Genomic DNA, 144,179 nt, shown 5'->3' with positions numbered 1-144,179 from the left:
TTCCTTCTTAACCCTATGGTAAGTCTTTAAAAATCCTCAGTACCCTCCTAAGGGAGAAGCATGCAATTCCAGAAGAATATTTTGTTTTAGTTGGGAATTCTTACATAGGTATAAATGATATTTGTACCATAATGAATCATTTCCAGCTAAATGTATCAGATGCACTGGGATCTTGTTGTAACTTTTGAATGAGTGCCCCCACTTCTTCTTCATTCTTCCATTCATCCCATGCCTCATTTATCCAATCTGGTTGGATAATAGATATGGAACAAAGCAATGCTTCCACATCCTCATCCTTTCTTGAGAGTGCATCTGCCACAACATTTTTCTTCCCTTTTTTGTAGATGCTTTTAAAGTCACAACCCAACATCTTTGTGACCCATTTTTGTTTCTCTTCTGAAGATAATATTTGTTCTAAAAAGTATTTAAGACTATCATGATCCGTTTTTACCTTGAAGTGTCTTCCCATTAGGTATGGTCGCCATTTCTTAAGTGCATGTAGTATTGCCAACCTTTCCTTCTCGTAAATAGCTTTGTGTAAATACTTTCCTTTGATTGGATGACTTTCGAAAGCAATGGGTCTTTCTTCTTGCATTAAAACATCACCAATTCCATTTCCTGGTGCATCACATTCCACCATAAAGGTTTTTGTGAAGTCCGGCGTAGCTAAGACTGGTGCTTGGCACATTGCCTCTTTAAGATGTTCAAAGGCCTTTGTTGCTTCTGGAGTCCATAAAAATGAATCTTTCTTCAATAATATTGTTAGGCGTGCTACTATTCTCCAATAATTCTTAACAAACTTGTGGTAATACCCTATCAACCCGAGAAATCCTCGCAGATGCCTTATGGATGTGGGGATTTTCCATTCCTTAATGGCTTTAATTTTTCTAGGGTCTACCTTAACACCTTCATGAGATACAATATGACCCAGATATTCCACCTCTTGTACTCCAAAGAAACATTTGGAACTTTTTGCATATAATTGTTTCTCCTTCAATAGGTTGAGCACCCTGTCAATGTATTAAACACGATCCTTCCAAGACTTGCTATAGATTAGTATATCATCAAAAAATACTAACACAAAATTTCTAAGGAAGGGTTTGAAATTGGAATTCACCAAACCTTGAAATGTAGAAGGTGCATTGGTAAGGCCAAAAGGCATGACCAAAACTTCATAATGACCCTCATGAGTTCTAAATGCTGTTTTCGGAATGTCTTTACTATTCATTCTGATTTGATGATATCCTAAACGAAGATCCAACTTGGTGAAGTAAATTGATCCATGCAATTCATCCAATAGTTCATCAATGATAGGAATGGCAAATTTATCTTTAATAGTGAGTTTGTTGAGCTCCCTATAATCCGGACACATGCGCCATGATCCATCCTTCTTGTGCACCAATACTACTGGAGCAGAGAAAGAACTACCATAAAATTATTCAAGTTTTCTTCCCTTTTTCCCCAATCATTGCTGACCAGTACCTTTTTATTTTGTCAAGCTTGAGGAGGATAACATATGCTTGTTCTATAATTTGCCCTTCGGGCGAACCTGTCGCTATGTTTTAACGAGTCTAGCGACAATGAAACTCATTCTTGTCTAGGTGGACAAGTTTGTCACTATTGTTTTAACGAGTTTAATGAAAAATATAACTCGGTATTTTTCATGTTTAGAGAGTTTGAAAAATGACGAAAAGGAAACTCTGTCTCGTCTGGACGAGTTTGTCGCTATTTTTTTAATGATTTTAACGATAAGGATAACTCGGTCCTTTTCATGTTTAGAGAGTTTCAAAAGGGATGAAAAGGAAACTCCAACAATTATTTTTCGTAGCGTAATCCCTTAGGTCCAAAAATGATTAAGATAATACGAAAGGGATGACTTTTCGATCACTTTGACGAGCCAAAAAAGACAAGCGGTTGAACGTTTTCGTGAGATAATCCCTCAGGTCAGAAAAAGATTAAAATATACAAGAGGGATGGCACTTCCAATCACTTTAACGAGCTGGAAAGGCCAATTGCTCGACAATCTTTTCATATTTAACGAGTCTGAAAAGAGTTTAAAGGAGACTCGTTTTTGAGGAATGAGTGGTGTCTAGGGTAGCAACTGGTTTCGGGTAAGCTTTGAACTTCTCAAAACATGGCAATGTGAAGAGGTTGGCTAACAAAACCACTCGTCGTAGCTGTTCCTCAAAAAAGGTAAATAATCAAGTGGAAGTGTATGATCAACCAAAAGAATGTAGGTGACGGCAGGAACACAACCAAGGCTCAAAGGTTATTTACCGAAGGTGGGTTCATTTTTTAACGAGCTTGAACCGTGGGGGGAACTATGCTCGGTGGTAGGTTTATTTTCTAACGAGATTGAACCATGCGATAACATATGCTCAGTTTTTAGTTTTCTTTTTATGCAAGCTCTAAACGACAAAACTAAAAAAGCTAGAAAAGACAAAATAAAAAGCTAGAAAAGCTAAAAAGCTAGAAAAAGAAATTGAAAAAAGTTTGCATGCCCCCAGCATGATGAAAAGGAGAGTCTCAAGTAGCCCTTATGGAAACTTATTGAGGTTAGGTAGGATTGTTTTTCCCGCAGAATAGACGAAACACTTCCTTCGCTTTGTCCACCAAATAGACAAAGGTGAATGGTGTCTCAGACCAATCACACAACCTATAGGGAAACCATGTTAGGCAGGATGGTTTCGTCCACAGAATAGACAAAACACTTCCTTGGATTCATCTGCCAAATAAACAAAGGTGAATGGTGTCTCAGACCAATCACATAACCTACAGGGAAACCTATCTTTTCAGCTAGGTTCGTCCACCAAATAGACAAGGATGCATGCCCCTAAGCTTTGTTACATTCACCAAACTACTCCTGGCAATCAGGTGGATGGAATGAAGGTTGAAGAGATACCGCTAATGTATAAGGACCATTTAGAGACGATGGTTGACTTGGAGTTGTGCTTGAACCGGGAAATGAAAGCTGGTCGATAGTGACAATTTTGCCTTCATGCGGGAAACACATCACTCGAAAGAGTGTTGAAACAATAGCTTCCATGTTATAGACATAGTCACGTCCAAGGATTAGATTGTAATCTAATGGTCCTAGGACTACCATCATGTTCAGGTGAACGGTTTTCCTTCCCAAAGTTACCAGTAATTTAGGAAGTATCCCTAACGGTCGATTGGTTCCTTTTTTAAAGCCTAAAAGATTTTGTGTGATAGGTATAAGAGATGGTGAACCAAGCACTTTCCAAGCAGTTGAGGAAAGGATACTCACTGACGCACCCTCATCTATGATAGTGCCAGACACTATCATTTTGTAAATTTGTACTATGATCCAGAATGGTACATAAGAAGGAAGGTGGGATCTTGCTAGTCGATTCTATTCAAAGGAAGTGAATAGACTGCTTGGAGGGGGTACCGGATAAATGGGAGAAATAATCCCTTGATTTTCGAGAATTAGGGGTTTTCCCTCCTGTTGTGAAGGAACGGTTGGATTGCCCCCAAATTCATCAGACTCTGAAGTAACAAAAAGAATTTGAATGGTATCGTTCTTACTCTCTTCGGGAAGGGTATGATCTCTTGAAGGTAAAACTAGGTCAACTGTCACGTCGACCTATTGACTTTCGTCAGGTATAGATTCAGAAGATTCACTTTCAGTGATAGGTGTTTCGACTGACGGTTGAGTTAAGTCAGTTAGAGTTTCAACTAGTAAAGGACTTGGGGAGAGTTTCTTGTATCCAGATGGAAGTCACTGCGGTGAAGCAGGATGGTTATGCAAGACTCTTTTGGCTTCATCCAAAAAAGGACAACAAGGAAGGGAATGATTCCCTTCACATAACCTACATGGAACTTTGACCTTTCCTTTCTGTCCATGAACTTCATTTTTACTAGTTGATGGTGTGCTGTCAACATGATCACCAGAGGTTGATGACACCGGACGGTGTGGATGGGGAGACCATTCTCTCAAGATTCGACGAAGGCAAGGACAATCTCGATGAAAACGTTCTCCTTTACAAATTATGCAAGGAAATTTGTGTTTAGGAGATTTAATGTGCGGATTTTCACCAGATGATTCATGGTTGACCCCTTGTGGAACTAACTTCTTTTTCTTCTCCTTCCCTTTCTTCTTCTTCTTAGTCACCTGGTTGCTAGCATCACTACTTTCACCAAGCGAAGAGGCAGAAGGGGAGGGAGAAACAAACAAAGAAGAAGGTGAAGGGTCAACTTCTGTATTAACTGGATGCTGATTCAATTGCTGAGGAATCATGGTATTTTGAACCACAGAAGTTGAGAATAGCCATACTGGCAGGCCAATTGTAATTCCTAGAAGGGACAATGTGGCCATAGACGGAGCACCAATATTTCCCCAAGAAGAAAAAGGAATAGGATTCCCCTCAAAAGGGATTCCTTGATTGGTGGATCTCGGATTTGTCTCCATATATCTCAACCTAAGATCAATGAAGGAATAGGAATGTTATTCCACTATTAAATTATAATGATGCTTTGACACAACTTTGCTTTTTCAATTTTTAAGAGTCGAGAAAAAGCTAAAGATGACTCTAGTCCCGTTCGATTTTTAGTGAGCTTGAAATGACAAGTGCTCAGATGGACCTTTTCTTTTAAAGAGTCGAAAAGGAACAAAAGTGACTACTGTAGAAAATCTAGAAAGAGGGATTACCAAACCAATCACAAAACTGTAATATACACCTTGGTGATAAATTAAAGAGAAATTACCAAATACATTACGTATGGTAGTCAATCTTCCCGAATGTTGTGTTCAATGCATTGCGATCAATAAGGCGGCAGACACGACTTCCTATGGATAAAGGATATAAACCTATTGTGGTCTCCCAATATATACTCGACGGTACAGGGAGCACAAGTCCGTGCTAGCACTTGTCGTATCAAAGAGGAGGAATCACCAAACCTTCGATGAAAACGATAGTTACTAGTTTTTACGACGACGGAACACGTCTCTAGCCTAGACCTCTAGATGTGTTGCATTAAGTTCAAAAGCGTTGTTAAGTTCATTGAAATTTATTTTAGAGTTGATCTTATTTAAAATTTTTCCTTTCAATGGTTCACCACATGATGTAGATTTGAAATTCCTAAAATGCAATCTATAATGATAAACAATCGTTGTTTATTTTGAGTAATGAAAATCCTAGCTATTAGGGAAAGAAAATTACGATTCTTTCAAACAAAGAGCAAAGATCACACACTAATGCATTTTCCTAAATCATTTTTCGCACACAAACTAAATGCAAATGCAAATGCATTTATTTGTTTTTCGTTCCCCTTAATGTGAAAAATTCCAAAAAGGAAAACAAAGTGTAGCAAGATCTAAAATATTTTACTCAAAACGACATTTTCAACAATTTCTTTTTCAAAATAGAAAGGAAGACTAAATGACACTTTTCAATTTCGAATGGAAAATGCTTTCGACAATTCAAATATCAACAAATCAAATCATGTACATGACAAAAACTTCAATCGACTATCCAGGGAAGGAAGACTCCTCGACACTTCTCTTTTTGACACAAAATGACAGTGACAACACTTTTTGTACCAAAACGATAGATCAATTTAAGAAACTTTTTGACAAAGGATTGTAAATGATGGACAAATACATAAAAACATTTACTAATCCTAATCAATGAAGGCTGATCTATGTGATGCAAGAAGGCTTCAGTAATGAGGTATTGTTCATAATTAGCAAATCAACTAAACAGAACTAAAAACAAGGACAAAACCCCCAAATTTCAAGAATGGAAATAGGTTTAGTCAGTCATTGCACCTGGGCTTCACAGAAACATGGATGCATCACACCTGCTACACTTCGGAAGTGTGATGCATACTGGTTTACAGTGAGAGACATTGCGATGGGCCAGGGAGCACAACTGAAGTGGGTTTTGGCTCAAATTTTCAACTGATTTTAGTGAGTAACGCTGAGCTATGATGGATAGTAAATAGAAAAGTACAAAGGAATGATCTTGAGAGGTTACTGAGCTACCAAAAGGGCATCTAGAATGCTTGTAAGTCAAATGTTGAATTCATAAACTAAACCGGAGATTGACTGAAGCAGCATTCATCTACTATGCAATTGCAGAGCAAGAGCAATGTGAAAGCTACCTGGCTGACTTCAAGATCTATCTATAGTTTATAGAACAAACAACAACAATAAACAAACATCTATTCGATCCCTAGTGGAGTTGCCATTTTGTTTCTGGGAAAACTAGTGTCTTTTCGATCGACTAGCCCTCTAGGTTTGGTAGCTACCCTAGAAACAACAGTTTAAAGAAATATGTGATTTCTTCTATGTATAATAGATAAGAGAAAGACAAAGGAACCAACCTGGATCTTCCGCTTAACTCCTTGTTTGATCTCTCTCCCCCTTGACAGAGCTTGCAACTCCTCTCCATACTTATCCCGCTTGGAGAGTACCTGTAGAAATACAGTAACAAAACACGGTCAAAGCATCTTGATCTATTATATCATAAGCATTACAGAATCAAAAATGTAGTGAACATACAATGGCATTCACAAATAATAACATTCACAAGTGCACAATTATATGGAAGAAAACGCAAAGAACTTTATTAAGTAGAAGGGAGAATTACAACCAAGTTGTCTGATCCAGCATCATCCTCCTAGCATAAAAGCCCTCTTCACCTCATGAAAAGCAAGATCACACCAACAATACAATGCTCTTTCTCAAATACAAACTATTAGCACTTCCTTGCAAATTACAATATTCCAACCTCCAGATCTCTTAGATGAGGAATCCATTTATAAATGTATGCAAGAGTGTGAGTCATATCTGGGTTTTTTATTAGTGTCATTCCACTTGTTGCATTTGGTTCCATTTGGAGATTTCTTGGATCTCTTACTCATCCCTGGGCAAATTCAGAGAGGCAAGTGTCATAGGAGAAGTTTCTAGAAGATTCCATGAGCATCCACTTAGCAAACTGTCTCGGAAACTTGTCCATCCTCGCTCATCACACCCTAAAGAAGGCCTCATTAGTATGCATCACACCTGGCTAGTGTAGAAGTTAGTATGCATCACACCCTAATAGTGGAGCAGTCAGTATGGTCTAGTTTAGGCCAATTTTGGATGGTTTTTCAGGTGGAACTTTTAGGGAATGATGTAATCAGTTGACCATAATCCTTTAGGGTATGAAACAAATCTTTTAGGAGTTAAAGAGCCCTAGTTTATTGACATATAATATTGGGATTGAAGTGCCCAAATATGTCTGTAACACTTCCCCACTGAGTTAGGTTCCCAAAGGCGAACCTCATGTTGGATGTTATCCTTTAGGGTCCCTATGAACATATCAATCCTATGCTCCTTTGGAATATTTTTTACCCTTATATTCAACTTTTGGAAGTCCTCAATGTGCTCCCTAATTGAACCCTTTTGTTTGAGGTTTCTCAATTGGCTAAAAAAAGTGTTGTTTTTCGTATCCTCATAATGTGTTGTCATTTCTTCTGTAAAAATTGCCCAAGTCACAATTTGTTTATGAGAGAAAAGCCATTGATACCATACAAACTGGTCTGGTTCCAAATATAAAGTTGAAACGCGTACCTTTTGTGTGTTTTGCATATTATGGAGATCGAAAAATTGCTCCAACTGTAGTATCCATGTTACGGGATCCTTGCCATCAAACTTCCTCATATCGATATTTGGAACATGGTGGGTCTTTGTTCCAATGTTAGAGTCTATGAAATCATGATTAACATTTCTTTTGTTCTCATCATGAGTTTCCTCTACAACATTTTCACCATTAAAAAGCCTTTCTTGTAGCAACTTTGTCAAACCTTCCTTCAATCCTTCAATGTCTTTCTTCAAATATTCAATGTTGTCATTCTTCAAATCATGATTAACATTCCTTTTGTTCTCATTATGAGTTTCATCTCCTACCTTTTTTCCATTAGGAAGCCTTTCTAGTAACAATGTTTTCATACCTTCCATCTTAGCTTCCATCTTAGCTTCCATGCCATCCATCTTAGCTTCCATGTCGTCCATCTTAGATTCCCTGCCGTCCATCTTAGCTTCCATGTTTTGCATCTTAGTTTCCATGCCATTCATCTTAGCTTCCACGCCCTTCATCTTAGCTTCCACACCATTTATCTTAGATTCCACACCATTTATCTTAGCTTCTGTTAGCTTTTGTGAGAGTGACATTTGTTGCACTTGGTCTTGTAATTTTGATATATCATGTAGCATTTCTTCCTCTTCTTCATGAGTCATGCTAGATCTTTCAGGTTGTTTACTAGGTGTTTCCATTTTCTTTTTTCAGGGCATCAATTATCAATAATAATGCTTCACTATGCCCTTTGAATTCCTTCAAACTAATTTTTCAAACCAAGCTTATGCAAATATTTAAGAAAATACACACCTTTTTTCACTTTTTAGGCACTCGATATTGAATCTGATGTATCCCTGTAATTTCGAATCTTCCAGTTCTGAAATTGCGACTTGGAGTAGCCCTCTATGTCCTCTTCCTAATGCCACTAGTTTGATCAAATTTAGATTCTCCAAGAAAGAGTTATGCACAATCTCCCAAGATGACCTGATTATATACCTTTTCAGAAGAGCGAATTTGTATGAAGTGCCACGTGTCACTATTTTGACCTTAGGATCTAAAAAATATACACCGGAAACTACGGTCCGTCCTCTTTCTATAACTTCTTACGAAATTTCAATCTAATGCTCAAAATAAAAGTTATGACTATTTTCCCCAGGTCACCTGTTTGGAATGTAATTCGGGAGTCTGCAAATAGGCTAACTTCCTCAGATCATATCTCTGCAAATATAGCACGAAAAACCCTGAAATTCGGACCCGAGATTTAGAACGATTTCAACCCAAATGGGTTTTTTTTGAGTGTTTGAAACATCTCAGAAAAAAATCTATAGCGAAAATGACATGATGACCTTTTTGGAGTAGCGAAACCCTAGAATCCATAGCTCTGATACCAAATGTTATGAAACCACCTCACAAAAAGATAGAAAAGATAGATGAATGCCTTAGAATTCAGCCTCTTCGAGGGGGAAACCTCCTTTCCATTACATAAATGAACAATTCTTTTATGATCCAAATGACAAAAGCTCCTTTCTATATATATGAGTCTAAGGGGTCACCATATAACCCAAGACGGCCTAACCATAATAATATAAGGCTACATAAATAACAATAGTGGGCTTCTGGGGTGCACAATAATAACAATATGGGGATAATAGGGCCACAACAATGACAATAAGGGATACAATGACAAACGTAATGGGGTAATAACTAGTATTATAGGGACCTAACAAATTCGATTTTTTTTCTGCAAATTCAGAAATATTGTAGCATGACGGTGTCAAAGACAGTAATAGATGGTCATCAGAATCAAGGAAAATTTTTACTTTTTATGAAAAGCTCCACATGATGAAATTAGGAAAATTTCAAATGGATAAAGACTGGAAGGATGAGAGAACAATCCGCTCATCAACATAATCAGAGTTCAAGAGAGCTTTTGGGGTTCAAAAGGCTTCTAGTGGGGAGGCATGATCAGGGATCAGTATTTTAGCTAAAAAAATGAAAGTGCTCAGAATTTATTTAGACCTAAATGACTAGATAGAGTTCATTGCTAGGATTCCAACACCATGAACGGTTCAAAAAATTGACATCGTATGCAAAAGTTAGAGCTTCTAAAAGTTTGGTAAAAAAAGTCAAAGTCAAAGTTTGACTAGGGTTGACTGGATGCCCAGTGAGCATGCAAAGAATATTCTCCAGTTTCAGCCAATGATACTATGACAAGTGTCATCTCCAGAATCGATAGTTTAGCTCAGAGAAGGTGAAGTTGCCTAGTTGGCTCCAAGGTGGAAATTATGTTTTGTTATCTATATATATATATATATATAGATATATAGATATATATATGTATATATATATATATATATATATATATATGATATGATATGATTTATTTTAAATTATATATTATAATATAATTATAATATATTATATATATTAAATATTTAATATTAAAAATCCACATAATACGTAAATTCCGAACTATTTGTATATCATGTTAAAAATGTAAATTTCGAACTATTTTGATATCATGTGGCAAAAATATAAATTGGATGGATAGAGGGTGGGTTTGAACCTGTGACCTCCCCCTCCTAATACCAAGGCCTCACTATTGGACCATGGGCGAGGCACTTGAAAAATTTGGCAGTGCACGTTAATTTAAGCGCGTAGTTATGATTGACGATGGCGTGGTGGGAGTCAGCCCTGCGGGCCAGCCCCACCCCATGCGGCCAACCACTGAAACCAGGAGCTAGGGGCCAGCGCTAAGCGTGATTAGTGTGCCCTAATGATGATTCACATTTAATTAATCTGTTGATTAAGTTGGCAGAAATTATGGCAAAGCCACCAAATCCAGAACTGACACCAAACTTGGCGGACTTAACTGGCAATTCTCCAGATTTAGCGGAGGCTTTGTAGGAAAAACTGTTTGAGCCATAACTTACTCAATTCTCAGCCAAATTTTGAAAATGAATAGTCATTTTTGTCTAATTGGTATGCTAGGAACTCATTGGAGAATGTTGTAGAGGTAGAAGAGGTCATCTATAGGCTTTTTTGGTCACTCGAATATTTTTGAAGCCTAGAGCCACTGGGTGTTGGAGGCCATTCCCAGAGCAACTAGTAACCAAATTGAGTAAACAAATAGTCATTTCTAATTCATTTGAATGTTTTAAACTCATTGGAAGAAGTTCCAAGAACATTGTATGCATGTAACAACAATTTGAGCACTATTGAAGCTAATATAAAGGCCCACACTATGAAGCTAGACCAAGGAGATGTAGCCCAAGAGGGGTAAACTCTTTCAACAAAAAATTGTGTATTGAGTTTTGTTATTTGTGCTTACTATGTTTTTATATGTTGTTGTTCAGCCATTTAAATTCATGCTTTTAAGTTCATGCAAAACAATAAATTTCACCAAGTTAGATGAATTGACAATCACATGCTCATGGATAAATTCTTTATGGATAAGCAAACCAAAGCAAAGAAAATTTTGTATCTGGAAATGATAATAGCACAACATTAACTAGCAAACAATTTCAGATAAACATATATCTCCCTCCATATCTCCATCTTTGTCTCTCTATCTCAACCCCCCAAACACACATGCTCTCTTACTCCATATCTATCAATCTCTTTGTCTCTCCCTCTCTCTCCATCTCTCTCTTCTTCCCTCTCTTCACTTTCCATATATTTCTTAATCTCCCCTTGTCACTTTATATCACCCCCAAAACATACACTCTCTTTATCTAATCTATCTATCTATCCCTCCCTCCCCCTCTCCCTCCCTCTCTCTCTCTCCCCTTCTCTCCCTCTCCCCCACTTCTATCTCTCTTCCCTCTTATTATCCTCTCTCCCTCTCTCTCCATCTTTATTATCACTCCCTCTCTCTCTCCACCTTTATCTCTCTATTTATTTATTCTTGCCTCCCTATATCCCCCTCCAAATCCATCTCTCTCTCTCTCTCTCTCCAGCCTCCAACTCTGTTACTATATCCTTCCCTCTCTCCTCTCTCTTTATCTCCCACATTCTCTCCATCTCTCCTTCTTTGTCTCTTTATGTCACCCCCAAACATACACACACTCTCTCTATCTCTCCCTTCTCACTCCCTCTCTCTCTCCACTTCTGACTCTCTATGTATTTCTTCTTCCCTCCCTCTCTCCTCCTCTCTCTCAAGTCCGATCTCTCGTACTTCCTATCTCTCCCTTTCTCTCCTACCTCTCTCTCTCTTCTCCCATCACTCTCTCTCTTTTCCCTCCAATCCTCTCTCTTCCCCCATCACTCTCCTCCTCTCTCTCAAGTCTTGACTCCCTCTCTCTCGCCCTCTCTTCCCTCCAATCCTCTCTCGTTCTCTCTCTTCCCTCCAATCCTCTCTCTCTCTCTCTCTCTCTCTCTCTCTCTCTCTCTCTCTCTCTCTCTCTTCCCTCTATTCCTCTCTCTCTCTTTTCCCTCCAATCCTCTCTCTCTCACTCTCTCTCTCTTCCCTCCAACCCTCTCTCTCTCTCTCTCTCTTTTCCCTCCAATCCTCTCTCTTCCCCCATCAATCTCTCTCTCTCTCTCTCTCTCTCTCTCTCTCTCTTTATATGTTACTATATCCCTCCCTTTCTCCTTCTCTCAACCCCCTTCTCTCTATCTCTCTTTATTTTTGTCTTTATCTCACCACTAAACATACTTCCTCTCTCTCCATCTCTCCCTTGTCACTCCCTCCCTTCCACTTCTCACTCTCCATGGCTTTCTTATTCACTCCCTCTCTCCTCCTCTCTTGCGATTCCTCTCTCTCATCCTTCCTCTCTCTCCCTTTCTCTCCTACCTTCCTCTCTCTTCCCCCATCTCTCTCTCTCTCTCTCTCTCTCTCTCTCTCTCTCTCTCCACCCTCCAATCCTCTCACTGTCTCACTCCCTCTTTCCTTCTCTCTCTCCCCCTCCATCTTTGTCTCTCCCTCTCCCTCTCTTACCCTTCTCTACATCTTTGACTCATCTCCCTCTCTCTCTCTCTCTCTCTCTCTCTCTCTCTCTCTCTCTCTCCATTCCTCCTCTCCCCTATCCTTATGTTTATCTCCATCTCTCCCTTGTCACTCCCCCTATCTCTCCACCTCTATCACTCTATGTCTTTGTTCTTCCCTCCCATATATATGTGGAGTTAATATATATCATGATATATTAATATATATTATAATATAACAAATTTAATATTGTATTAATCCAAAGTTATTAAATTTAATAATATCAATATGAGTATTATATTTAATAATATATATATATATATATATATATATATATATATATATATATATATATATATATATATATAGATATATTGTGTAAATCAGCAGTTTTATATTAATTCATAAAATACATAGGATACAAAAGGGTCTGCATGCACAGACAAAGCCAAAACATCAACGCATGCTCAAAATGACTATAAGCAGCTGAAACTTCATCTACTGAACCCGAGGCTAACCACGCAGGGCTGCCTAAAGAGGGGTTTAAAACAGAAAAATAGACCATCACCCTGGGCTGTTGGACAATAGTTCCAAAAAGAAAGAGTGCCAGGAGGACCTCTATAGCTACGACATTGTGATACACACCCAAAAGAGATACCAGGAACAGGGAAGCCATTACAACTTTAAAATCACATAGTCTACACTTGGGCCGGCCGTTGCAGTCATTTTCTTAGGCTGCAGAATTCTTTGAGGAGTGGGGTGCTTCACCTGGCTTGTGTCGGTTGCCTCCTCCAGGACTTCCATCGCAGCCGTGGATCCCTGACAAATGGAGTGCCTAAGGAGACTGATGAGGACACTTAGCTTTTGTGAAAGGACTCTAACTTCCTGAGTTAGGGCATTGAAATTGAACTCCATGGCATCTAGCTTAGCCAAATTCTCTGTAGAAACGAGAGAGATGGCCTGGTGAGCTCTTTTGATATATTTAGCCTGCATGCTGAGCGCCTTGGCCAACATGGTCTTCATTCTCCACATTTCTCCTTGGGTTCAAACAAATTGAGTTTCTCTTGTAGTCATTGTGCTTGGATCAGAAAGCCATTCCACTTCCATCTCCAGAGCTTGCGCGTCCAAACATTCTTCCTCCTCTATTACCGCAGCTTCTATTTTGTGTTTTTCTTTCTGAGTGGTTTGGGTTTCATAAGCCTCCCGGGCTATCTGCAGGTCCCAGTTAGTGGAGACATTCCTACTACCCTCATGCACCATATTGTTATTACAGGTTGAGGAAACACTGAAAATCCTAGCAGCACTGCGATTGTTAAGAAGCGAGCCGGGAGAGAGCAGTGTTCTGATCTTTTGGTTGGATGCCTTAGATATAACTGAGGGTGGGTAGGTCTGGCTTCAGATCTTCCACTTCACCGTCGGATATGTGTTGTTCCTGCCTTAATAACTACATTACAGTTTCCCAACGTGTGCTCATGATGCGTATCCAGAGCCTTAACTCTGCCACGCTTGAGTCTATTGGTTGCAAGCCATGTGTTCTCCCCTGCATTTTGTTGATGGTGCCGATCATATTTTTTGTTGATTGTCCTCCTCGTTCAATGAACTTTGTCCTTGTAGATGATTTCCCACTCTTCCTCTTGTACTTCATGGGCCTGTCGCCCGTTGTTCCTTCGGTTGGCTATCTTCATTCGCTATTAAGGCGTGATCCATCGTACTACTGCACCCCTCCTCCCTTTAATGAATGTCTTGTCTTGAAAGATGTAAACACTTATCCCGAAGTTTTGTGCATGTGACATCATGCCAACAGGTGTCCGGGTAGGTGAAGTGGTGATCGATCCCATAGTTGGCCAGACAATCAGCCACCGCGTTTGCGTTCTTCTTACTGCTTGCAGGATGATTTCGTCAAGGCTTGAGAGGTGCTCTACTATGAGCTCTGTGACCTTGGCCAACCTCCAATGCTTCATCACCTTACTTGGTTTCGACCCCATCTGAATTTTCCTTGCGGCATTGATAGCCAAAAGAGAATCCCCTTCCACCACTGTAGCTCCTGGTCCCAGGAGAATTAGAATTTGTAACCCTTGCTCTAATTCTGCAAATTCCATCTCATTGTTGGTGCCTTCACCCAATGATTGACTAAAAATATGTTGAATTTCCCCTTTGTAATCTTGGAGGACACCTCCTATACCTACCAGACCAGGATTTCCACGAGAAGCCTCGTCAAAGTTGAGTTTGTGAAAGCTTGTTGGTGGAGGTGACCAGGCATTCATGGAGGGGCCTTGTCGTTGTCGCGGTTCAAAAGAGACAAAGATGGATCCTGTCTCAATTCCAAATGCCTGCAGAATTTGTAAGTCAGTGACTGAGAAATCCTTGTTTTGTTCTGCTTTCCCTCTGGTAAGAGTCGTTTCCCTCATGTTTTGCAATATGGTGGCTTTAATAAACTCTATGGTTTTAGCTTCATTTTGAAACACTCTTCTGTTTCATTCTTTCCATACCATCCACACTATAAACCCAGGGATTAATTTCCATAATGTATTGACTATTTGGGTTTTGGAAAAATTACTTCACCAATTCACTATGCTTTCTTGTATTGAGTTTCTATCCCTGTCCGTTCTCTTAAATATGGTTTCCATCCAGTTCCATAGGCTTTCTGTCCATTTACAAGTATTGAGGAGGTGATTCATGGATTCCTCCTCAATTTCACAAAGGGGGTAGCGTGAGGGGCCTATGAACCCTTTTTTCTAAGGTTTTCCCAGGTAAGAGTTCTTCGGTGCATCAAGAGCCAAAGGAAAGTTTTAATCTTTAGCCAACGTTCCGCATCCCAAACTTTACTATACCAATTTATTTTTTCCCTTTGGTCATTTTCTTCGATATAGACTCTTGCTTCTTTGAGGGAGAAATTACCCCCCTCGAGCTTGCCCCAATGCAGTTGATCTGCATCATGAGCATTCCTTATTTTCCTTTTGGCCAGCTCTGTTTGTAGTGTTTTTATAATGTTTTCCTCCTCTTCTGGCTACTCTGTATCGGTGAAGATCCACTATTTCCATGCTTGATTATCATGGTTATGTTTCCAGTAATGATTCACGGTTATCCTCCCTAGCTCCTGGTTACTTCTATGAATGATGAGGAAATCGGGGCTTTCAAGCTTAGGTAGTTGTTTCCAACCATCTTCCCAGAACAGGGTAGTCTGTCCATCTGAGACTTCCCAAAAGCTATGTTCCTGAATTATGCCGTGATTAGTTCTTTCAAGTTTCCAGATTGGAGATCCGTCTGGGGGTTCTTGCATCCTAATCAGATTCTGTGGGCTATAGTGATTAGCATACTTTGTTTTCCAATGTTTGGCCCAGGGTATGTTCGGTTCTTTTACCCATCTCCAACATAACTTGGCTCCACATGCTTGGTTGACGGTGTAAGGGTCCTTAAGATTTAACCCACCTAGGTGTTTGGGTTTGCAGATATTGTCCCATGCCATTAAAGACCACTTCTGTTTCACTGAGTTACCCGACCAAAGAAAAGCTTTCTGGATGAGTCAGATTTTCTGAAACACACCTTTAGGTGCCAGGAGAATAGAAAGAATGAATTGAGGAATAGCCTGGAGGAAAGATTTGGTGAGAATTAGGCGGCCTGCAAAGTTGAGGGTCCTATGAGTCCAATGTTGACACCATTTCTCTAGATTGGCGATCATTTTTTCCCAATGTGTTTTTTGTCAGGGTTTTTCTGTTAGCGGAATGCCTAGGTATCTTGAAGGGAGGTTACACCTTTTGAAACCGAGGATAGTAGATAGATTTTTCTGGACTGCAAGGTGTGTATTAAAAAAGAATATGGAAGACTTAGCTAGATTAAGTTCCATACCTGAGGCAAGGCTAAAGCGATTGAGAATGTTTTTGAAACCAAGAGCTTCTTTGATAGAGGGTGTGCCATGCAGCATTGTGTCATCGACAAACTACTGATGCATGGTTGCAGGGTTTGAGGGCAGGGGTTGGAGTCCCTGAATAATGCCATCCTCTTTTTCTCTTCTTATAAGCCAGCTAAGACCTTCCATTAGAATTACAAACAGAAAGGGGGACAGGGGATCCCCTTGTCGTAAACATCCAGAGGGTGTAAACTGGGCTGTGGGAGCTTCGTTAACCAAAATGGAAAATCTGGTAGACTTAATCAAGGCTAGGATCCATATTATCCACTGCTTCGCAAAGCCAAAGGCAACCAAAATAGCCTCCAAATAGTTCCAGCTGACTTTATCATAAGCCTTCGATATGTCCAACTGCATTAGCATGCCCGCTTTTTTCTGAGTTTGGAGAGTATGAATCATCTCTTGAGATAGAAATATGATGTCCATAATTTGTCTCCCTCCTACATAACTAGATTGTTCTTCAGAAATGATACCTAGAAGAATTGGTTTTAGTCTGTTAGCTATGACTTTAGATATGATCTTGTACAGAACATTTCACAATGCAATTGGCCAAAACTTTGACGGAGTATTTGCTTCCTATTCCTTTGGATTAAGGGTTATGAACGTAGAGTTGATGTATTTTAGGATGGATGAGGAGAAACGGGAATCCTCCACCACTTCCCAAACCTCTGTTTTGATTATTTCCCAACAGGCTTTGTAAAAGTCAATGGTGAAACCATCCGGTCCTGGAGCCTTACCATTTGGCATATCTTTCACTGCTTCTTCCACTTCTTCCAAGGTGATTGCTCGAATTAAAGCCTTGTTTTGATCCTCTATGATGAGCTTGGGAATAGAAGTCAATAGGTCCCTAATAGCTTCCTCTCTATCAATGTTGGGTTCTAGAGTGATTTGGCTAAAATGATTTATAAGAAGGCTTGAGATTTCATGATGAGTTTGCACCGAGGTTCTGTGATCGTCCTTTATTCTTAATATTTTATTAGCACTTCTGTGATCAATGGCAGATCTATGAAAAAATTTAGTGTTCTTTTCACCTTCCTTAAGCCATTGAATTCTAGATTTTTGCTTCCATAGAGTTTCCTCCTGTTGGCATCTGATTTTCCAGTCCTGCATGAGTTTTCATTCTGTGTTCATTGTTTCTTGATTAATATTTCCCTGCATCCATTCCTTATGAATTTGTTCTAATTGCTTCTCTAGCTTCTTTTTTTCTTTAAATATGTTGTTTAAGACTTCTTGATTATAGGATTTTAACCTGGTTTTGATGTGTTTAAGTTTAGCTTGGGAAATGTACATTAGTACCTCTTATACCTATCGGTTCACTCCACCATTGTTTTATTTTTGACGTGAACTTTGGATGACTGAGCCAAAACATTTCAAATCTGAAGGGCTTATTCCTTGGTGTGCCTAGGATGGACGCATTCATTATTATGGGCCAGTGGTTTGAACCTCCACTTGGTAGTATGTATGAATCCACAGTAATCCCTTCCAAAAGAATGGTTTTTGTCACTACGAACCTGTCCAGTCTAGAGGCGATTTTCCTATCACCCCCTCTTTTATTGTTCCATGTGAATGCTCCACTCTTGGGGAATATGTCTACTGGCTTGGATGATTTAATAAAGTTTTTGAAAGCTTCAGTATCCCTGTTGAGCATTTTTATGCCTCCTTTTTTTTTGTTAGCGAGGTGATCATATTAACATCTCCTCCGAAAATGGCTTTTGCTTGGGGATATCTCTACTACAAGTTGGATAGAGCTCTAAGCCATAGCAATTTTGCCTCTAGTTTTTGAGGGCCATAGACATTTGTGCAGAGATAGGTGGCTGGATTCCCTACCATTTGGACTTCTATTGATATATGAGATCTAGCAGCTTTAGAAGATATAAGCTGGAGAACCTGAGGATTCCAAAGAATGGCCAAGCCCCCTTCCCATCCACTGCTTGTTGTTTCTAGGTATTCCATTCATTTACCCAATTTTTTATTGATGTTTTCCATTGTTTTGCTAGAGCATTTAGTTTCTTGCAAAAAAATTATATCTGGTTGTTCCTTTTTTACCTTTTTCTTTAATAACCGCTGCTTCTTTAGGCTATTTAGCCCTCTAGCATTCCATGAAAGTACTATCATAATCAACAAATTTTTAGGAGGTGAGTGTGAACGCCTCAAGGGCTTTCATATTACCTGAGTTTAGGAGCATCTGACCAAGTTCTTGTAATGCTTCATTGTTTGTCCTTCGTCCTCGTTTTTTCTGGTGCTTTGAGTTGGTGGTGGTTTGATGTAGTCCCTGAGCTCTCACCCCTAGCCCTTTTGTTGTTCCCAATCTCCTTCTCTGCAAATCCAGTTCTACTTGTTGCCTTGCTATGAATAAGTTGTTGATTCTGTTCACCTCATCTTCCAATATGTGTTCCATGCCTTTCTTTTTCCAATTTTCTACCATGCTTGGTAGATCCATACCTTCTTGTTCAAGAATGTCGCTCAATCCATATCCTCTAGCCCTATTTCACTAGTCATCATCTCTGACTCTTCTTCTAATCCTTCCGTTGGTCCCTGAGCATTTGGGATGTTGTTTGATGGATTAGAAACGAGTTCTTTTGTTCCTGGTGTGGTTGTGGTCTGACTTTCTCGCAATGTCTTGTGCTTTAGATTGGTGTCCTTTGAATCCGTCTCTGATTCCAACACCTCAAAATCATTGCTTGTGCTTCTAAAGGAGGTGCTTGCTTTATTTTGTCGTCTTTTGTTTGCTCGCTATCTAGTATGAGGTCGAACAAAATCCTCCTTATTCTTATCTCCTCTGTTTTCCTTGGGTTTCTCCGTCATTCTGTTCATTGGGCATTCTCTGATCAAATGTCCATGTTCATGACATTTCCTACAGTGAAATGGGATCTGCTCATAGTCTATGGCTTGAAAATACACTTCATCTCTGTATTCCAACCATGGGCCCTCATGTAGAGCTCTCAAAACATCCATCTCAACACAGATCCTAGCACAGGAGGTGGACCTTTTCTGTAATGTTGCCTCTGATGCTTTGATCAAGGTGCCTAACTTATTGCCTATCTGTTCAAGTGCTGCCTGTCCCCAGTAGTCAATCGGTAGAGAAAACAAGTGAATCCAGACTGGTACCTGTTTGAAGGTTTCCTGTTCTAGTGCGAAGTTGGGCTTCCATGGTCTCAGGTAAAGACCTGTCGAGGCAAAGAAATATGGGCCTCCATAAAAAATTCGATCCTTGTCATCCAAATTGGTGAAAACCACTATGAAGAAACCTTTGGCTCCTAAGTGGAGTCTTACATCCTTTCTGGGTTTCTATTGCTGCTTTATCCACAAGCACAGGGCTCGTTCTATCGGCCAGAAACCCATAAACTTGCAGATCACTACATGTTCTGCCATGTGGTCTCGGTACGCCTGTAGTTCTGGGTTAGAGATTATTACCCATAGGGTTTCAGTTGCTTTGGGCTTGCATGGTCCCTAGGTTTCTTTCTTTTTATTTCCCGTCGTTGTTCCTTCATGTCCTACCTTGGCTTGGTTTAGATCCTCCTTATCTCTTGATCGTTCATCCTCAAGCTTGTTTTCTTGTGAAACCTGCTCTGGGGAATGGTTTTTCCTGTCTCTGTTAGCGGTACTATTGCTGCCAATGATTTCTTTTTGTTTCTGGGTATCTTTGCCCTCACTGTTTAGCTTTCCTTTGTTGGTCGGATTCTCCTTTCCTGACTTCTCAGAGCCTGAGATTTGCACCCCATCCAGTGCAGTTTTATCCTTGTGCATCATTACCTGTTTATAAGATGGGGTCCCGTTGGACCCCACGTTTTTCATCTGTAGGGTCAGAACCTGCCCTCTTCTGCGAAGCTCTGCCGCTCTGGCACTGTCCTCCTCCAGAGTTGGTACTATGGCTATAGCTTGAACAGGTCTTCTTCAAACCCTAGCCGCCATCACTACTCCTCATACAATGTATCATAATATTTTAATATTAATATTAGGTTAATAATGTTTTTTTTGTATGGTATTAATAATAATTTGACCCATAGGGGTCACCTAATTTTTTAGTGTTATTAAGTTTAAAGAGGTTTGTGGAATAAATATAAAAAGAGGTTTTATTTATTTACCATACCTCTCATTTATTTATATTTATATTTATTTATCATATCTCTTTTATTTACTATGGTATTTGGCCCATAGGCTTGGTATATAATTAGATGTTGATTTTTAATCTTGTTTGATATGCTTTTATTTATTTATCATACCTCTTTGTACCTCTTTTATATTTATTTATCTATCATACCTCTTTTATAAATATGGTATTTGTCCCATGGTATTAATAATTATTTGTCCCATGGTATTTGGCTCATAGGCTTCACCTAAATAAAACATATTTTTTGAGTTTTCGTAAATATAAAGATGTTTATGAAATAAATATGAAAGGAGGTTTTAATTATTTACCATACCTCTAGTTCATTTATATTTTTATTTATTTACCACACTTCTGGAGTAAATATAAAAAAAGTTGTATTTATTTACCATACCTCTAGTTTATTTATATTTTTATTTATTTACCATACATATTTTTTGAGTGTACGTAAACTGATTTATATTTTAAATTTATAATGTGTTTATACGTACTAATAATTAGATTGGTTTTTAAATAGGGTCGACATTAGATTAAAAAGGTTAAATGTTAAACATTACGTTTATTAAACATTACATTTACATTTATGTTTAGATTTAATATTTACGTTTTTATGTTAGATCTACCACCATACTGGGCTGTAGAGCCTCTCCGCGCAATAAACTAATTAAATTGTAAATTTATTATCATTATTATTATTATTTCAATGTGGTTGTTAGCTGCTATGTCCATGTAAAGATCACGTGAAGGGATCACTTTAGGACTCATTAGCAAAACCTGACCCAAAAGCATTGAGGATTGACTTCCCACTGCAAGGTGCTTCAAGAACTCGATCAATGGAGGTAACCCTTGGGGCAAAAAAGGATATATCTAATCACACACCCATCAAGATCTGTACCCCAATAAGCACCATATAAACCATGTAACATTCCAATTAAATTAAATTAAAATATTTTGGTTTTGATATGAGTTATGGTTTTTGGGCATGTGATATTGATAAGCCATGGGTCAGGGTATTGTAATAAAGGCTAAATTATTATGACACTTGCAAATAGAAGCATTTTTTTAGATTTTTTATTTTTATATAATTTTTATATATCACAATTCAATTTAAAACCTAATAATAAAAGAAATATATATATATATATATATAGTTTAATATTTATTTTTTTCAAAACCTTAATAAATTTAATAAACTTCTCTTTAAAACAATTTTAAAATACATATTCTTGCTCAGAATTGGACCAAAAAACTTGTGAAAAATAAATCACCTCAACTAACCATTAGACACACTCTCAAGGCTAGCATAAAGATCTTAATCTATAAGTAGTATGTATTACAATAACATGGGCTAATACCACTAATTATCAATACCACACACCCAAATCCTATTAATTAATCAATTTAATTAGAAGGGAAAAAAATTAACACAAGTACCTTGGAGATAAATCCCTGCTTTTGACTTGTATATGTTGTTAAAAATATCTCACCTAATAATTATTGATAGCTAAATTAAAATTATAGAAACCTTACTAGAGACAAGTTGATGAACATAAATAATAATAATGATGATAATTTAAAATAAAGTTAAAATTTAATTAATTTTTTTTAATCTTATTAATATAAAAATACATTATAATTAGCTGGGATTATATGAGATAGGTCATGGGAGTGTTTGGGTTCCATAAAGACAACATCAAGTGGACCATGGAAATGATGTCGGGAGCTTTTTTCTCCATCCTCATGAATGGTTCCCGTTTGCAACCCTTTAATCTTTTCAAGGGTATCAGGTAAGGGGATCCTATCTCTCCCTTGCTCTTTTTCATTATGGCTGAAGGGCTAAGCCACTCAATCTCTGTTGCCTTGCATGATAATAAGTTCACAGGTCTCCAACCCCATGTCTCTGCTCCCCCCTCTATGCACCAACAATTTGTGGATGACACCCTTCCTATGGGGCTTCCAATGATCAAAGAAGCTTCCTCTTTCATGTCCATTATGTCTGACTTCTCTACTGCCTTTAGGACCATTATCTACCCCAATAAATCCATGTTGTTCTTCTTTAACACCCCGTTTCCTATTCGCAGTAACATCGCTGCACTCTTAGTCATTCCTATCATCACCCTCCCCTCCATTTACCTTTGAGTACCCCTTACAGACATACCACTCTACCGGGCCACTTTGGAGGACCTGATTAATAAGTTGGAGAAAAGACTTGCCAATTGGACCTTTAGATCTCTCAATCTGGTAGCTCGCCTTGTCTTGGTCAAATTTGTTTTACATGCCATCCTGCTCTACTTGTACTTGGCTCTTGCAACCCCAAAAGTGATTTCAAAAAAAATTAGAAACCTACAAAGGAATAGATGGTGGCCTTTGTCTTAGAGACATGGACCTCCTAAGAAAGGCCCTAGGAGAAGAAACCTTATGGAGATGGATTTCAAAACCCAACTCCCCTTGGGGAATACTATGGAAAGCTAAGTATACCCTGTCCCTCTCGCATGAGCAATTACCAGGCTAAATGGAAATATCAAAGGTTCAGTCATGTAAAACCAATCATGGGAGAACAAGAATATCATTCAAAATCATAGTTTCTGGGAAATAGGCAACGGAAACAAGGCTCTTTTGTGGGAGTACGCTTGGAAAAAAAGGCCAGAACTTGATCAAGAACAATATCACCAAATCAAGACTGATATGAAAAATATAGGGAAGACCAAAGTCAAATAGTACTGGAAACCAAGTGTTGAAGAGGACAGATGGAGAATCTCTTTGGATCAAGAGGATTGGACTCCCCATATGAATCCTCAAGCCTGGTCGAATCTCTCATTAGAACTTCAAAAAAGAAAAAGCCTCCATGACTTTGCCGAGGATCAAATCAGATGGGGTAAAAATTCAACTGGATATTTCCATTTAAAAGAAGCCTACATATACATTACCAAGCTAGATCAACTTCAACCAGACCTGAAGTGGAACTCAATATGGGATAGGAAGCACTGACCAAAAATATCTATCTTTTTATGGTTAGTCATTCATAAAAAGATTTTAACGTGGGAAAACCTAAGAAGAAAAGGTTTCATTGGTCCCTCAAGTGGCCTGCTCTGCCAGCAAGAAGAAGAAACCCCCAATCACCTACTGAATGAATGCCCATACACGTCCAAATTTTGGGATTGGATATTACTGGCTTTCAACAACTCATATCAAGATCCCTCCTCCTTTCAAAGCACCATCACGAACTGAAGATAAACCTTCTCCTCTCATCCTTTGGTTAACTGTGATTGGAATTTAATTCATGATCTGGTCTATTGGGAACATTGGAAGGAGTGCAATGCAAGATTATTTCGTGGCATCTCCACTCAGGAGGAAATCATAATTTTGAAGATCAAAAGTGCAATCTGGGAAACTGTGACTTCTCTACCTACTCAAACTTCCAAAGCCCCTCCCACTAACTCCGAAGCGAGAATTCTCTCAATGTTGGATCTCCTTGAGATCAAGGTACATCAAGTCACCCCCTATTCGAGGCATGAAAAACAAAAAGACACCTGGAGGCTGCCAGAGTAGGGGACTTGCAAGCTCAACTACGACGTTGTTCTTAAAGGTAATATGGGCCAAGCCAGTTTTGGAGGAGTCTTTAGAAACACAAAAGGAGAAATAATTTGGATATATGATGGCAATATAGGTTCAACCATAAACAATGTCGTAGAACATCATCCCCTGGAAAATGGAAATACCATAACACACAACCGAAAGCTCAGTCCTCTAATTGTGGAAGGAGATTCCACGTTGGCCACTCAGATAGGCATAAAGCTTCAGTACGACATTGAGGTGGATAAAATTTTAGAAGATTGGCACCTAAAGAAAATAATACATGGGAACAAACAAAGAATAGACAACATGGCAGGCCTCCACTTTCAAGCCATCAGAAGGAATGGCAATAAATTAGCAGAAAGACTGGTGAATGAGGGTACTGCAGGGACCCTATGCCTGAATTCCAGAGCTTGGTAGGATCTGGAGGACAGTGACCTCCATAAGCACTGTGCAACAATCAATGTCAAAGATAACCACTCCACTGAACAATAACTGTTCGTGTACCCTTCATCATTTCAAGGTCGATTCCAAGTATCATAGGAAGGAAAAATTTGTGGTGCACACACCCAGACCCATCCTTGGCTTGCCAGATACAAGAGCCCTCTCTACCACCTCCCTTCTCCCTTGTGTGATCGCTACCTCCCAGTCACATCCTCTCTTCTCGTCTCTTCTTCCACCACCTCGCATCTGATCTTTGCACGCTTCCCCTTCTCGCCCTATTCCTCACTCCTCGCCTCCCTCCTTTCCCTTGCCTCTATATATTCCCCCCTCTCCCTTCTCCCCCTCATTCTCCTCTCTTCCCTCATCCCTCTTTGTTTGTCCTTCACTCCTTTGTTCCTCTCGCTCCACAACCCTTCTTCTATTTTCATGGCCCCAAAGAATAGCTCCATCCCTGGATCCAGTCGGGAAGGTGTGCACAGTCGCGCTGCCTCCCGTTGGTGGTCATTGGGTTCTCCCCCCACTACTTGTGTGGAGACATCCGTGAGGTGCATAGCTCTAAACTATGCGGCGTCGGTTAATCCTGAAGCTCAACAATGCATTGCCGATTTAGAAGCCCAAGCTAATGTACTTAGAAGATAGGTCACAACTGAGGAAGTTGGTGCTAACTTCGCTTGGATTCTATATCCTACTCTCACCCGAGTGCACAAGAACCTCTATGCATGAACTATCAAAACATGGTGGCAAATGAAAACCATCATGCTGCTAGTGTTGCAAGAGTAGGGGGAGCGCACCAAGGCACTCGAAACAAAGATTGACAATCTGATTGAGAAGTTTGTAATTTATGTTGAAACCATCCACCACAGTTGTTTTATAACTCGGGATGCACCGAAATACACTGTTATTAGGAAGAAGTCGATGGCGAAGGTCCATTTTGTTGCTGAAGGCTCTCAAAGAATCATGAAAGATGCCGCTGGGGCATCTACAAGTCATCTGAACACAATAGCGCAGTAGGAGAGGAGCACTCAAGAGACTCCCATTAGTCTAGAGAAAGATTTGGTAACCACCAACCAAGAATGACCTCGAAAACTCCCTTTTTATTTCTCTTCCTCCGCAGAGGACTGTCTGTCATGAAGGGAAACAACTCAGGCCTTGTCTGCTTCACTATGGGTTTTTTCTACACTCTCTCTTTCTATACTCTCTATTTTGAGAATGTTGTAAAGAGGGTTCTACATTGTTTCCACCTAAGGACTCAAAACCCATTTTTGCCAAGGTTGCATTGTAAAAAAGATAATACCATGGCCATTTCAGGCATTTCTCTTGGGTCTTGTGTCAGGCTCTCTCTCCCACACAACCCAAACAATGTAATTTGTTAGTTCCTTCAGTAATATATTTTATCTTATTCACAAAAAATATATAAAATACATCATAAATTAATTGTTTTAATATTTATCATTGATTGATGTCGCTATCTATGTTTATTAATCATTTAATTTATATGATTCTATTAATTAAATAATTTTTTCTTTAAATTTTATTCGGAGGTACTGTAACATATGGAAAAAATTGTCATAATTAATAATAATATTTTAAAATACAAATAAAATTTATGATTTTTATAATCTCATTTTTAATATAAAATATTAATTATAAATTAATTATTTTCTTATTTATGGTGAATTAATCTCTATCCATATTTAGTGCTCATTTACTTCATATGATTGTATTAATTGAAATGAATTTCCCCTTAAATATATTGATTAGAAGTGACTATAACTGAAGTGAAAATGTTGCCTTGCAACTTTGTGAAAATGCTTTGCAGCTTTGCATATCGCTTCAGCTGGTTTAGGGGTCTTGACAATAACTATTTCGTTGAAATGGTGGCACTGTGGGGGGCAGTACAATGTGCCTTGTGGTTTGACATTGAGAAGATTATGGTGAAACTCATTATCCATCATTCAATAGATTCAAGGGATAAATTTGCTTGACGTCCCTACGTTGTGTAATTAGATGGAGCAGATCTGGTCATTACCGACCTCTTTCTCTGAAGTCACCTCCCAACATGTATACAAAGAACAAAATTCTAATGTTGATGCTCTCTCCAAGTTCAACCTCTCACTCTTTCTAGGGCATATGCATTTTGAATACCCGGTTAATGGTTCGGTCTATGGAACTCGTTATTTTGAGATTTAATTTCTCAAGATCTCTTGCCTCTGTTTTTTGCTCGGTTTCATGGTGTTTTTTGTCTTTGTTTTCCTCTTTATGTTTTCTCTTCTAAGTAAGCATTCTTGAATGGTTTCTTTCAAGAATACCTTTCTTATCTTCGACTACTTGCATGTGGTCCTAGGCCCTAAATTTTTGGGATAACAGGGGTTTTCTTCTAGTCCTTCTTTGTACTTCACTGAATTTGGTTATTGTTTAGGCAAGTTATTTTTGGCTGAAATTCCTGTATGGTTGCAAGTGAATATGACTCTTTGGGTTAATATCTTTGATATTGTAAATATCCTCTAATTAATGAAGGATGTTTTTTTTTCTTCTAAAAAAAACTTTGTGATCGAGAGAAAGTGGAGACTAATTACCAAGGACTAGGGAAGTGGGGAAGAAATTCTTTTGCGGCTGATGATTCAGGGGAAATTCTAACTAAAATGTTTGGTGCCAATTAAGTTCTGAGTAGTTTTCTATTTTGTAATGTTTGTGAATCTCTGCACCTATGTCGAATTTCGGGAAAAAAAATTAGATGATTAAAAGGCTTCAAAAACTTTTTCTTCGACGACAAAGAATTCGATTAGATTTTTTGCTCCATCAAACTTCAATGAAAATAAAGATTTCATTAATGTTTTAAATAGATCATCTTTATAAAATGTCATTATGGAGGAGCTTAAATTTCCTACGCCAGGTTTATTGAATCGAACCACAATAAAAGTAGCAACATAAATTTTTGGTTTTTTTTTTTGGTTTCACGAGAGAAAAAACACTGAAAATTCATATTAAAAATGAAGTAACCAATACATATTTCCAAAATTCATCATAATTTACTATTCACCCAACAAAAAAACCATAACATGATCCAACATCTCTACATAATAGTCGGGAACAACCCAAGATTATCGCAGTATGAAAAAACTAAGATGCCTAAGACGTATATGTAATCATGGTCCAAAACATATACTCCCATGTATCAATAATCATAGATTTTTTCCATGTCAAAATGATAAAAAATAAAAATCTAGAAAAAGTGTTTGAATGTACAGTATTAGAAATTGTAGCAAGAAAGGCTCAAATTGACTTTTTCCTCAGTCAAATTGAGTAATTTGATTTTCCACATCAGCATGGTGACTTGGATGGTAGTTAACGTGTGTGACATAGCCTTGTCTACTAGTTAACTTAGTAAATTCAAGTTATAGACTAGAAGTAGAGTTGTGCATGTAGTGATTGATAAAATCTAGCTCTCTAGTTCAGTTATTTTCAGTTGAACTCAGTTAATTGAGCTCAAGTAATTAACTGAGTGAGTTGAAGGTCAGTTGAGTAGTAGAATTGTTGTTAACTCAATGATCTCTCAATTAAACAAATCAGTCATCGAAAAATAGCCTAGACATGCATGGGATTCGATTTCCTAACTAGAGTGGAAGAAAAGGCACATTGTAATTATCAATTATATACTATTTGACTGTACATGCTTGGTAATTAAGCAGGTGATCAATTCCTTGGGAATAGCCGTAGCGCAAGGAAATATGGAATTCCCCTATTATTTAGGATCTCAATTTGTCTTCAATTCCTATTGGGATTTGGTTCCTGGGGTCAATGTTGTTAAGTTTTGGGAAAATTTTGTAATATCTTTTGTAATGAATGTAAAGTCTCTGCAAAATGTGGAAGTGGAGCATGAAGCTAGAAGATGTCAAAGGGGCTTTGGTCCCTTAGTTGGGTAGGTGATAGAGTTGTTTTGAGACATGCCCATGGTCTGCAAACCATGGTATTGTAAAGAAAAAACTATATAAAGTTGAGTCATAGCGAGTCTTAGAAGTTAACTTTTGGTGAAGAATCATTGTAAGGGAAAGGTGCTAAGGCAAGAAATGTTTGTTTCCTGTACTTAGGTGAAAGGGGAAGGCTCCTGCAATTGAGTGCACGGAGACCTTGGTAAGTCTGCAGGCTGAGTGCGCAGGCCCCTACAACTGAGTGCGCAGGGAGAAGAAGTCTGTAATTGAACATTTATGCTTAATAAAGACCGTTTTGGGCCGAAATTGATGTTGTTGTGTCTTATCATTTACTTCTGCAAATTTTATGTATCTTCACTCTGTGATATATTTTATATGAATTAATGCTTGTTACTACACGAAAGTGGTAGATCTATAATATTTATGCATGATAAGTACAATTAAGTACCTTTGCAAAGGCCTGAAAGTAGTTTAGATAGATTTAGAGTAGTTATTTGTTCGAAAGGGTTAGAGCTACACGAAGGCATATCTAAGTCATAAGGATACCAGGAAACCATCACACAAGCCTCTGGATGTAGAAACTTGGTTCTAGCATCCCCCAATACTACTTTGGGTGAGACTGCAACCTATGTTATGCAGGATGTTTCCGAAAGGGCTAGCAGTTAGGGTTTGTTGGTTGGTGCAGTTAAAGTTGAACCTTGGTCAGGCCCCATCAAGCCAACAATTACGCAAGGAAATAGGAGGAATATGAGGACTTGAATTGGCCAAGTGTTGGCCAGATCAAGACAATCAACACGAGGGCAGGCTTACAGTGCAGGGTGTGCTTCTAGATTGAAGCAAGACATTGTAATAGTTTCTCATTCTCATTTGATTAATGAAAAGTGGTGGAGGGGATTTTCCTAGTTGGGTTCCTCTGTAAATCATTGTGTTCTTGTGGTTTTGATGGTTGCAAGCCATTGCATTTATTTCTAAATTGTGATTTACATTCTGCACAATTGTAGAGGAATTTGTGATCTCTTGTTTTCAGTTCGAATTCATCGGTAGCAAATTTTTATTAATGTATACATGGTATTAGAGCCTGAAATCACAATAGAAACTAGTCGATAGATCTTGTCCTTTAGATTATGATTTACAGATTCGGTGAAGCAATTTTATTCTATGCGGGAAAATGTCTTTCAACGGATTGAGATTGGAGTATTCGCTGGAGGGAACATCGAATTTCATAGCTTGGAATGATATGATGGAAGTTGTACTCGATGATAACGGAGTGTTGGAATATACTCAAATAGATATTCTTCCACAATAAGCCTAGTGGAAGAAGGATACCACAAATTATAGGAGGATCATCCTATAGGGTGTGAGAGACCACATAGTCTCGAATTTACATGGCAAGGAGACTCCATTTGCTATGTTGAAGACCCTCACTGAATTATTTGAAAACATCATTGATGTCAAGAAATTGGAATTGAGGGATAAGCTCAGAAACATCTGCATGTAGAAAAATGAAACCATTCCACACTACCTCTCTCGATTCACTTATGTTTGAGATGAACTTGGAGGAGCCTGATTAAATGTGCCATCCTCTGAGCTATTGAGCCTAGCTCTCCTTGGCCTTCTAGAATCTTGACACAATTACTAGGACTTTGTAAATGGAAGGGACAAATTACCAAATTGGGAGAGGATTTGGTCTTATTTGGTGCAAGGAAAAAATTTGAAGGAACACTAGAGATGGAGTAAAATCCAAAGCTGAGGAGGAAGATAATTTTTCATTGTTTGGGAAGGGCAAGAAGGCCCAAAGCAAGCTAGAGTCTAGTTAGAAAAATGGAAAAAAGAATGACCTAAGCAAGATAAAATGTTTTCGTTGCCAATAATTTGGGCACTATGAAACAAAGTGTCTACACAAGAAGCCTTTAGGAAGAATAGGAGGTGAAGAACTTGCCTCATAGTTTGAATTAGACTTCACCCTGATTGCATGAATGCAAATCATTGTAATGGGGAGTGTGTGGCATCTAGATTCAGGTGCATTGTTCCATATTACAAGATGTAAAGGATTCTTCAGTAGCCTAGAGGAGAAGGATCTCCAGATGCACATAGAACTTGGGGATGTTGGGGGGTACAATACCAAAGGATTTGGAACTATAACCTTTAAGAGGGGGTTAGGCTCCCATCTTCATCTAAAATATGTTATGTATGTACTTCGGTTGAAGAAGAATTTGATCTTTGTAGCTGTATTGGAGGATAGAGGCTATGATGTTGTTTTTAGTAAAGGGAAATAATTTCTCAGACTAGCTATCAGGAAAGTGAAATAGATTGGAGTTAGAGTGAAAAATATCTACAAACTTGAGGTGGAAGTTTGTGTTTCACTAAGTAATAAGGCATAAATTGTGTAGAGTTGAGATCTTCGAGAACTTTTGCACAGGCGCATGGGACATTTACACCATGGAGCCTTAAAAATCACGCAACTAATTAACACCAGTTGAGGTCTAAAATGGGCCTCCTAACGAGTATTATAAAATGATAGTAGAAATAATAAAATAAGATTAGATTACATCATCAAATTTTAGAGCGAAAAAAGAAAAGACAACTTTTTCAAATTGTATTTTCAACTTATCTCCATATGGTTTTACACAAATTGTGAGAGGGAACACTTGTTAAGATGTGGAATTTAATTATTCATATAAGGAGCACCCATGTTTCACACTTTCGGTGAAACTTGCTACGCAAAAAATGAGAAATACATGAAAAAGTGTGATTGCAGTCACACTTTTCATGTATTTCTCATTTCTCATGTAGAAGGGTCCATCAAAAGTATGGAACATGGGTACTCCTTGGATGAGGAATTAAATTATGCATCCAACGAGTGCTCTCACTCAAAATTTGAGTAAAACCGTAGGGAGATATGTTGAAAATATGAGTTGAAAATGTTTTTTTTTTTTTTTTTTTTTTTTTTTTTTAATCTTTTTACCTTTTTACTCGAAAAATGGTGAATCATCCCCCATGGTTGACATCATCATCTTGAATCCCATTGGTTCTTATAAAGTTGATTTTGGTTGTACACTTTTGTTTTGAGACCCATTTTAGACCTCAAAATTTCTCTAATGCTCTCGAAATGTACCCTTGACCAGCATGATGTCTGCAAGGGATGCACATTGGGGAATATGTCAAATCCATCTTCCAGGGCTGACATAGAAAAATTGGAGAAATATTGGAGCGAGTCCACTCTGATTTATGTTGACCATTTTATATAACCTCTACATCAAAACGTAGGTATTCTGTAATTTTTTTGGATGAATTTTCTGGAAAATGCTGGATCTTCTTCATGTGGAAGAAGGGTCAAGTTTCCTCAATTTTTTTTAAATTAAAAGAATTGGTTGAAAAGGACACTGGTCAGAAATTGAAAGCCTTGATAAGTGACAATGTAGGAGAATTTATTTCTAACACCTTCAAGGATTTTGTGCTAAAGAGGGTATTATAAGAGAACTGATAACACCTCATAACCCACAATAACATGGGGTAGCTAAAAGGAAGAACAAAAACATAGTGGGAGCATAAAGATCCATGTTGCATGATCAAGGGATATCATTACAGTTATGGGAAAAATCATGCAACATCGCGGTTTATTCTCAGAACAAGAGTCCTCATAGAATACTTGTCATGATCACACCTAAAGAAGCTTTCTCTCGGAGGAAGCTAGATGTATCTCATTTTTTAATATTTGGATCTTCTATGTATTGTGATGTCTCCAACAATAGCAGGAATAAACTGGAGCCTACAACTAAGATGGGGCTATTTGTAGGATACACAAAGACTCCACAAAACTATAGGGTGTATTTTCCCTCACTTGGGTTGATAGTAGTGGAAGAGATGTCGAATTTGATAAGTATAAGTTTATGAGATTATCTCTAGAGTGAGAGTTGAGTATCCCACCAGAGAAGGAGCTTCTAGCTTCAAAGGAGGAGCCTCAGACAAAGTTTCCAGATGATGTGGAGTAGCCACATGCAGAGGAGAAGACATGAGGTCAAGTGGAGGAACTCACTAAACCATAATATTCTAGAGAGGCCTGGAGGAAGAGAACCAGAGAAGCTAACAGATTGGTGCAAGATGCACAGGAGCATGTGGGAGCTCCTACATCTTTGTACAGGAAGAGGAGGTCACCAGAAATATACATTGGGTAAATGTCTCTCATGACAAAACTCTTTGAGTAAGAGCCTTCTTCATTTGAGGAAGAAGTTTCTCAACTAGTGTGGGTTGATGCCATGGTGGAGGAGTATAACTCCATCATGAAGAACAATGTATGAGATGTGGTGCTCAGACCAGAGAACAATTCAGTGGTTGGTTCTAGATGGATTTGCAAAATGAAACATGCAGATGGGAGCATTGATAAGTACAAGGCAAAATTTATGGACAAAGGCTTCTCACAGATAGAGGGAGTTGACTATGAGTAGACATTTTCCCCCTTGACAAGATATTCCTCAATAAGAACCATTCTACCATTAGTTGTGTAGATGGGGTGGAAGATCCGTCAGATGGATGTTTTGGGATGTGGTCCCCTAGGTCAATTTTGGGGAAAAAGCCCAATTTTTGATGTAAAATATCTGCAAATTGTGGTCGTGGAGCACATAGATAGTTAATTAAGAGTAAAAAAGGGTTTTACCCTTCTTTATGTAAGTTAATTCAGCTTTTTGAAGATCTACCCATGGTCCGCAGACCATGGGATTATATAAATAGGTGTGTCTTAGAGAGTCTAAGGCATAATAGAAGAATAGAAGTGGTCTATGGGTACGACAGAAGGAGTATAGGTTAGCGCAGAAGAGTAAGAAGAAAGGCTCTGTAGCTGTGTGCGCAGAGGCCTAGAGTAGTGTTGTTAGGTCCCTATACTACTAGTGTAACCCCTTATTGCTATTAGTACAACCCCCTTATTATATTGTTGTGCCCATGTAGTCCCCATATTGTTATTATTGTGCCCAATAGAAGCCAACTATTGTTAGTATTGTGCCCTTACATTATTATTGTTATGTCGGCTCTGATTATATTATGACCCCTTAGACTCCTATATATAGAAAGGAGGTCTTGTCATTTGTATCATCCAAGAATTTTTCATTTCTGTAATGTAAAGGAGTTTTCCCCCTCAAAGAGGCTTATTTCTAAGGCGTTGATCTATCTTTTCTATCATTTTGTGAGCTGGTTTCATAACATTTGGTATCAGAGCTTTGGATTCTAGGGTTTTGCTGCTCCAAATAGGTCATCGTGTCATTTTCACTATAACATTTTCGCTACAAAGTTTCAGAAGCTAAAAATAAACCCATTTGAGAAGGAATCTGTCTGAACCTTGGGTCTGAATTTTAGATCTTGTCTCTCTATAGTTTCAGATATATGATTTGAGGAATTTAGGGTTTTTGCAGACTCCTCAATTACATCCTAAACAGGTGACCTTTGGAAAATCGTCGTAACTTTCTCTTTGAGCATTAGATTGAAATTTCATAAGAAGTTACAGAAATAGGACAAATTTTAGTTTGCTTTGTATATTTTTCAGATCCGAAGGTTGAAACAGTGACACATGGCACGTCGTACAAGTTCTCTCTACTGAAACATTATATAATCAGGTCATCTGAGGAGATTTGATATAACTCTTTCTTGGAGAATCAAATTGCAATTAGACTTGTGGAGTTAGAAAGAGGACTCAGAGGGCTATTACAAAACTTAAAGATCCAAAAGTACAGAGTTACAGTCATTTCAAGATCGATATCCTAAAATCAAGAAAAAATGAGATGAGGAAGTTTGATGGCAAGGATCCGGTAAATTGGATACCTCAGATGAAGCAATATTTTGATTTACATGAAGAGCAACTGTTACAAGAAGTACGTATTGCATCTTCATATTTAGAACTAGATCAATTTTTATGGTATAAAGGGCTTTTTTCTCGTAAAGCGCTTGTCACTTGGTCAATTTTCATGGAAGAAATGATAGCACATTATGAGGATATAAAGAGTAACACCTTTTTTAGCTAATTGATAAATCTTGAACAAAAGGGTTCAATGGCAGAGCACAATGAGGACTTTAAAAAATTGAATATAAGGGTAAATGATATTCCAGAGAAGCAAAGGATTGATGTCTTCATAGGGACTTTAAAGGATAACATTCAACATGAGGTTCGTCTTTGGGAACCTGGTTCATTGGAGAAGGCATTCAGGTTGGTAAGAAAAATTGAAAGCGAAATTATGGAAACAAGGAATCCCACCACTCACGACTATAATTATGGAAGTGTTTTTTCTCCTAGCCTTCCACAACCTACAAGGTTTAAACGACAATAATTGGAAGAAAAAAGAGCAAAAGGGCTTTGTCATAATTGTGATAACAAATACATTAAAGGTCATAAGTGTGCTGAGAAGAAATTATTTTAAATTGATTGTGAAGAGGAGGAAAGAAAGGATCAAGAAATGTCAAAAGAAGAGGATATACACCAGGAACCAACCCCAGAGAAAGAAGAAATGAATATGATCATATCTTGTAAAGCATTGCCAAGAATCAGCACTCCTCAAACTCTCAATATAGAAGGACATATCAAGAAGAAAAAGGTTCAAGAAGTGAATGATCACATCGAGAAAGAAGAAATGAATCCGACCATATCTTGTAATGCATTGGCTGAAATTACCACTACTAAAACTATTAAGATAGAAGGACATATCAAGAATAAAAATGTTCAATAAGTGAAAGATCACATCGAACATTAAGAAATTAATCTAGCCATATCCTGTAATGCATTGGAAGAAATTACCACTCCTCAAACTCTCAAGATAGAAGAACATATCAAGAAGAAAAATGTTCAAGAAGTGAAACATCACATTGAGCATCAAGAAATGAATTCGGCAATATTTTGTAATGCATTGGAAGAAAGTACCACTCCTCAAACTCTTAAGATAGAAGGATATATCAGGAAGAAAAAGATTCAAGCAGTGAAATACCACATCGAGCATCAACAACAAGTTCTCCAACTTTTAAAGGATAATGCCACTTTGGTGCAGAATCGAATGAAACAATAGGAATATCAACATCACAGTGAAAGAAGTTTTGATGTAGGCGATTGGTTATTTTTACAGCCACATCTAAAGCAAGCTATTTATGAGAATGAAATGTTGGCAATACTACATGAACTTAAGAAATGGCAACCTTACCTAATGGGAAGACACTTCAAGGTAAAAATGGATCATGATAGCCTTAAAATACTTTTTAGAACAAAGATTATCTTTAGAAGAACAAAAAAAATGGGTCACAAATATGTTGCGTTGTGACTTTGAAACCATCTACAAAAAAGGGAAGCAAAATGTTGTTGCAGATGCACTCTCAAGAAAGGATGAGGAAGTGGAAGCATCGTTTTATTGTATTTTTATTATCCAACCAGATTGGATAAATGAAGCAAGGAATGAATGTAAGAAGGATGAAGAAGTGTGGCCACTCATTCAAAAAGTTGCAGAAGATCCCAGTTCAAACAATATTGCTAGAACTTGACGAGGAAGGAAAAATAATATTGGAACCTGGAGCAGTCCCAGAAACAAGAACCAAACAACTACGGAATCGATCAATTTCAAAGTATCTCATCAAGTGGAAGAACTTACCCGCTGAAGATTCCACAAGGGAGGACAACAATTTTATACAGAAGCACCAAGAACTACTCAAGCATTAAGGACAACACATTTTGAGGATGGAAAGTTGGGCCCCATTTTGGGTAAATTGGTACGTCAACTTCCCGAGGTCATAACTTTGGCATACAATCTCCGTTTGATGCACACAATACCTCGTTAGAAATATCTATCTAAGGACTACAACTTTGGGATGAGAAACATCAATACATGGACCCATGTTGTTCCCATTTTTCCCAAAAAACGTTGTTTATGGCCTCAAAATGGCTCTGGAAGTTTAGGACACGAAAAGCTGCTAAAAATAGTAAATTGTGCTACAATTAAGGAAACTGAAAAACTGAAAGAAACAATGGTGGGGGTCCAAGTGGAATTGGTGGGTGGCCACCAATATCCACCTGGATCATTCCTCCCCCCTTAGGAAGCAATGGTCCCCATTGCATTGAGTTCCTCCATGAGATGAGGAAAATTTTGCTGAACTTGGTCCCTGGTGAACCACTTGCCTCGGTGAAGGAGTTGGCCTGCTTTGACAACTCGATACAGTTGGATCTTCTACTGGCGAGTGTGCTTGATTTGCGTGTCCATGATCCAATTAGTTGCAGCTTGTTCCATGTAATTTGGATATAACTTTGTTGGTGTGAGCTATTATGTAATGTCGGATATGTCTAATAATGGTGGAAAGTATGGCTGAAGGCGGTCCACATTGAACACTGGGTGCAGGGAAAGGAATAGGGGAATGCTGAGCTCAAATGCATTGTCTCCCACAGCCTTGGTAATGGTGTAAGGACAATATCAAAGTGGTCTAAGTTTCCGATAGGCCTCGGTAAGGCGTTCCTTTCGCAAATGAAACCAAACTTTGTCGCCCACCTGAAACTTGTGTGGCACCCAATGTTGATCATGTCGTTTCTTATACTTGGCATTTGATTTCTACAGAATGTTGTGGACTTGATGGTAGATATGTTGGATGTGCTCAATGAATTTGTTTTCCTTATCTATTTCGGACTGGACATGAGCCGAATCTGCCTGAGTAGCTACAAATGGCATGCCACATCAATGGGACATAGTGGTTGGAATCCCAAGCCCACTTGAAAAGGGTTGTGGCCAGTCGAGCTGTGGGGAGCTCGGTTATAGATGTGTTGAACATAGGGGAGGCTCTCATCCCATGTGCATGGATGCTTTGATTTGTACATGCGTATAATGTGTACGATCATTTCGTTGACAAACTCTATCTGGCCATCAGTTTGGGGATGGAAAGATATGGACTTAGTCAGCTTGGTGTCCAATATCGACCATAGATTGGACCAAAATAAACTAAGGAACCTGTTGTCCCGATCTGAGATGATAGATTGTGGGATCCCAAAGTGTACCCACACTCATTCAAAAAATATTTTAGCAATGGATTCTACTGTGATATTCTTCTTGCAGGCCGCCATAATGGCCATCTTCGCGAATCTGTTGACGACCACAAAAATATAGTCGTTGCCATGCTTAGTAGAAGGAAGGACCAACATGTAATCCATGGAGATGGATTCCCAAGGTTGACTAGGGGTAGGCAGCAGAGTATAGAGGCCTTGCTTCTTGATGGTTGGTTTGGAAATGGCACAGGTAGTGCAGGATCTGATGTATTTCCCAATATCCTGTCGAAGATTCATCCAATAGAAATACTTCTGTAGTACTTCCACTGTTTTCTTGACCCCGAAATGCCCAACAGCTTGACTATAGTGCACCTCCCAAATCATCTTGGCACGCTCACTTGAAGGAACACAAAGGTGACCCAGGTGGCATAATAGGGCAGCCTGGAGGTGAAAATCGGAAACATGCTGACCCTCCAAGAGCATCTGGTATGTGTGGCCAAATTCTGGGTCGCTTTTGTAGAGAAGTGGCCAATAAGAAGTCTCGTGCCCACAAGAGTTGGGCACGATGGTTAACGCCATGATTGGTGGTCGGTTGAGGCAATCTACAACATTATTGGTGTTGCTCTTCTTATACTTGATATTCAAATGGAACTGTTGCAGGTATGTGGACCACATCTGATGGCGATCATTTTGCAACTTTCCTTGTGTTTGTATGAACTGCAGGGGCTGGTGGTCTGTGTGGATGACCATTTTCTTCCCCAAAATGTAATGCTTCCATTGTCAACAGGCCTGCACAATGGAATACATCTCTTTGTCATAAGTGGGATACTTCTGGACTGTTTCTGAAAGTGTCTAACTATGACATGCCACTGGATGCCCTTGTTTAGTAAGGATTGCCCCAATATAATAGTCAGAGGCATCTGTCTTGACCTAAAATGGTTGTTACAAGTCTAGTAATGCGAGCACTGGTGCCGAGCAGAGGCGATGTTTCAACTCTGCAAATGCCTTCTGTTGAGATTCAAAACAAAAGAATTTTACTTTCACTCCTCCCTTGGTGACTTGACTCAAGGGCCAAGTGATATGAGAGAATCCCAACACGAACCTGCGGTAGAAATTGGCAAGACCTAGAAAGCTGCGGAGCTCTGTTAGAATGGTTGGAGTTGGCCTATCCTGAATGACTTGGATCTTGGCTGGATCCACATGCTGATCTAGGTGGATATTGGTGGCCACCCACCAATTCCACTTGGATCCACACCATTGCTTCTTTCACTTTTTTAGTTTCCTTAATTATAGCACAGTTTACTATTTTTAGCAGTTTTTCGGGTCCTAAACTTCCGGAGCCATTTTGAGGCCCTAAACGACATTTTTTGGGAAATCTACCACAAGCAAGTTTCCATATAAAATTATCTTTTCTGTCGCAGTCCTAGGAGATATATTTCCAATGGGCTATCATATGTGTCAAACGGAGATAATATGACCAAGTCGTGACCCCGGGAAGTTGGTTGTCCAACTCACCCCAGCGGGTCCCACAAAGTCTTGGTGTTACATCTCCTCAGGTTAGGGTTTTGGTTGTTTAGGGTTTGCCCTTATTGTTCAATAATAAAAGGCCCTTGAGCCTCATTGTAAGATCGTTCAGAGGCATGTAGTCGCCACATCTCTTCTTAGAGATAAGCTACCATTGCCCTAGCTGGTTTATTTCTATTGCTGGTTGTAATCATATTTCAATATTTAACATTAATGAAATGAAGTATTCTTTACGCTGCATCTCTGTGTTTATGGTTACCTCTATAATTTGTTGCGTTCTTGTTTAAATCCAGAATAGGATCAAGAAATGTCAAAAGAAGAGGATATACACCAGGAACCAACCTCAAATTGATGGCCAGAAAGAGGTTGTCAACAGGATGATCGTACACATTCTGTGCATGTACAACTCAAAGTATCCACGCACATGGGAGGAGAGCCTCCCCTATGTTCAGCACAACTACAATTGGGCTCTCCATAGCTCAACTGGCTATAGCCCTTTGAGGTGGGCTTGGGATTCCAGCCACTATGTCCCATTAATGTGGCCATGCCATCTACATCTACTGACGCAAATTCAGCTCATGTCCAATCTGAAACAGATAACGCAAACAGCTTCATTGAGCACATCCAACATATTCGCCAGTAGGTCCATGACATTATAGAGAAATCAAATGCCAAGTACAAGCAGTGACATGATCAACATTGGGTGCCACACAAGTTTCAGGTGGGCGACAAAGTCTGGTTGCATTGGAAAAAGCAACGCCTTACTGGAGCCTATCGGAAACTCAGACCACTCCGATATGGTCCTTACACCATTACCAAGGCTGCGGGAGATAATGCATTTGAGCTCAGCATTCCCCCATTCCTTGGCTTACACCTAATGTTCAATGTGGACCACCTTTGGGTATACGTTCCACCATTACTAGACACATCCGACATTGCAGAACACCTCACACCCATATAGTTAAATCCATATTGCATCAAACAAGCTGCAATTGATTAGATCATGGACACATAGATCAAGCACACTCTCCAGCAGAATATCCAACTGTATCGAGTTGTCAAAGCAGGCCAACTCCTTCACCATGGCAAGTGGCTCACTAGGGACCAAGTTCAGCAGAAGTTCCCTCATCTTATGGAGGAACTCAATGCAATGGGGACCATTGCTTCCTAAGGGGGGAGGAATGATACAGGTGGATATTGGTGGCCACCCATCAATTCCACTTGGAACCCCACCATTTCTTCTTTCACATTTTCAATTTCCTTAATTATCGCATAGTTTACTATTTTTGGTAGTTTTTCGAGTCCTAAACTTCCGGAGCCGTTTTGAGGCCCTAAACGATGTTTTTTGTGAAATCCACTGCCCAACTTCCCAATGTTTTTTTGTCTAAAATCATACTTTCCTTCGTATTCCTCGGAGGGATCTTTCCAATGGGCTATCATGCGCATCAAACGAAGATAATATGACCAAGTTGCGACCCCGGGAAGTTGGCTATCCAACTCACCCCAACGAGGCCCACAAACTCTTGGTGTTACATCTTCTTGGGTTCGGGTTTTGGTTGTTTAGGGTTTGCTCTTTTTGTTAAATAATAAAAAGGCCCTTGAGCCTCATTGAAAGACAGTTCAGAGGCACATAGCCGCCACAACTCTTCTCAAAGATAAGCCACCATCGCCCTTGCTGGTTTATTTCTATTGTTGGTTGTAAGGATATTTCAGTATTTTACATTAATGAAATGATGTATTATTTCCACTACATCTTTGTGTTTATGGTTACCTCTGTAATTTGTTGCGTTCCTGTTTAAATCTGGATCACATGCACCCCCTATTCATCAATAATGTATCCCAGATACTAAACTTGGGTCATGCCAAAAGTGCATTTCTCCAAATTGGCACATAACTTGTGTTCCTGCAGTGTTTGGAGAACCTGTCGGATGCAATGGAGGTGTTCTTCGCAACTCTTGTTGAATATCAGGATGCCATCGAAGTATACCACTACAAATGAGTTGGTGAATGGCTGCAAGATGTCATCCATTAGCCTCATGAAGGTTGTAGGAGCATTCATCAACCCGAAAGGCATAACCAACCATTCAAAAAGCCCCTACTTGGCTTTGAAGGAAGTATTCCACACATTGGAGGGTTCGATTGATACCTGGTGATATCCTAACTTCAAGTCAATGTTGCTGAAATATTTGGCGCCCTTCAGTTGATCCAGAAGGTCATCAATTTGTGGGATCGGGTACCTATTCTGAACAATGATCTTGTTCAGTGCCTGATAGCCAATACAAATTCTCCAAGTCCCATCCTTCTTATGTACCAACCTGATCGGGCTCCCACAAGGCGATGAACTCGGTCGAATGTGACCTTTCTGCAGCAATTCCTGAATCATCCTCTTGCTTTCGTTGTTCTCCAAAATGGAGCACCGATAGATTGGTCCATTGGGCAGTGGTGCACCTAGGGTGAGATTGATGGAGTGCTTGACCTGGCAGTGTAGAGGTACCCCTGCAGGGAGGTGAAAATGTCCTCGTACTCCTCCATGACCTTGTTCATCTATTGTTGGCGTGCAGAGGGGCTATGTCTGGAGGTCGTGGCCATCATCATCTTATTTATTTGAGGGCATATCATCAAGAAAACAAATTTCTCGGTTTTGGAAATGAGCTTACTGCATTGTTTTGCAGTAGCTAGAGAGATGGAGGTAGGCGGTGCTACCTCCGGTTTCTTGTACAACTTGTTTCCCAAAGTAATAATAACAACACAAGGCCTGGACTCATACAAAACATGTTTCTTCCACAAGTATGGTTGGCCTAATAATACATCAAAAACATTAAGGGGAGAAACATCACACAATACCTCATCCGTGAAGGGCTTGATGTTGTATGGAACGCAATAATGCTGGCTCATGCGAAGATCCGTCCTTGGTGAAGCCACCCTATGGTGTACAGTTGTGGATGTGTTGTGGTTAGTAAGCCCAACCGCTTCAAGACCTCTGCCGAAATTAGGTTCTTTTGACTCCTGTTGTCGACAATAAACTATAGCAAGGAACACTTTACCCACATCTAGGAGTGGAAGGTGCTCCTCCTCCTCTGGATCTCGAGGTTCCTCCTTCTAGATCTTCGTGGTGGCAATGGTGGCATTGGGCTCTGCATCGATAATCTGCTTCCCTTTGTCATTCCCCTTATCAGGTTTTGACTTAGAGTCGGAACATGCATATGATTCTGAAGACTTTAGCTCAGCCACCAGTGACTGTTTGGCCCGACACTCACTTGTGTTGAGAGTGTAGCTCTTATGGAACTCACACCACTTCCCCATGTCCTTCTTCAGCTTCACGGTGTTGTTCTTTACTTGCAACTTTGGTGGGTTGTCCTAGGCCACCCCGCCTTGGCTTTGTCCTTTATTCAAAAGTTTGGGGTGCCTTTCCCTTGCTTCAGATTTGCAGATCCAAAGTCTCACTTCTTCTGTTTAAACTTCTGCTCGATCTTGAAAACATATCAGTACGACATGCCAAGTGAGGAGATGTACAGGAACTCCATCTCATCCTGGATGTACCTGTGTAGGTAGTTGCGGTATTTGAGTACCAAATGCAGCTCAAAATCCTTGATACCCAACTTTGTGTAAAGGGTATGAAAAATATTGGTAAACTCTGGCACGTCTTGGTCCCTTCCCTGTTGTAGCGTGGTCCAATTTATGTATTTATCCTCATAGATTTTTACAGGGAAATACTACTCCTTGATGGCATTTCAGAATGAATTCCAAGTGGGTGCGGTTGTAAACAATGATGTTGTACTTTCATCCTTCTGCTCGCAGCAGGTTTCCCACCAGTCCTTAACGTGGGGGGCGGCTTTGAGAAGAGCAAAAGTAATCTTTTCCCGGACGAAAAAATCATGGCCAGAAAAATCATGGAAAGGTGGATATTGGTGGCCACCCGCCAATTCCACTTGGACCCCCACCATTGTTTCTTTTAGTTTTTCAGTTTCCTTAATTGTAGCACAATTCACTATTTTTAGCAGTTTTTCGGGTCCTGAACTTCCGGAGCCGTTTTGAGGCCCTAAATGACATTTTTTCGGGAAAAATAGGAGCAACATGGGTCCACAATTTACCGTTTCTCATCCTAAAGTTTTATTACTCAAATAGATCTGTCTTGCGAGGTATTTTTCACATCAAACGAAGATCGTATGCAAAAGTTATGACCCTGGGAAGTTGATGTACCGATTTACCCAAAACATGGCCCATAGTTTGGTGCTTCATCTCCTAGGGTTAGGTTTTTGGATGTTTAGGGTTTTCCTTTGTTTCTCAACAATAAATAGGCCTTCGATCCTCATTGTAAGATAGTTCAGAGGCATGTAGCCACCACATCTCTCCTCAGAGATAGGCTACCATCGCCCGAGCTAGTTTATTTCCATTTCTATTTGTAAGCATATTTTAGTATTTTACATTAATGAAATAAAGAATTACAAGATTGCGATTTGGTCGCTCAAAATTTTGGCTAACTGAGAAATATGATGAAAGAAATGATCCATGTGATCATTTAGCAAAGTGGACTAAGGTTTATGGAACAGAGCCACAGGCAGAGTGGATGCATTTATTCTATCACACTTTGGATATAATCCCTATGAATTGGTACCTGGAGACAGAGCTCTGCCACGACACCGCCGAGTGGGATATCTTAAGAGAAGGATTTTTGATGACCTTCAGGTTTGAGGATGGGTTCAAAAGCATCGAAGAGGTGCTGCAGGAAGTTAAGGCGGCAATATTCAGAATACCGCAGGATCCTTTGGAATTGATTCAACTAGATTGGAGCACCCTGCTATGCCATGTGCTGGAATGCTATAATATGACCACCGAAGGAGAGGATGAAGATCCCAGAAATATTAACATCCCAAAAGCAGAAGGCCACCGTGAGATTGAGGGATTACCACTGAATCCAGACATCACCGTGCCACTGACAACTAGGCAAGTAAACATTGGCACAGAAGCAAAGCCAAAACTTGTGAAGATTGGGGATTACTGGGATAACGCTACAGTAGATAAAGTCACTGAGCTCCTCTGAGAGTATCAGGATTTGTTCCCTACAAAATTTTCAGACCTAAAAGATATCATAGGAGACTTAGGCGTAATTAGAATTACCTTGAAGCTAGATGTGAAGCCGATTAAGCAAATGGCATATCACCTTAATCCCAAATATAAAGAAAAGGTGTGCTTAGAGTTAGATAAGATGCTTGGAGTAGGCATTATTGGACTTAGAGTGGAGGAACCTGAATGGGTTAGCCCAATGGTAGTCCAGGAAAAGAAGCAAAAAGGAGAGATATGGATTTGCATGGATCTTAGGAAGCTTAATGATGTCTGTGTCCATGATCCCTTTCTGACACCGTTTACATATGAAGTATTGGATAATGTTGGAAGGTAGGAGGCCTACTCATTCACTAATGGGTTCTTTGGTACCAGCAGATTAAGATCATGCTAGGAGACAGGAGTAAGATCACCTTCACGATAGAATGGGGATGTGTCCAGTATATAGTGATTCCTTTTGGACTTAAGAATGTGCCAATGATCTTCTCGCACGTAGTCATTGCGACGTTCAAGGAGTTTATTCACAAGTTCTTGGAAGTATATTTTGATGACTGGACATTGTTTTGGCTATTAAAGTGCCATGCAGCTAGCTTGCGCTTGATGTTGGATACGTGCCAAACGTATCAGATTGTGCTGAACCTAAAGAAGTGTTTGTTCTATGTCCCTTTTGGAATTTTGTTGGGTCATGTGGTGTGCAAGCAAGGATTAATGGTGGACCCTGCTAAGATCTTAGTCATAGTCAATTTGGAGGCGCCAAGAAGTGTCAAATAGTTGCGCGCAACACTGAGCCATACTAGATACTATCAGAATTTCATCAAGAGTTATGCTCAGATTATCGTGCCTATGGAAAAGTTGTTGAAGAAGGATGCTACATTCTGTTGGGATGAAGAATGTCAGCACGGCCTAGATGTATTAAAGGAAAAAATGGTCACCACGTTGATCCTAGTCTTCCTGGATTGGTAGAAGGAATTCCATGTGCATGTTGATGCCTCGTGTATTGTGCTAGGAGTAGTGTTGCCACAGGCTAGTGAAGGGGATATGAATCATGCTATAGTGTTTGCAAGTAGGAAGTTGTCAAAGGCTAAAAATAATTATTTGATGACAGAGCGCGAAGGGTTGGCTATGGTGTACGCACTCCAGAAATTCAGGCATTACCTACTAGGCAAACATTTAAAGATGTACACAGACCATTCTACATTGAAGTATCTAGTCAATAAGCCTGTGTTGGGCGGGGTGTTACACAGTAATTTGTCACTGACCTCATCTTAGTCCTCGAGCGACATCTCCGTTGTGTCATGCATCAAATAAACATGTCCATATCTTCCCACTCATTCAAGAAGATTAAACAAGTGCTCTCTAATACTGAAGATTGACCCTTTTCCCTATGTTTCTGCATCATCACAAGTGAACTCCTTTCTTTCTATGACAATTCTCTATTATGAACTATATCGTCACAATGTCGTCGTAGGTGTACACGTGTTTCCTGTGACGGTCGAATTTTAGGGCTCGGCACAAGTCCTCAAGATATTTCTTGCGACGATTGGTCTAAATGCATTGCTTCCTTGCGACGTTGCTGCTAAGCCCTAGTGTATGACTTGTGATGATCCAGATATGGCGAATTAGTTCAAACAATTGACCTTCTGGGTGATTTTAGAACTGGTTGTTGGGTCTAATTGGTTCGCCTTTCCTCCTCTAGGATGGTGGTTCCACCTTTTGAGAAACCTCCCTTGAAGATAAGCTCCCTCTCCCTAATTTTATGGAGGCTCCTCCTCTTATAAAAGCACTCCCCATTGCTATGATCAGCTAGTTCTTGGTTTTTGGATTGAAGTAAATTAGCTAGTTTTGGTGTGAGTTTAATAAGTTTGCAGTTTGAATTGCTATTAGTTTAGCGATTTGGTTGTGGAGTGCCTTAGCCTCGTATTAGAGCTTGTGAGTAAGAGAGAGAGTCATCATCCATTTTGGAGATCCATTCTTGAGAGTGAATGCTTGAAGAAACATACCGGCTAGACCCTTCGAGAAAGCTTGCGACGTCAAGGCTTGGTTGTAAGCTTTGCTTTTGATTTATTTTAATACAATCAATGATGATTTCCTATGTCTTGTGTAAAATATACTTGATAGCTTATGGTTACTTGACTCTGTAAGTAAATAGATCATTGATGTTCTCGGTTACATGTTCTGTTGTTCCCTTGTGTTGTTTCAGGTTGATTGCTCATTGAGGAAAAGGAAATAATAGCTGGAGCGACGGAACAAAAGCTTCATCGAACACCGGTTGAGGTAGGCTTTCAACGATGACTGTTTAAGGAAATTGATTATTGTTTTGTTTTGTTGTGACTAGACCCACTCTAGGGCTAGAGGGGTTGCCTCTGTCCACAGAGGAAACATTTCCTACTTCACAAGTTGGTGACCATACTGGGGAGTCCTCTATATGTTTTTCTCTTGTTTGCTCATGTTTGGTTTTTGATATAGTGTCTCTTGATTTTGGGGTTAAACCATCAGTATTCTGGGTTACTTGGGTCAATCTAGGAGTCCCTCTTATTGTTTGGAAGATCAATCTGGTGTCCTTTAGGTGTTTTACTTTCTCTTTTCCCTTAATTAATATCGTCACTCAAGATAGAATAAAAGTTGCGACGATGTCACACCTATCCTCTTTAGTAAACCTGCACGTCGTAGCTAACCCGTCGTACAGTTGCGATGATTCCTGAAATCGAATCGTCGTAGAAGACAGGTGTAAACCTGTGACTACGTCGCATAGTTGTTGTCTCTGTTCTTGCGATGATTGGCTTTTTGTCTCAAGTTGCTTGTTATAGAACCGCAATGATTCCTATAGAAGTTGGTTTTTACAACTTTACCTCCTGAATCACCCAGTCCTGCTTGTCCCCTACTGTCTCTTGTTTCTCATCCACTTGTTTTGACTGCTTTTGGTTAAGGTACCTTCTCTTTGGTTTCATTGAGTGAGTCTTGTGTTTTTAGACCGTGTGACCTAGCTCCTTAAAGGTTTCGTCAAGAAGTTGTTTGTTTGGGTTACCCGTCCTTTCAAGATTCGTCCACAACCATATGATTGATTTGCTTGAGGCTGTTTTATTGCTTGTTGTCTTTCTGATTGATCTTTAGTGTTTGGTTGTTGAACCAGTTGCTCACATTGATTTGATTTCCGCACTATCAAACATAGATCACAATTGTTTGGATTAGTCAGTTTTACACTTGCTTTTTTATCATTTAAATTCCAAAAAATAAAAAATATTGCATTCATACGGCATACGAAAGTGAAAGTGCATTTGCATTATTGAATTTTCATGATTGAGAAATTGGAAAGCGAACTTTAAATCTTTCATTAGTAGTATTGATGCATTGTCAGATTAGTGTATTGATGCATTGTGTTTCTTAGTGCTTGCATTTGCTTGTCTTGGTTTGTGTTCTCTTGGAAATGAACTCTGTACCCTCCTTTAGGTAGTTGTTCATCAAAATGAATGATTTTTTTTACTCATTGTAGCTACATCCTAGGAATTGTTGCAATACATTCGGTAGGGCTTGAAAATTGAAACTTAATTCAATATTAACTCTTAAAATCAATTGAATGAACCTAATAACGCATTGGAACTTAACAAACATTATCTAGAGGTCTAGGTTAGAGACGTGCTCCGACGTCGTTAAACTTAGTCACTGTTGTTTTTGCTTAAGGTTGGGTGATTCCTCCTTCTGTGATTCAATAGCTGCTAGTACGAACTTGTGCTCTCCGTACCGTTGAGTATATATCGGGAGACCCCACTAGGTTATCATCCTACATCCATAGGAAGCCGTGTTTGCCACCTTACGAACTGTAACGCATCGAACACAACATTCTGGAAGATTGACTGCCTACGGCAAGTCCTTGGTTATTTCTCTTTCATTTGATCACCAAGGTGTATATGCAGTTTTGTGATTTGTCTCGTAAACCTCTTGTCTCGTTCTCCAGAGTAGTCACTTTTGTTCCTTTTCGACTCCTTAAAAGAAAAGGACCATTTGAGCACTTGTCCTTTCAGGCTCATCAAATATTCAAAGGTGTCTAGAGTCATATTTGTTCCTTTTCGACTCCTTAAAAGAAAAGGACCATTTGAGCACTTGTCCTTTCAGGCTCATCAAATATTCAAAGGTGTCTAGAGTCATATTTTGACTCTTTAAACATGAAAAGGTCAAGTTTTTTTCTTGTTTCATAAATTTTATTCGCCCACACTCACATTTTCCCTGTTAATCTTGACTTTTTTTGGTTTGCGTAGACTTGTTTTCCCTGCTCTATTATCTCTTTTTCCCAGGATTTTTGAGTTAAATCATCCTGGCGGAATCACCGATCCCGTCTCCTATGCCAAGTGACCAAGGCTCCACATCCCCTGTTGCTTCTGAGGTATCAGTTGTTAGTGATACCCTTCCTATTATCCCAAGTGTTCAGCCTCTTAAATCTCGTGCTCCAAAAGGGGACTCTTATGATATCAATTGGAATCCAGTTTGGGAACCTTCAGAAGAGGACTTCTGAGTTACTCCCCCTGGTGTTTCGGTTCCAACGTCTTCTTCTGACATGGATGAGATGACCCCCGTGACTAGTGAAGAGGATCTTATGTCAAGTGGTGAAATTCCTCTCTCTACAGAGCCTTTTCACATCACCTCTCTTGGTGTGACATTGCCCCTACGCTATCTTGCCTTGTCTGACATCATGAGTTCCCTATCTCTTAATTTGAGTTTTATGTGGTCTCAAACTATAGCCCCCACCTCAGAACCTTTCGTACCTCGGATTCACAATGTGTCTATCACATCTGTTCCATCCATACCTACTGTCTGTGTGGCCTGTACAACTCCTTATATTAGTTGTGTTGCTGCATCCTCGATGGTTACCACTGTTTTTGGTCCTTCTGTTGGTCCCACTAGTGGTGGTCTTTCAGCTTCGGCATCTGGAGTCGTTAATCCCACCAGTAGTGTTTCGCTCTCTTTTGGTTCCATTCCAGTAGTTTGGACATATGAGCAATACACGTATGCTCTTCAAAACCCAGATTTGCATAATCCGCTGCATTATTACGATCCTCGCGGGACTCATATTTATCATACTGGATCCTCCCACTTCAGCCTACGGTTGAGGTTTCTGTTCCGTTATCTGTTTCTTGGGCTCGTACTACTTATCATGGTGGCCAAGAGCAGCCTTCGGATTTTCAAGGTCCCCAATATTAAGGATAGTCGTATCAAGGGCAACCATATCAAGGGCAACCGTATTATGGGCAACCGTATCAAGGGAAACATTATCCAAGAAAAATTGTTGGCCTACAAGGACAACCCTTACAGGGACAACCTTTGCCCTTCACAGGTTCCTCTTTTACTTACTTCGGGTAGCCTTCTGTTCAACCAGGTCAGCCTCAAATCCAACCAGGCCAACCCTTTGCCCAGCAAGGTAACCCTTCTAGACAAGTAGGCCAGCCTCAAATCCAGCAAGGCCAACCTACTGTCTAGCCTCATCAACGCTCTAGACAAGTAGGCCAGCCTCAAAATCAATAAGGCCAACCTATTGTTCAACTAGCTCAACCCTCTGGTTAGACAAGCCAACCTCATAAAGGTCAATTTATTACCCAGCAAGCTCAACCTTCTGGGCAAATAGGTCAACCTCAGTATCAACAAGGCCAGCCTTCTAGCCAAATGGGTCAACCTCAGTTTCAACAAGGACATCCGTCTGGTCAAGTTAATCCATATCTTGGTCAACTGGGTGCTCACGCACTCGTTGTTTCTTAATCCCCACCCAATTCCCAGACTCAGGCTAGACTCCAGACCCAACCTGGTCTCCAAACTCAAGTTGGATTTCAAACCCAACCCGCTTATCAAATGTAGCCTGGGCCTCAGGTACAGTTTGGAGCTCAGCTGCAATATGGTCTTCAAGTACTTCAGTAACCCCAAGGGCAGCCTCAAACTGCTCCATATCAAAATTATCAGCAATCGCAGGTCAATCCCTATCAAAATTTTCAGTAGCCTTATGCTGCTCTTGTCGGTTAGGTTGGTAATCAATGGGCTACTGGTGGTCAAAACCCGGGTCATCCAGTTATACTTATAATCCCTATGGGTACAACCCTTCTGGGAAAAACCAATCGAGGCAATAAGGAACTGGATGGAACCCTACTACTGGCTCTTATCAGAGGCCTATGATGTCCTTTAATCCTCAATTACCTTTCTTTGCAACTTTGGAACTGCTTGATGTGTCCAAGCTGACGAATGATCCCATCCTTCATAATCCGTATTGGCCACCGATTCTGACTAAAATTCCCAGTGATTGTCCTAAGTTCAACGGTAAATCTAGAGAAGATCCTCAAGCTGATGTCATGAATTATCACCTCTGGTGCTCATCTAACTCATGGATTGACGATTCTATCTGGCTCCATCTATTCCAACGGACTCTCACTGGCTCTGCCGCAAAATGGTATATTGAGCTAGCTCGTGGAACTTTCCAGGATTTCAATTCACTTGCTATGACATTTCTTACTCACTTTTAGTTGCCGATTCGTTATGAAATGGGCCATGGAAACACACATCCCTGATCATATTTATGAATGGAGAAGGTGTCGTTGTTTGATTAAGTTCTAGATCTCTGATCAACTTTTGACTGATTGGTTTACAACCTCATTTTTCGGTCCGATAGCCTGTGATATCACTATGGGGGCATGTCTTACTGAAGAGCAAGCTATCGCGTGTGCTCAATATCTTGATTTGGTTTATTCCTAGTCTGGTACGTTGTACGATTATTTTCCTGATGCTCCATGACCCAGAACTACTAAGGCTCCGTTGACGCCATCCGTTAACAGTGTCATTGGTTCCATTAATTCATCCTCTCGAAAGTATTCCACGACCCCTGCGAAGCAAAAATCTACTACTCCAAATGAAAATGCTTCTCAAGCCCCATCTAATCCTGGTAAAACTTCCGAAGTCAATGCCGTCCAGTCTACCACGACAGATAAAGCTTCGAAAGGTAAGAAAGAGGGTAAAGGCAAGAATAAAGCCGATCCGCCAAAGCAAGACCCTCCTAAGCCTCCAGTTGATGAAGGTACCAAATGCAAACCCAAGTACCCTTGTCTCATCTGTGATGAGGATCACTACACTAAAGATTGTCCTAGATGGTTTGAGGTTGGTCGTTTGCTTAAAGGCGCCCATGGAACTCCTATTGTTCTCAAGGAGCCTTTTCCCTCGCAAAAGACTAAAATGGTGGTCAATCAAACTCAATATTCTTCCACTTTTGGCTCTTAAGTTTTCATGGTTGGGACTATTCCCATTCATATCAGTACGTGATCGAAAGAATACCTCCACCTACCAGGAAGGAACCTGAAGCCCCTTCAAGTGCTCCTTCATCCAGTACTAGTCCTCTCCATATTGAGTGGCCTAGTACCGAATCAGTTATTCGACATCCTCCCAAAGGAGTGCTCTAGAAGTCTTCTTACAACCCTAATGCTCGTGCCGTGTGGCACTATAGCATTGTTGAGGACTTAGCCCAAGCCCCTTCGGCTATATCCACTTTGGAAGTCCTCCAGAGTTGTCCCTACCGAAAGAAGTCTCTGTTATGAGCCATTGGTGGCATTGACCCGGCCGATTTGGATCTAATAACTTTTGATATTGATAATCATGTACCACGATTGCCTCATCATATTGGTTTCCTCATTCAAGTCATCATTAACTCTAAGAATATTCATCGTACTGTTATTGATGAGGGCACCTCCACTTGCATCATGTTTGTTGCTTGTTGGAAGGCTATCAGTTCCCTGACATTGAGTCAATCGCCTAATACCATGGAAGCCTTCAATGGAAGAAATTCTCGTCCTTTTGGTATCCTCCCGCGTTTGCCTATTGCTCTAGAAGGGAAGACAGTTGAAGTTGAGGTCGAAGTTGTTGACACAAATTTGACTTACAATCTTCTCTTACGTCAAAGTTGGACATATGCCATGTGAGCTGTCGCTTCATCTCTATTCCCTGTCCTTTGTTTTCCCCATCAAGGGAAAATTGTCACAGTTGACCAATTGTCCTTCTTCGCCTCTTCTTCTATGGATGGCAACGTACCATTTGTGGAGCATACCTTCGTTCCTTATGAAATCATGGGTGCTAGACTCTTCAAAGATCCTGCCCTTATGGGTGTCTTTTCGCTCCCACCTCCCAATGTCACCCCCATTAATATGATTTCTGTCCGTTCTGATCATTGGGTTCTTCCTCCCACCGATCAGATGGACTTTTGGGGCGACATCATGCCATTGAGTCCTACCAAGCTCAACTATGTAGAAATTGTTTCTGCATTGGCTTCATCTTGCGATCCTGCTCCATCGAGCATGCCTCTCGATACATATGTACAATCCCCTTGGCTTGGCAGTAGAGTTTCTTCAGATCCATTAAAGGAGATATTTCCTTCCAATCTAGCGATTATAAAGACTATGTCTTTTGAGGAGCCTCCCTAGTTCGATCATCACCATCGCTCCTCGTTTCTCCCAAGCCATGGGGCCATGACTACCTATCTAGAGAAGTTTGCTTCTTGTATCCCTTCACAACCCCTTCAGATGCCTATTCAAGTTCACGAATTTTTCTCTGAAGGCAATATGCGGAACATTATGCAAACAATGCCCATCAACATCTCTGTCAAGGTAGGGATTGTTGAGAATATCCACATTGGATTTACCTGTACTCCAGAGGAGGTTCAAATTTATATCGATCTTTTCAGAGAATTTCGCGACGTTTTCGCTTGGTCATACGAAGAAATGCCCGGTATTGATCCTAGTATCGTGGTACACGAGATCCATACATATCCTAGTACCAAGCCTATGCGACAATGTTTACGCCCCATGCACCCAAGAAAGGCTTCGGCTATTAAAGGAGAAGTTGAAAAACTTCTCAAGGCCGAGTTCATTTACCCTATCCCGCTGACTGACTGGATCTCTAATATTGTCCCTGTAACCAAGAAGTAGCGCACTATTAGGGTTTGTATTGACTACCGTGACATCAACCGTGCATGTCTAAAGGATAATTATCCTACGCCCTTTATCGACCAGCTCATTGACGATTGTGCTGGGAGTGAGATCTACTCCTTTATGGACGGCTTTTCTGGTGACAACCAAATCAATATTTAGCCTGCGGATCAACACAAAACCGCCTTCATCTGCCTGTGGGGTACCTTTGCTTACAAGAAGCTTCCTTTCAGCCTTAAAAATTCCGATGCTACTTTCCAGCGAGCAATGTCTTATGCATTTCATGACATTTGTCACATTGTTCAGCCATATCTAGACGGCCTCCCAACTCATTCAGCAAAGCGATCTTACCATCCGAACCACCTTCACGAGATTTTTCTTCGTTGTCGACATTGCCGTATTCATCTTAATCTGCATAAGTGTGTCTTCTGTGTCTAATCCAGCAGTCTTCTAGGGTTTGTCCTCTCTAAAGAGGGCATTTGTCTAGATCCCCTCAAACTTGAAGCTATCGTGAATCTCCCTCCTCCTACTTCTTTGTAACAGTTGCAGAGTTTGCAAGGTAAAACCAATTTCTTACGTTGTTTTATTCCAAACTACATCGAGATTGCTAAAGGCTATAGACAGCTCTTAAAGCATGATACTTCCTTTGTTTGGGATGCCACGACCCAAGAGTCATTTGAGAAACTCAAGGCACTCCTTGTTTCTGCTCCTTTATTGCGTCCGCTTGATTACCATCGCAACTATACTCTTTATCTTGCCGCCGCCGACAACACAATTGGGAGGGTTTTGGTTCAAGACGACGACGATGGTTTCGAGCATGTTATCTATTATCTCAGTCGCAACCTCCTTGACACCGAGACTTGATATGATTATGTTGAGAAACTCGCTTTGGAAACTGTTCACGCTATCCAACGTTTCCGTCACTATATTTTGTTGTGCACGACAAGAATGATTTTTGATTGCAACTCGATGACGTACATCTTGTCACGTCAGTTGCTGGGGGGAAATACTTGAAATGAATTGTTATCCTTCAAGAGTTCGATTTGGAGTTTACTACGGCCAAGTCCAAGAAATCCCTTGTCTTCGCTGAATTGATTTGCTCGTTACCATCCGCTACTACTCCCTCTCGGTTAGACGATCGCGTTCCAGATGATACTCTTTTCTTGATCAGTACCCTCGATCCCTAGTATGAAGACATTATTTTCTACCTCCAGACATCCTCCTTTCATCCTAATTTGTCCAAGGATGCTTGGCGACGTATTCTCCATAATTCTCAGCCTTATCGAATTATTGGGGACACCTTATACCGTCTCGGTGTTGATTCAGTTCTCCGCCACTATTTGACATTCGAGGAAGTCGAATGAGTCTATGATGACTGCCACTCTAGTGCCTATGGTGGTCATATGTTTGGTTATGCTACTGCCCAAACGATCCTCCACATTGGTTATTTTTGGCCCTCTATTTTTAAGGATTGCATTCTCGCTATCTATTCCTGTCATGCGTGCCAAATTTACCAACGAAAGATGCATGCGCCCCCATCTCCTTTGCACCCTGTCATTACGGTAGGCCCTTTCGCTAAATGGGACATAGATTTTATGACCTGTAACCCTCGCTCGATCGGAGGGCATGGGTATATTATCATTTCCGTCGATTATTTTACAAAATGGGCCGAGGTGATGCCTACATTATCTAATGATGGTAATACAGTGGCTCAGTTCTTATTCAATCATGTAATTACTCGATTCGAAGTCCCTCAGGCTATTGTCACTAATCACGGTTCTCATTTCTATGGTCATATGATGACTGAATTAACAACCCAGCTAGGCTTGTGTCACGATAATTCGACGCCTTATTACCCTCAAGCCAATGGCCAAGTCGAAGCCATCAACAAGGTGTTGGTCACGATGCTTCAGCATACCATTGGAATGCACAAGTCTAATTGGCATTTGATGTTGTTTTCCGCCTTATGGGCCTACCATACCTCAGTGAAGGATGCCACCAGATTCACCCCTTTTCAACTCGTTTACGGTCTGGAGGCTACCCTTCCGATTGAATCTGAGATACCTTCTCTCAAGTTAGCTATCGATTGCTCCAAAATAATAATCCCATAGAAGAACGTCTTCTTTACCTAGAGTGGCTAGACGAGACCCATCAAATTGCCTCTTCAATCATCGAAGCATAGAAGAGAGTGAAAATTCACTTCGATCAAACTGTTACTCCTCGTTCTTTCATTAAGGGAGATTTAGTCCTGCTGTACAATCAAGATAATGATAAGTTGGGAGCAGGAAAATTCGAACCTATGTGGCATGGGCCTTATATTGTGAAATGAATTTTGTAGAAAGGGGCCTACGAGCTAATTGACTATGAAGGTAACCCTCTAGATAAGCCCCAGAATGGGCTTTATCTTAAAAATATTATGCATGAGTTTTCGTGCATCTGTTGTGTACATACGTGTGTTTTCAGTGTGTGTGCATGTGTGGCTTGGTGTGTAGGCATTATTTCCACTTATTGTGTCTTTTTACTTCTTATGAAGATGTCTGGTGCACCTTACATCAGTTTCACTGATGGTGCCTGTCACAATACCCGAAATGTTTCCTCCGCAGCATGGGTGATCTACGATCCTCACGGTGAGTTAGTAGACCTTCAAGGTGTTTGTCTAGGTGTACCACAAATAATGTCGTTGAATATAGCGTTGTCATTGAACTATTGACCGAGGTTGTTAACCTCGATATTCGTGCACTGATTGTGAATCTGGACTCTCAACTTGTTTTTCTTCAACTTAATGGGCGTTATTCCATTAGAAACCCTCAAATTTTAAGGTTGTATTTGCATGTTCACTTATTGGAAAGAAATTTTGATTTTATCACATATCAGCACATTCCTAGACGATTAAACACGTTAACTAATGCATTGGTGAATCATGTATTAGACAGACATTTACGCAATTTATAATCAAACAAACATTGTATGCAAGTATTCAGACACAGTAATAAAACATAGATAGTATATATATATATCGTGTGGTGCACCAAGGTGCTGAAAAAATAATGTGTATGTCAAAAAATAGGGTATATGTTCATGATACATCTGAGACACATGTCTCTCAAAATAGCAGAAAAAGAAACCTAGGCATCTATTGTGGTGGGTTCTTCTCTCTGTAGCAGACCACTACCTGCGCTACTCGTCTGAGTAGTCTATGGACCCTGGATGATACACCCACAGTATGCTTCTATTACTGTCGTGGGACCTCCTCAAACCCTTTGTAGTCCGCGATCCCCTCGGTCAAGCCCTCTAGGTTCTAGGCTATCTCATCCTCTACATCACCACTTGGGGGTGGCAGGGCCAGCTCTCTATTCTCCTCCCTCCATGTTGTAGGAGAGACACCCACAGGTCTCTCATGTCCCACATCTGTAAAATGAACATAATGATTAAGACATATACATTTAAATATCCAAAAAACACTAAAAAACAAAAACATATAAAAGGTGTGGCGGTTAACCAAGTGTGTTACCTCTCTCGTCGCATTGCTCTTCGGGTGAGAGCAGCATACCAGGATCTCCTCAGAAATTATGTGCCTGCATAGGGCCAATCCTCAACAAAAACCTGTTTTCGATCCATCCACTCCATGAAAAAGGGTCCCCATGAGACTGGCCGGCTGCCACCTTCGCATGGCATCACATGTGCCCATCTGGTGATTTGGGTCTCTCGTGGTCTCGACAATGAGACATCCATGTCCTGCAGCTAAAGTGGTGGCACTTGCTCTAGCATGAGTAGTACCAGGATGGACCCATATCCAAACTGTTTGGTCTCTCCTCGCTGGCACTTGGTCAGTTGTCTCTTCATGTTTAGAGACACTACCTCGGCCCAGTCATACATGGTTGGGTTAAGGCAATCTAGAGCCAACCGTAGTTGTGTCTTAGTCACCTCATGTTGTGCCTGAGAGCGTGCTGCTCTCGTGATCGTAAACGGCAAGACACGTAATTTTAGGTCTTCCACGGTTGGGATCCAAAGTTTCCCACTAGTGGGTGATTTGCGTGCCCCCAAGCACGCTCGTGCAATCAACATGTCGAGAGTCTCTCTGACAGCCCGTATACCCTCCATGTGGGGTCTCTCACCTTGACGAGATAAACCTGTAAGGAAATATATGTCGGTCGCATCAAACCCAACCTCCTGACCCCAAATGATAAACTTGCCCTCCGTCGGGTTCCACGACCGAATCAAGAACTCGAGCAAGTCTAATTTCACTCGTAGAAGAGGTGTATGGAAAAATTTTAGTAACCCACAGTTTCAAATGGCTCGTCTGCATTGTGGGTCATTGAATCCTCTTTCATAATCGACATCATGCATCCGCTCCTGCCACATAAACACCATTTTTGCACCCTGCATAAGCAAATAAAAATTGATTAGAATTTATTTGGGCTGCTTTTATGGTCTAAGATGGTGTAAAACATTAAATTTTTATGTTTGTTGTGCCATCGCAGCTGCTTTTAAAACAACTGCGACAGCTCAATTTCACAATTCACTTTTTTCCGGATTGTCGCAGGGGTACACGTTTTTCCTACAACGATGCTAATTGTGGCGTGTGTAAAATCCCCGATTGTCATGAACCCGTGGGGGACTTCTGCGACAACTGGGGCATGGTTGTGAAACAAAAAATCCTTGTAAAACCACCCAAAATGCATAAAATTGGAACTGAAAACAATCAAAATGTAGAGGCAAGATCGATGTACTTACTTGGTGAAAGTATGGCGCGAAATGGTTGATCACAGGTGACGAAATTGAGCTCCAAATTTTGCACAGGTACGTATGTGAGAAATTACCAAAGGTTGAAAATAAAAAACAATGTAAAAAATGATTTACCATGGGTCTTATATAAACTTATTTTTGCAATTTTAGGGTTTTTTGAACTATAGGACTTGGGTTTTACAATAATTTTTTATTTCTCCCTATGGTTTTATGGTTTTGACCTAGTTTTTTCAACATTACAATGTATATTTTTGTCGAATGGATCTTATGTTTGGTTTTTTGCGCAGGAACAAGGCGACAGATATAGTTTCTGGTCGATACGTGCTTGGTCCATACCGTGACATTTTCCACGAGTCTTCTTTAAGTTCTTTTTCGACTCATAAAATATGCAAAGATTTTCGAGTTTTTCCCTTTTCGACTCATTAAAAGAAGATAAAAATGGCAGTCCTCTTTCATCTTTTCTGACTGTTTAAACACAAAAATATGGCCGGCTTTTGTTGTTTCAAGCTCGTTTTTGGTTATGAAGCGTCATGTCTCCAATCACTTTTTCACTTTTTTGAATCAGGAACACTAGTTACGAAAAGTACTCCTTGATCGAAATGGTCAAACAGTTCTCTCGAGTATTGTTTTCTACCTTTTCGGGCTTGAGAGACAAAAACTTACGAAAAGGGACCCCCCTGGAGTTTTCTTTTCCATGTCTTATTCAAACTCTCTAAACCTGAAAAAGACTCCAATTTTTACCTATGTCAGGCTCGTTAAACCCTGACGACATTGGACTCGTCACCATGATGAGACCCGAGCTTCTCCTCCCTAGGGCTCATTAAATTTTCGTGAGGTTGGATTCATCCGAAGGTTGAACTTATATCGCAAGCATATGCTATCCCCTTCAAGCTTGTTTTTCAAAAATAATTGGGGTACTCTCCAGCAATGGTGGGGGTAAAATTTGGAAATCTTCATTGGTTAACTACGACAACTAGTCACTCTTGAACTCGAAGTGTCACTAGTCGACACCAGCTCATTATCCAGGAAGTCGATCTAGAGATTCCTTTCAGTACCTTGGAGCTTGCATGCCTCAATGGCAAGTTCTTCACGCTCGACGACAGGCTTACATCATTGGTCTTCGATCAGGTGATTCCACGAGTGTTCGACTCCAGATCATTCTTCACACTTGGTGGATTGTACTGCCAATACCTTGAGAACCATTGACATCACTGATGGTCTCTCTCGCGCTTGTTAACAGTTTACATCATTGACCGGTAATCAAGCGATTTTCTACCATGCTCGACTTCAGCACATATATTCGCATGTTAGAAATTGTACTATAATTGGTTGGGTTTCAAGACCCGAACTAAGATTACATATGTTCGAGTTGTGTGGATTGGTTTGTTATTATATACATGGCTCTTTGATTGGATGGCTGTGACCATACCTGAGTCTTTTTGGATGGCTACGACCATACCTCTATCTTTATATATGGTCTTATCGACTGGGTGGCTGCATCCATACCCAAAACCAAGTTTCATATGTCTTTTGGATGGCTGCGCCCATGCCTAGACTACATGTTTTTCATAATCAGATATATCAATTGTACTTGCACCTACAGGTTTTTCGCGATTGTGTTCCAGTTTAGTTATGATTTCGTAAAGCATTTCACCCCTCCCACTCTCTTGGGCTTCATGCTTTAGGGGGCATCTATTACATAGTAATTTGTCACTGACCTGATCTCAGTCCCTGAGTGACATCTCTGCTATGTCATGCATCAAATAAACATGTCCATATCTTCCCACTCATTCAAGAAGATTAAACAAGGGCTTTCTAATACTAAATATTGACCCTTTTGCCTATGTTTTTGCATCATCGCAAGTGAACCCCTTTCTGTCTGCGATGATTCTCTGTTATGAACTATATCGTCACGATGTCGTCACAAGTGTACACATGTTTCCTGCAACGGTTAAATTTTAGGGCTTGCCGCAATTCCTCAAGATATTTCTTGCAACGATTGGTCTGAATTCACTACTTCCTTGCGACGCCGTTTCTAAGCCCTAGTGTATGACTTGCAACGATCCAGATATGGTGAATTAGTTCAAATAGTTGGCCTTCTTGGTGATTCTAGAACTGGTTGTTGGGTCTGATTGGTTCGCCTTTCCTCTGGGATGGTGGTTCCACATTTTGAGAAACCTCCCTTGAAGATAATCTCCCTCTCCCTCATTTTATGGAGGCTCCTCCTCTTATAAAAGCACTCCCCATTGCTATGATCAACTAGTTCTTGGTTTTTGGATTGAAGCAAATTAGCTAGCTTTGGTGTGAGTTTGATAAGTTTGTAGTGTGAATTGCTGATAGTTTAGCAATTTGGTTGTGGATTGCCTTAGCCTTGTATTAGAGCTTGTGAGTGAGAGAGAGAGTCATCATCCATTTGGGAGATCCATTCTTGAGAGTGAATGCTTGAAGAAACATACCGGCTGGACCCTCCGAGAAAGCTTGCGACGTCAAGGCTTGGTTGTAAGCTTTGCTTTTGATTTATTTTAATACAATCAATGATGATTTCCTATGTCTTGTGTAAAATATACTTGATAGCTTATGGTTCCTTGACTCTGTAAGTAAATAGATCATTGTTGTTCTTGGTTATGTGTTCTGTTGTTCTCTTGTGTTGTTTCAAGTTGATTGCTCATTGAGGAAAAGGAAATGATAGCTAGAGCAACACAACGAAAGCTTCATCAAACACCGGTTGAGGTAGGATTTCAACGATGACTGTTTAAGGAAATTGATTGTTGTTTTGTTTTGCTATGACTAGACCCACTCTAGGGCTAGAGGGGTTTCCTCTATCCGCAGAGGGAACATTTCCTACTTCGCAAGGGGGGAATATGCGATGGTTGTTATTGTTTTAAGAATATGATTTTGAGGTAATTGTTAAGCCAGGAAGGTTGAACGCAGGACCAAACCATCTGCCGCATATTGAGACAAGAGAGGAGCCTACTAATTTGGAGCAAGGGTTGCCTGATGCGCAGCTATTTGCAGTGCGCGTAGTGGATAATCACTTCGCGGATATTATCCACTTCTTGACTACAGGGACAGCTCCAGAAGGATACACCAGTCAGCAGAAGAAAGAGTTGGTGGTGCGTGCGACAAATTTCTTAGTAATTATTTGGAATTTGTATAAAATTGGATCATACGAGATACTCCAACGTTATGTGCCTGATTTTGAGTGGAATAGTATCCTCGCTGAAGCTCATGGAGGAGCTGCAGGAGGGAATTATACAGGGAATGCAACAATGTAGAAGGTTTTGTGCGCTGGGTTATGGTGGCCGAAGTTGCATAAAGATTATAAAGCATATTATACGGCATGTGATGCATGTCAGAGAATGGGCAGGCCATCGCGAAGGGATGAGCTGCCTCTGAATCCACAGGTATCATTGCAACCATTTGAGAAATGGGCAATTGATTTGGTAGGACCGATTCAACCCCCAAGAAAGAAAACGAGTGCGTGCTATATCATCACCGCAACAGAATTATTTGACCAAATGGGTGGAGACACAACCTGTGAAAGACTATACAGGGGCAAAAACATCAAATTTTTTGTTTGAATATGTGTTGACCAGTTTAATTGCCCAAAGGTATTGCTGAGTGATCACGGTACACATTTTCTCAATGAAATTATCAGCGCACTAATAGAAGGGTTCCAGGTTTACCATCATAAGAGTATGCCATATCATCCTTAGGCCAATGGAATAGTTGAGGCTTTGGAGAATGTGCTAACAAATATCTACAACACATAGTGGAATTATTGGACGTGCGCATACCAGGAGTATTATGGGCATACAGGACTACTTGCAAGAAGATCATAGGTCAAACACCTTTTGATTGGTCTATGGCGTAGAAGATGTGATGCCTATCAAGTAAATAATGCCTAGTCTATGCATAGCAACTTTTACAGGATTGGAAAATTGCGAAGCCTTAGAAGAACGACTTGTGCATCTAATGGAACTCGAGGAAGATCGATTTTTGGCTGGATTCCATTAGCAGGATTAGAAGGAACGTGAAAAATCATGGCATGAACATCACATTAAACTGTGCACCTTCAAGGTAAATGACTTGGTCTTATTATATGATAATAAGTTTACTAAGTTTCCAAGAAATTTTCACATGCACTAGCTAGGGCCATATGTCATGAAAGAAATTACAAATGGTGGCACAGTTTAGCTCACGAAGTTGAATGGAGAGCCATTTCCGAGAAGGGTAAATGGAAGCCGATTGAAGCCATACATAGGGCATCTGGCCCAATGACTACATGACGGAAACACAGTCCTAGCGCTCCAGGCAGCTGTTGTTTCTGGGAAAACTAGTGTCTTTTCAATCAACTAGCCCTCTAGGTTTGGCAGCTACCCTAGAAACAACAGTTTAAAGCAATTTGCGATTTCTTCTATGTATAATAGATAAGACAAAGACAAAGGAACCAACCTGGATCTTCCGCTTAACTCCTTTCTTGATCTCTCTCCCCCTTGACAGAGCTTGCAAATCCTCTCCGTACTTATCCCGCTTGGAGAGTACCTATAGAAACACAGTAACAAAACACCGTCAAAGCATCTTGATCTATTATATCATAAGAATTACACAATCAGAAATGTAATGAACATACAATGTAATTCACAAATAAGAACATTCACAAGTGCACAATTATATGGAAGAAAACTCAAAGAACTTTATTAAGTAGAAGGGAGAATTACAACCCAGTTGTTTGATCCAGCATCATCCTCCCAACATCAAAGCCCTCTTCACCTCATGAAAAGAAAGATCACACCAAAAATACAATGCTCTTTCTCAAATACAAACTATCAACACTTCCTTGCAAATTACAATATTCCAGCCTTCATATCTCTCAGATGAAGGATCCATTTATAGATGTGTGCAAGGGTGTGAGTCATCTCTGGGTTTTTTATTAGTGTCATTCCACTTGTTGCATTTGGTTTCACTTGGAGATTTCTTGGATCTCTTACTCATCCCTAGGCGAATTTAGAGAGACAAGTGTCATAGGAGAAGTTTTTAGAAGATTCCATGTGCATCCACTTAGCAAAATGTCTTAGACATTTGTCCATCCTCACTCATCGCACCCTACAGAAGGCCTCATCAGTATGCATCGCACCTTGACAGTGGAGCAGTCAGTATGGTCCAGTTTAGGCCAATTCTAGATGGTTTTGTCAGGTGGAACTTTTGGGGAATGATGTAATCAGTTGACCATAATCCTTTAGGGTATGAAACAACTCTTTTAGGGGTTAAAGAGCCCTAGTTTATTGACATATAAGATTGGGGTTGAAGTGCCCAAATATGTATGTAACAACTGTAAGGGGCAACGGGACTATAAACTACACTACCTTGTAGAGCTACGCGACAAGGGGGCTGCGTGGAAAAGGGTTGTGTCACAGTATCAGACGACGTGTGAAGGTAGTTGAGCTATGAGGGGAGACACCACACAACACAGCTAGAAAATGACCGTTACAGTCACTGTTCATGATTTGACAGTGAGGATACAGTTAAGAGGAGCAGGGGGCGACATTTAAGGCTGAATTTAAGAATGAAATCTTTGGAGATCTGCCACCAAATCATAATTTATGGATAAATTTTGGGGGGAACGGTTGAATTTAAATTCAAATTCACTTACAAATTACGCGTGGCCATCTAGTAGAGAAAAATTTGCATCCTTAGAATTTTGCGTTGTGTTGTCCATTGTTTATGAATCCTCAGGTTTTCGCAGATTTGGTCGCTAGCTCTGTGTTTGATAAATTACCCAAGGATACCTAGCAGTTTATTCTTAGCAAAATGTTGGGACTAGGTGAAAATGAAAGCACTGGAGGGATTATTTCCTCTGAGGGGACAACCCCAGAAGTCGTGAGCATGGAGGCTCCGACTCCGTGCCTACGACGACAATGTCACCTAGGCTGAAACCTATACCAGTACAGGAAGTCCTCAAACTAAATAAAGACAAGCAAAAGAAGCCAATGTCAATGCGTGAGTCGCCAAGGAAGCACTCTGCTACCTAGGCCGAGAAGAAAGAAAAACAGTCGGCGAAGGATAAGGGGAAAGTCATGGATTTGGAGGCCAAAGAGGGCGCGGAGGATATAGATTTCAAGGGTGTGGAGCCTATCTCCAAGTTTCTGGATTATATCTCTCTGCGTAATGGAAAGGAAAAGGTCACTAAGGACCCAGACGCTGAGAAGCTCCTTATCCAAACACCCCTATTACCTGAGAGCATCACCTTCGAAGGTTTGCGCCTGGCGCGGGTTCCCCATTTAAAAATGGAAAACTGGCATTTGGTAGACCCTGAGAGGTTCCCCCACCTCAAGACAGAAAACTACATGAAGAGAGTGTACTATAAATAATCTATTGTCACCGCATTGGAGCCCGTGGAGTGGATTCGTGGAGTGAATTAGTTGGGGTTGCTAAACCTATTGTGGGAGCCCCACTACCACCACTCCAAAATCAATATCATCATTATCAAGCAATTTTTGACCCTAGTACATGATGGATGTTTGTGGTTAAGCACACCTATCCCTATCATAGACATGTTGATCCATCAGATCACGCTCCTACCCCATTCAGGCTTAAATCCAGCCAAGGAGTATGGCGGAAAAACCAGTGAGTGCGACCTGGAAGAAAGGATGAAAGAGAAGTTCAAGCTAGTTAAGAAGCCATGCGGGTACTCCATCACATCTATCACTGACCCCAAGGTGAAAATTGCTACGTAGATTCTCGTTGGAAAGGTCATGAGAAAATGTTGCATGGACGACGTTCGAGCGCCAATGATTTTGCTAGCTACACAGTGCATGCAGGGCATGTAGTTCAATTGGTCGCGCTACATCTGCAATGAGTTCCTTGCAAATTGTCGCAAGGCTTAGGACGAGAGCAAAACCTTCCACTACGTGTGGTTGTTTCTCTCCATCATGCTAGTATCTTAGGATCTGTCAAAGGATAGTCAATTTCCTCCCGCGGACAAAGGATTTTCGGAGGCTGGACAATTTGCCTCCCTTTGGACCACAAAGGATGCCATGTGGGTCATGAAGACCAAATTTTTTGGGTATTGATGGAGGCGAACCTTCGCATGGCCATAAAACAGAAGCCATGGTTGTCACCGACTATGTTTGAGAAGTTATCAGAGTACACAGAGTTTAAAGTAGACTTCCACCATGTGTACATCAGGGCGTGAAAGGATCTGCAACAGAAATGGTTTGATCTACCCTACCTTTCCACAAATGACGCCATTCAGGAGACTATCAAGCGTTGGCTAGCAGATTGGTATTCTCCATCTGATATTGCTGTAGGTACTAGCAAAGGCATGGGGAGTTCTACAGATAAGAAAAAGAAGGAGGCATCAAAGCAAGCAGTCTAGCAATTGGCCAAGAAGCGAAGGAAAGAGGACAAAGAAAGGCCCAGCTAGAAAGGCAGTGCACTGCAAAGAAGCAGGTTGAGCAAGACCAGCATGACTCTGAGTGGAGTGGTAAATTCCCTTCACCCCAGACAGTGGAAGAGGAACAATTAGAGTAGGGCGGTGGCAATGACGAAGAATAGAGCATGAAATTCTAGGTGAATAGGTACAGGGAACAAGAGAAGGAAGGGCCCTGGAAGAAATCAAAAGCAACAAAGCCATCATTAGATCCAATCACACTAACATAAGAATATCTCGATGAGATCGGACATAAGGTGTGTGACACCACGACGGAAGCGTTGCAGCAATTCGAACAACAACACCAACTATCACTAAGTACTATTCAGAAGGATCTATGTGACCTGCAGATTCATACTTGCACGATCTAGGTGAGTGGAGGGTAGGTGATTGTTTCACAGATGAGCTTGGCACCAAGAACCAGTCAGGCTACCGAGATGGTCAAATCAATGGATCTTTGAGTAGTCACGCTACCAAAAGGATAATTGAATGCAGAAGTGACCAATGATAAGGTCAACGTAATTTCTCTGAAGAACATCGGCCTCAACCTCGCAGTGCTTCCCAACGAGTATCTTCAAATGCTGCAGATAGGTGTCACAACGGAGCTAAGAGCATGGGAGTTGCGTGCGCTCAGCCTAATCAGTGAGTACCGGGTGAACAACGAGAATTTTTTATCGAGAAGACAAAGGCCTTGAAAGCAAAAGAGATGATCCATGCACAGAACACCCAACTAGCAGCCACGGTGGAAGAAGCATGCAGGACAGTGCCAAAGTTGCATATACCTGAGGAAGTGCTATTGGAGGCTAAGATTTGGAAACTTGCAGCGGGGGTGCGTGATGCTAAGGCAGAAGTGGCTCGAGTCCAGTTTGAGTTGAACATGAAAATCACAAAACTGGAGCTCAAGTCGCAACCTTCAACCCAGCCAGAAGTTAGGGAACAACGCGACGTCGTTGTTAAGGATGGAGCAACTATGTTGGATGTCACGGTAGTGGACTAGACAATGTTGTTTGAGCATGCCATGGAAGTAGTAATGACCCTGCTTGAAGATCCCAACCTGTAGAGATTAAAGATGAAGATCCGCGGGCTTTAGCAGTAATACGATGAATTGTGAGCGACGACGCGCTCAGTGGCTACAACACAATGCCTCGCCAAGTTGAAGGAGGGGAAGCAACTCCTTACACAGGTGGAAGAAGCACAGAAGAATGAGGCAGTCCTTAAGGCTAGGTTTGGGTCTTGGTTGGATGAAGCCTACATAGCCTCGGCCAACATACAGGAAAATTTGGTGAACCTACAACTTACACAACAAAAGAGTAAGGAGGATAGCGCAGGACTAGCCATAGAACAGCTGGTAGAAAAAGTCAAGCAAGCATCCATGCAGAGCACGACTGAAGTAGTGGTTGAACAAGTAGAGCAGGGATATCTTCATAGCAATATCTTCGTGCCAGCTGAGTGACTTGAGGGCAAGTCACGATCTTTGTGTTGGGGGGATATTGGGATGGGGTCCCTTGGGTTAATTATGGGGAAAATGCCCAAGTTTTGATGTAAAGTCTCCACAAATTGTGGTCACAGAGAGCATAGATAGTTGAAGAGTAAAAAAGTTTTTACCCTTCTTTATGTAAGTTAAGTCAGCTTTTTAAAGATCTGTCCATGGTTCGCATACCATGGGATTGTATAAATAGGTGTGTCTTAGAGAGTCAAGGCATAATAGAATAATAGAAGTGGTCTATGGATACGAAAAAAGGAGTCTATGTTAGCGCAGAAGAGTAAGAAGAAAGGCTCTGCAACTGTGTGCACATAGGCCTAGAGTAGTGTCTGTAGCTGAGTGCGCGGACCCCTGCAGCTGAGTGCAGATGGAATTCTTGAGTCTATAAGCTTAACTTAACATCAATAAAGAAAGATTATTGCAGAAATCCCTGTGTTTATCTCTTTGCTTTTGTTATGTATGAATACGATTATGCTGGATGAATAATCGTTTTATGAAATAATGATGTATTGATGTGTGACTTTACTTGATCTATATTTTTATATGAATGCAATTTATGTTAAGTGTTTACACGAATATTATATCGTTTCCTGTTAAATTCATCAAACACTTAAGAAGATCTGAATAAATATTGGGTTAAGGATAATCTATGATGCGCATAAGTAGTTAATTCACCTATTTAGGGTCCGCAAAAGCCAGTTGAAGACCTTCACGAAGGTCTAGATGCTGACTAAAGGAAGTTACGTCGATAAGCCATAAGGGCTTATCGATTTTCACAAAGGAAAATTTAGGGCACAAAAAGGACATCATGCTGATCTCTGGGTGCAAAAACTTGGTTCCAGTATCCCCCCATATTGCTTCGGGTGAGACTTCAGTCTGCGCTCCCGCGAATTAATGCCGAAAGGGCCAATAGTGTAGGGATTTGTTTGGCACAACTAACTCTAAACCTCGGTCAAGACCCACTAATCCAACAGGATATGAAGATTTCCTTCTTCAATGGTGTTGTTGAGAAATAAATTTATGTAGAGTGGCCAAAGGGATTTGAGACATATGATAAGGAGACACATGTGTGTTGACTCAGAAGAGCCCTATATGGTCTCCAATAGGCACCCCGAGCATGGTTTACTTAGATTGACACATATCTCGATGGATTTGGCTTCACAAAAAGTGAAGGAGATGCCAATTTCTACCACATTGTCGTAGATGGCAAGTTTTTTTATCATGGTATTGTATGTTGATGATTTGACACTTACATAGGATGACCAATTGATTTGCTCTTGCAAGGATGACCTTGTAAGAGAATTCAAGATGAAGGAAATGGGCTTGATACATTACTTAATTGGGTTGGAAGTATGGCAGGGTGATGGTGAGTTGTTTGTGATTTTGGACACTCCGCTAGCTACAAATTGGAGGAAGGAGGATGCCTCTTCTATAGACACAGTAGATGCTACCATCTACATACAACTTGGGGGATCCTTGATGTATCTGGTGAACATAAGGCCCACATATTTTATGTAGTAAATCACCCAAGTCAAGCCATGGTGAAGCCTACCAATCTATATTGGAAGGAAACAAAGCATGTGCTAAGAAACCTCAAAGTCCCAACCGAGTATGGGTTATGGTATAGGAGGAGTGAAAATTCAAGGCTTAAATGATGCAGATTAGATTGGGACTCCATCATACAAGAAAAGTACTTTAGGTGTTGTCTTTAATGTTGGGTCTGCAACTATTTCCTAGTATAATAGGAAATAGAAGTCTGTGACACTCAACGCAATAGAGGTTGAGTACATGGCTGCAAGTTAAGAAAAATGTGAGGCCATATGGATGATAAAAATACTTGTGGGTATTTTTAGTTAGGAGATGGATCCAACTAAGGAGAAGGATCCAACTCTCTAAGAATCGAATATTTCATGACAGGTTCAAGAACATTGATATCAAATACCATCACTTTCGAGATTATGTGTAGAGGAGAATTGTGATGCTACAATATATTCCAACTAAGGAGAAGGATGCAAATAACTTAACAAAGGCATTGTGAAGAGGCACATTTGAATTCCACAGGTGCAGAATAGGGGTGGTGCAAAATCCCTTTCTTGCTAAGAGGGGGTGTTAGAAATTGTAGCAATAAAGGCTCAATTTGACTTTTGCCATAGTCAAATTTAGTAACAATTTTCCACTTGTTGTCACTCCTAGAGACAACCTCAGGGTTGATGTACAGGTTAGTGCCTAGGACATCTTAAAGTGTCTAAAGGATATAACAATGGTATTTAGGATTTAAAGCATATCATGAATTGCATTTGGTTTAGATATCTCATCCAAAGGTAGATTCAATCAATACACATATATAGTGCTCTTTCATTTTACTTAACATTCAGATATGGTTGCCTATTATAGAATGCATAACAATATTAGTCATTGTAGTATGAATGAAAAGAAGAACATTAGAAAAAGGAAATTAATACAGAGGGATAATATCAGAATCTCGTACATCAAATTCCAATATAAAATATGTAACAAATGATTTAGAGAGCACAGAGCGCATTTTAAGGATATTTGACCTCATACATCACAGACACCGTTTATCATAACATGACATAGATGAATTTATAACTTTGAGATTATGTCCAACAACTATAAATACTCACCTTCTGAGAGGAAAGGAACACATATGAGAAATAAAAAAGGAAGGATCACATACTATGCATTTCAACATTCTGAATCACCATTTCTTCATGATTAATCTTCAAAAATAGCATACATATCCAAGTTCTTCAAACACTTGACAAAATTTATAGAAGAGCCACCTTTGTACCCAAAAATTTAGAACCTATTTAATGAGTCTCTTAAGCACTTTTATAAGGTCTCATGATCGAGGATGCCTTACAGAATTTTCCTTCTTGAGATTTTCATAATTCCCTTACCACTAGACAACTCAAGTGTGATATTAACACAATTGTCCTCATTATCACATTATAGTCTAGATTTTGTTCTTTAAATGAGATATTGATCTGAAATGATCATAAGTTAAAACTGATGTAGAATTGATTAGCCATTAATGACTTGAATGTTAACTGAAAGTGCGGAAACCGAGAGAACTGTTTGAGAAGAGAGGCTTTATGATAGCTGATAAAACATAATTAAGATGCAAAATAGTAATGAAAACAACAAAAACACAACAATATCAGATAAAAAATATTGATTACGGAGTTCGTCCCTGATGGACTATGTCTTTGGGTCCGCTTTCAAGATGGGTGACCACTTTATTAGGATTGAAACAAAAGAGGTCGATTACACAGAGATTTGATCAAATTTAATGTGCATGTAGGCATTTTTTGTCACTGTCAAAGGATAGCTCTCTGATCCAGCTTTCCAACGCCTATCACGGTTCCCAATTCCGACTCTAAATTATCCTGTTACACTGAAAACAAAAACAATCTCTAACCTCCAGAATCTGCATATAAAAACCAAAATCACTCTCCCCCCACTTCAATGAGCAAAACTTCCTTTTAACTCCCACCAGATGCTTTCAAACTCCCTCCAATGAGTTTAGTAATGAATCAGTGCTAATATGGGTTACAAAAGTCTCGATCTATTCATGAAAGGACACTTAGGATAGGGTTGCATGGTCATTGAATTAATTTTCACCAAACAAATGCAACAAAACCCATTTATAAACTTTATATTAAACCTTAACTGTTGGTAGGTTACTGACCGGGCAAAGGAGGTTGACCACCTGCATGTGACTGTCGTGGTCTAACCGCAAGCTTCCACCTCCACGCTTGCCCGTGGCAGTCTCGACTGATGATGCTTTTGTGGTTATCCACCTCCATTCACATTTCAATCTATTACGACAACAATTTTTTTGTGGTTACATTAACTTTGTGGTGAACTCTGGCGGTTCTTCTGTTCATATGACTACAGTCTCGACACAGTTACGGTTTCAGGTTTGTTCCGAGCCCTTAACTCCTGGCGCTAATCCAACAGCTAACCACTAACCATTCACATGACATGCGGTCCCCGCGTGGTTAACATCTGGCAGTTAGGGACTGTTATATGGTTTTATTTGTTTATTATATAGTTTTTTATGTTATGCAATAGCCCTAATGGGTTTTTATATGGTTTTTGCAATGTTGATTAATGTTTTACAAACTTTGTAATAACCCAAGTGGGTTTAGACTTAGGAAAAGTCTTTTTATTTCATTTTTTAATATATGGTTTAGAACTTAGGATCTAGGTATAGAGCTTAGGTTTAATGGTTTTAATACATGGATTTCACCATAGCTTGTAGGGCTAGGTTTTAGCATAGGTTTCTGTAATGACTTAGTTTATGTCTTTAGTGTATGGTTTTAGGTGCAGTTTTAAGTAGTATGGTTTATCATTAGGTTTGTACCATAGTTTTAGAGCTAGGACTTTGGATTTTAATGCATAATTTCTTAGGTTTTAGATACAAAAAAAAACCCATGTACATCTATTCGTCACATTAGGAAGAGGAGCTTTAGGCACAAACTGTAATTCATGTTGTATTCCCTACTTATGAGTAGGATGTTTGGTTTCTTTAAATAGAACTGGAAAAGTTTCTACCTCTTTGATCAAACTATCTTTAAACTGGGACTCATAACTTGAAAAAACATCATGTCGACTCTTATGTTGTTCCTTTACACACATGATTACAAATCGTTTATTTGAACTTATTAATTGCTTCATCTGATTAGCAACAATATTCAAGTAATTTTTGTTTTGATGTGCCTTGACAATAAATTGATCCCCACCTTTCTTAAGGTGATATTTATGTTCTCTCCTGTAAAATACTGCATCACGATCATAAAGATAAGGACTTCCTAAGACAACTACACATATGTGTACTAGAACCACATATAATTCCACTTCATCAATGTAATTAGCTGTAATCGAAAATCTTAATCGACATTGTTTGGTGACTTTTATCTGAGTTGATTTATTTAGCCATCCTAATGGGTAAGGTCTTGGATGATTCTGTTTTTCCAAACCCAAACTCTTAACTAAATATCCAGATATTAGATTGGCCTGTGATCCACTGTCAAACATTGTATCTATCTTTGTATGCTTAGAAGTTATCCTTATGTTAAACAATTCAACCCTTTTATCCTCATTTGAAGGATTTATGTTTGAAGAAGATGCAATAGTCTTCGAACTTGAACTAGTGTCAGAAGTTTCACCTATTGTAACCATAACAGTTATCCTCCTTTCATCACCTAAATCTGAACCTAGATCTTGCTGGACTGTTTCAACTGGCTTCTTTTCATCCTTCTCCTTAAGGAAATTTTTGGGTTTAAGTTATGGATGATGTTTCCAACACTTAGACTCATCATGACCGATTCTCTGGCAATGAGAACAAGTAGGTATTTCCTTCTGAGCTATCTCTGATTTCTTTCTCTTTAAATTGTTCTTCCCCTTACTGTCATTGGAATCTTTGTTTTCCAACTCTTTGGATGATTGCGATGAAAACTTGAATGGTCTGGCACCTGATTCAATATGTATGGCATAAACACACACTTCATCAAAATCATCAGGATTAAAAATCAATAATGTATGCTACAAATATGAATGTAAAATGCAGATGTATTTTAATGAAGTTTCACGTCTATCCAATGAAATACCAAACGCCAATGCTTTCTTTCTGAACTCCTGACTAAACTCCTGAACACTCTGCCCTTTACCTTGCCTCAGATGCTGTCAATGAATAACAACTTGTTGCATGTATCCTAAAGGATAGAATTGTTTCCTAAGAGTTTTTAAAAACTTAGACCATGAAGAGAAGACTTTTCCTTTCCACTTTAAATCTATCTAAGTTTTACTTTCCTGCCAGAATAAAGTTGTTCTCCCCCATTATAAGTGTAGCTAAATGAAATTTTGTTTTATCATCAGAAATGTTCTGAATACAACAATACACTTCTAACTGCTTAATCTAGTTATCTAACTTTTCAGGATTCATTTTGCCATCATAAATAGGTAACTCAAATTTCACATCAAGTTTCAAAAGAGATGTTTTCTTAGGTTTCTTTCATGTTTCAAATTCTGCACTGGAAGAAGAAGAAGAAGATGATGATGATGGAAATGATGGAAGTGAAGGTGGTTTATCATCCTTGCCTTTAACTTTTCCCTTCTTCGATGTCTTTCAAGATGAAGCTGCATCTCTCGCCTTCTTGTCTTCATAGAGTTCTCCCAACATCTGCTTCATAGTCAAGAATTCTTGTTGAAATTGTTCATCACTCATCTTAGTTTCAGTGTTTTCACCTACATCAGATCCTGTCATGGTCGACTTATGAACGACTCGTCGCTTTCCAATCTCTGGATCAATATGCTCAAGGATTCCTTCTCCACGCTGCAACTTTGACTTGGTTAACATTCAATGGCAAATTCTACAAACACAACATGCTCTAATACCAAATTATATGATCTAAAATGATAATAAGTTAAAACTGATGTAGAATTGATTAGCCATTAATGAATTGAATGTTAATTGAAAGTGCTGAAACTAAGAGAACTTCTTGAGAAGATATACTTTAGGACATCTGATAAAACATATGTAAGATGACAAATCATAATGAAAACAACAAAAACACTGCAATACCAAACAACAATATTGATTATGGAGTTCGTCCCTGATGAACTACGTCTCTGGCTCCACTTTCAAGATGGGCGACCACTTTATTAGGATTGAAACATAAGAGACTTGACCAAACTAAATGTGCATGCAGGAACTTCTGGTCACTGTCAAAGGATAGCTCTCTGAACCAGCTTTCCAATGCCTATCATGGTTCCCAATTTTGACTCTGGATGCTTCTGTTACACTGAAAACAAAAACAACCTCTAACCTCCAGAATCTGCACACAAAAACCAAAATCACTCTCCCCCCACTTCAATGAGAAAAAATTCCTTTTAACACCCACCAAATGCATTCAAACTCCCTCCATTGAGTTTTGGAATGAATCAATTCTAATTTGGGTTACAAAAGTCTCAGTCTATTCATGAAAGGCCACTTAGGATAGGGTTGCATGGTCATTGAATTAATATGCACCAAAAAAACACAACAAAACCCATTTATAAACTTTATATTAAACCTTAACTGTTGGTATCTTGCTGACCGGGTGGAGGAGGTTGACCGCCCACATGTGACTGTCGCGGTCTAACTGCAGGCAAGAACCTCCGTGCTTGCCCCTGATGTTCTCGTGGAAGCGCTTGCCCCTGATGTTCTTGGCTGACGATGCTTCAGTGGTTATCCACCTTCATTCACATGTCAATCTGTTACGACAACAATTCTGTTGCGGTTACATTAACTCTACAGTGAACTTCGACGGTTCCTTTGTTCACCTGACTACAGTCTCAATGCAATTACGGTTTTAGGCCTGTTCCGAGCACTTAACTCCTAGCACTAACCCGATGGCTAACCACTAACAATTCACATGACATGCGGTCCCCATGCGGTTACATGTAGCGGTTAGGGACTATTATATGGTGTTATTTGTTTATTACATAGATTTTTATGTTATGCAATAACCTAAATGGGTTTTTAAATGGTTTTTGCAATGTTGATTAATGTTTTACAAACTTTGTAATAGCCTGAATGGGTTTAGATTTAGGAAAATGCTTTTTATTTTATTTTTTAATACATGGTTTAGAACTTAGGGTTTAGGTCTAGAGCTTAGGTTTAATGGTTTTAATACATGGATTTCACCATAGCTTGTAGGGCTAGGTTTTAGCATAGGTTTTTGTAATGACTTAGATTGTGTCTTTAGTGTATGGTTTTAGGTGTAGTTCTAAGTAGTATGGTTTATCATTAGGTTTGTACCATAGGTTTGGAGCTAGAACTTTGTTTTAATGCATAATGTCCAAGAAAAAAGAAGAAAACAACAAACATGGTAACCAATCTTTATGCAATTTCAGTTGGAGGAAAAACCAAGACTCTCACTAATCATCACTCAATCACCACTCCAAGTGAACATAATTGACACCAACTTAGTGCCAATGACACGTTTTATAAATAATGTTTTAATAAATTATAACCACACCCATGTGATCCAGGTCCGAGTGAGACAAAGGACCCTTCCAAGACCTTTTATTTTCATGATGTGTTAAATTTCATTTTTAAAATAACACAAATGAATACATCTGCATGCTATAAACAAGAGGAACATGACAATCATCAACAACATAAAATAACAAGACATTGATAACAGAGTTCCTCCAGGAGGGGCTACGTCTCGGGACCCGATGTCAAGATGGTGTAGGCTGTTGCATTAAGTGTTGTCAATAGTGGTAATGTACATAGAGGTGATGTCACTATCATACAAGGAAACTTCCGTCACGCAGGAGTGGCTCCAAGACATGTTCCCCTACAGGAACTCTCAGTAGAAAAGGACTCTTGTCAGTATGACATAAACTCGTGAACGATGAGCATCCCGCCAACATGGCATAAAATGGATCTCAATGCAAACATACATGATGACAACATGAGTATCTTATCAACATAACGACAAATGGATCTCAAATAAAACATGATGAATCATGACAACAAGTACATCACACAGATGATTCCGTGTAACATCAAGCAGGAACCATGAAAACAAGTAAGAAACAAGATCCCACATCAAACATCAAACAAGGATTTGTGCAGCACAATGCATGGCAAAAGAAGTACATGAACACATTGCATATAACTCACATCCAAGGGCCATCTGAAGAAGAGGATGTCAAATTGCTGAAGTTGTTTGTTCCATTGATCTCACGGTGTCGAATCGCATGGAAATGATTGTTCGCGCGTCGAATGCTAACACCTGCACTCCACTTAAAAAAGTGGCCAAACAATGAAATGAGCAAATGGAAAACTTGAACACACCATCAGATTTGTGGCATCGAATAGTGTAAAATCAACTGTCAAATTTTTGAATTCTGAGAAAGTGGAAATCTGGGGCTTAAGGAATCTTTTAGATTCCCCCTAGATTCCTTGAATATTCCCTCCTTCATGTCCTCTGCAAATTGGATGCGTGGATCAAGAAATTGACTGTGCCATCGGGTTCGTGTCATTGAGAGGTGTAAGATCGACATAAAGTTTGTCCAATTTGGACACTGCAAAAGTTTCACCCTCCTGGAAATTTTGCTCAGTCATGGTTCCACTAGCAAATAAATTAATTCAAAAAATTAATGTCGTCTCGAATTTTGTGCCTACTCCTGGTTCATCCATGCTGCCTCGGCACACTAATGAGATGAATTTTTAAATTAAAAAAATGGACAGAGTTCACAAAGACTCCTTTGGTGGGTTGGTTACTGATCCATTTATTATGGAGGAGGTCAGGCGATCAAACCCCGCCTCCTCCTTTTTTTACATAACAATTTTTTTTTAAATTAAGAAGGGTCGAGCTGGGCCCACATTGGGTGGCCCGACCACGCCACCTATCACTGGCTCCAACGGTCGCATCTTTTTTAAAGGCAGGTTGTTCTAAAATGTGGTCGTGGTTGGAGGTTGGGTCTGCACCACAAGGGTCAGCCCACCTGTATCGTGCATGCATGGTAACGGCCCTCCTTACAGGTTTCGTGGTATGGGGGGAGGGGCTAGGGGTCATTAATTACGTTGAAGGATTGGGGTGGCGGGGTTTGTTGGTTACCACCCCTTTTTTTAATATTTTTTTTTTGTTATTAACAACAAAATGGCATTTTTGAAAATCCAGATTTTAGGCCAAAGGAAACATTTTAACAAGGCAACAATTTTGCCCAGAATCTGGCTAGAGTTGGCCGGATTCCATCTACTGGAAACAATTATGTCTCCATTAACCTACCTAGTCAACAAAAGTCAACCAAAACTTTGACTACCTCTATCTTCCTCATCCGGACTTGGATTGACAAATTGTTCGCACCACAACGATCATGAAAATGAGATCGTTAACATGAACCTAGTTCGAGCATAATCCAAACACTTTGATTTTTGAGCTTCCATAAGCCCTGGTTGTCTTGTGTGTGTGTCTCTGGAGCCACCTGGATCAATCCTCTTCACTGAGGAGCTTTTGGTCCTCCAAAAGCATGAAAAATAATTTGCAACTTCTTTGTACCTTGTCTACATCACAAGCATCCTGAAGGTCTTGCTTCCATCTCCTTCACCTTTTTTCTTCAGAGCCTTAATTGATGAGCCGACACTTGCAATCTCTGCAACCTGTAGTACATTGTTTTTCAAATTACATACTTGACTTTCATGACCAACTACTGACCCAAGCGTCCTACGCTTGCCATGAGTTTATAACACATACTTGGTGGTCAAGTTTACATCAAGATGGATGCAATATGTTATGAAACCAGCTCAAGAAAAAGATAGAAAAGATAGATCAACGCCTTAGAATTCAGCCTCTTCGAGGGGGAAACCTCCTTTACATTACATAAATGAACAATTCTTGGATGATTCAAATGACAAAACCTTCTTTCTATATATAGGAGTCTAAGGAGTCACAATATAACCCAGCCGACCTAACAATAATAATATAAAGCCACAAAAATAACAATAGAGGGATTCTATGGGGCACAATAATAACAATATGGGGATAATAGGGGCACAAAAATATTAATAACGGGTAAAACTACAATAGTAATGGGGTAATCACTAGTATTATAGGGACCCAACATGCCCCTCTCCTTCAAAAAAGTGTTGTCCTCAACGCTTGAGAAGTTCTGGATGCTTCTGTATAAAATTCTCATCCTCCCATGTGGAATCTTCAGCGGATAAGTTCTTCCACTTGATAAGATACTCCGAAATTGATCGATTTCGAAGCTGTTGAGTTCTTGTTTCTGTGACTGATTCCGGTTCCAATATAATTTTTCCTTCCTCGTCAAGTTCTGGCAATATTGTTTGAACTGGGAGCTTGTCACCTATAACCTTCTTTAAACATGAAACATGGAAAACTGGGTGCAATCGAGAAGCTGCAGGAAGCTCCAATTTGTATGCCATAGTACCAATATTTTGCAACACCTTGTATGGACCATAATACTTTGGTGATAATTTATTATCCTTCTTAGCTTGCTTGAGGGACATTTGCTTATATGGTTGTAGCCGTAGGAATACCCAATCACCTACATCAAAACTTCTTTCGCTACGATGTTGATATGCCTGTTGTTTCATTCTATTATGTGCCAACATGAGGTTATCCTTTAAGAGTTGGAGGACTTGTTGTTGATGTTCAATGTGATGTTCCACTGCTTGAACCTTAGAAATTTCTCTTAAATATGATGTGATGGATGGTGGCTGATACCCATAAAGTGCCATAAATGGGGTCATTTTTGTTGTTGTATGGAAGGAAGTGTTATACCACCATTCAGCCAGAGGCAACAATTTGACCCATTGTGTCTACTTATCAGATACAAAGCAACGAAGATATCCTTCCAAGCATTTGTTTACTATCTTAGTTTGCCCATCAGATTGAGGATGATAAGATGAGCTATGAGAGCTGAGTACCATGACAAGAAAATAATTTTGTCCAAAAATTTGCAGTGAAAATGGGATCTCTGTCACTTACAATAATCTTTGGGTTTCCATGTAGCTTTTGAATTGTTTCCATAAATGCAGTAGAAATTGTACTGGCTTTAAATGGATGTGATAATGCACAAAAGTGTGCATACTTGGTAAGTCTGTCAACTACCACCATGATGACACTCTTTCCCTCACACTTGGGTAAACTTGTGATAAAATCCATTGAAACCTCCTCCCAACGTTGGCTTGGAATGGATAAAGGTTGTAATAGACCCGGTGTCTTAATTGTTTCAACTTTATTTTGTTGGCAAACCAAACATTCCACCACAAACTTTTGAATATTTGATTTAAGGCCATCCCAAAAAAATTCCTTCTTAACCCTGTGGTAAGTTTTTAAAAATCCTGAGTGCCCTCCTAAGGGAGAAGTGTGCAATTCCATAAGAATCTTTTGTTTTAGCTGGGAATTCTTACAGAGGTATAAGTGATTTTTGTACCATAACGAATCATTTTGCCAGCTAAATGTATCATACATACTGGAATCTTGTTGTAACTTTCGAATAAGTGCCCACACTTCTTCGTCATTCTTCCATTCCTCCCTTGCTTCGTTTATCCAATCTGGTTGGATAATAGAAATGGCGCACAACAATGCTTCCACATCCTCATCCTTTCTTGAGAGTGCATCTGCCACCACATTTTGCTTCCCTTTTTTGTAGATGATTTGAAAGTCATAACCCAACATCTTTGTGACCCACTTTTGTTGCTCTTCAGAGGATAATCTTTGTTCTAAAAAGTATTTAAGGCTATCATGATCCGTTTTTACCTTGAAGTGTCTTCCCATTAGGTAGGGTCGCCATTTCTTAAGTGCATGGAGTATTGCCAACATTTCCTTCTCATAAATAGCTTTGTGTAAAAACTTTCCCTTGATTGGATGACTTTCAAAAGAAATGGGTCTTTCATCTTGCATTAAAACAGCACCAATTCCATTTCCTGAAGCATCACATTCCACAATAAAGGTTTTTGTGAAGTCTGGTGTAGCTAAGACCGGTGCTTGGCACATTGCCTCTTTAAGATGTTCGAATGCCTTTGTTGCTTCTAGAGTCCATGAAAATGCATCTTTCTTCAATAATGTTGTTAGAGGTGTTGCTATTCTCCCATAATTCTTAACAAACTTGCGATAATACCCTGTCAACCCGAGAAATCCTCGCAGATGCTTTATGGATGTGGGAATTTTCCATTCCTTAATGGCTTTAATTTTGCTAGGGTCTACCTTAACTCCTTCATGAGATACAATATGACCCAGATATTCCACCTCTTGTACTCCAAAGAAACCTTTGGATCTTTTTGCATATAATTGTTTCTCCTCCAATAGTTGTAGCACCATGTCAACGTGTTCAACATGATCCTTCCAAGACTTGTTGTAGATTAGTATATCATCAAAAAATACTAACACAAATTTTCTAAGGAATGGTTTGAAAATTGAATTCATCAAACCTTGAAATGTTGAAGGTGCATTGGTAAGGCCAAAAGGCATGACCAAAAATTCATAATGACCCTCATGAGTTCTAAATGCTATTTTCAGAATGTCTTCAATCTTCATTCTGATTTGATGATATCCTGAATGAAGATCCAACTTGGTGAAGTAAATTGATCCATGCAATTCATCCAGTAATTCATCAATGACAGGAATGGGAAACTTATCTTTAATAGTGAGCTTGTTGAGCTCCCTATAACCCGGACACATGCGCCATGATCCATCCTTCTTGTGCACCAATACGACTGGAGCAGAGAAAGAACTTTGACTTGGTTGAATTATACCAGCCTCTAGCATTTCTGCAACCATACGTTCAATTTCACTCTTTTGGGCATAGGGATATCTGTACGGCCTGATGTTTGGAGGAACACTTCCTGGAATCAGATGAATAGCATGATCATGATCACGAATAGATGGGAGACCTTTGGGAGTCTCAAATACCTTGGAATGATTGTCCAAGACTTTTTGGAGATCTGCAGAAATAGATGATTCCACTGTGGACACATCTAGTGAACATAATTGTGCAATTACACCTCTTTATTCCTTTTTTAGAAGCTTTGTCATATCGTTAGAGCTGATTATCTTTCCCGGTTTCCCTGCAATACCCATTAATTCAACTTCCTTTCCTTCCACAGAAAATTTCATGAAAAGTTCTTGAAAATTAAAAGCTATTGTACCCAAGGATTGTAGCCATTGGACTCCTAGTACAACATCAGCACCTCCCATTCAAATGGAAAGAATTGGGCTAGTTAATACATATTCTCCCATGGATAGCTTGATATTATGGCACTTTTTTGAGCAATTTATTGTTCCTCCATTTGCAACCATCACTTGACACTCTGGTGCTGGATATAATAAGCAATTCAATTCTCTTGCTACCTTACAATGAATAAAATTGTGGGTACTTCCTGAATCAATCAACACTATTACCTTTTTCTTCTTGATTTGTCCTTCTATCTTGATGGTTTGAGGAGTGGTAATCCCGCCAATGCATTACAAGATATGGTCGGATTCATTTCTTCTTTATCTAGGCTTTGTTCCTGGAGTATATCCTCTTCTTTTGACCTTTCTTGCTCCTTTTCTTCTTCCTCTTCACAATCTATGTAGAATAATTTCTTCTCGGCACACTTATGACCTTTAGTGTATTTGCTATCACAACTGTAACACAGCCCTTTTGCTCTTTTTTCTTCCAATTGTTGTGGTGTCAACCTTATAGGTTGTGGAAGACTAGCGGCAACAACACTTCCGTCTTTATAGTTGTGAGTGGTATGCTTCCTGGTTGCCATAATTTTGCTTTCCATTTTTCTTGCTAACCTGAATGCCTTCTCTAATGAATCAGGTTCCCAAAGGCGAACATCATGTTGGATATTATCCTTTAAAGACTCTATGAACACATCAATCCTATGCTCCTCTGGAATATGTTTTACCCTTATGTTCAATTTTTGGAACTCCTCAATGTGCTCCATTATTGAACCCTTTTGTTTGAGACTTATCAATTGGCTAAAAAAAGTGTTGCTTTTTGTATCCTCATAATGTGCTATCAATTCTTCCATAAAAATTGCCCAAGCGATAAATTTTTTATGAGAGCAAAGCCATTGATACCATACAAACTGATTTGGTTCCAAATATAAAGTTGCCATACATACCTTTTGTGTTTTTTGCACATTATTGAGATCGAAAAATTGCTCCATCTGTAATATTCATGTTGCAGGATCCTTGCCATCAAACTTCCTCATATCGATTTTTGGAATATGGTGGGTCTTTGATCCAACATTAGAGTCTATGGAATCATGATTAAAATTTCTTTTGTTCTCATCATGAGTTTCCCTTTCACCATTAGTGACCCTTTCTTGTAGCAACTTATTCATATTTATCTTCAATTCTTCCATGTCTGTCTTCAAATCTATCTTCAAATCATCCATCTTAGCTTCTACACCTTTCTTTAAACAATCCATCTTAGCTTCTATGCCTTTCTTTAAACCATCCATCTTAGATTCTGTTCCTTTTTGTGCAAGGGACAGTTGTTGCACTTGGTCTTGTAATTTTTGTGTATCATGTTGCATTTCTTCCTCTTCTTCATGAGTCATGCTAGAGCTTTCAGGTTCCTTACTAGGTGCTTGCATTTTCTTTCCTCAGGGCATCAGTTACCAATAATAATGCTCTACTATGCCCTTTGAATTCCTTCAAAATAAATTTTCAAACCAGGCTTAAGCAAAAATTTAAGAAAATCTACACACCTTTTTTCACTTTGTAGGAGCTTGATATTGCCTCTGATGTATCTATGTACTTTCCAATCATCTAGATCTGAATTTATGACTTGCAGTATCCCTCTGTGTCCTCTTTCCAATGCCACAAGTCTGACCTAAATTGGACTCTCCAAGGAAGAGTTATGCGAAATCTCCCACAGTGACTTGATTATAGACTAGTTCAGTAGAGCGAACTTGTACGACATGCCACGAGTCACTGTTTCGACATTTGGATCTAAAAAATGCATACAAGAAACTACAGTCCGTCCTCTTTCTATACCTTCTTATTATTTCAATCCGATCCCCAGAGAGAAATTTATGACGCTTTTCCCTAGGTCACCTGTTTGGAATGTAATTCAGGAGTCTGCAAAAAGACCAACTTCCTTAGATCATATCTCCGCAAATATAGCGCGAACAGCTCTGAAATTCAGACCCAAGGTTCAACGTGATTTCTTCTCAAATGGGTTTTTTTTTGCAACTTCTGAAACATCGCAGAAAAAAAGTTATAGCGAAAATGCCACGATGACCTGTTTGGAGCAGCGAAACCCGAGAATCTAAAGCTCTGATACCAAATGTTATGAAACCGGCTCAAGAAAAAGATAGAAAAGATAGATCAACACCTTAGAATTCAGCCTCTTCGAGGGGGAAACCTCCTTTACATTACATAAATTAACAATTCTTGTATGATTCAAATGACAAAACCTCCTTTTTATATATAGGAATCTAAGGAGTCACAATATAACCCAGCCGACCTAACAATAATAATATAAAGCCACAAAAATAACAATAGAGGGATTATATGGGGCACAGTAATAACAATATGGGGATCATAGGGGCACAACAATATTAATAAGGGGTACAACTAATTTAGTAATGGGGTAATCACTAGTATTATAGGGACCCAACACAATACCCCGGCTACGAAAACAAGGCCAACATATCACTGTTGCTTCAACAAGTGATGGAAAACACATCATCACTACAACACATGATTTACAAAAATATGGCCAAACACTATTTTTTCTTTGAAAAGTGATGGAAACACGACATCACTTTCACAGTTTATCATGCAACACAAAACAAGACCAGACATTATTGTTTCTTAACAAGTGATGGAAACACGTCATCACTTTTACATTTTTAAATGCAACAAATGATTTACAAAAGCATGACCATTACAAGCTAACATATCTAGAAACCATTTTTCACTTATTGTTGTGAATGGGTCGTCTACTTGTGGCACATTCGATGGTCAAACAACTGCTTTACTTGGTTCATGCACTGACTCTTTGTTTTAAAGGCACTACTCTGGATGGAGCCTCCAACAAGTGGCTCTTTTATGGCCGTTTCTGTCACAATGACTGCAATAGATCTTCTTCCTCCAGATCTGCTTTACCTACTGTTGAGAGGGTTTTTCATGCCTCATCCTTTTGTGTGTTTCCATTCTTTTCCAACACTTAGAAAATGTATGGTTATGTAATCCACAAAAGGTACATTTTGTTTGATTCCATGATTTACGTTCATCTTTAACAACATGATTATAACCGAAATGAACATTCGAATATCGAGAGTGTTTATACCTTTCCTTTCCATCTCTGGTGTAAGTATGGCGATGAGATCTTACCTCAGCTCTTTCCTAATGGCCACTTCCATGGGATTATGGGGATGTGTTCCCATCATTCTCTTTCCTCGACAATTTTGACAATGTCTCAAAAGCATATGACACCTTCAAGCATTCTCCCTCGATGTATCTCAATCCTACAAATTAAGGTCTCTGCACAACCTCCAATGGTTGAGTTATGCCTTGGTTATTAACACCAAGTTCTTTTTCCTCCTTGTGCCTCATCCTGGTAAGGAGCCTCATGTTTGTCCCTGTAATTGGGATCTCCAAATCTCCAATAGAAATCATACTATGTGAAGATGAAACCGAAAGGAAATAAACATCTTTTACCTCCTCTGTCAATTTGGAAAGAACTGATGAGGGCTTCTCATCATCTATTGTTCATGGTTCACTAGTTGTCTTGGCACATTCCCCTACTTCCTTTCTGACATACCCAAGTCCTATTCGACACGATAACTCTTCTAGTTTGATGGGGTTAACAATACCTTGGCCATTAAGGCCCAAGAATTTTCCTTCATAACCCATTCTTTTCAACGGATTAGAGCCAATTCTTGTGGTATAATTTTCAAAAATAGTGAAATCATCATCATGACACATACATGAATTTAGAGAATTACTTTTTACCTCACATGGGTCACGCTGTAGCTTTTCCAAGGCCTCATCCTTTGCTTGCAGTTGTTGTAGAAAACTCTGTTTTTCCTCTTTCTCTTCATGTAGAAGAATCTTCAATTCAGCGTTCTCTCTTTGAAGTTTTTTTTTTGTGCTTCAGTTCTTCCAGGGCCTCTTCCATGGCTCACAACTGAAGCTGCAATCACTTCTTTTCCTCTGTCTCTTTCTGTAGAGTATAATACATTATTTCCACCCTTTTGGAAATTTTGAGCATGGTCTCGTACATCTCTTTTTCATCCTCTATCACTGCATATTCCATTGTTCATGCTGCAATTCACATCCATGCAAAGACCACTATGATACCACTTGATCCAGGTTTGGGTGTGACAAAGGACCCTTCCAAGACCTTTTACTTTCGTGATGCATTAAATTTAATTTTTAAAATAACACAAATGAATACATCTGCATGTTGTAAAGAATAGGAACATGACAATCATCAGCAACATAAAATAACAAGACATTGAGAATGGAGTTCGTCCAGGAGGGACTATGTCTCCGGGCCCCAATGTCAAGATGGTGTAGGTAGCTGCATTAAATCTTGTCAATAGTAGTGATGTACATAGAGGTGATGTCAGTATCATATAAGAAAAATGCCCTCACGCAGGAGTGTCTCGAAGAGATGTTCCCCTACAGGAACTCTCAGTAAAAAAGGACTCCTGTCAGTATGACATAAACTCATGCATGATGAGCATCCTGCCAACATGGCATAAAATGGATCTTGATGCAAACATGAGTATCCCATCAACATATCAACAAAGGGATCTCAAATAAAACATGACGAATCATGACAACAAGTACATCACATAGATGATTCCACGTAACATTAAGCAGGAATCATGAAAACAAGTAAGAAACAAGATCCCACATCAAACATCAACTAGGGATCTGTGCAGCACAATGCATGGAAAAGGAAGTACATGAACGCACTGCATATAACTCACATCTAGGGGCCATCTGAAGAAAAATATGTCAAATTGTTGAATATGTTTGTGCCATCGATCTCACGACGTCGAATCATATGGAAATGACTGCTCGCACGTCGAATGATGACACCTGCACTCCACTTAGAAAAGTGGCCAAAAAATGCAATGAGAAAATGGAAAATCTAAACACACCATCAGATTTGTGGCGTTGAATAGTGCAAAATCGACAATCAAATTTCTGAATTCTAAGAAAGTGGAAATCTAGGGCTTAAGGAATCTTTTATATTCCCCGTAGATTCCTTAAAGATTTCCTCCTCCGGGGCCTCTGCAAATCGGTTACTCAGATCAGGAAACTTACTGCGCCATCGGGTTCATGTCGTTGAGAGGTGTAAGATAGACATAAAGTTTGTCCAATTTGGACATTGCAAAAATTTCACCCTCCTAGAAATTTCGCTTAGTCATGGTTCCACCTGCGAATAAATTAATTAAAAAAATAATTTCGTCGCGATTCCCGTGCTAGCTCCCGGTTCCTCCATGCTGCCTAGGCGCACTGATGAGATGATTTTTTAAATAATAAAAAATGGACAGAGTTCACAAAGACTCTTTTGGCGGGTTGGTTATTGATCTGTTTATTATGAAGGAGGTCGGGCGGTCAAACCCCACCTCCTCCTCTTTTTACATAATTTTTTTTTTTAAATTAATAAGGGTCTGGTTGGGCACGCATTAGGTGGCCCGTCCATCCCACCTCCCGTCGGCTCCAATGGTCGCATCTTTTTTAAAGGTGGGTTGGTCTAAAATGTGGTCGTGGTTGGAGGTTGGGTCTGCACCCTGTTGGGCATGGAATCCCCCTGCGGCATGTTTTGGGGCTCAAAGCCCATGTTTTGACCAAATGATGTTCTAAAGCCCCATGCATTGCGGGTGCGGAAGTATGTTAGAGTCATAGGGCTGTCCGCCCTAATTTGTAATGTAATGTTGACCTACCCATGGTCCGCAGACCATGGGATTATATAAATAGGGTGATGCTCTAAGTGTAAAAAGGAAGGAGAGCGAAGTATGAGATAGGGAAGTAGAAGCACAGAGCAAGTGTCTAAGTGTATCTTGGGTTGTAGGGCAGGAGAAGGCTCTGCAGCTGAGTGTGCAGAGGCCTAGTTGTCTGCAGCTGAGTGCGTGGACCCCTGGAGTTGGGTGAGCAGGGCAGAGTCAAGTCTAACCGAAGAAGAGAATAATAAAGGGAAGTTTTATCCAAACTTTTTGTATATGTTCTTGAGTTATTACACATTCGATATCAATTGAAAATATACTATTTATTTATTATGCACACTTGTATGAATGATTATATTGCTAAGTATACTTTACACATGCAAATAAGCTAAGTTAATCAACTGACAGTGGAATACTAGTAAGGACTTGGGTAATAACAACATTTGATCCCTGATTAGGGTTGCGCGAAGGCCACATCACAGGTTGCAACGTACGAGTAAGTGCGCATAGTGACATGCGCGCAGGGCCGAACTGCAAACCACTTGAACTCATCAGATATCTCTAGGGTACGGAAACTTGGTTCTAGCACCCTCCCATACTACTTCGATTGATCCAAATGGATCCAATAATTCCCTCTAAGTCTTCATGAAACTTTTAAAAATCATGCCAAAAGCCCAAAATCCTTTAAAGGATCCAAAAAATCGAAAGAGGGACACCCTTAGCAGGGCGGAGAAACACTATCGGGAGGACCAAAACCCGTGAAAACGAAGAAAAAGGAGTTATCAGAGGTGGAACAGTGGGATACATAGTAGCCGTCAGATCTGGCCGATCAATGGTCCAGATCCGATCAGTGGATCGCTATTGGCGGTGGCTATCGGTGCTATCGGAAGAGCCCACATAAGAGTTGCGATTGCGATCAGTGGGGAACTTATAAGTGATGCGATAACGATTGGCGGGGTCAATGAGGACCGTCGATCAAGCGCGCAGATCGACAGCTCATGTTGCATCGCCAGATAGCAATCAGCAGATCCACAGGAGCAGGGGTATGTGTATATACATATATGTGATCCAATGGATGGACCCGATGAGATTATGAGCCAGATGGCAGGGATTTTGAAGTCCACCAAACACCATGTTTTAATGTATTTCCGCAGTTTCATTTGGTAAAATAAATGTGAAGGGGGAGAGAGTCGATGCGATAGGCCAGACCCGAAAGGGTATCTTAAGGTTATTACATATGATTTCAATTACGGGGAAGAGCCTTTTCCAATGTGTTTTCACAATTTTTAATGTATTTACGAAACAGAGGGACAGAGCCATTGCGATAAGCGACAACAACCAATAGGCAGACCCGATAGGGGAATGAAGTGTATTGAAGGACTTTTAAAGTCTGATATATTGAGTACTGGCAGAATTTCTCTATTAAAATTTATTTTCACTGTGGAAACAAAGCGCAACAGTTTCAAAGGTTTCAGAGGCTGGGGAGACTAAGAGTCGAGGATATGAAACGAACAGGCAACGCGGTTGGCTTTAAAAGCCACAGACAGAGAGCAAACAGGCAGGCAGTATTGCAGGTAAATGTCGAGATAGAGTTAGCAAAGAGACAGAGACCACTAAGGGAGTCTGTGTACTCATAGAAAACTTGAGAGGTTCAAGTAAAGCTATTATTTTTGTATTCTATTGTGTGTGATGCTCAAATTGAGCTCACTATTGTAAAAAGAACTCTGCTAAAGACATAATAGAGAGGCCACCACTGAAGACTGGACCAGGAGATGTAGCCCAAGAGTATTGGGTGAAATCCTTATTAATTTTGCTATGTTATGTGTTGACTATTATGTTTTGTTTTACTGCTTCGTTGTCTGTGCATTTCGCAATCTTATCGATCCATTGCATAAAATTACATAGGCAAATCCATGCACATAGTTCTGTAATACCTTATTATTGTCTTAGATCTCATATCAGTTCAAGTGGTATCAGAGCTTTAGGTTGCTAAGGTTAGACAAGCTTGTGCTGGATTGTTAGTGAATGATAACTAGATCAAAGCTTAATTTAGAAGAAGGAGGATTGGTTGAAACTAACCTAGAAATTGGTAGAGTCTATCCTAAGAGGAAAATGTCAGAAGAAACTCCCTTGGAATCAAACCCTCAGTTCATGGACAGTTCCATGACCATGAGGGCCATGGTAGAAGAAATGTATAGAGAATTTAAGAAAGGTCGAAGTGAAGATTCTTCCACTTCCAAAAAAGACAAAGGAATAGAAGAATCTCTTATAGATGGCCATTCTAAAGGCAAAGGGAAAGGAAAAGAGGTTCCTCGATCCACACCTCCTGATAGCCCTGAAAATAAAAAGAAGAAAAAAACTTTGATTAAATTATATGTTAAATTTGATTTGCCTGTTTATGATGGAGAGTTGAATGCAGAGAAGCTAGATAACTGGATCAGACAGATTGATGTGTATTGCAGAGTGCAAAATATTGACTCAGACAGAAGTAAAATTCAGCTGGCCAGCCTACACCTTGGAGGAACTGTCTTGGTATGGTGGGAAGGCAGAACACAAGCTAACTTGAAGAAGCATGGTAAAATTCATTCTGTCTGGAGTGAATTTGTTTCTGCAATTAAAAAACAATTATATCCACTAGCTTATATGCAGCAAGCTATGATGAGTTGGCAAACTCTTCGCCAATTAAAATGGAAAAGTGTACAAAGTTACACCCAAGAGTTTAGAATTTGAGCTTTGATTCTATGCATTTCTTTAGACTCACCTGAAACTTTCCTGAAGTATATAGGTGGTCTACACAATTATTTGAGACATACCATTCTCATGTTTAACCCTACTAGCATAGATGAGGTATCTGTCTAAGCTACCGATCTAGAGGCTAGAGGCAAGAATGTGAACCCAGAGATTAGGGGATCATCAAAACCCACAAAAATCAGGAACAAGGAAAAGAAGAAGCAGAAATGGAAAGAGAGGAAGGAAAATGTTATACAAAAGGCCAAACCTTCATGCACTCACTGCAAGAAGGATGGACATGATGATGAACATTGTTGGTATTTGCATCTGGAGCTGAAACCCAAGGAGTTCGATGGCAAAAAGAAGAATATTGTTGCTGCCATACAAAAAGATTTGGGGTCAGACTCAAGTGATGAAACAACAGTGGCAGCCACAGGTATAAAAGGTAAAAATTTTGAAGCATCTACTAGTAATTCTGCCCAAACTATTGATAGTGAAGAAAATGAGAGGAAAAGACATGAGCTTTTTCACATTAGATTTATTTCCAAGAATCAAAAGATTGATACTTTGTTTGATAGTGGCTCACAAGTAAACTTAATTTCTAAAGCAACTGTAAATAAATTGGGATTGCTAACCACACCTCACAAGAAACCATATCCATTAGGTTGGGTATGTGATAAAGCAAAAATACAAGTGATTAGACAATGTAAACTTAGGTTTTCTTTTGGGTCAGCATTTCTGGATGAGGTTGAGTTAGATATTGTTCCCTTGGATATATGTGGAATTGTTTTAGGAAGTCCTTACTTGTATGATAGAAAATCCATATTCTATAGAGCTGAAAATAAGTATCAACTCATTAAAGATGGAATCAAATACAGTGTAAGAGCTCATAAACTCAAGAATAATTATATTCTCATAAACTCAAGGTAGATGAAAAGAATTGTAAATTCATGCAAGCAATTTTTACTGATGGTTGTAAAGGAAAAGAAACCTAATAAAACCAATGTATTTGAAGGCTGTGATGCTAAAAAGCAAGCTGATTTAGAAAAATTTGTTTCAAAATATGATATCTTATTTCAAGAACCGAAAGGTCTGCCACCCAAAAGGGAAATTGTACATGATATTAATTTGCAGCAAGATGCTCCATTGCCTAACACCGGAATGTACAAGTTATTCGCTTTAGAGAATGCAGAAATCAAGAAGAAGGTATAGGAGTTGCTCAAGAAAGGGTTCATAAGACCAAGCACATCACCATGTGGATCTCCAATCATGTTGGTGAGGAAGAAAGATGGTTCATGCAGGATGTGCATTGATTACCAAGCACTAAATAAATAACGATCAAGAATCGTTATCCCCTTCCTTGCATTGAAGATCTATTGGATCAGCTGAAAGAGGCTATTTACTTTTCCAAGTTGGACCTACATAGTGGTTACCATCAGGTCAGAGTAGTAGAGAAAGATGCATGTAAGACTGCTTTCAAAAAAAAGCAAGGGTTGTATGAATGGCTAGTTATGCCTTTTGGCTTGACTAATGCTCCTGCCACTTTCATGACCGTAATGAATGATGTACTTAGGCCTTTTATTGATGATTTTGTAATTGTGTATTTGGATGACATTCTTATATTTAGTAAAACATGGGAAGAACATTTGAAGCATGTGAAGCGAACTCTAGATGTTTTGAAAAAGGAAAATCTCTATGTTAAATTATCAAAATGTGAATTTGGTAAAACATCTTTGAATTATTTGGGTCATATCATAGGGGGTGGTGAATTGAAGATAGATCCCTCTAAGGTTGCAGTCATTGTAAATTAGCCTAAGCCCAAGTCTGCTACAGAAGTTAGAAGCTTCTTAAGGGAAGCACAATATTGGGGAAATTTTATTGCTAACTTTTCCTTAATTGTAGCTCCTTTACATGCATTGACAGGATTGAACAAGGTGTTTCAGTGGGGAGGCAAACAGCAGAAAGCCTTCAACACCTTGAAAGAAAAAAATAGTACAACACCAGTACTGGCATTGCCAAATCTTCAACAACCATTTGAGATCAAAACTGATGCCAGTGATTATTCCATGGGAGCAGTGTTTATGCAACATGGTAAACCCATATGCTACCATTCTGAGATTTTTAAGTCTGCAGTAGTTAATTATCCTACATATGATAAAGAATTGCATGCATTAGTTCAGAGTGTGAAGAAGTGGAAACATTAATTAATGGGCAAAGAAATAATAATACATATAGATCATTAGCCACTTCAGTATTTGCACTCACAAACTAAATTGCAGTAGTCAAGACACTATAGGTGGATGGGTTTCCTACAGTAGTTTCATTTAGTCATCAGATATAAGAAGGGCATAGACAATAAAGTTGTAGATATGTTGTCCAGACCAATCATAAATGCATCTACTATACTTAAGCATAACTCAGTAATGCATGAAAGCTACATTGAACAATATGCTCAAGATATAGACTTTAAAGACATATATGCAGCTTTAAGTAATGGAAAAAAGGTAGAAGAATTTGATTACTATGTTAAGGACCGACTGTTGTATCATTTGGGAAAGCTATGCATTCCACAAACAGAGAGAATTAATATAATTAGGGAAGCACATACTTCTCTGATATCAGGTCATTTTGGGGTAAGAAAAATAATTGCACAACTACAAAGATACTGCTATTGGCCAAAAATGCATGAAACAGTTTCTAGATATGTAAGAGGGTGTACCATGTGTGCTAAAAGCAAACCCAGCAATAGAAAACTAGGCTTGTAAACTCCACTGCCAGTCCCTTCCCATCCTTGGCAAAGTGTTTCCATGGACTTTGTTGGGGGATTTCCAAAATCTAGAAAGGGACATGACTATTTATATGTTATTGTGGACAGGTTCAGCAAAATGTCTATTTTAATACCTTGTAACAAGTAGATTACAACTGAATAAACAATGAAATTGTTCTTTCAGCATGTCTGGGTGCATTTTGGGTTAACCACTTCCATAGTATCTGATCAAGACTCTTGATTTGTTGGGAAGTTTTGGTCAAGTCTGTGGGAATTAATGGACATGAGGCTGAAGAAAAGCACAGCCTTCCATCCACAAATAAATGGCCAAACAGAGGTAGTCAACAGGGCAGTGATCCAGTTGCTCAGGGGTTATTGCAGCAAGCATCCCAAGCTTTGATATGAACACTTATTTTATGTGCAACATGCTTACAGCTACGCTAAACATTCTTCTACACAGAGATCTGCTTTTCAGACCTGTTTTGGTTTCATACCAAGGACTCCCTTGGATTTTGTCTTTGAAAAAGACATAGCAGTTGCTGGACACAGTGGTGTGGACAAAGCAACCAGATTCATTGAACAGATCCAAGAAATTTACCAAGAAATGCAGGAACAGTAGGAAAAGAACCAAGCCAAATACAAGGCAAGGCATGATAAACATCAGATGGAGCACAACTTTCAGGTTGGTAATCAAGTCTAGTTGTATATAAACAAGGACAGAATGCAAGGTGAAGGAAAGAAACTAAAGCCAATAAGGTATGGGCCTTTTAAGGTACTTGAGAAAATTGGTGAGAATGCTTTCTGCCTTGATCTGCCAGCATACATGCACATCTATTCAGTAGTAAATTCAGAAAAATTAAGATTGTTTGAACCTTCATTAATTGAAGATCCTGAAGAGCAAAGTCAATTGCCTTCCATTGATGATCTGTTGCCTGAATACCTCATGACCTGCAAGAAGATACAGTTCTAGACAGGAAGGTGAGGACAATGCACAAAGGAGATGTTGAGTCCCTAAGGATTGAGCTCAAAGGTTCAAAACCTAGCAGTGCAAAATGGATAGAGATTGGACAAGTGAGGCAGCTATATCCTGACTTGATTGATGCTTTTGGTGGTGCAAAATCCTTTTTCAGTGGGAAGGCATGATCCAAATGGATCCAAGAATTCCCTCTAAGTCTTCATGAAACTTTTAAAAATCATGCCCAAGGGACAAAATCCTTTAAAGGATCGAAAAAATTGAAAGATGGACACCCTTAGCAGGGCAGAGAAACAATATTGGGAGGCCCAAAACCCGTGAAAACAAAGAAAAAGGAGCTATCAGAGGTGGAATAGTGGGATACACAGTAGCCGTCACATCTGGCCTATAAACGGTCCAGATCCGATCGGTAGATTGCCATCGGCGGTGGCTATCAGCGTTATCGGCAGAGCCCACATAAGAGTTGCGACTGTGATCGACGGGGAACTTATAAGCGATGCGATAGCGATTGGCGGGGTCAACAAGGACCGTCGATCAAGCACGCAGATCGACGGCTCACGTTGCATTTTCATATCGCAATCGGCAGATCCACAAGAGTGGGGGTATGTGTATATACGTATATGCGATCCGATGGGCGGACCCAATGAGATTATGAGCCAGATTGCAGGGATTTTGAGGTCCGCCAAAAACCATGTTTTAATGCATTTTTGCAGTTTCGTTTGTTAAACGAAATGCGAAGGGGAGAACGTCGATGTGATAAGTCAGACCCGAAAAGGTATCTTAAGGCTATTACATATGATTTCAAGTTTGGGGAAGAGCCTTTTCCAATGCATTTTTGTGATTTTTAATGTATTTATGAAACAGAGGGATAGAGCCATTGCGATAAGTGACAATGACCGATAGGAAGACCCGATAGGGAAATGAAGTGTATTGAAGGACTTTTAAAGTCCGATATATTGAGTATTGGCGGAATTTCTCTGCTAAAATGCATTTTCACTATGGAAACAGAGCGTGACAATTTCAAAGGTTTCAGAGGCCAGGGAGACTAAGAGCTGAGGATATGAAACGAACAAGCAACGCGGCTGGCTTTAAACGCCACAGACAGAGAGTAAATAGGCAGGCAATATTACAGGAAAATGCTGAGACATAGTTAGCATAGAGACTGAGAGCACTGAGGGAGTTTGTGTACTTATAGAAAACTTGAGAGGTTCAAGTAAAGCTCTTATTATTGTATTCTATTTTGTGTGAGGCTCAAATTGAACTCACTATTGTAAAATGAACTCTGCTGAAGAAATAATAGAGAGGCCGCCACTGAAGGCTAGACCAGGAGATGTAGCCCAAGAGTATTAGGTGAACTCCTTATTAATTTTGTTGTGTTATGTGTTTCCTATTATGTTTTGTTTTACTGATTCATTTTCTGTGCACTTCATAATCTTATCAATCCATTGCATAAAATGACATAGACAAATCCATGCACATAGGTCTGTAATACCTTATTATTGTCTTATATCTCATTATTAGATCATCGGGCGAGACCTCAGTCCGTGCTCCGCGGGCTGTTGCCGAAAGGGCCAATAGTACTAGGATTTGTTTGGCTAAATCACCTCTAAACTTGGGTCAGGCCCCAACAAGCCAACAAATGGTTCCATTGCCGGGACTGGGATCTGCATAAGGGATGTCTGATGTCGTGTCATTGGAATCTGACAAATAAAGAAATTGAAGGGTGGTTAGACAGAAAAATTCACAAGTTTGCAGCGCAGGAAAACAGGAATCCGTGAGTATCAATGGAACAGTGGTGAGAGTGCTACTTATATACGGAAATCCACCAATTTTTTTTTTGCATCCTTCCCCTCTGAGTTGTATGAGTGGATCACGAAACTAGCAGAGAGTCAAGGAAGGTGTAGGCTTGACAAACTGATTGTGTGGACTCTAGAATTGGTGCGCAGACTAGAAGCATCGGAAGATAAGATCACGCGTGTTGTGGACCATTGGCATGATCAAATTATAGGAGGGTTTATCACTGAATTCGCGGTAGACACATCAGTCAGCTACAACGAGGTGGAATGACACTTCCTCAAAGGATTGCAAGGTAAGTACATTAAATCTTTGAACACTTGGATTAAAATGCTACTGTGTGAAAAGTGGGTTATGCGAATAAATTGATGTTTGGGGCTACACGAAGTGGGAGGATCTATAGAAACAAAGGTAGCGCAGAGATATAAACTAGCCCCTTGATTTCGCCTCGGCGAGAAAGCGAGGAAGAGCTCGCGAAAGTTTCACCAAGAAGTGCGATTAGTCTGATAAGGAAACGAATTCCGCGCATACCACCTCCACCTACACCACCATTGGTTTCACCATATTCACCCCCATCTCCACTAACACCACCTCCACGACCACCATAGTTCAATATGGTGAGCACGATAAAATTGCCAATGTTCAAAGGAGTAAGGAACGAAGATCTAGACCAATTTTGGTTCGTAGTAAAAGCTGTATGGGAAGCACAAGGAGTCGTGGATGAAAATATAAAGAAGGTAACACTGGTAAGAACGTTGCAGGATCACGCACTGACATGGTACATTAAGCATTCTAATGACCATCCAAATGCAGGGATGGCAGATATCCAGGCTGTGCTAAACAGGGAATTTAGGAGGCCAAAGTCAGAGACACAGTCGATTATCGAGTTTAAGGAAATCGTGATGCTTCCAAGCGAGGCCCATTGGGAGCTAGATCAAAGACTGAAGGGTATGATTCGTGAAGCCAACATGACCTTGACGGATGGACAACACCGCGCATGGTTTATAGCATCACTAACACCGCATCTAAGGACCGCGTTGTTATAGTAGAAGTTATCCACCTAGGCCGAAGCTTTGGAGATTGCAATGAGACTGCACGAGACCCCGATACAAGATCCTGGCCTAGGAGTCCAAAAAATCCACGTGCAACTGAAAAATTTGTGTCTGGAAATGCAGAGTTTGAAATAGGACAAGACAACTCACCCAGAAGTGTGCGAGGAGGTATGGTGCATAAAATGCAAAGGCCAGGGGCATGACAAGGACCATTGTCCAGTTTTCATGAACTACCTAGCGGGAGGAGGGCTGATGCCATTGAGACCAGAGGCACAAGCAGGACCAAGCGCGGCACCTGCATTATGGTGTGCTATTTTTTAGATAGGAGGGAAGCACGCTACATATAACTGTCACCTATTACAAAAGTATACGCTGACATCTGATCAGTTGTTCTGTAATTTCTGTAGATCAGTAGGCCATGATGAACGCACCTGTAGAAGTTATGAACTAGTGATGGATCAGACTCCTACCTATAGAGTTCAGACCGAAACGATAGCCCTCAATCAAAATGCAGGGATGGTGTGCACTAGATTTCAGGGGTGCAGAGGAGGTCAAGGTGGAATGGGACCAGGAAGGGGTCGCAGACAGATGATTTGTTACAAATTCGGAGGACCAAGGAATTATGCCCGCAATTGTACAAATCCGATGAGAGCATCATGTTTATATTGTACCTAGTTTTATCATGAGACAGAGGACTGCCCTACACTGATAGCGAGGTTGTGCGATAAAGGAATACTCCAGCCTACCCCGACTCAAAACCTACAAATGATGAGGTTTGAGCCACGTGAAGAGGACCCAAATGTAAACATCATGCTCCAAAGTGGTATTACGACAGGATATGACAAGGGCAAGCAACTTGAAGAGAGTGTTTGGGTTTGCAAGGCTCCTACAAAGCAACCAAGGTTAAATTTGGACTTCGCAAAGGAGACATTCATGGAAGCTAAGAAGAGCTTCATGGAGGCCTCCACTTCAAGCAGTAAAGACCAAATAGAACCGAAGATGGACCCATCAATGCTTACTACCTTTATAGAGACATGAATGAAGCTGCTACGCGACAACAAGGGTGTGAAGGGATTGCGGGAACTCATCACTAGGTGTGTTAGGTCAGGAGAACTGCGCATAGTCCGGAAGCTCGAGAAGTACACAATGCGAACATGAAGGGAGATGAGATTGATTGCGCAAATTGAGGAATATGAAATGGATCAAGTGATTTTGGATCTAGGACTGGACGTGAACATACTGCCAAAGCAGACATGGGAGTGCATGGGCAGGCCAGTGCTGCAATGGTCTCCTATTCAATTGCGAATGGCCAACCAACAGAAGATCCTACCGATGGGAAGATTGCAGGGAATAAGATATTGAAGGCGTGAGCACACTTGCAGATTTCAAAGTGATAGAGATTTTTGATAACATCAATCCCTATCCCGCGCTACTGGGAATAGATAGGCCCATTGATATGAACGGAGTGATAAATCTAAAGAAGCGCAAAATGATTTTTGAGAAAAAGACACTACGTGTAGTGGTACCTTTAGACCCTAGGGAAGGATCACGCTACACGAATCCAGTGGGCGACGACGAGAGCGATGAATATCTAGACTATATCTACAATATAACTGCCCAGGAACAGGATTGGGTGAATCCAACTACAAATGGCAAGATTTCATGGTAGCACGAAAGCTCCTGCACATCGGATTTAGATGAGGAAATAGAACGATGGCAAAATAGGTTACACGAGGTAACCACACTCAATTGCAACATGATGGTAAGATCACTATGCTGGGTGACAACAAAGGTAAGGGAATTGCCCATGTATGGTGGGTTGACAATGGTGGATGACTTCCTGAACAAATTTGAAAAATAGGTGCCAGAAAAGCAATGCTTTGACGCTCTGAAATGGGCACTGTGTGCTACGCCCGCAAGATGGTGGGGTATGCCTCAAAAGAGTTTTGAGAACTCGCGTGACTGCAGAAGAATGATGCTTATATGGTTGGAAAGCCTCAGCTGCGGATGGAAGCTGGGTATGAAGGGGGAAACAACATGCGCGCCCACCTCTCCAGATGGGTACAGGCGTATGATATGCAACCTGCACGAATTCACACTATCCTCATGATAGGAAACATGAATAACAAGCAGGAGCAGGCAAGACGAGGGTGTGAATGATGAAGTATGCTAAGACCAAGTGTGCCGGAGATTAGACACAGAGAAGCCTCTAACAAGGTGTGCAAAGTGCTGAACACGGTCCACCATGTGAGACACTAACTAGGACCTGTGCATACCAGTGGTTATATGGGCTTATAGGACCATGTGCAAGACCCTTACCACGCAAGCACTTCCGAAGCTGAAGTATGAAGCAAGGGCTATAATCACTTAGGAGCATGCGAAGCCTAGTCCGTGTAGAGTAGCACCTATAGATACAACAGTTCGCGAAGCCCGGAACGAAGGGATCACACAGCCGCAAGAAACAGAACACATAAGACTTGAGGAAGAAATCTGACAAGGGAAACCTTTAACTTCGCGAACTTGAAAAATATCGGGTATGGCTAAGGGAGAAAGGCACTTTGATGGATGCGGAGGTCAAGAAGCTGGAAGATGAAATAAAGGAAGCATTTCTCATTGAAAAACTTAGGATGGGAGAACTATCACTGAGAACTATCACTGTGAACTGGTTAGTCTTCTGCCTTGGCTTGGACCACATATCACCAAACGTAGTGACCAGGGTAGCGCGTTGTGAGTAGTAAAGTGTGTGATGCCGATCACAACAATAGATGGTGTGGATTCTCTGTGAACCATGATGAAGGACAGGATGGAACACCACATGGGTGGTGCGACCACCTAACTAGCTATAGGAAGAATAGTCTTAGCGCTTCAGGCAGTTCAAAGGAAGTGCGAGACTATAAACTACTCTATCCAAAAGCTGCATGATATTGGGAATGCGCGCAGAAGTAGAGCGTCACAAGGTCTGCGACCATGCATGAAGGGCTGCGCTGCCGCATGGATTGGCTGGAAGCGATGGTTGATGTCACTATTCACGATGGGATGTTCGATTTAAGGCCGAATGGAGTGGGCAACAGGCATTTAAGACACGATTTATGGGCAAATTTTGGGAAAATCTGCCACCATGAAAGCATTAATGGCCCGAAAGTGGGGGGAACCATCGAATTCGAATTCAAAAGATGCTATAAAACACAAAGGGTTGGCCAGTGAACAACACTTGGTTATTTGAGAATTGAGTGAGCAGATAACTGAGCGTTGAGAGCTGAGCAATAATTGAGCCCCTAAGTTCGCGAGTGACAAAATACAACCTAGCTACAATGACAACCACTAAGGATGGTTTGGGGATTGAAGAGGTAACCGCCGGTGAGGCCGGGCAGACTCGAATGGTGGAGGATGTTCTAGAAGGTGTTGGGGTTGTGACATAAATCCCCAAATCACCATGAACGTCGAGGCCCAAGAAAGATAAACAAGCAATGGCCCCCATATGCATGTCCCCGAGGAACCCACTACGCAACAAGCTTTCAATGGCAGAAAAATGGAAAGCTGTCACGATCGACACAGCTGAGGAAGAAGAAGATTTGCAGGCCCTGACCATCACAACAGAAGAAGATGAAGATATGGAGGAGGATACTTAACCTATACGCTCTGCAAAAAATCTGCCCGTGTATGTCCCTCCACGAAAAGGGAAGACTAAAGTGCCAAAGGACCTGGACAAAATCAAGAGTTCACTCCAGATTCTGCTCCTCCCCGATGACATAGTGTTTGGAGGCATGCACCTGGGTCGCATGCCAACAATGAAGTTTGAAGACTGGGACCTTGCTGACCACGAGAAGTTCCCTCACCTAGAGACTAGGAACCTAATTAAGTAGAACACTTAGCGGGTGGTGGCAACGTTAGAGCCGCGGAAGTGGCTGCACAGTATGGAAAAGGACGAGTTGTTGCACTTACTATGGATACCGCATTTCCACCAGTGCCCATCACCATTTTTGTCATCAGGAAGCTGCTCTGCCTGGTGCATGATGGGTATCTATGGCTGGAGGAGCCTATTCCCATCACGGCAGACCTCATTCACCGCATTTCTTAGCTCCCCTGCAAAGGAAAGGACCCCGCAACCATAGCCGAAGGAAAGGGCAGTGATTTGGCCCTTGTAGAAGCCATGAAGACAAAATACAAGATGGAGAAGAAGAAGAGGGGCTACACCATCTCTAGCATCAAGGACAAAGGGGTATGCGTAGCAACCCAACTCCTGGCTGAAAAAGTTATGAGGAAGTGTCGTGCCGATGAGGTACTGGTGCCAGTGGTCGCACTGGCCGAGCAGTGCATGGAGGGGGTCCAGTTCAACTGGTCCAAATTACTCTGCGAGGAATTTTTGTAGAATTGTCGCGAAGCCCAGGAGCAAGGTAAAACCTTTCACTACATGTGGTTGTTGTTATTCATAATGCTCGTAGTGGGGGAACTTCCGGAGGACAGTCAATTCCCCAGCATTGATAGAGAATTATCAGAGGCGCGAAGTATGCTTCGCTCTGGGCCACAAAGGACGCAAAACAGATACGCGACACCAAAATATTATGGGTGCTTATGGAGATGAGCATCCGGATGTGGATCAATCGGTGACCACACTTGTCTCCTATGGTGTACATTAGTCTGCAGAGCTTTGCAGAATTCAAAGCCGACATGCATAATCTATACATCAGGGCACACAAGGATACAATGAAGCACTGGAAAAAGCTCCCATTTATAGCCACTGACGACAACATCTTCACTGTCTCGGAGACATGGCCTCTGGAATGGTGTGCCCTAGACCTGGAAAAACTTGATGAGAAAGGTGGCAAGCGCAGAAGAAGGAGGATGATGCCCTGCGCATCACACAATTGGCATCCCAAAAGGTGGTAGGAAAACACTGCAACTAAGGAAAGGGTCCTGCACAGTGGTGGAAAACTAGTTAGAAGCACATGCATGTATAAGGCAACAACTTAATCAAAACAAAAAGATGTTTTCTTTCAGAAGTGATAATTGTAGACAACAGCATTTTACCTTCCTAGAAGTAATGGCATCTCTAGAAGTTGTTTGCATCTTTCCTTTGCATCAGTAGGACTAGCTGGTAGAATTAGGGTTTGCTAGGGTTTGCTAGGGTTTGTGTTTCTTTTTCACCTTTCAGTTCCTTTTTGCAAAATAGATTAATTTCCTTCAAGATAGCCTTCGTCCATCATTTAGAAAGCTTCTTCTCAGAGCATATAGAAGTTGGCTTGAGCCCTAGCGGACTTGTGCCCAGCTGACCAAGTGACAATCTGCGACAAGAGCTAGTACTTGTGCATACACACCGTCGCTTCCAGTTTGTACGAACTAGCAGGTTGATAAAATTAGAGATAGGAAGCTCCAGGAGTTGTAGCATTATTGCTACAATACTGGAGCCCACCATCTTTTTGGCGCCGTTGCCGGGGACGCGGCAGAGTATTGGTGATTGTTGCTATTCTTCTATTTTCTCACTACAACCTTCTACTCAGTAGTTTATTTCATTTTCATTCTGCAAGTAGCATAGACAAATTTCCTGCTTTCATATATTAGTATTTCCTGCTTTCATAGATTAGCATTTCCTGCTTTCCTAGATTAGCCTTTCAATTCCGCAATTTCAATTTGCAGCGTAGATTAGTATTTCAATTTTGCAAGCGTTAGACTAGCCTTTCCCATTCCTGCAATTTCATTTGAGCAAAATAGATTAGTCCTTTCCTGCTTTCATTTCAATTCCGCATTTTAATTTTAGCAAGATAGTTAGTTGCAGTTCAATCTATTTCAGTTTTGCATGTTAGAAGTATAAAAAAAGCAAAAATCAACCAAAAAGATTTCATTCCAAGCCTTGTAGGAGTAGAGATAAGTTAGAAAAATGATTGCAAAACACCCCCACTGCTTCACACAGCCTTCTCTCTTCTTCGATGGCTGTGATTGAAGAAACCCTGGGTGGACATCAAGACATATTTGAAGAACCTCTAGGGAGAAGAAGAAGAAAACATTCCTCTAGAGCAAATGGCTACAAGCAGAGATGTTGGGAGCAACATATTGTCCAAAGATGAATTTGAAAATCAGATCAAAGATTTCAAGAGTGATATGAGGCAGTTCCTTGCCATGCAACTGGATACCTTGCAGATCCAAAAGAAGCAAGAAGAAGCCAAGAGGGCTTTGGCCATTTTTTGTCCTAGGTGCACTAGAAGGCATCCTAGGAACGAATGTCCATTGTACTCCATAGAAGTGTGTTTTGTCTGTGAAGAATACCATCCTACAGATCAGTGCCCTTCCTTACCCAGAATCAAAGCTGCATATCAAAGAGCCAAAGGAGCCACTGAATCACTCTACTATATGAACCAAAGGAGGCCACATGGACCCGTACCCTACCAGCAGGAACTACAAGGGACACCCGAGACCTATTATGACCCTTACCAAGCCACCTTCATGCCTTCTTGGGGTCCCCCTGCTCATCCTTCCTGGTTCACACCTCCTCCTTATTCCTTCACAGATCCATATTATGCCCAACCAGCTGCTCATTCATTTCACTCTTATGCTCAGCCACAACCTCAGTGGAATGCACCTTATCAGGAGTGGAGGCCCCAGTACAACTCTCATCCCGCTCATTTTCCTCCACCACCTGCTCATCCACAACCATCGCCTCCTCCTCCACCAAGGCAACCCCAAATGCCTACCCAACCACAATGCCATCCATCTCCATCTCAATTTCACACCTCCACTCAACTACCCGTACCATTTCCAAAGCCATACAATGGAGCAGCTCAACCCCATTGCAAATCTGAGGCACAACATATGCAAACAACTCCTCTTGAGCTCAATGATCTTCACCATAGCTCAGGAAGAGTGTTGCAAAGCAGAGACTATGTTGCAAGCATTGAAGGATCACATCCAACAAAAGAAGATTCAAAAGAGGAGATCAAAGAACCATGGGTTGCACTTGATGAAGAGAAGAGATCAGAATCAGAGATCGAGAAAGCTTCCTCATGGTTACATCAAATCTTCCATGTATTCAAGAGAAAGATCAGCAAAAGGAGGAAGATGAGAAAGTCATGATAGAAAGTGACATGAAGAATGATCCAGATCAGCAAAAGGACCAAGGATATCAAAGCTATATTGAGATATGGTTTCATAAGGTCACTAAGTTGCAGCAGTACTTTCTTCCTCAGCTTTGTTTGATCCCTTCAAAGTCAAATCATTTGGTCTCTGAGATCTGGATACTTGTCCAAGCATGCATTTCGAGCCTTCACATCATTTTTCCCTAATCTCGATGTGCACATGGCTCCATTTGAAGTATTCTTATACTTGAAAATGATTTTGTTTTTCAAGTAGGGTAGGGTAGAAAAAAATGAAAAAAAAAGAAAAAAGTAAAGAAATGAAAAAATGAAAAAAAGAGAAAAAACAAAAATCTAAGGTGAAAACCTCCTCGGAGGCGCCTTAGATTGGCTCATTGATTGAAAACCTCCATGAGGTGGTCAATGGGTTGGAAAAAAATAGAGAAAAGAGAATAAGATCTCTGGGTGAAAACCTCCCTTGGAGGCGCCCAGGGCAGGCAATTAGGGTGAAAACCTCCATGAGGCGCCCTAGTTGTTTTTCAAAAAAAAAAAAAGAGAAAAAAAAGAAAAAAATAAAAAGCTAATCTCCATTGAATAATTTCATGTTGCAGCAGTGACATTGCAGGTTGCAAGAAGGACATTGTAGGTCAGGTGGATCACTCAAAACAAAGACAAAGGAGTTTTTGTGCCTTCTACAGGAAGTTTCGTATCTTCTACAGGAAGCTTACAAAAAAGCCAAATTGATCTCCGAGGAGGACCTGAAGGCTTGGAATATGTCCATGAGGCCTACCCACATCCATGTTTCCATTCCTCACCCCTTTTCCATCATTTTTTTCATGTCATTATGCTTCTTTCCTCAAAACTGTGTCTTCTACAGGAAGCTCTGTATTTCTACAGGAAACATCCTGTAGAACCTTTGGACGAGCCAAATACAATTTCAAAAGTGAATCTAATGGTGGGAATCTGTTGATTAGGCCTACAAGCACTTGTGTGTCCATCCCTTGCCTTTCGCCATCATTTTTTCACCTCCTTGTGCTTCTCGTTGTGCTTCTACAGGAACTTCCTGTAGAAATTGTGGGAAACTAGGCATGCATTTCAAAAAGTGGTTTGGGCAAGCATGGTAGCTTCCTCAAGGGTCCAGAAGCCCTCATGCAATCTTCCAACTCCTCCTCCATCAGCTCCATACCTGCATCACAGCCAAAATTCATTTTGTCATCCATGCAAGCACATGCAAAAAGCCTTGAGGCAAAAATCCATAGAGCAGAATTTGTTTATGCCATAACTTGAAAACCATGCATCCATTTGACAAACCGTTTTATGGGGAATTGTACAAGGTTGATGACAACATGCCTGAGAAGTTTCATGCAATTCCGGTGCACGGTTTCCAAGAAATCAGTCTCCATCACCATCATCCATTTTTGCATTTTATCCATAACCGTGCATCCGTTTCAAAACCTGTTTCATGGGGAGATGCACATGGGTGATAGTAGCCTACCCAAGCAGTCTCAGCCGATTCCGATGCACGGTTTCCGAGAAATCGAGCTCTGAAATCTTCAGCCATTTTCCATTTTTCTCGAAATCCGTGCATCCATTGATCACGAATTTGCTATGGGAGATGCATAATGATGGTGTGAACATGCTCACCAAGTTTCAGATCAATCCGATCTACCGTTTGGGAGAAATGGCAAAAGAAGTTCTGGTTTTGTGACCATGCAGCAGCAGCAGCTTGAACGGGCAGAGTTGAATGTGGAAACAATTGCATGCAGCTCAGATCCTTCCAGAGGACACCTGCACAAGGAAAAGCAATCAAAATCATTAGCCAAGCCTCATGCAATCAAAGGATCCAAGCATGCAGCAGCAAGAAGCTTCACAAGCAGCCGTTTGGCTTCAGGTACGTGACAAAACCTATTCCTCTGTTTGCATGAATGTAATTCGTAAACTGCATGAACAATGAGATGGTCGGGATTAAAGGAATTGGTGGCTAGCTGACTGACCACCGTCATCCAGTTCCATAGCACTCGGTGGGTGGCTGAGCACACGTGTCTCAAGAAGAAAAAATTGAAATCAGTTAGTGGTGACCGTTTAAACTGCAGCATGATTGATGGACGTAATTTCAAGCAGAGAACAATCAGTGACCACTGCAGTTCATGAACAGTTGCATGGGCCAGCACGTCTTTGCCACCTCACTCCACCAGCAGTCATGCAGAAATTAATAAGCGCTCAGCTGTTAGTCAACTTGCACACAACTGGAAGTGTGGATTTCGTTGGTGATTTTTATTAGCACAAGAGCAGCCGCCATCAAGATTGCTACAGAAAGCTCTAATGCCATTGCAGAACTACAGTTTGCAAAACCACACAAATGAAGGGGCTATGGAGCATATACAGCGGAAGATTTCCAGACCAGCGGAAGTTCATTGAAATTGATATGTTAACATAGTTTGAACAGTACAGCAAATATGTGACTCCGGCATTTGAGTTTGGAAAAGTCGATTTCACTGTTTGTACAGCACATTGGCAGGTTATATATATATGAATATTTGCAGCATTGCATAGATGTATATTGGGAAGCGCTTCAGAAAACGATATGGCATTTTGTGAAATCGATTAAAAGATTTGAATAGTCAATATTGTGCAATCGACACACAACTTGCAGATGGAGGAGACAAGTTTCAATTGGTTCGATTCCTATATGCAATTGTACAAAGGTTAATGATGTTAGTTACTGCAGTGAATTAATTTCAATAAGAAAACAATTTCAAAATCTGGGCGCAGAAAAATGGGTGCAGAGTTATGTTGCTAGAAATTGAGTACGTTGAATGCAGTTAAAATCATTGCTGTGAAAGATCGATGTATCTCAAGATCGATTAAGGGGTTTCCGTAGTGATTAATTGGTGCTTGCTGTAATGATTATTCCAAATTGGATTCATGAGTTTGTATTTACTGAACACTGTCATTAAATTTAGAATGAATGCATTTGTTGAATTATTCAATTGAGCACAGTTTTAAAAATCGATCTGCTGGGGTATGGAACCAGAAAGTTAATGCGTTTGCCGGAGTTGAACGCTGATGATGTAAATTGATCGAATGGCATAACCCTGAGCTGATCTGGTCTGGAAAGACGCAGTTTACCGGAGAATATGTAAAGAATTTTGCAAAGGAATAGAATTGCTGGCAGAAGCCTCGTGCATATCACTGTCCAAATATTTAAAGAAATCAAAGGCGCAAATCATGAAGAAATGGTTACACCTCGACTTGTGTGCAGGTAGAGTCAATGGGTGAATTGCAGAGGCGTTGTTGAGGTAATCACTTTTGTTAGCATATCCAGATTTATAATGGATTCCTTGCGCTGTTGTGATATGTTAGAAAGTGCAGTTCTAATAAATATTTGTTATGGCATTATTTAGTCAAAGCTTTATCTTGGAATCCGAATTTGTTCTGAGTTGAATGTAAATATGGGCGCACTTGTTTGATTGGTCTTTGAATCTGATATTGAAGGCGCATATACAGGATTTGTGGTTGAGTTTGAAGGCACATGTTATAAGCTTCTGCAAGTGATAGTTTTGAATTTGCCAATTATTGAGGTTCTGACTTGGGTAGATAATGATGATACATTTGGATAAGAACTGTGATGAAGTTCCTGGGTATGGCAAGCTCCAGGCTTGCGTCAGTTGGATTCGTCAGCTTCAGGTAGCAGCACAGTTCAAGGAGAAGGCACCCCCAGCCATGCAAGTAAAATCAGTGAAATTGGTCCTACAGGAAGTTAGCAGATTGTTCTACAGGAAGGCAGAGGACTGTTTCTACAGGAAGCCAGCGAACAGTTTCTACAAGAAAGTTTGAGAAGAGGGAAGCCAAAGGAGAAATCGGCCGAGATGCTAGCCAAGGAAGCCACCAGGGCCATCAAAGACAAGGGGAGAGATTTGGTTGCTCAAAGGATGAGCAACACTTTCAGTAGGGGGGTGATGATGAGCCCCAACAATGTACAATTATTTGGGCTCATTCAACTTCCTAATTTGACTTAATCCACCATTCTCATTAGTTTATTGCATGTTTTTGATTATATTTGTGTTAATAGAGTGAATTTGGTTAGTCATTATGCCAACAAGTCTAATGGGTGCTTTGTGTAGCCTTTTTGGTCAACTTGGAGACAAAATGGAAGGTCTTAATGAGCACTTGGCAGCCAAATTCGTGGGAGAACAAGCTAGAGGATTTGTAGGAAGGTGTCCCCCTCATTTATGGGCCTTACCTCGAATTCTCCACCATCAGCTCGGAGTTCAAAGGCCACCAAATCAATGAGCACAAGGGCAGCCAAGCAAGTCAAGTAGGACTGCTGTTAACTACAAGTCTTGGGCAGCCAAGTCCCTAACTTTTAGGAGGACTGTTGGGTCCTCAAATTGTATAAATAAGAGGGCTTGGGGCCTCATTTTGGGTTGGCTAGTGGTTAGTCATTTTGTAGCCAGTTAGTCATTTTGTTTTAGCCATTAGTTAGCTAGTTTGTAGTTCGATTTTTATGCAGTAGATTAACTTAGCTTTCAGCTCATGCTCATGTTCTTCTTGTGGACAGTTTTGATGTAACTTTTCATTTCTTGATTAATAAAGATGGATCCAGCTTTGCACCAGCTCTAAATCTTTCATGGGAGGCTGTAGCTCTTGGGGTTTGGCCCATCTCAAGCGCCCAGTACCGCCCTTGTTTCTCTTTATGTGTGTTTGCTGCGTTCTTGAGAAAAAAATCTGTTCTTTAGATTTAATTCATGCTGTGTTACTTAGGTTGCTTTCGATGGTTAAAGTAGTTTCTTATGTTTAAGATAGATTGGTAGGAGTTATTCATGCATTTATATCTCTTTGATAATGTTTTGTTCACAGGTTGTACGTGATTCTTTTCATGAATAAGGTTGCTGTCCACCGATTTCACTAATTTGTTAGATAGATCACATGATATTTCGATTGCATGCAAGATGTAGTTGGTTTGATCAAGCAACCACTATGCGGGGTATCTTCATCACCTCCTCGTTCATTTGAGCCTCGTTCAGATCAGCTCCTCCATCACCAAGTCTGTTCCCTCATCTCCCATCTTCTCTTTTGCCAAGTAACCTTACCTTCTTCCCCATTGTTGTCTCAACTACCTTCAAGCCAAGTCAGCTTTCCACATCATCTCACCACTCCATCCATCAGTTCCTGGGTCACTTCAGACCCCCATCCTACCTCCATAACCATCCATGCATCTTCCCTCAACCATCCATTCTCAAAAATCCAATTCGTAAACATCCTGTAGAAGAATTACAGAACATCCTACTGAAACTTCCTGTAGAAGCCCCTACAGACTTCCTGTAGAACTTCATGAACACGGTTGCATGTCATCCAGACTTTGTGAAACTCTCAGAAAGGATACTGGGGATCCCTTAGACTCTCTCTGTACCATCCCAACCTTTCCCAAAGCATTTCATCCCTTGATCCATCCCTGCACAGTGGAAAACTAGTTAGAAGCACATGCATGATAATTTCAACAACTTAATCAAAAATACAAAAAGATGTTTTCTTCAGATAGTGATAACGTAGACACATGCATTTTACCTTCCTAGAAGTAATGGCATCTCTTTTCGTTGTTTGCATTCTTTCCTTTGCATCAGTAGGACTAGCTGGTAGAATTAGGGTTTGCTAGGGTTTGCTAGGGTTTGTGTTTCTTTTTTGGCTTTCAGTTCATTTTTGCAAAATAGATTAATTTCCTTCGAGATAGCCTTCGTCCATCATTTAGAAAGCTTCTTCTCAGAGCATATAGAAGTTGGCTTGAGCCCTAGCGGACTTGTGCCAGCTGACCAAGTGACAGCTGCGACAAGAGCTAGTACTTGTGCATACAACACCGTCGCTTCCAAGTTTGTACGAACTACCGGGTTGATAAAATTAGAGATAGGAAGCTCCAGGAGTTGTAGCATTATTGCTACAATACTGGAGCCCACCATCTTTTTGGCGCCGTTGCCGGGGAAGCGGCAGAGTATTGGTGATTGTTGCTATTCTTCTATTTTCTACTACAACCTTCTACTCAGTAGTTTATTTCATTTTCATTCTGCAAAAGTAGCATAGACATTTCCTGCTTTCATAGATTAGTATTTCCTGCTTTCATAGATTAGCATTTCCTGCTTTCCTAGATTAGCCTTTCAATTCCGCAATTTCAATTTTGCAAGCGTAGATTAGTATTTCAATTTTGCAAGCGTAGACTAGCCTTTCCATTCCTGCAATTTCATTTGAGCAAAATAGATTAGTCCTTTCCTGCTTTCATTTCAATTCCGCATTTTCATTTTAGCAAGATAGTTAGTTGCAGTTCAATCTATTTCAGTTTTGCATGTAGAAGTATAAAAAAAGCAAAAATCAACCAAAAAGATTTCATTCCAAGCCTTGTAGGAGTAGAGATAAGTTAGAAAAATGATTGCAAAACACCCCCACTGCTTCACACAGCCTTCTCTCTTCTTCGATGGCTGTGATTGAAGAACCCCTGGGTGGACATCAAGACATATTTGAAGAACCTCTAGGGGAGAAGAAGAAGAAAACATTCCTCTAGAGCAAATGGCTACAAGCAGAGATGTTGGGAGCAACATATTGTCCAAAGATGAATTTGAAAATCAGATCAAAGATTTCAAGAGTGATATGAGGCAGTTCCTTGCCATGCAACTGGATACCTTGCAGATCCAAAAGAAGCAAGAAGAAGCCAAGAGGGCTTTGGCCATTTTTTGTCCTAGGTGCACTAGAAGGCATCCTAGGAACGAATGTCCATTGTACTCCATAGAAGTGTGTTTTGTCTGTGAAGAATACCATCCTACAGATCAGTGCCCTTCCTTACCCAGAATCAAAGCTGCATATCAAAGAGCCAAAGGAGCCACTGAATCACTCTACTATATGAACCAAAGGAGGCCACATGGACCCGTACCCTACCAGCAGGAACTACAAGGGACACCCGAGACCTATTATGACCCTTACCAAGCCACCTTCATGCCTTCTTGGGGTCCCCCTGCTCATCCTTCCTGGTTCACACCTCCTCCTTATTCCTTCACAGATCCATATTATGCCCAACCAGCTGCTCATTCATTTCACTCTTATGCTCAGCCACAACCTCAGTGGAATGCACCTTATCAGGAGTGGAGGCCCCAGTACAACTCTCATCCCGCTCATTTTCCTCCACCACCTGCTCATCCACAACCATCGCCTCCTCCTCCACCAAGGCAACCCCAAATGCCTACCCAACCACAATGCCATCCATCTCCATCTCAATTTCACACCTCCACTCAACTACCCGTACCATTTCCAAAGCCATACAATGGAGCAGCTCAACCCCATTGCAAATCTGAGGCACAACATATGCAAACAACTCCTCTTGAGCTCAATGATCTTCACCATAGCTCAGGAAGAGTGTTGCAAAGCAGAGACTATGTTGCAAGCATTGAAGGATCACATCCAACAGAAGAAGATTCAAAAGAGGAGATCAAAGAACCATGGGTTGCACTTGATGAAGAGAAGAGATCAGAATCAGAGATCGAGAAAGCTTCCTCATGGTTACCATCAAATCTTCCATGTATTCAAGAGAAAGATCAGCAAAAGGAGGAAGATGAGAAAGTCATGATAGAAAGTGACATGAAGAATGATCCAGATCAGCAAAAGGACCAAGGATATCAAAGCTATATTGAGATATGGTTTCATAAGGTCACTAAGTTGCAGCAGTACTTTCTTCCTCAGCTTTGTTTGATCCCTTCAAAGTCAAATCATTTGGTCTCTGAGATCTGGATACTTGTCCAAGCATGCATTTCGAGCCTTCACATCATTTTTTCCCTAATCTCGATGTGCACATGGCTCCATTGAAGTATTCTTATACTTGAAAATGATTTTGTTTTTCAAGTAGGGTAGGGTAGAAAAAAATGAAAAAAAAGAAAAAAGTAAAGAAATGAAAAAATGAAAAAAAGAGAAAAAACAAAAATCTAAGGTGAAAACCTCCTCGGAGGCGCCTTAGATTGGCTCATTGATTGAAAACCTCCATGAGGCGGTCAATGGGTTGGAAAAAAATAGAGAAAAGAGAATAAGATCTCTGGGTGAAAACCTCCCTTGGAGGCGCCCAGGGCAGGCAATTAGGGTGAAAACCTCCATGAGGCGCCCTAGTTGTTTTTCAAAAAAAAAAAAGAGAAAAAAAAAAAGAAAAAATAAAAAGCTAATCTCCATTGAATAATTTCATGTTGCAGCAGTGACATTGCAGGTTGCAAGAAGGACATTGTAGGTCAGGTGGATCACTCAAAACAAAGACAAAGGAGTTTTTGTGCCTTCTACAGGAAGTTTCGTATCTTCTACAGGAAGCTTACAAAAAAGCCAAATTGATCTCCGAGGAGGACCTGAAGGCTTGGAATATGTCCATGAGGCCTACCCACATCCATGTTTCCATTCCTCACCCCTTTTCCATCATTTTTTTCATGTCATTATGCTTCTTTCCTCAAAACTGTGTCTTCTACAGGAAGCTCTGTATTTCTACAGGAAACATCCTGTAGAACCTTTGGACGAGCCAAATACAATTTCAAAAGTGAATCTAATGGTGGGAATCTGTTGATTAGGCCTACAAGCACTTGTGTGTCCATCCCTTGCCTTTCGCCATCATTTTTTCACCTCCTTGTGCTTCTCGTTGTGCTTCTACAGGAACTTCCTGTAGAAATTGTGGGAAACTAGGCATGCATTTCAAAAAGTGGTTTGGCAAGCATGGTAGCTTCCTCAAGGGTCCAGAAGCCCTCATGCAATCTTCCAACTCCTCCTCCATCAGCTCCATACCTGCATCACAGCCAAAATTCATTTTGTCATCCCATGCAAGCACATGCAAAAAGCCTTGAGGCAAAAATCCATAGAGCAGAATTTGTTTATGCCATAACTTGAAAACCATGCATCCATTTGACAAACCGTTTTATGGGGAATTGTACAAGGTTGATGACAACATGCCTGAGCAGTTTCATGCAATTCCGGTGCACGGTTTCCAAGAAATCAGTCTCCATCACCATCATCCATTTTTGCATTTTCTCCATAACCGTGCATCCGTTTCAAAACCTGTTTCATGGGGAGATGCACATGGGTGATAGTAGCCTACCCAAGCAGTTTCAGCCGATTCTGATGCACGGTTTCCGAGAAATCGAGCTCTGAAATATTCAGCCATTTTCCATTTTTCTCGAAATCCGTGCATCCATTGATCACGAATTTGCTATGCGAGATGCATAATGATGGTGTGAACATGCTCACCAAGTTTCAGATCAATCCGATCTACCGTTTGGGAGAAATGGCAAAAAGAAGTTCTGGTTTTGTGACCATGCAGCAGCAGCAGCTTGAACGGGCAGAGTTGAATGTGGAAACGATTGCATGCAGCTCAGATCCGTCCAGAGGACACCTGCACAAGGAAAAGCAATCAAAATCATTAGCCAAGCCTCATGCAATCAAAGGATCCAAGCATGCAGCAGCAGAATCAGAGCATGCAGCAGCAAGAAGCTTCACAAGCAGCCGTTTGGCTTCAGGTACGTGACAAAACCTATTCCTCTGTTTGCATGAATGTAATTCGTAAACTGCATGAACAATGAGATGGTCGGGATTAAAGGAATTGGTGGCTAGCTGACTGACCACCGTCATCCAGTTCCATAGCACTCGGTGGGTGGCTGAGCACACGTGTCTCAAGAAGAAAAAATTGAAATCAGGTAGTGGTGACCGTTTAAACTGCAGCATGATTGATGGACATAATTTCAAGCAGAGAACAATCAGTGACCACTGCAGTTCATGAACAGTTGCATGGGCCAGCACGTCTTTGCCACCTCACTCCACCAGCAGTCATGCAGAAATTAATAAGCGCTCAGCTGTTAGTCAACTTGCACACAACTGGAAGTGTGGATTTCGTTGGTGATTTTTATTAGCACAAGAGCAGCCGCCATCAAGATTGCTACAGAAAGCTCTAATGCCATTGCAGAACTACAGTTTGCAAAACCACACAAATGAAGGGGCTATGGAGCATATACAGCGGAAGATTTCCAGACCAGCGGAAGTTCATTGAAATTGATATGTTAACATAGTTTGAACAGTACAGCAAATATGTGACTCCGGCATTTGAGTTTGGAAAAGTCGATTTCACTGTTTGTACAGCACATTGGCAGGTTATATATATATATGAATATTTGCAGCATTGCATAGATGTATATTGGGAAGCGCTTCAGAAAACGATATGGCATTTTGTGAAATCGATTAAAAGATTTGAATAGTCAATATTGTGCAATCGACACACAACTTGCAGACGGAGGAGACAAGTTTCAATTGGTTCGATTCCTATATGCAATTGTACAAAGGTTAATGATGTTAGTTACTGCAGTGAATTAATTTCAATAAGAAAACAATTTCAAAATCTGGGCGCAGAAAAATGGGTGCAGAGTTATGTTGCTAGAAATTGAGTACGTTGAATGCAGTTAAAATCATTGCTGTGAAAGATCGATGTATCTCAAGATCGATTAAGGGGTTGTCGTAGTGATTAATTGGTGCTTGCTGTAATGATTATTCCAAATTGGATTCATGAGTTTGTATTTACTGAACACTGTCATTAAATTTAGAATGAATGCATTTGTTGAATTATTCAATTGAGCACAGTTTTAAAAATCGATCTGCTGGGGTATGGAACCAGAAAGTTAATGCGTTTGCCGGAGTTGAACGCTGATGATGTAAATTGATCGAATGGCATAACCCTGAGCTGATCTGGTCTGGAAAGACGCAGTTTACCGGAGTATATGTAAAGAATTTTGCAAAGGAATAGAATTGCTGGCAGAAGCCTCGTGCATATCACTGTCCAAATATTTAAAGAAATCAAAGGCGCAAATCATGAAGAAATGGTTACACCTCGACTTGTGTGCAGGTAGAGTCAATGGGTGAATTGCAGAGGCGTTGTTGAGGTAATCACTTTTGTTAGCATATCCAGATTTATAATGGATTCCTTGCGCTGTTGTGATATGTTAGAAAGTGCAGTTCTAATAAATATTCGTTATGGCATTATTTAGTCAGAGCTTTATCTTGGAATCCGAATTTGTTCTGAGTTGAATGTAAATATGGGCGCACTTGTTTGATTGGTCTTTGAATCTGATATTGAAGGCGCATATACAAGATTTGTGGTTGAGTTTGAAGGCACATGTTATAAGCTTCTGCAAGTGATAGTTTTGAATTTGCCAATTATTGAGGTTCTGACTTGGGTAGATAATGATGATACATTTGGATAAGAACTGTGATGAAGTTCCTGGGTATGGCAAGCTCCAGGCTTGCGTCAGTTGGATTCGTCAGCTTCCAGGTAGCAGCACAGTTCAAGGAGAAGGCACCCCCAGCCAAGCAAGTAAAATCAGTGAAATTGGTCCTACAGGAAGTTAGCAGACTGTTCTACAGGAAGGCAGAGGACTGTTTCTACAGGAAGCCAGCGAACAGTTTCTACAGGAAAGTTTGAGAAGAGGGAAGCCAAAGGAGAAATCATCCGAGATGCTAGCCAAGGAAGCCACCAGGGCCATCAAAGACAAGGGGAGAGATTTGGTTGCTCATAGGATGAGCAACACTTTCAGTAGGGGGGTGATGATGAGCCCCAACAATGTACAATTATTTGGGCTCATTCAACTTCCTAATTTGACTTAATCCACCATTCTCATTAGTTTATTGCATGTTTTTGATTATATTTGTGTTAATAGAGTGAATTTGGTTAGTCATTATGCCAACAAGTCTAATGGGTGCTTTGTGTAGCCTTTTTGGTCAACTTGGAGACAAAATGGAAGGTCTTAATGAGCACTTGGCAGCCAAATTCGTGGGAGAACAAGCTAGAGGATTTGTAGGAAGGTGTCCCCCTCATTTATGGGCCCTTACCTCGAATTCTCCACCATCAGCTCGGAGTTCAAAGGCCACCAAATCAATGAGCACAAGGGCAGCCAAGCAAGTCAAGTAGGACTGCTGTTAACTACAAGTCTTGGGCAGCCAAGTCCCTAACTTTTAGGAGGACTGTTGGGTCCTCAAATTGTATAAATAAGAGGGCTTGGGGCCTCATTTTGGGTTAGCTAGTGGTTAGTCATTTTGTAGCCAGTTAGTCATTTTGTTTTAGCCATTAGTTAGCTAGTTTGTAGTTCGATTTTTATGCAGTAGATTAACTTAGCTTTCAGCTCATGCTCATGTTCTTCTTGTGGACAGTTTTGATGTAACTTTTCATTTCTTGATTAATAAAGATGGATCCAGCTTTGCACCAGCTCTAAATCTTTCATGGGAGGCTGTAGCTCTTGGGGTTGGGCCCATCTCAAGCGCCCAGTACCTCCCTTGTTTCTCTTTATGTGTGTTTGCTGCGTTCTTGAGAAAAAAATCTGTTCTTTAGATTTAATTCATGCTGTGTTACTTAGGTTGCTTTCGATGGTTAAAGTAGTTTCTTATGTTTAAGATAGATTGGTAGGAGTTATTCATGCATTTATATCTCTTTGATAATGTTTTGTTCACAGGTTGTACGTGATTCTTTTCATGAATAAGGTTGTTGTCCACCGATTTCACTAACTTGTTAGATAGATCACATGATATTTCGATTGCATGCAAGATGTAGTTGGTTTGATCAAGCAACCACTATGCAGGGTATCTTCATCACCTCCTCGTTCATTTGAGCCTCGTTCAGATCAGCTCCTCCATCACCAAGTCTGTTCCCTCATCTCCCATCTTCTCTTTTGCCAAGTAACCTTACCTTCTTCCCCATTGTTGTCTCAACTACCTTCAAGCCAAGTCAGCTTTCCACATCATCTCACCACTCCATCCATCAGTTCCTGGGTCACTTCAGACCCCCATCCTACCTCCATAACCATCCATGCATCTTCCCTCAACCATCCATCCTCAAAAATCCAATTCGTAAACATCCTGTAGAAGAATTACAGAACATCCTACTGAAACTTCCTGTAGAAGCCCCTGCAGACTTCCTGTAGAAGTTCATGAACACGGTTGCATGTCATCCAGACTTTGTGAAACTCTCAGAAAGGATACTGGGGATCCCTTAGACTCTCTCTGTACCATCCCAACCTTTCCCAAAGCATTTCATCCCTTGATCCATCCCTGCACAGTGGAAAACTAGTTAGAAGCACATGCATGATAATTTCAACAACTTAATCAAAAATACAAAAAGATGTTTTCTTCAGATAGTGATAACGTAGACACATGCATTTTACCTTCCTAGAAGTAATGGCATCTCTTTTCGTTGTTTGCATTCTTTCCTTTGCATCAGTAGGACTAGCTGGTAGAATTAGGGTTTGCTAGGGTTTGCTAGGGTTTGTGTTTCTTTTTGGCTTTCAGTTCATTTTTGCAAAATAGATTAATTTCCTTCGAGATAGCCTTCGTCCATCATTTAGAAAGCTTCTTCTGAGAGCATATAGAAGTTGGCTTGAGCCCTAGCGGACTTGTGCCAGCTGACCAAGTGACAGCTGCGACAAGAGCTAGTACTTGTGCATACAACACCGTCGCTTCCAAGTTTGTACGAACTACCGGGTTGATAAAATTAGAGATAGGAAGCTCCAGGAGTTGTAGCATTATTGCTACAATACTGGAGCCCACCATCTTTTTGGCGCCGTTGCCGGGGAAGCGGCAGAGTATTGGTGATTGTTGCTATTCTTCTATTTTCTACTACAACCTTCTGCTCAGTAGTTTATTTCATTTTCATTCTGCAAAAGTAGCATAGACATTTCCTGCTTTCATAGATTAGTATTTCCTGCTTTCATAGATTAGCATTTCCTGCTTTCCTAGATTAGCCTTTCAATTCCGCAATTTCAATTTTGCAAGCGTAGATTAGTATTTCAATTTTGCAAGCGTAGACTAGCCTTTCCATTCCTGCAATTTCATTTGAGCAAAATAGATTAGTCCTTTCCTGCTTTCATTTCAATTCCGCATTTTCATTTTAGCAAGATAGTTAGTTGCAGTTCAATCTATTTCAGTTTTGCATGTAGAAGTATAAAAAAAGCAAAAATCAACCAAAAAGATTTCATTTCATGCCTTGTAGGAGTAGAGATAAGTTAGAAAAATGATTGCAAAACACCCCCACTGCTTCACACAGCCTTCTCTCTTCTTCGATGGCTGTGATTGAAGAACCCCTGGGTGGACATCAAGACATATTTGAAGAACCTCTAGGGGAGAAGAAGAAGAAAACATTCCTCTAGAGCAAATGGCTACAAGCAGAGATGTTGGGAGCAACATATTGTCCAAAGATGAATTTGAAAATCAGATCAAAGATTTCAAGAGTGATATGAGGCAGTTCCTTGCCATGCAACTGGATACCTTGCAGATCCAAAAGAAGCAAGAAGAAGCCAAGAGGGCTTTGGCCATTTTTTGTCCTAGGTGCACTAGAAGGCATCCTAGGAACGAATGTCCATTGTACTCCATAGAAGTGTGTTTTGTCTGTGAAGAATACCATCCTACAGATCAGTGCCCTTCCTTACCCAGAATCAAAGCTGCATATCAAAGAGCCAAAGGAGCCACTGAATCACTCTACTATATGAACCAAAGGAGGCCACATGGACCCGTACCCTACCAGCAGGAACTACAAGGGACACCCGAGACCTATTATGACCCTTACCAAGCCACCTTCATGCCTTCTTGGGGTCCCCCTGCTCATCCTTCCTGGTTCACACCTCCTCCTTATTCCTTCACAGATCCATATTATGCCCAACCAGCTGCTCATTCATTTCACTCTTATGCTCAGCCACAACCTCAGTGGAATGCACCTTATCAGGAGTGGAGGCCCCAGTACAACTCTCATCCCGCTCATTTTCCTCCACCACCTGCTCATCCACAACCATCGCCTCCTCCTCCACCAAGGCAACCCCAAATGCCTACCCAACCACAATGCCATCCATCTCCATCTCAATTTCACACCTCCACTCAACTACCCGTACCATTTCCAAAGCCATACAATGGAGCAGCTCAACCCCATTGCAAATCTGAGGCACAACATATGCAAACAACTCCTCTTGAGCTCAATGATCTTCACCATAGCTCAGGAAGAGTGTTGCAAAGCAGAGACTATGTTGCAAGCATTGAAGGATCACATCCAACAGAAGAAGATTCAAAAGAGGAGATCAAAGAACCATGGGTTGCACTTGATGAAGAGAAGAGATCAGAATCAGAGATCGAGAAAGCTTCCTCATGGTTACCATCAAATCTTCCATGTATTCAAGAGAAAGATCAGCAAAAGGAGGAAGATGAGAAAGTCATGATAGAAAGTGACATGAAGAATGATCCAGATCAGCAAAAGGACCAAGGATATCAAAGCTATATTGAGATATGGTTTCATAAGGTCACTAAGTTGCAGCAGTACTTTCTTCCTCAGCTTTGTTTGATCCCTTCAAAGTCAAATCATTTGGTCTCTGAGATCTGGATACTTGTCCAAGCATGCATTTCGAGCCTTCACATCATTTTTTCCCTAATCTCGATGTGCACATGGCTCCATTGGAAGTATTCTTATACTTGAAAATGATTTTGTTTTTCAAGTAGGGTAGGGTAGAAAAAAATGAAAAAAAAGAAAAAAGTAAAGAAATGAAAAAATGAAAAAAAGAGAAAAAACAAAAATCTAAGGTGAAAACCTCCTCGGAGGCGCCTTAGATTGGCTCATTGATTGAAAACCTCCATGAGGCGGTCAATGGGTTGGAAAAAAATAGAGAAAAGAGAATAAGATCTCTGGGTGAAAACCTCCCTTGGAGGCGCCCAGGGCAGGCAATTAGGGTGAAAACCTCCATGAGGCGCCCTAGTTGTTTTTCAAAAAAAAAAAAGAGAAAAAAAAAAGAAAAAATAAAAAGCTAATCTCCATTGAATAATTTCATGTTGCAGCAGTGACATTGCAGGTTGCAAGAAGGACATTGTAGGTCAGGTGGATCACTCAAAACAAAGACAAAGGAGTTTTTGTGCCTTCTACAGGAAGTTTCGTATCTTCTACAGGAAGCTTACAAAAAAGCCAAATTGATCTCCGAGGAGGACCTGAAGGCTTGGAATATGTCCATGAGGCCTACCCACATCCATGTTTCCATTCCTCACCCCTTTTCCATCATTTTTTTCATGTCATTATGCTTCTTTCCTCAAAACTGTGTCTTCTACAGGAAGCTCCGTATTTCTACAGGAAACATCCTGTAGAACCTTTGGACGAGCCAAATACAATTTCAAAAGTGAATCTAATGGTGGGAATCTGTTGATTAGGCCTACAAGCACTTGTGTGTCCATCCCTTGCCTTTCGCCATCATTTTTTCACCTCCTTGTGCTTCTCGTTGTGCTTCTACAGGAACTTCCTGTAGAAATTGTGGGAAACTAGGCATGCATTTCAAAAAGTGGTTTGGCAAGCATGGTAGCTTCCTCAAGGGTCCAGAAGCCCTCATGCAATCTTCCAACTCCTCCTCCATCAGCTCCATACCTGCATCACAGCCAAAATTCATTTTGTCATCCCATGCAAGCACATGCAAAAAGCCTTGAGGCAAAAATCCATAGAGCAGAATTTGTTTATGCCATAACTTGAAAACCATGCATCCATTTGACAAACCGTTTTATGGGGAATTGTACAAGGTTGATGACAACATGCCTGAGAAGTTTCATGCAATTCCGGTGCACGGTTTCCAAGAAATCAGTCTCCATCACCATCATCCATTTTTGCATTTTCTCCATAACCATGCATCCGTTTCAAAACCTGTTTCATGGGGAGATGCACATGGATGATAGTAGCCTACCCAAGCAGTTTCAGCCGATTCCGATGCACGGTTTCCGAGAAATCGAGCTCTGAAATATTCAGCCATTTTCCATTTTTCTCGAAATCCGTGCATCCATTGATCACGAATTTGCTATGCGAGATGCATAATGATGGTGTGAACATGCTCACCAAGTTTCAGATCAATCCGATCTACCGTTTGGGAGAAATGGCAAAAAGAAGTTCTGGTTTTGTGACCATGCAGCAGCAGCAGCTTGAACGGGCAGAGTTGAATGTGGAAACAATTGCATGCAGCTCAGATCCGTCCAGAGGACACCTGCACAAGGAAAAGCAATCAAAATCATTAGCCAAGCCTCATGCAATCAAAGGATCCAAGCATGCAGCAGCAGAATCAGAGCATGCAGCAGCAAGAAGCTTCACAAGCAGCCGTTTGGCTTCAGGTACGTGACAAAACCTATTCCTCTGTTTGCATGAATGTAATTCGTAAACTGCATGAACAATGAGATGGTCGGGATTAAAGGAATTGGTGGCTAGCTGACTGACCACCGTCATCCAGTTCCATAGCACTCGGTGGGTGGCTGAGCACACGTGTCTCAAGAAGAAAAAATTGAAATCAGGTAGTGGTGACCGTTTAAACTGCAGCATGATTGATGGACGTAATTTCAAGCAGAGAACAATCAGTGACCACTGCAGTTCATGAACAGTTGCATGGGCCAGCACGTCTTTGCCACCTCACTCCACCAGCAGTCATGCAGAAATTAATAAGCGCTCAGCTGTTAGTCAACTTGCACACAACTGGAAGTGTGGATTTCGTTGGTGATTTTTATTAGCACAAGAGCAGCCGCCATCAAGATTGCTACAGAAAGCTCTAATGCCATTGCAGAACTACAGTTTGCAAAACCACACAAATGAAGGGGCTATGGAGCATATACAGCGGAAGATTTCCAGACCAGCGGAAGTTCATTGAAATTGATATGTTAACATAGTTTGAACAGTACAGCAAATATGTGACTCCGGCATTTGAGTTTGGAAAAGTCGATTTCACTGTTTGTACAGCACATTGGCAGGTTATATATATATGAATATTTGCAGCATTGCATAGATGTATATTGGGAAGCGCTTCAGAAAACGATATGGCATTTTGTGAAATCGATTAAAAGATTTGAATAGTCGATATTGTGCAATCGACACACAACTTGCAGACGGAGGAGACAAGTTTCAATTGGTTCGATTCCTATATGCAATTGTACAAAGGTTAATGCTGTTAGTTACTGCAGTGAATTAATTTCAATAAGAAAACAATTCCAAAATCTGGGCGCAGAAAAATGGGTGCAGAGTTATGTTGCTAGAAATTGAGTACGTTGAATGCAGTTAAAATCATTGCTGTGAAAGATCGATGTATCTCAAGATCGATTAAGGGGTTGTCGTAGTGATTAATTGGTGCTTGCTGTAATGATTATTCCAAATTGGATTCATGAGTTTGTATTTACTGAACACTGTCATTAAATTTAGAATGAATGCATTTGTTGAATTATTCAATTGAGCACAGTTTTAAAAATCGATCTGCTGGGGTATGGAACCAGAAAGTTAATGCGTTTGCCGGAGTTGAACGCTGATGATGTAAATTGATCGAATGGCATAACCCTGAGCTGATCTGGTCTGGAAAGACGCAGTTTACCGGAGTATATGTAAAGAATTTTGCAAAGGAATAGAATTGCTGGCAGAAGCCTCGTGCATATCACTGTCCAAATATTTAAAGAAATCAAAGGCGCAAATCATGAAGAAATGGTTACACCTCGACTTGTGTGCAGGTAGAGTCAATGGGTGAATTGCAGAGGCGTTGTTGAGGTAATCACTTTTGTTAGCATATCCAGATTTATAATGGATTCCTTGCGCTGTTGTGATATGTTAGAAAGTGCAGTTCTAATAAATATTCGTTATGGCATTATTTAGTCAGAGCTTTATCTTGGAATCCGAATTTGTTCTGAGTTGAATGTAAATATGGGCGCACTTGTTTGATTGGTCTTTGAATCTGATATTGAAGGCGCATATACAAGATTTGTGGTTGAGTTTGAAGGCACATGTTATAAGCTTCTGCAAGTGATAGTTTTGAATTTGCCAATTATTGAGGTTCTGACTTGGGTAGATAATGATGATACATTTGGATAAGAACTGTGATGAAGTTCCTGGGTATGGCAAGCTCCAGGCTTGCGTCAGTTGGATTCGTCAGCTTCCAGGTAGCAGCACACTTCAAGGAGAAGGCACCCCCAGCCAAGCAAGTAAAATCAGTGAAATTGGTCCTACAGGAAGTTAGCAGACTGTTCTACAGGAAGGCAGAGGACTGTTTCTACAGGAAGCCAGCGAACAGTTTCTACAGGAAAGTTTGAGAAGAGGGAAGCCAAAGGAGAAATCGTCCGAGATGCTAGCCAAGGAAGCCACCAGGGCCATCAAAGACAAGGGGAGAGATTTGGTTGCTCAGAGGATGAGCAACACTTTCAGTAGGGGGGTGATGATGAGCCCCAACAATGTACAATTATTTGGGCTCATTCAACTTCCTAATTTGACTTAATCCACCATTCTCATTAGTTTATTGCATGTTTTTTATTATATTTGTGTTAATAGAGTGAATTTGGTTAGTCATTATGCCAACAAGTCTAATGGGTGCTTTGTGTAGCCTTTTTGGTCAACTTGGAGACAAAATGGAAGGTCTTAATGAGCACTTGGCAGCCAAATTCGTGGGAGAACAAGCTAGAGGATTTGTAGGAAGGTGTCCCCCTCATTTATGGGCCTTTACCTCGAATTCTCCACCATCAGCTCGGAGTTCAAAGGCCACCAAATCAATGAGCACAAGGGCAGCCAAGCAAGTCAAGTAGGACTGCTGTTAACTACAAGTCTTGGGCAGCCAAGTCCCTAACTTTTAGGAGGACTGTTGGGTCCTCAAATTGTATAAATAAGAGGGCTTGGGGCCTCATTTTGGGTTAGCTAGTGGTTAGTCATTTTGTAGCCAGTTAGTCATTTTGTTTTAGCCATTAGTTAGCTAGTTTGTAGTTCGATTTTTATGCAGTAGATTAACTTAGCTTTCAGCTCATGCTCATGTTCTTCTTGTGGACAGTTTTGATGTAACTTTTCATTTCTTGATTAATAAAGATGGATCCAGCTTTGCACCAGCTCTAAATCTTTCATGGGAGGCTGTAGCTCTTGGGGTTGGGCCCATCTCAAGCGCCCAGTACCTCCCTTGTTTCTCTTTATGTGTGTTTGCTGCGTTCTTGAGAAAAAAATCTGTTCTTTAGATTTAATTCATGCTGTGTTACTTAGGTTGCTTTCGATGGTTAAAGTAGTTTCTTATGTTTAAGATAGATTGGTAGGAGTTATTCATGCATTTATATCTCTTTGATAATGTTTTGTTCACAGGTTGTACGTGATTCTTTTCATGAATAAGGTTGTTGTCCACCGATTTCACTAACTTGTTAGATAGATCACATGATATTTCGATTGCATGCAAGATGTAGTTGGTTTGATCAAGCAACCACTATGCAGGGTATCTTCATCACCTCCTCGTTCATTTGAGCCTCGTTCAGATCAGCTCCTCCATCACCAAGTCTGTTCCCTCATCTCCCATCTTCTCTTTTGCCAAGTAACCTTACCTTCTTCCCCATTGTTGTCTCAACTACCTTCAAGCCAAGTCAGCTTTCCACATCATCTCACCACTCCATCCATCAGTTCCTGGGTCACTTCAGACCCCCATCCTACCTCCATAACCATCCATGCATCTTCCCTCAACCATCCATTCTCAAAAATCCAATTCGTAAACATCCTGTAGAAGAATTACAGAACATCCTACTGAAACTTCCTGTAGAAGCCCCTGCAGACTTCCTGTAGAAGTTCATGAACACGGTTGCATGTCATCCAGACTTTGTGAAACTCTCAGAAAGGATACTGGGGATCCCTTAGACTCTCTCTGTACCATCCCAACCTTTCCCAAAGCATTTCATCCCTTGATCCATCCCTGCACAGTGGAAAACTAGTTAGAAGCACATGCATGATAATTTCAACAACTTAATCAAAAATACAAAAAGATGTTTTCTTCAGATAGTGATAACGTAGACACATGCATTTTACCTTCCTAGAAGTAATGGCATCTCTTTTCGTTGTTTGCATTCTTTCCTTTGCATCAGTAGGACTAGCTGGTAGAATTAGGGTTTGCTAGGGTTTGTGTTTCTTTTTTGGCTTTCAGTTCATTTTTGCAAAATAGATTAATTTCCTTCGAGATAGCCTTCGTCCATCATTTAGAAAGCTTCTTCTCAGAGCATATAGAAGTTGGCTTGAGCCCTAGCGGACTTGTGCCAGCTGACCAAGTGACAGCTGCGACAAGAGCTAGTACTTGTGCATACAGCACCGTCGCTTCCAAGTTTGTACGAACTACCGGGTTGATAAAATTAGAGATAGGAAGCTCCAGGAGTTGTAGCATTATTGCTACAATACTGGAGCCCACCATCTTTTTGGCGCCGTTGCCGGGGACGCGGCAGAGTATTGGTGATTGTTGCTATTCTTCTATTTTCTACTACAACCTTCTACTCAGTAGTTTATTTCATTTTCATTCTGCAAAAGTAGCATAGACATTTCCTGCTTTCATAGATTAGTATTTCCTGCTTTCATAGATTAGCATTTCCTGCTTTCCTAGATTAGCCTTTCAATTCCGCAATTTCAATTTTGCAAGCGTAGATTAGTATTTCAATTTTGCAAGCGTAGACTAGCCTTTCCATTCCTGCAATTTCATTTGAGCAAAATAGATTAGTCCTTTCCTGCTTTCATTTCAATTCCGCATTTTCATTTTAGCAAGATAGTTAGTTGCAGTTCAATCTATTTCAGTTTTGCATGTAGAAGTATAAAAAAAGCAAAAATCAACCAAAAAGATTTCATTCCAAGCCTTGTAGGAGTAGAGATAAGTTAGAAAAATGATTGCAAAACACCCCCACTGCTTCACACAGCCTTCTCTCTTCTTCGATGGCTGTGATTGAAGAACCCCTGGGTGGACATCAAGACATATTTGAAGAACCTCTAGGGGAGAAGAAGAAGAAAACATTCCTCTAGAGCAAATGGCTACAAGCAGAGATGTTGGGAGCAACATATTGTCCAAAGATGAATTTGAAAATCAGATCAAAGATTTCAAGAGTGATATGAGGCAGTTCCTTGCCATGCAACTGGATACCTTGCAGATCCAAAAGAAGCAAGAAGAAGCCAAGAGGGCTTTGGCCATTTTTTGTCCTAGGTGCACTAGAAGGCATCCTAGGAACGAATGTCCATTGTACTCCATAGAAGTGTGTTTTGTCTGTGAAGAATACCATCCTACAGATCAGTGCCCTTCCTTACCCAGAATCAAAGCTGCATATCAAAGAGCCAAAGGAGCCACTGAATCACTCTACTATATGAACCAAAGGAGGCCACATGGACCCGTACCCTACCAGCAGGAACTACAAGGGACACCCGAGACCTATTATGACCCTTACCAAGCCACCTTCATGCCTTCTTGGGGTCCCCCTGCTCATCCTTCCTGGTTCACACCTCCTCCTTATTCCTTCACAGATCCATATTATGCCCAACCAGCTGCTCATTCATTTCACTCTTATGCTCAGCCACAACCTCAGTGGAATGCACCTTATCAGGAGTGGAGGCCCCAGTACAACTCTCATCCCGCTCATTTTCCTCCACCACCTGCTCATCCACAACCATCGCCTCCTCCTCCACCAAGGCAACCCCAAATGCCTACCCAACCACAATGCCATCCATCTCCATCTCAATTTCACACCTCCACTCAACTACCCGTACCATTTCCAAAGCCATACAATGGAGCAGCTCAACCCCATTGCAAATCTGAGGCACAACATATGCAAACAACTCCTCTTGAGCTCAATGATCTTCACCATAGCTCAGGAAGAGTGTTGCAAAGCAGAGACTATGTTGCAAGCATTGAAGGATCACATCCAACAGAAGAAGATTCAAAAGAGGAGATCAAAGAACCATGGGTTGCACTTGATGAAGAGAAGAGATCAGAATCAGAGATCGAGAAAGCTTCCTCATGGTTACCATCAAATCTTCCATGTATTCAAGAGAAAGATCAGCAAAAGGAGGAAGATGAGAAAGTCATGATAGAAAGTGACATGAAGAATGATCCAGATCAGCAAAAGGACCAAGGATATCAAAGCTATATTGAGATATGGTTTCATAAGGTCACTAAGTTGCAGCAGTACTTTCTTCCTCAGCTTTGTTTGATCCCTTCAAAGTCAAATCATTTGGTCTCTGAGATCTGGATACTTGTCCAAGCATGCATTTCGAGCCTTCACATCATTTTTTCCCTAATCTCGATGTGCACATGGCTCCATTGGAAGTATTCTTATACTTGAAAATGATTTTGTTTTTCAAGTAGGGTAGGGTAGAAAAAAATGAAAAAAAAGAAAAAAGTAAAGAAATGAAAAAATGAAAAAAAGAGAAAAAACAAAAATCTAAGGTGAAAACCTCCTCGGAGGCGCCTTAGATTGGCTCATTGATTGAAAACCTCCATGAGGCGGTCAATGGGTTGGAAAAAAATAGAGAAAAGAGAATAAGATCTCTGGGTGAAAACCTCCCTTGGAGGCGCCCAGGGCAGGCAATTAGGGTGAAAACCTCCATGAGGCGCCCTAGTTGTTTTTCAAAAAAAAAAAAGAGAAAAAAAAAAGAAAAAATAAAAAGCTAATCTCCATTGAATAATTTCATGTTGCAGCAGTGACATTGCAGGTTGCAAGAAGGACATTGTAGGTCAGGTGGATCACTCAAAACAAAGACAAAGGAGTTTTTGTGCCTTCTACAGGAAGTTTCGTATCTTCTACAGGAAGCTTACAAAAAAGCCAAATTGATCTCCGAGGAGGACCTGAAGGCTTGGAATATGTCCATGAGGCCTACCCACATCCATGTTTCCATTCCTCACCCCTTTTCCATCATTTTTTTCATGTCATTATGCTTCTTTCCTCAAAACTGTGTCTTCTACAGGAAGCTCCGTATTTCTACAGGAAACATCCTGTAGAACCTTTGGACGAGCCAAATACAATTTCAAAAGTGAATCTAATGGTGGGAATCTGTTGATTAGGCCTACAAGCACTTGTGTGTCCATCCCTTGCCTTTCGCCATCATTTTTTCACCTCCTTGTGCTTCTCGTTGTGCTTCTACAGGAACTTCCTGTAGAAATTGTGGGAAACTAGGCATGCATTTCAAAAAGTGGTTTGGCAAGCATGGTAGCTTCCTCAAGGGTCCAGAAGCCCTCATGCAATCTTCCAACTCCTCCTCCATCAGCTCCATACCTGCATCACAGCCAAAATTCATTTTGTCATCCCATGCAACCACATGCAAAAAGCCTTGAGGCAAAAATCCATAGAGCAGAATTTGTTTATGCCATAACTTGAAAACCATGCATCCATTTGACAAACCGTTTTATGGGGAATTGTACAAGGTTGATGACAACATGCCGGAGAAGTTTCATGCAATTTCGGTGCACGGTTTCCAAGAAATCAGTCTCCATCACCATCATCCATTTTTGCATTTTCTCCATAACCATGCATCCGTTTCAAAACCTGTTTCATGGGGAGATGCACATGGATGATAGTAGCCTACCCAAGCAGTTTCAGCCGATTCCGATGCACGGTTTCCGAGAAATCGAGCTCTGAAATATTCAGCCATTTTCCATTTTTCTCGAAATCCGTGCATCCATTGATCACGAATTTGCTATGGGAGATGCATAATGATGGTGTGAACATGCTCACCAAGTTTCAGATCAATCCGATCTACCGTTTGGGAGAAATGGCAAAAAGAAGTTCTGGTTTTGTGACCATGCAGCAGCAGCAGCTTGAACGGGCAGAGTTGAATGTGGAAACAATTGCATGCAGCTCAGATCCGTCCAGAGGACACCTGCACAAGGAAAAGCAATCAAAATCATTAGCCAAGCCTCATGCAATCAAAGGATCCAAGCATGCAGCAGCAGAATCAGAGCATGCAGCAGCAAGAAGCTTCACAAGCAGCCGTTTGGCTTCAGGTACGTGACAAAACCTATTCCTCTGTTTGCATGAATGTAATTCGTAAACTGCATGAACAATGAGATGGTCGGGATTAAAGGAATTGGTGGCTAGCTGACTGACCACCGTCATCCAGTTCCATAGCACTCGGTGGGTGGCTGAGCACACGTGTCTCAAGAAGAAAAAATTGAAATCAGGTAGTGGTGACCGTTTAAACTGCAGCATGATTGATGGACGTAATTTCAAGCAGAGAACAATCAGTGACCACTGCAGTTCATGAACAGTTGCATGGGCCAGCACGTCTTTGCCACCTCACTCCACCAGCAGTCATGCAGAAATTAATAAGCGCTCAGCTGTTAGTCAACTTGCACACAACTGGAAGTGTGGATTTCGTTGGTGATTTTTATTAGCACAAGAGCAGCCGCCATCAAGATTGCTACAGAAAGCTCTAATGCCATTGCAGAACTACAGTTTGCAAAACCACACAAATGAAGGGGCTATGGAGCATATACAGCGGAAGATTTCCAGACCAGCGGAAGTTCATTGAAATTGATATGTTAACATAGTTTGAACAGTACAGCAAATATGTGACTCCGGCATTTGAGTTTGGAAAAGTCGATTTCACTGTTTGTACAGCACATTGGCAGGTTATATATATATATGAATATTTGCAGCATTGCATAGATGTATATTGGGAAGCGCTTCAGAAAACGATATGGCATTTTGTGAAATCGATTAAAAGATTTGAATAGTCGATATTGTGCAATCGACACACAACTTGCAGACGGAGGAGACAAGTTTCAATTGGTTCGATTCCTATATGCAATTGTACAAAGGTTAATGTTGTTAGTTACTGCAGTGAATTAATTTCAATAAGAAAACAATTTCAAAATCTGGGCGCAGAAAAATGGGTGCAGAGTTATGTTGCTAGAAATTGAGTACGTTGAATGCAGTTAAAATCATTGCTGTGAAAGATCGATGTATCTCAAGATCGATTAAGGGGTTGTCGTAGTGATTAATTGGTGCTTGCTGTAATGATTATTCCAAATTGGATTCATGAGTTTGTATTTACTGAACACTGTCATTAAATTTAGAATGAATGCATTTGTTGAATTATTCAATTGAGCACAGTTTTAAAAATCGATCTGCTGGGGTATGGAACCAGAAAGTTAATGCGTTTGCCGGAGTTGAACGCTGATGATGTAAATTGATCGAATGGCATAACCCTGAGCTGATCTGGTCTGGAAAGACGCAGTTTACCGGAGAATATGTAAAGAATTTTGCAAAGGAATAGAATTGCTGGCAGAAGCCTCGTGCATATCACTGTCCAAATATTTAAAGAAATCAAAGGCGCAAATCATGAAGAAATGGTTACACCTCGACTTGTGTGCAGGTAGAGTCAATGGGTGAATTGCAGAGGCGTTGTTGAGGTAATCACTTTTGTTAGCATATCCAGATTTATAATGGATTCCTTGCGCTGTTGTGATATGTTAGAAAGTGCAGTTCTAATAAATATTCGTTATGGCATTATTTAGTCAAAGCTTTATCTTGGAATCCGAATTTGTTCTGAGTTGAATGTAAATATGGGCGCACTTGTTTGATTGGTCTTTGAATCTGATATTGAAGGCGCATATACAAGATTTGTGGTTGAGTTTGAAGGCACATGTTATAAGCTTCTGCAAGTGATAGTTTTGAATTTGCCAATTATTGAGGTTCTGACTTGGGTAGATAATGATGATACATTTGGATAAGAACTGTGATGAAGTTCCTGGGTATGGCAAGCTCCAGGCTTGCGTCAGTTGGATTCGTCAGCTTCCAGGTAGCAGCACACTTCAAGGAGAAGGAACCCCCAGCCAAGCAAGTAAAATCAGTGAAATTGGTCCTACAGGAAGTTAGCAGACTGTTCTACAGGAAGGCAGAGGACTGTTTCTACAGGAAGCCAGCGAACAGTTTCTACAGGAAAGTTTGAGAAGAGGGAAGCCAAAGGAGAAATCGTCCGAGATGCTAGCCAAGGAAGCCACCAGGGCCATCAAAGACAAGGGGAGAGATTTGGTTGCTCATAGGATGAGCAACACTTTCAGTAGGGGAGTGATGATGAGCCCCAACAATGTACAATTATTTGGGCTCATTCAACTTCATAATTTGACTTAATCCACCATTCTCATTACTTTATTGCATGTTTTTTATTATATTTGTGTTAATAGAGTGAATTTGGTTAGTCATTATGCCAACAAGTCTAATGGGTGCTTTGTGTAGCCTTTTTGGTCAACTTGGAGACAAAATGGAAGGTCTTAATGAGCACTTGGCAGCCAAATTCGTGGGAGAACAAGCTAGAGGATTTGTAGGAAGGTGTCCCCCTCATTTATGGGCCTTTACCTCGAATTCTCCACCATCAGCTCGGAGTTCAAAGGCCACCAAATCAATGAGCACAAGGGCAGCCAAGCAAGTCAAGTAGGACTGCTGTTAACTACAAGTCTTGGGCAGCCAAGTCCCTAACTTTTAGGAGGACTGTTGGGTCCTCAAATTGTATAAATAAGAGGGCTTGGGGCCTCATTTTGGGTTAGCTAGTGGTTAGTCATTTTGTAGCCAGTTAGTCATTTTGTTTTAGCCATTAGTTAGCTAGTTTGTAGTTCGATTTTTATGCAGTAGATTGACTTAGCTTTCAGCTCATGCTCATGTTCTTCTTGTGGACAGTTTTGATGTAACTTTTCATTTCTTGATTAATAAAGATGGATCCAGCTTTGCACCAGCTCTAAATCTTTCATGGGAGGTTGTAGCTCTTGGGGTTGGGCCCATCTCAAGCGCCCAGTACCTCCCTTGTTTCTCTTTATGTGTGTTTGCTGCGTTCTTGAGAAAAAAATCTGCTCTTTAGATTTAATTCATGCTGTGTTACTTAGGTTGCTTTCGATGGTTAAAGTAGTTTCTTATGTTTAAGATAGATTGGTAGGAGTTATTCATGCATTTATATCTCTTTGATAATGTTTTGTTCACAGGTTGTACGTGATTCTTTTCATGAATAAGGTTGCTGTCCACCGATTTCACTAACTTGTTAGATAGATCACATGATATTTCGATTGCATGCAAGATGTAGTTGGTTTGATCAAGCAACCACTATGCAGGGTATCTTCATCACCTCCTCGTTCATTTGAGCCTCGTTCAGATCAGCTCCTCCATCACCAAGTCTGTTCCCTCATCTCCCATCTTCTCTTTTGCCAAGTAACCTTACCTTCTTCCCCATTGTTGTCTCAACTACCTTCAAGCCAAGTCAGCTTTCCACATCATCTCACCACTCCATCCATCAGTTCCTGGGTCACTTCAGACCCCCATCCTACCTCCATAACCATCCATGCATCTTCCCTCAACCATCCATCCTCAAAAATCCAATTCGTAAACATCCTGTAGAAGAATTACAGAACATCCTATTGAAACTTCCTGTAGAAGCCCCTGCAGACTTCCTGTAGAAGTTCATGAACACGGTTGCATGTCATCCAGACTTTGTGAAACTCTCAGAAAGGATACTGGGGATCCCTTAGACTCTCTCTGTACCATCCCAACCTTTCCCAAAGCATTTCATCCCTTGATCCATCCCTGCACAGTGGAAAACTAGTTAGAAGCACATGCATGATAATTTCAACAACTTAATCAAAAATACAAAAAGATGTTTTCTTCAGATAGTGATAACGTAGACACATGCATTTTACCTTCCTATAAGTAATGGCATCTCTTTTCGTTGTTTGCATTCTTGCCTTTGCATCAGTAGGACTAGCTGGTAGAATTAGGGTTTGCTAGGGTTTGTGTTTCTTTTTTGGCTTTCAGTTCATTTTTGCAAAATAGATTAATTTCCTTCGAGATAGCCTTCATCCATCATTTAGAAAGCTTCTTCTCAGAGCATATAGAAGTTGGCTTGAGCCCTAGCGGACTTGTGCCAGCTGACCAAGTGACAGCTGCGACAAGAGCTAGTACTTGTGCATACAGCACCGTCGCTTCCAAGTTTGTACGAACTACCGGGTTGATAAAATTAGAGATAGGAAGCTCCAGGAGTTGTAGCATTATTGCTACAATACTGGAGCCCACCATCTTTTTGGCGCTGTTGCCGGGGACGCGGCAGAGTATTGGTGATTGTTGCTATTCTTCTATTTTCTACTACAACCTTCTACTCAGTAGTTTATTTCATTTTCATTCTGCAAAAGTAGCATAGACATTTCCTGCTTTCATAGATTAGTATTTCCTGCTTTCATAGATTAGCATTTCCTGCTTTCCTAGATTAGCCTTTCAATTCCGCAATTTCAATTTTGCAAGCGTAGATTAGTATTTCAATTTTGCAAGCGTAGACTAGCCTTTCCATTCCTGCAATTTCATTTGAGCAAAATAGATTAGTCCTTTCCTGCTTTCATTTCAATTCCGCATTTTCATTTTAGCAAGATAGTTAGTTGCAGTTCAATCTATTTCAGTTTTGCATGTAGAAGTATAAAAAAAGCAAAAATCAACCAAAAAGATTTCATTCCAAGCCTTGTAGGAGTAGAGATAAGTTAGAAAAATGATTGCAAAACACCCCCACTGCTTCACACAGCCTTCTCTCTTCTTCGATGGCTGTGATTGAAGAACCCTGGGTGGACATCAAGACATATTTGAAGAACCTCTAGGGGAGAAGAAGAAGAAAACATTCCTCTGGAGCAAATGGCTACAAGCAGAGATGTTGGGAGCAACATATTGTCCAAAGATGAATTTGAAAATCAGATCAAAGATTTCAAGAGTGATATGAGGCAGTCCTTGCCATGCAACTGGATACCTTGCAGATCCAAAAGAAGCAAGAAGAAGCCAAGAGGGCTTTGGCCATTTTTTGTCCTAGGTGCACTAGAAGGCATCCTAGGAACGAATGTCCATTGTACTCCATAGAAGTGTGTTTTGTCTGTGAAGAATACCATCCTATAGATCAGTGCCCTTCCTTACCCAGAATCAAAGCTTCATATCAAAGAGCCAAAGGAGCCACTGAATCACTCTACTATATGAACCAAAGGAGGCCACATGGACCCGTACCCTACCAGCAGGAACTACAAGGGACACCCGAGACCTATTATGACCCTTACCAAGCCACCTTCATGCCTTCTTGGGGTCCCCCTGCTCATCCTTCCTGGTTCACACCTTCTCCTTATTCCTTCACAGATCCATATTATGCCCAACCAGCTGCTCATTCATTTCACTCTTATGCTCAGCCACAACCTCAGTGGAATGCACCTTATCAGGAGTGGAGGCCCCAGTACAACTCTCATCCCGCTCATTTTCCTCCACCACCTGCTCATCCACAACCATCGCCTCCTCCTCCACCAAGGCAACCCCAAATGCCTACCCAACCACAATGCCATCCATCTCCATCTCAATTCCACACCTCCACTCAACTACCCGTACCATTTCCAAAGCCATACAATGGAGCAGCTCAACCCCATTGCAAATCTGAGGCACAACATATGCAAACAACTCCTCTTGAGCTCAATGATCTTCACCATAGCTCAGGAAGAGTGTTGCAAAGCAGAGACTATGTTGCAAGCATTGAAGGATCACATCCAACAGAAGAAGATTCAAAAGAGGAGATCAAAGAACCATGGGTTGCACTTGATGAAGAGAAGAGATCAGAATCAGAGATCGAGAAAGCTTCCTCATGGTTACCATCAAATCTTCCATGTATTCAAGAGAAAGATCAGCAAAAGGAGGAAGATGAGAAAGTCATGATAGAAAGTGACATGAAGAATGATCCAGATCAGCAAAAGGACCAAGGATATCAAAGCTATATTGAGATATGGTTTCATAAGGTCACTAAGTTGCAGCAGTACTTTCTTCCTCAGCTTTGTTTGATCCCTTCAAAGTCAAATCATTTGGTCTCTGAGATCTGGATACTTGTCTAAGCATGCATTTCGAGCCTTCACATCATTTTTTCCCTAATCTCGATGTGCACATGGCTCCATTGGAAGTATTCTTATACTTGAAAATGATTTTGTTTTTCAAGTAGGGTAGGGTAGAAAAAAATGAAAAAAAAGAAAAAAGTAAAGAAATGAAAAAATGAAAAAAAGAGAAAAAACAAAAATCTAAGGTGAAAACCTCCTCGGAGGCGCCTTATATTGGCTTATTGATTGAAAACCTCCATGAGGCGGTCAATGGGTTGGAAAAAAATAGAGAAAAGAGAATAAGATCTCTGGGTGAAAACCTCCCTTGGAGGCGCCCAGGGCAGGCAATTAGGGTGAAAACCTCCATGAGGCGCCCTAGTTGTTTTTCAAAAAAAAAAAAGAGAAAAAATAAAGAAAAAATAAAAAGCTAATCTCCATTGAATAATTTCATGTTGCAGCAGTGACATTGCAGGTTGCAAGAAGGACATTGTAGGTCAGGTGGATCACTCAAAACAAAGACAAAGGAGTTTTTGTGCCTTCTACAGGAAGTTTCGTATCTTCTACAGGAAGCTTACAAAAAAGCCAAATTGATCTCCGAGGAGGACCTGAAGGCTTGGAATATGTCCATGAGGCCTACCCACATCCATGTTTCCATTCCTCACCCCTTTTCCATCATTTTTTTCATGTCATTATGCTTCTTTCCTCAAAACTGTGTCTTCTACAGGAAGCTCCGTATTTCTACAGGAAACATCCTGTAGAACCTTTGGACGAGCCAAATAAAATTTCAAAAGTGAATCTAATGGTGGGAATCTGGTGATTAGGCCTACAAGCACTTGTGTGTCCATCCCTTGCCTTTCGCCATCATTTTTTCACCTCCTTGTGCTTCTCGTTGTGCTTCTACAGGAACTTCCTGTAGAAATTGTGGGAAACTAGGCATGCATTTCAAAAAGTGGTTTGGCAAGCATGGTAGCTTCCTCAAGGGTCCAGAAGCCCTCATGCAATCTTCCAACTCCTCCTCCATCAGCTCCATACCTGCATCACAGCCAAAATTCATTTTGTCATCCCATGCAACCACATGCAAAAAGCCTTGAGGCAAAAATCCATAGAGCAGAATTTGTTTATGCCATAACTTGAAAACCATGCATCCATTTGACAAACTGTTTTATGGGGAATTGTACAAGGTTGATGACAACATGCCTGAGAAGTTTCATGCAATTCCGGTGCACGGTTTCCAAGAAATCAGTCTCCATCACCATCATCCATTTTTGCATTTTCTCCATAACCGTGCATCCGTTTCAAAACCTGTTCCATGGGGAGATGCACATGGATGATAGTAGCCTACCCAAGCAGTTTCAGCCGATTCCGATGCACGGTTTCCGAGAAATCGAGCTCTGAAATCTTCAGCCATTTTCCATTTTTCTCGAAATCCGTGCATCCATTGATCACAAATTTGCTATGGGAGATGCATAATGATAGTGTGAACATGCTCACCAAGTTTCAGATCAATCCGATCTACCGTTTGGGAGAAATGGCAAAACGAAGTTCTGGTTTTGTGACCATGCAGCAGCAGCAGCTTGAACGGGCAGAGTTGAATGTGGAAACGATTGCATGCAGCTCAGATCTGTCCAGAGGACACCTGCACAAGGAAAAGCAATCAAAATCATTAGCCAAGCCTCATGCAATCAAAGGATCCAAGCATGTAGCAGCAAGAAGCTTCACAAGCAGCCGTTTGGCTTCAGGTACGTGACAAAACCTATTCCTCTGTTTGCATGAATGTAATTCGTAAACTGCATGAACAATGAGATGGTCGGGATTAAAGGAATTGGTGGCTAGCTGACTGACCACCGTCATCCAGTTCCATAGCACTCGGTGGGTGGCTGAGCACACGTGTCTCAAGAAGAAAAAATTGAAATCAGGTAGTGGTGACCGTTTAAACTGCAGCATGATTGATGGACGTAATTTCAAGCAGAGAACAATCAGTGACCACTGCAGTTCATGAACAGTTGCATGGGCCAGCACGTCTTTGCCACCTCACTCCACCAGAAGTCATGCAGAAATTAATAAGCGCTCAGTTGTTAGTCAACTTGCACACAACTGGAAGTGTGGATTTCGTTGGTGATTTTTATTAGCACAAGAGCAGCCGCCATCAAGATTGCTACAGAAAGCTCTAATGCCATTGCAGAACTACAGTTTGCAAAACCACACAAATGAAGGGGCTATGGAGCATATACAGCGGAAGATTTCCAGACCAGCGGAAGTTCATTGAAATTGATATGTTAACATAGTTTGAACAGTACAGCAAATATGTGACTCCGGCATTTGAGTTTGGAAAAGTCGATTTCACTGTTTGTACAGCACATTGGCAGGTTATATATATATGAATATTTGCAGCATTGCATAGATGTATATTTGGAAGCGCTTCAGAAAACGATATGGCATTTTGTGAAATCGATTAAAAGATTTGAATAGTCAATATTATGCAATCGACACACAACTTGCAGACGGAGGAGACAAGTTTCAATTGGTTCGATTCCTATATGCAATTGTACAAAGGTTAATGATGTTAGTTACTGCAGTGAATTAATTTCAATGAGAAAACAATTTCAAAATCTGGGCGCAGAAAAATGGGTGCAGAGTTATGTTGCTAGAAATTGAGTACGTTGAATGCAGTTAAAATCATTGCTGTGAAAGATCGATGTATCTCAAGATCGATTAAGGGGTTGCCGTAGTGATTAATTGGTGCTTGCTGTAATGATTATTCCAAATTGGATTCATGAGTTTGTATTTACTGAACACTGTCATTAAATTTAGAATGAATGCATTTGTTGAATTATTCAATTGAGCACAGTTTTAAAAATCGATCTGCTGGGGTATGGAACCAGAAAGTTAATGCGTTTGCCGGAGTTGAACGCTGATGATGTAAATTGATCGAATGGCATAACCCTGAGCTGATCTGGTCTGGAAAGACGCAGTTTACCGGAGTATATGTAAAGAATTTTGCAAAGGAATAGAATTGCTGGCAGAAGCCTCGTGCATATCACTGTCCAAATATTTAAAGAAATCAAAGGCGCAAATCATGAAGAAATGGTTACACCTCGACTTGTGTGCAGGTAGAGTCAATGGGAATTGCAGAGGCGTTGTTGAGGTAATCACTTTTGTTAGCATATCCAGATTTATAATGGATTCCTTGCGCTGTTGTGATATGTTAGAAAGTGCAGTTCTAATAATATTCGTTATGGCATTATTTAGTCAGAGCTTTATCTTGGAATCCAAATTTGTTCTGAGTTGAATGTAGATATGGGCGCACTTGTTTGATTGGTCTTTGAATCTGATATTGAAGGCGCATATACAAGATTTGTGGTTGAGTTTGAAGGCACATGTTATAAGCTTCTGCAAGTGATAGTTTTGAATTTGCCAATTATTGAGGTTCTGACTTGGGTAGATAATGATGATACATTTGGATAAGAACTGTGATGAAGTTCCTGGGTATGGCAAGCTCCAGGCTTGCGTCAGTTGGATTCGTCAGCTTCCAGGTAGCAGCACAGTTCAAGGAGAAGGCACCCCCAGCCAAGCAAGTAAAATCAGTGAAATTGGTCCTACAGGAAGTTGGCAGACTGTTCTACAGGAAGGCAGAGGACTGTTTCTACAGGAAGCCAGCGAACAATTTCTACAGGAAAGTTTGAGAAGAGGGAAGCCAAAGGAGAAATCGGCCGAGATGCTAGCCAAGGAAGCCACCAGGGCCATCAAAGACAAGGGGAGAGATTTGGTTGCTCAGAGGATGAGCAACACTTTCAGTAGGGGGTGATGATGAGCCCCAACAATGTACAATTATTTGGGCTCATTCAACTTCCTAATTTGACTTAATCCACCATTCTCATTAGTTTATTGCATGTTTTTGATTATATTTGTGTTAATAGAGTGAATTTGGTTAGTCATTATGCCAACAAGTCTAATGGGTGCTTTGTGTAGCCTTTTTGGTCAACTTGGAGACAAAATGGAAGGTCTTAATGAGCACTTGGTAGCCAAATTCGTGGGAGAACAAGCTAGAGGATTTGTAGGAAGGTGTCCCCCTCATTTATGGGCCTTTACCTCGAATTCTCCACCATCAGCTCGGAGTTCAAAGGGCACCAAATCAATGAGCACAAGGGCAGCCAAGCAAGTCAAGTAGGACTGTTGTTAACTACAAGTCTTGGGCAGCCAAGTCCCTAACTTTTAGGAGGACTGTTGGGTCCTCAAATTGTATAAATAAGAGGGCTTGGGGCCTCATTTTGGGTTAGCTAGTGGTTAGTCATTTTGTAGCCAGTTAGTCATTTTGTTTTAGCCATTAGTTAGCTAGTTTGTAGTTCGATTTTTATGCAGTAGATTAACTTAGCTTTCAGCTCATGCTCATGTTCTTCTTGTGGACAGTTTTGATGTAACTTTTCATTTCTTGATTAATAAAGATGGATCCAGCTTTGCACCAGCTCTAAATCTTTCATGGGAGGCTGTAGCTCTTGGGGTTGGGCCCATCTCAAGCGCCCAGTACCTCCCTTGTTTCTCTTTATGTGTGTTTGCTGCGTTCTTGAGAAAAAAATATGTTCTTTAGATTTAATTCATGTTGTGTTACTTAGGTTGCTTTCGATGGTTAAAGTAGTTTCTTATGTTTAAGATAGATTGGTAGGAGTTATTCATGCATTTATATCTCTTTGATAATGTTTTGTTCACAGGTTGTACGTGATTCTTTTCATGAATAAGGTTGCTGTCCACCGATTTCACTAACTTGTTAGATAGATCACATGATATTTCGATTGCATGCAAGATGTAGTTGGTTTGATCAAGCAACCACTATGCAGGGTATCTTCATCACCTCCTCGTTCATTTGAGCCTCGTTCAGATCAGTTCCTCCATCACCAAGTCTGTTCCCTCATCTCCCATCTTCTCTTTTGCCAAGTAACCTTACCTTCTTCCCATTGTTGTCTCAACTACCTTCAAGCCAAGTCAGCTTTCCACATCATCTCACCACTCCATCCATCAGTTCCTGGGTCACTTCAGACCCCCATCCTACCTCCATAACCATCCATGCATCTTCCCTCAACCATCCATCCTCAAAAATCCAATTCGTAAACATCCTGTAGAAGAATTACAGAACATCCTATTGAAACTTCCTGTAGAAGCCCCTGCAGACTTCCTGTAGAAGTTCATGAACACGGTTGCATGTCATCCAGACTTTGTGAAACTCTCAGAAAGGATACTGGGGATCCTTAGACTCTCTCTGTACCATCCCAACCTTTCCCAAAGCATTTCATCCCTTGATCCATCCCTGCACAGTGGAAAACTAGTTAGAAGCACATGCATGATAATTTCAACAACTTAATCAAAAATACAAAAAGATGTTTTCTTCAGATAGTGATAACGTAGACACATGCATTTTACCTTCCTAGAAGTAATGGCATCTCTTTTCGTTGTTTGCATTCTTTCCTTTGCATCAGTAGGACTAGCTGGTAGAATTAGGGTTTGCTAGGGTTTGTGTTTCTTTTTTGGCTTTCAGTTCATTTTTGCAAAATAGATTAATTTCCTTCGAGATAGCCTTCGTCCATCATTTAGAAAGCTTCTTCTCAGAGCATATAGAAGTTGGCTTGAGCCCTAGCGGACTTGTGCCAGTTGACCAAGTGACAGCTGCGACAAGAGCTAGTACTTGTGCATACAGCACCGTCGCTTCCAAGTTTGTACGAACTACCGGGTTGATAAAATTGGAGATAGGAAGCTCCAGGAGTTGTAGCATTATTGCTACAATACTGGAGCCCACCAGGGTTGTCCACCCTAGTTTGTAATGTAATGTCGGCCTACCCATGGTTCACAGACCATGGGATTGTATAAATAGAGCGAGGCTCTAAGTGTAAGAAGGAAGGAGAGTGAAGTATGAGATAGGGAAGTAGAAGCACAAAGCAAGTGTCTAAGTGTATCTTGGGTCATAGGGTAGGAGAAGGCTCTGCAGCTGAGTGCACAGAGGCCTAGTTGTCCGCAGCTGAGTGTGCGGACCCATGTAGCTGAGTGTGCAGGGTAGAGTCGAGTCTGTAACCAAAGAAGAGAATAATAAAGAGAAGTTTTATCCAAGTTTTGTGTATCTGTTCTTGAGTTATTACTTGTTGCATATCGATTACAAATATACTATTTATTTACTACGCGCACTTGTATGAATGATTTATATTGCTAAGTATACTTTACACATGCAAATAAGCTAAGTTAATCAACTAACGATGGAATACTAGTAAGGGCTTGGGTAATAATATCGTTCGACCCCTGAGTAGGGCTGTGGGAAGGCCACATCATAGGCTACGAGGTACGGGTAAGTGCGCATAGCGATGTGCGCGCAAGGCCGAACTGCAAACCACTTGAACTCATCAGACATCTCCAGGGTGTGGAAACCTAGTTCTAGAACCCTCCCATACTACTTCAGGTGAGACCTTAGTCCACGCTCCGTGGACTATTGCCAAAAGGGCCAGTAGTACCGGGATTTTTTTGGATAAATCACCTCTGAACCTGGGTCAGGCCCCAACAAGCCAACACATCCTAAGGGTCAGCCCACCTTTATTATGCATGCATGGTAACGACCCTCCTTATGAGTTTTGTGGTATGGGGAGAGGGGCGAGGGTCATTAATTACCTTGAAGGATTCGGGTGGCGGGGTTGGTGGCCCGCCACCCCTTTTTTAAATTATTTTTTGTGTTATTAACAACAAAATGGAATTTTTGAAAATCCGTATTTTAGGCTGAAGGAGACATTTTAACAAGGCAACAATTTTTCCCAGAATCTGGCTAGAGTTGGCTGGATTCCGTCTGCCGGAAAAAGTCCAAATTGTGTCTCCATTAACTTGCCCAGTATGCAAAAATCAACCAAAACTTTTACTGCCTCTATCTTCCTCATCCAGACTCGGATTGATGAACCATTCACACCACCACGATCATGATGAAGAGATATTTAACATGAAGTTGGTTCGAGCATAATCCAAACACCTTGATTTTTGAGCTTCCATAAGCCCACTTTGTCCTGTGTGTGTCTCTGGAGCCACCTAGATCACCATGTTTCACCAATTATTTTTTAATGAATTAAAGACATGAGCAAACCTAAGAAACTAAAAAGCCTTCAATAGTCCTTTCATCTTGTCCATTGGATCGTGGATTAGACGAAAAATATTCACTTGGCTTGAAATCTCAACCATTCATTTGATTGAAAATATAAATTCCTCAAGCCCAATTCCAGTATAAACCTTGCCTACAACATAGTAATATTTATAAAATTTCATTATGGAGGAGCTTAAATCACCTATGCCAGGTTTATTAAATTGAACCACAATCAACATAACAGCATAACTTTTTAGATTTCATATTAAAAATCAAGTAAACAATACATATTTCCAAAATTCATCATATGTCATTATTCCTTGATCAACCAAAACACCATAACATGATCCAACATCTCTACATAAGATACGGGAACAACCCCAGATTATCGTAGTATGAAAATACTAAGATGCCTAATATATATATAATCACATTCCAAAACATATACTCCCATGTAACAATAAGCAGAGATTTTTTCCATGTTAAAATGATAAAAAATCAAAACCTGGATAAGGTATTCCCATATACAGGATTGGGAGAGTCTTAAGCATATAGGGAAGGGGCCTTCATCCTGAACCTTTCCATTAAGAAGATAACAATAGTGAAAAATCCTCGGGTAGCAATTAGACCTTTTATTTGATAGTGTATCCACCATGGCGTTGAACTCCCTGTAAACATGCTCAAAAGAGATGAATGAAAATGTTTCTTTTAGTTTCTAAATGCATAGTATCCATTTAGCCACATTTGGAGAAGTAATTTTTGCGTTACTGGTCGACCATTCTATAATAACCCTTACATCACCATATATGGAAATATTTTCTAAATTTAGTCTCTTGGCATTGTACAACAAGCCTCACAGAGATAAGACTTCAACTCTAGTGTTAGTATAATCTCCACCAAACCAGAAAATATGCCCCTAGGTGTTTTTCTCACCCAAATGAGAGCTCCACAACCAAATTGCACAATTTGTGCTTCACCGTCAAAATAGATTAAATCAATGTAAAATATAAAAAGAAAAATTACAGTCATTATAAATCCAAAACATATGTTAACCAGAATGAATTTGAATCCAAATCAATATAAAAGTTTAAAAGTTTAAATACAATCATAATGAAACCAAACCATATAAAATCAAAATGAATCAAAATTTACACAAATTTTATAGTTAATCAAGCCATCACTATCTCTCTCTAGTCCCCCACTATCCCTTTCATTCTCTCCCTCATCTCCCTACCTCTCTCTTTACCCTCCAACTCTATTTCTATCTCACTCTCTCTATCATTCTCCCTCTTTCTCTCTCTCTTTTTCCTCCTCCTGCCTCCCCCTTCTTCTATTTCTGTATCTCTCCCTTAGTTTGTGCTTCACAAAATCCCATCCAAGCCCCCTCCCCCCCCCTCTCTCTCCCCTTTTATCCTTCTCTATTTTTCCTTCTCTTCTCTCTCCCTCAGTCCCTGAAATTCATTCTCTTCTTCACTCCCCTATCCATTGTTCATATCTTGATCTCTCACTCTTCTTGTATCTTCTCCCTCTTTCTAATTTTACCCCCCCCCCTTCTCTCTCACCCACTTCTTCACAACAACCCTTGACTAATAAAGCATTATTGAAACATTCTATATCCTATATGCCCCAACTACCTTTGCCATATAACATCTCCCAAAAATTCTCAATTAATAAAGCATTGTTGAAACATTCTATATCCTATATGCCTCAAATCCAAGCTTCCACATGCGTGGACCACTTGTAAACAAACTAAATGAATTTTCTTCTCACATATTAGATCAACCCAAAGGAACTTCGCAATTTTAGATTTGATTTTATTCCTTTGCATATAACATTCTCCAAAAATTCTTAATTAATAAAGCATTATTGAAACATTCTATATCCTATATGCCCCAAATCCAAGCTTCCACATGGGTGGACCACTTCTAAACAAACTAAATGAATTTTCTTATCACATATTAGATCAACCCAAAGGAACTTAGCAAATTTAGATTTGATTCTATTGATGGGGTCTTTTAACAACCTCTAAAAGTATATCCAAAAAAAATAAAATATTATGGTTTCATTTTTAATTTGTTTTTTATTTAAAAAATTTAAATTACAATTTAATTTAATAATTAGATTCCATGTAAATTAATTTATGTAATTTTATATATATATATATATATATATTTAAAATATTTATATAAAACATCTCTAATAACATTTTAAAAAATATAATAAAAAATATATAATTTTAATAAACAAATAATTTTATATAATTTGAATTAAAAATAAAAAATAAAAACATTTATTTAAAAAAATTAAAAGTAAATTTATATTTTTTAATATTTTTTAATTTTTTCAAACATTTTTGAAACAAAGATAAATTTCATATATTCACATATAAATATCATATATTTAATGTAAATTTAAAATTTCACTTTCATATTAAGTATGACATGAAAAATTTTATGATGGATAAGTTTTTAGACTACTTTTCATTTTAAGGTTAAAATTGACCCAACATCATTTTATATAAGTAAAAAAAACTTGTTTTATTCCAGCCTTTAATTACGGTGATAGATAGTGTTATTCCACCCACTAAAATTTCAGCGATGGAAGTAGAAACAGTACGATTTAGGAAGTGGCAAGAAATTTCGTTGTGTGACATTACCGGCTATTAGGAATCTTAAGACTGATTACACTTTGACATTTTGTTCGTTAAGTTTGACTTGTACACTGGCGACTGGCCACTTGCAAGTGGGCGACGAACATCTTCCAGAGCGTACACGGTGGAGCAGCCCGGTAAATTACGCTTAAAAATTAGCATTACTGGTTGAATATAAACATTGAAATTCCCAATAAATTTCTGGTCAAAAATTAGATAGTGAATTGATCAAAAATTAGATAGTGAATTGATGACACATCTCTAAAGATGGTTTCGAGCTAAAGTGGAATGGTTTTTTCACCCACTAAGTTAAATTAGGTTAAATAAATTTGATATGCATAATAGGTGTTATGAAAGCAAATGTGAAATTAAAAAATTGTACTTTTTACTATACCTATCTATTATCTCTCTTATTTGATGGTGTTTCCAATTTTATTGCGGACTCTATTCACAAACCTTAATTATGTGAAATGACATTATTATTATTATGAGTATTTTTAATTTTCTTTCTTGATTTTTTTTTAGAAATTTACCATGGTAAAACTTGTGATTATTATTATACGTAAGGATTAGACTCACTTAAATTTGAAGGAGATAAAAGAGAGAGTTGTTTTGGAGTGAGAAAAGAAAGAAAGAAGAGAATCATTTAAAAAAATGATAAACTAATAACTTTGATTAAAAAAACTTATTTATAAGTAATGGTAAGACATTATAAATATTAAAATTATGTATTTAAGGTATATAAATAATAATTTCAAGGCATTATACGTATTTTATTGATGTATATAAAATACTAGAAATATATTTATCATAATATTACAAGTATTAATAATGAATATTATTGATGTATATAAAATACTAGAAATATATTAATCATAATATTACAAGTATTAATAATGAATATTATAATGAAAATATTATACATAATGTGTTACAATTGTTTAGTAATACAATACTAAAATAACATCATAATTTTTTATTAATTTTAAAGGAAAAATGACATATACTTGATTTTAATTAAATTGACAAAAAAAATGCTTTGAAAAAAGTCATTTCATCTATTAGGTAGACAACTCGTTTTTTAACTATATATTTCTCTAACTCAATTATTAATTCTTTATAACTTGCACAACCATATAAATTAAATGGTCGATAAACACAAATATAGGTATTGAAACCGTGTGAAAAACAAACTGCCTCAACTAACCATTAGACCACACCCTCAAGACTAGGATAAAAATCTTAATCTAAAAATAATATTTATTACAATAACATGGGCTAATACCATGACTTATCAATACCACACACCCAAATCCTATT

The sequence above is a fragment of the Pinus tabuliformis genome, chromosome 7 (genome assembly GCF_031772625.1).
Source record: "Pinus tabuliformis cultivar Carrire ecotype Pingquan chromosome 7, CPIR1, whole genome shotgun sequence".
Lineage (NCBI taxonomy): Eukaryota > Viridiplantae > Streptophyta > Pinopsida > Pinales > Pinaceae > Pinus > Pinus tabuliformis.
The sequence above is the reverse complement of the archived record's forward strand: the minus strand, read 5'-3'. Positions refer to the sequence as shown.